Here is a 144,179-nt window from a genome sequence, read left to right on the forward strand (position 1 = left end):
TATGCATACATGTCATTTTTGTGTATTATTATTATTATTTATTTTTTACTTTGCAAAATAAAAAACTGAAACAGACAGAAACAGATGGACAGCTTTCAGGAGGCGGACACCGCGGTGTTGCTTGTTTACCTTGACACAGTCGACAGGGTACATGAGGCAGTGCTCCATGACACCGGCCACGGCCCCCGCCAGCATGTGGGTGCTGGTCTCCGCTCCCTGGGGGAGACCCTCGTAGTCTACTGCAGGCCTGAGGTCCTGCTCCCCCCCTCCTCCTCCTCCTCCTCCTCCTCCTCCCATCACCCGCGGTAAGAGGACCAGGACTCTCCCGCCCAGCCATCGGATGTCCGCTCCGGCTGAATGAATGAATGAAAACTTTATTTAACAGATTGCAGAATGGGCACAATACAGTACGGCTCAATACACACAATTGTTAAGGGGATGCAGACCAGAGAAAGACTTTCGTCTCGTTTACATCAGGGTCCCCCATTTTCAATTCATATTGACATTTATGACATACACAACATACATGACATCATGACATTTATGACAGGGACATACATGACATACAGGTATATAGACTACTGTTACATTTGTGATTGATTGATTGATTGAAAACTTGATTGAAAACTTTATTAACAGATTGCAGAATGGGTACAGTACAGTACAGCTCATAATACATACAATTGTTAAGGGGATGCAGACCAGAGAAAGACTTTCGTCTTGTTTACATCAGGGTCCCCCATTTTCAATTCATCATAACATATACGATATGCAAATACAGTACTGTTACCCATAGATCCTAACAGATAATATATATACATATGATGGGGACGAGACTGTACATTAGGAGGGGGTGGGTGGGAGAGAATTGAGAAATATACATGATACACATATACAATACTCAATACATACATGAGGCGCCGCCCGCCCCGCCGTCGTGGTCCGCTTCCATTCAAAAGGACGAGGCCTTTCAAAGTCTGTTAGAAGGAAGGAACGGCTTTCCCGGTCCGACCGACAGCCCCGTTAAAGAGGTCAGTTCCCGGTTAGAAGTCTGTTGTTCCAGTGCTTACGGGAATAGACGCTCCCGGTCCCGGTCGAGAGAGAGAGAGGGACAACTGCGCGCGCGGTCGAGGTGGAGGAGCGTGGAGACGTCACGGAGCTCCCGCCTCCCGGGTGACGAGTCACACCGGAAACAACTGCGTGATTGGATAGAACACACGTCACTCATTTACAACCGCGATGAAGCGATTGGCTGACGCGTCTTTATAAATAGAGCTGACGGAGTGAGTGGGCGGGGCGGGACTCGAAAGTCTGACGACGGAAAGCGAGTAGTGACATAATTCCAGATGTATTTTTATAATTGATCTCGCTTTCGGGTAATTTAATAACAACAACAGTAGTAGGCTACGCGTGGGTTCTAATGATTAACCGGCTGTCGTGTGACAGTGAAAGGGTTAACCGGCTGTCGTGTGACAGTGAAAGGGTTAACCGGCTGTCGTGTGACTATATAATGAAAGGGAAAGTCATTTGAAGGGAAATGAGGCTCATACTGAAAGTAGATATATGAGAATGAGGTTTCAGTTTCACTTCCCCTCTAGTTTAATTTTTTTTATTTGTCACGTATAAAGTACATGTACATTACAGTGAAATGCTTGGTTCTGTATGAGCCCCCGAGAATGTGCTTCATACAGTAAAAGAGGAACAACACTATACAATATACAATACAATAATATACAAACTAAAGTACAATGAAGTAAAATCCAGACAATGAGGTACAAACACTTTTTTAAAGGGGTTATGCACTGCTATTCCTAGCACTATTTGGGCAACTTTACACACTTCCTGTGAGTCTATGTAACACATCTGTAATTTTTATTCAAAAAATAATCATTGTTTTATATTTCTAATCTTGTACTCAAAACCAGCATTTTTCAGCCTCATGAAAGCAGGCTATTATTGGCTTGGCTCCACCCATACTAGCAGAATGCTTTGAGTGACAGCCACCCACCAAATAGTATTGAGCAGTACTGTAGCAATACAAATATGGTATGTCATAAATATAGAGATGTAGCAGTACTGTCTATCTATATATATGTTACCACTATTTGTAAAAGCCACAACCACGTTACCATATTTGTAATAATGTAAATCATTGTGTCGTTGTACATATTGTGTATACACCGTTAGAAGCTAACATAGCTTAGCTTGGTAGCTATTGTGCTAACAACATATCCCGACGTCCGGCTCGCTGGCCGGCATGCACGCCCGACACAAAATGGTTCTCTCCTCTCTGTACACCCCCGTCCCCACGGGTACCCTGCCGGGGAGCCCATGGACGCGACAACGGCGGCAGCCGTAGGGTGCTCGAGCCCGCCGTAACGCTAGTGGTACACAATAGCTATGAGCTAACTAACGCTACGGCCGCCGCTGTTGTCGCGTCCACAAGCTCCCCGGCAGGACACCCGCGAGAACGGGGGCACACAAGGAGGAGAGAACCACCCCAAATCGAGCACTCATGCCGGCCGACAAGCCGGACACCGCGGTTGTTGTTAGCACAATAGTAGCCCACTGTGATGCACAGAGTGGGCCACCATTGATCAACATGCAGCGATGTGTAGCTTGCATGATGCGTGTGCAGTGCTTTGCCACACAGGTCTGAGAAGAGGACCTGCACATGATAGCAACCGGGAACGTCGCGGAGCATTCAGCCTGCTGGCTACCTAGATCCACTTCAACCAGCCGAGCGTCGGGAGCTCCAGCAGCTTGTCGATGTGCTAATAGCCTGGAGCCAGCTACCGTTAGCTTGCAGAGGCTCCAGCACACCGACAAGCTGTGTAGCCAGCTACCGTTAGCTTGCCGAGGCTCCAGCACACCGACAAGCTGTGTAGCCAGCTAACGTTAGCTTGCAGAGGCTCCAGCACACCGACAAGCTGTGTAGCCAGCTACCGTTAGCTTGCAAAGGCTCCAGCACACCGACAAGCTGTTTAGCCAGCTACCGTTAGCTTGCAGAGGCTATTAGCACACCGACAAGCTGTGTAGCCAGCAGGCTGAATGCTCCGCGACGCTGGTTGAAGTGGATCTAGGTAGCCAGCAGGCTGAATGCTCCGCGACGCTCCCGGTTGCTAACGCCGGCCCCGGCTGGTGCTAACTAGCTAGCGATCGCTCCCGAGTCCCGAGAGCTAACGCCGGTCTGTCTGTCGAAGACCGAGGGAACCGCATCAGGCTTCAGCTGATTAGTGATCTTCTGGACAAACCTTCCACCCTGCAGGTAGCAAGAATGGAGGCGGGCATTACTAAAACCACAGAGCCAATCACATCACCGTGCGCTATAAACAGCGCCCTGTGACGTGCACCAGGTTGTCAAATCAACATGACCTGATTTACTAGAGGCAAAGAGGGGATGGGCTGTAGCTGAGGAATTCGCCAATATAGTATTTAGGCCCAAAAACACATTGATACGAACTCCTATTACTATAATACAATGCTAGAGACTGAAAAATGACATTTATAATGCATGGCACCTTTAAGGCAAATGCAAATGAGGGTATGAATGTAGTTAAAATATCTTTAATAAATACTAATAGATTAATATAATGTAGTGTTAAAGTGAGTGTGTGCATGTGGATTTAATAAATAGATTAATATAATGTAGTGTTAAAGTGTCTAAAGTGAGTGTGAATTAATGAAAACTTTATTTAACAGATTGCAGAATGGGTACAATACAGTACGGCTCAATACACACAATTGTTAAGGGGATGCAGACCAGAGAAAGACGTTTGTCTTGTTTACATCAGGTCCCCCATTTTCAATTCATAGTGACATTATGACATACATACATGACATTTATGGCATAGGGACATACAGGTATTTAGTACTGATACATTTGTGACATAAACGGTATTCAAATATACAGTACTGTTACCCATAGATCCTGACAGAGTATATACATATGATGGGGAGGGGACTGTACATTAGGGGGGGGGTGGGTGGGTGGGAGAGAAATATACATACGGTGGGGAGGAGACTATGTACATTTGGAGGGGGTGGGTGGGTGGGGGAGGAGACTGTACATTTGGAGGGGGTGGGTGTCGTGTTACTTCACACGGTAACAAATACGTGAGTCCTCTGCTTTGGTTGTTAGTATCTTTATTCGATTATGCCTCGCTACGTTACACGGGTGTCCATCTTAGGTTCCTCTCGAACTGTCCCTGACCCCCAGTACGGTGGCCTGTACACTTCGCGTATAGCGCACACACATTAACATAACACCACATCTCCCTTTCTAGAATCAATGGGTAGACTGCCATTGATTCCCCAGACCTTAGAGTATTATTCTGCCTCTATATCTAAAAGGTCTGTTCATCTGAACTGATCTAAACAATTTCTTTAACGCCATATAAACCATGGGCTATATTAAACATAGCAATTGCTTTCTTTCGAACATTATATCTAAACGAATATATATATAAACATGAAACATGTCTTATCTTAACCATAAACCTCTTTCATTTTATCGCAGGAATGTCACTTTTCTTTACTCTCTCTCTACTGTCTCTTACAAGTCCAACCTAGTTGGTTTCACCACACATCTCCCAGACCTGGTTCTGGGAGTAGCTGGTGGTTCCAGGACATCCTGCTCCGTAGGTTCTGCTGCACTCTGCTCCGGTGAGGGCTCCATGGGGACGAGATGGCGACGGTTTCGCCTTAATGTTCCATGGGGTCCATCTATGATGTACGAACGTGGAGTGGGGTGACTGCTGACCACAACTCCAGTTGCACTTTGATCTGTGACCCACACCTCCTTTCCTGGAGTGAGCCTGTCGAGACTTCGCGTACGATGACGCCGGTTGTAGCTTTGTGCATCTCTCATTCTCTTCTCCTCTTCCTTCAGAACCACCGCCTTACTGTCAGGAAGAGTAGGGACCAGTAGAGCAGGAAGCGTTGGCACCGTTGTGCGGAGTCTCCTCCCCATAAGAAGCTGGGCTGGACTGTATCCGTTATGCAACGGGGTGGCTCTGTATGCCAGCAGAGCACGGTATGGGTCGGCTGCCTTTTTCAGGAGGCCTTTTACCGTCTTGACAGCACGTTCTGCTTCCCCATTGCTCTGGGGATATCTCGGGCTGCTTGTGACATGGCGAAACCCATATGATGTCGCAAGCGCTGCAAAGGCCATTCCGGAGAATTGCGGCCCATTATCCGTCACCGGGATACCGTGCCTTGCGAAAATTGACTTCAGGTGGTGGATGACGTCTGTTGATTTTGTGGGAGTCAGCAGAGCGATCTCCACGTACCTTGATGCATAATCCACGACCAGCAGGTAAGTCTTGCTCTCCAGCATGAACAGGTCTGCTCCCAACTTCTGCCACGGTCGCCCCGGGTATTGAGATGGCATCAGGGGCTCCCTTTGGTTCTCTCTCTCTTTGCTGCATGTTCGGCAGTTGAGGACCAGCTCATTCAGCTGCTGGCTGAGCCCGGGCCACCATACAGACTGCCGTGCGCGCTCCCTGCACTTTACCACCCCCTGGTGGCCTTCATGCAGCCTAGCAAGCACGTCGTTTCTCATTGTTGAAGGGATTACAAGCCTGCTTCCCCTCAGCAACAGTCCATCCTCTACTGTGAGTGACGCCTGTTCTGCCCAGTACAGCCTGAGAGCCGGTTCACTGTTGTGTGCTGGCCATCCCTCTGCACACCGCTGCTTCACCTGTGCGCACACACTGTCCCCCTCCAACTGCTCTCTCAGCTCATCCAGGTAGGCAGTGCTCGCTGGCAGGTTCTCCATTACCATGTCCACATAGATATTTGTATTCTCAAATAACTCCTTCTCCTCTGGTGTCTCTCTCCTCTTCACAGGAGCACGTGAGAGCGTATCAGCAGTCCACAGGCTCTTCCCTGGCACATGTGCAATGGAATAGGAATAGCACATCAGGCGCATCCGGAAGCGCAGAATCCGTGGAGGGAGATCATCCAACGCCTGAGACCCCAGGAGACTCAGGAGAGGCTTGTGGTCCGTCTCCAGCTGGAAGTGTCTGCCGATGAGAACATTTCTAAACCTCTCGCAAGCCCAGGTCAAGCCCAGGGCCTCCTTCTCAACCTGTGCGTATCTCTGCTCAGTCTGTGTGAGAGACCGCGACACATAGGCTACTGGTCTCCACACTCCATCCCATTCTTGGAGAAGCACACTCCCCAAGCCGTACGACGACGCATCCGCTGAGACCTTGCACTCCCTGTGGTTATCGTACATGGCCAACACTGGTGGAGATATTAGTGCATCTTTTAAATCTTGAAAGGCTCTGACCTGCTCGATGCCCCACAGCCAGCAGTTCTTCTTTGACAGAAGGTCTCGCAGGGCCTTGTCTCTCTCCGCCAGCCGCGGGATAAACTTCCCCAGCTGGTTTACCATGCCGAGCAAGCTTCTCAGCTCACTGACATTTGTCGGCTCCTCCATCCTCCTCACGGCATCCGTCTTACTCGGGTCGGGGTTAATGCCACTGCTGGAGATCACATGGCCTAGAAAGGTCACCTCTTCTTTTGACAGGTCGCACTTGTCGGTGTTCAGGGTGATTCCTGCTTTTTCGATCCTCCCCAGCATGACATGCAGACGAGCGTCATGCTCCTCTTGTGATCGGCCCCACACCAGCACATCATCCATGTGGCAGACAACACCCTCCAGCCCTTCTGTGACCTCAGTCACCATTCTGTTTTGGAAGTGTTCTGGGGCGGAGGCGATGCCGAAAGGTAGGCGATTAAAGTGGTAACGACCAAACGGCGTGATGAAGGTTGTATACTTTGACGACTCCTCAGTCAGGGGTATTTGCCAAAATCCCATGTTTGCGTCTAACTTGCTGAATATCCTGGCTCCGGCCAGCATTCCCAGTGTTTCCTCTACTGTTGGCAGGGTGTATTTCTCCCGGCACACTGACTCATTGAGGTTTGTGAGATCGACACATATGCGTACCTCCTCTGTCTTCTTCTTAGGGACTACTACCATGCCAGCGCACCAGTCGGTTGGCTCCTCGATCCGGCTGATCACTCCGAGGCTTTCCATGCGGGACAGTTCCTGCTTGACTTTGTCCATCAGTGGCAATGGAATCCTTCTGGGCGTCTTCAGTGAGAATGGTTGAGCCCCCGGTTTCAGCCTGATTGCATACGGCTGTTTCATCTCACCGAGACCACTGCATATCCTCGGGTAGGTCGTCTTGAGCGTCTCCATCGTGATACTGTCTAGACGTGCCACAAGCTCCATCTTGCTGATAGCAGGTCTCCCCAGCAACGCTGAGTGCAGGTGTCGAGCGACGTAACACTCAAAACACCTCTCCAACACCTCTCCAACACCTCTCTCTCTCCTCTCCTCAGCAACAGCTTGGCGACGCCCACAACATCTAGTGGACTCCTCCCAGGTCCCATCAGTGGTTTTGTTGCTTTCTGTAGGGTAGGTGGATCCTTGTGTCTGTATATCTCTCTGAATACAGTGTGAGGCATCACAGTAACATCAGCGCCAGTGTCTATTTTGAACGGCACACGTCTGCCATTGATGTCTATGTCGACCATCCATGGCTCACCATCAGTTGTGATGCTGCCCAAGAACATGTGCTCCTCCTCCCCATCACAGGAGCAGGAATAGTCTTCTTCAACCTCATGTACATTTTTGGAAGATTTACACACACGTTTATAATGCCCCATCTTCCCACATGAATGGCATTTCACCTCATTAGCAGGGCAATCGCGCTGTGGGTGGAGCTGAGAACTGCCACATTTATGACACTGGACACTTCTCCCCCTCGAGTACTGGGTACTGAGTGGTTTGGCTGGGTAGCTGTTAGCCTGTTGGGGGCTGTTCTTAGCATAATTCTTGCTACTGCTCTTAAACACCCTGTCCACCGATTTAATGTCACTTGCCTCTGTCCTGGCATCCCCTCGCAGAGAGGATTGCTGTCGTTTCACCTCCTCACTCTGCCTCGCCATGGTCAATGCCCTCTCCAGGGTCAATTCTGGGTCCAGCTGCATGCGTTCAGACAGCCGCTTATCCATCAGACCGACGACAAGCCTATCACGTAGTGAAGCAGTAGTCTGACTAGCTTGTTTTGAGATGTTTGTCATTTGTTTTTTAGTGCCTTTGAGGTGCTTTGGTACCATGAGGTGCAAGCATAGTCGTAGTACCCTTGAATGAGTGCTCCTGCTAGAGTCTTCAGGGTATTCTTGTTTACCAGAGAGGAGATCCGGTACAAGAATCGCGTTCGTTGGTTGACTTTTTTTATTACATTGGATGCCATTTTGTCACAGGAAAGATTAGCCTCTAGGATGGAACCCAGGTAGGTAATTTCATCTTTCCTTGTGATAATATTGTCACCCACTGTTGTGAAGGGCCAGATTAAACCGAATATATATATTTATTTATATATATATATTTAATTGTATTTGTATATTCTCTAATATTCCCTGATATCCCTTGTATATTCCTTGTACAATATGCATTGAATATCCATTCTAGCCTACTGAACATCCCATAATAGTCTCCATTCTACTATTGGTCGAGACCTTGGTGCCAGGCTGCCATACCCCTCAGACCCAGTTCAAACGTACCGCTCCACATGTACGAACAAGTCCTAGTTCCGCGTAGGAATCTGACTACCGCACCACTAATGGGACTATTTGTTCATAGTGCGTATATATACTGCGCTACTAAAGTAGGACTTCCTTTTCAGTCCAGTTTCTTACCCTCCAATAGAGTCACAGACGTAAAGCCTCCCCGCGACGCCACGTGTGGGAGTAAGGCCAAGTTCGCCTACCATCGGTATTGAGACATCGTGTATATTAATATTTGAATAGTCATATTTGGCACTATATCGTCGAGTTGGACGTAGTCTATTAAGCTAATAATAGTCTGTTAATATATAGTGCTTCGTGCGGTGAGAATACTACCGTAGTCAGTACCCCATCGTTTCGGGCAGAGAACTGGCTGCTTATCCAGGGTGGTTGACCCCACGTGAAGCTGCACCCGAGGAGCCCCAGAGCCGACGAGCGAGTGGACCTGTATACCGGATTATTCTGCCGACGACAGCCCGCCTTCCCAGGCACGGATTATGCTTTGTATACTTTGATTATTCCATGGATAAAGACCCCCGACACTGCCGTGTGTTGGAACCCCCCCCCCTGGAGAGGACGCAAGGTGAGGAGACGCTCTGCAAGACGAGGTCGCTTCACGTCTCTCCTCCGTGGACCGGATGACGCCGGCCCACAAAGAGTCCACCTGCTTTCATCTGTGGTCCAAGGATCGCCGGCGCATTGAACGGCACTACAGTGGGTTCACCTGGGATACCCTTGGCCGGATGAGGCAGCCGGATTCTATCCCCCCCCCCCTCCTACTCCTGTCGGCTTACAAGCGACCGGATTAACCCCCCCTAGCGTATCCAGTATATAATCATTAAAGTATCATTGCTGTTATTCCTTAAACTATTCCAGGTCGTATATGTACCACCTGCGCCTTCAGAGATTGGACATTCTCTATTGATATACCGACGAATACTCTTGCCATAAAAGTGCATACTAATTCCATTCATAAATGTGATTGATTTGATTAAGTGCTTGCTCTACACACCATCGCTGTGTAGAAATAAAGACCTATTTCTAATTCGTACATTTGTGTTGGATCCGTTTCATCTACGTGACAGTGTTCATCATAATATATTTATGCCGTGTACTGGGTGGCCGAATATTAAGTACAAAGGTAGTGGTAGTAAGTATCATATCTAGTAATACAGTCAGGGAATTGTACCCCTCAGTTACACCCACTGTAACCGAGAAGCCGTCGGTCTTGCTGAGTTTGTTATTTGAACCGAAGAGAATGGACTCTGTTTTGCCCATGTGTAATGATAGTTTGTTGTCGGCGAGCCATATGCAGATTTTGCCTAGTTCCGAGCTGAGGGCTTTTTCAACCTGTAACTTGTTCTTGTCAGAGACCAGCAGGGCTGAGTCGTCCGCAAACAGGAACAAGTTGCAGTCACAAGCTGACGACATGTCATTTGCATAAATTAGGAATAGTAGCGGTCCTAGTATGCTTCCTTGTGGAACACCACAGCTCACTGTGAGGGGGGGGGGATAGGGTACCGTTTACCTCCACCATCTGTTCCCTCCCCTCCAGGTAGGATTGTATCCAGCTCACTGATAAACTATCAAAACCAATTGCTTTTAGCTTGTCAATCAGAATGGTGTGATTGACAGTGTCGAAGGCCTTTTGTAGGTCCAGCATGACCATGCCGCAGTATTTGCCCGCGTCCACCTCTTGTTTGATGTGGTCGTTCAAGTAGAGAAGGCATGTGTCAGTGGAGTGGGATGTTCTGAAGCCAGATTGGAATTCGTAGATTAGATTTTTTTCCGCGAGGTACTTTTCGATCTGTTCGTATACTATTTTTTCCATGACTTTCGAGATGGATGTAAGGATAGAAACAGGGCGGTAGTTGCCCGGGTCTAATTTGCTGCCCTTTTTGTGCAGGGGTGTTACTCTCGCAAGTTTGAAGTCCTTGGGGACGTGTCCCTGTTTTATGGAGAGGTTTATTATGTGTGTGATGACTGGGGTGATGGCTGCTGCTGAGTCTCTGAGGAATTTGGAGGGGATGTTGTCATGGCCAGTGGCCTTGTTTGGTTGGAGGGCGCTCAGTTTTTTGAGTACCTCATCTATAGTTACCATTTCCAGTTTGAAGTCGTCTTTGTGGACGCCTAGGTTCTTGTAGTATGCTACTATGTGTTCTACCCCATACTGCCCTGAGTGGGAGGGTAGTTTGTTTACCAGTGTTGTGGCTATGTTTGTGAAGAAAGTGTTTAAGTAATTGGCTACATCCAGCTTGTCTGTGATGAGCGTGTTGTCCGTCTTTATGTTTATGTTTGAGAACCTGGTTTTAAGTTTTTTACTGCAGCCTAGTTGATTGTTGAGTAGTTTCCAAAGTTCACGTGGTTTATTTTTGTTTTCCTCGGTTTTGTCATTGATGAAATTTTTTTTAGCAGTTTTGATCATGGAGTTTACGTCATTTCTTAGTCTGTTTCTTTCTAGTTTGAGTTCAGTCACGTGGTCTTGGAGTTCACTGCTCGTGCTTTTGGTAAGCTTTGACTGACTTTTACGAAACTCAGAGCATTTTTTGTCTCTGGCTTTCATAGCGGTCAGTATTTCAGTGTGCATCCATGGCTCAGCGCGATTTTTTACCCTGGTGGTTCTTAGGGGGGCCATGTTGTTTAGTATTGATGAAAATTTGGTTTAGAAGCCAAGCCAAGTTTCTTCAACCAGTGTACCATTGAGTTCATCTGACCAGTCCAGACTCTCCAGTTCAAGGTTAAAGGCCTCGCTAGAGTAGGTTTTGAGGTCTCTAGATGTGACTGTTTTGTGACAGCCAGCCTTTAGTTTTAGCTTTTTGCTGGTACAGAATATCATATAATGATGACTGTGGCACATAGTGGCACATAGCGGTACTGCAAGTAAACTCACTCCCCTTAAAAGGCATCCAGACCCATTACTTAGAAGTGAATTCACCAAGCCCAGATTAAGAATTCAGAGGCCTCTGGGCCAGACTCTTGTGGAGGCCCCCACACACACACGTGCACGCACACACAGTGGCGTTTTTATATGTAAAACATTGGTGGGGCAGCCACCAACCAAGGCTATACCAGGCACACAAAAAAAGCTACAAAAGTACAGTAATCCTGCTACTGATGCGTTTTTAACCACCAAGAGAGAGAAAGTATAGTTGAGGACTTTTTTGAAAAGTATTGAAAATTAATTATATTCCCTGTCTGCCACAGTTATTGACAGGGTACCACACAATATATTATACTTTATTGTTCAGTTATTCTGTCAGTTTCATGATGGCTTTGTTTGAAAAGGTTAAATGCAGGAAAACACAACCAGAAAATTGTCATTTTGATAACTTTAATATTTCAATTTGGAAGGTGAACAAAGAAAGAACAGTTCTGCAACAGTGCAGTTTGTGACTTGCTGTTGTGACTTTTGGGTATTGCTGGTCTATAAGCAATAAAAAGAAAAGGAAAAAGGACTTTATTTTTCCATTGAACAAAACGTATTTTATTACAGTGCACAAACATTGCTAGTTACTAGTTATATACGTGTGTTTAGATGGGGGGATGGCGCCATCCTCAGGAAGAAAAAAACCCTGCACAAACTCATCTCTGAGGCACTGTATATTACAATTAGAATGATTTATAATTAAACTGTACAGGCTGTGTATTTAAAAATATGTGTTAACATGGCTAACAGACTATTTCTGTCACTATGGATGAGAGACAAATATGCCCATCACTTAATAGTGATTTTTTTTTAAAGAAAATATATATGGAGAGACTGCAATTAGAAACTGGCCTCTGTAAATGTCCTAACGCAACCCCCTCCAATGTACAATCAATGTCCTATTAAACCCAATAATACACGAGACCCTCTTCTTGGGACCAAGTAAGGTTTAGTCGATAATCCAATGTACAGTTACCCCCCCCCCCACCCCGCCTACCCCCCCCCCCCCCACCACCACCTCCAATGTACAGTTTCTTCGTCAAATGTATATACTCTCTTTTTTAGACTCTTCTTGTATCAAAAACAGTACTGTATTTGTAAATCTGGTATGTCATAAATGTTATGATGAATTGAAAATGGGGGACCCTGATGTAAACAAGACGAAAGTCTTTCTCTGGTCTGCATCCCCTTAACAATTGTGTGTATTGAGCCGTACTGTATTGTACCCATTCTGCAATCTGCAAAATTTAAATGAGTGTTGGCTTTTTATACGTGATTTTTTCCGTAGCCTATGTGTGCGAAGACCCTCTCTGACTGGTTTAGCGCCGAAGGGTCTCTTCCGTCTAACCCCAACGGCCCAACCCTAACCTTAAAGGGGAGGTGAAGCAGTGAGCAATGTGATCCTAGTTTGTTTGTTGTGTACCTTGTGTAAGACAGGGTCCTATAATCAAATGTGAAATCTAGCTTATTTGTCTGAAAAATCAAATATAATATCCCTGTTTTCAACATGGGCGCCGCCATTTTGTTGCTGACGTCATGGGGCTGGTTGGGTCTGGCTCCTAGTATACACTGTTGGTTAGATGCCTATGGATTGTCGGGTCAGTCTGTAAATAAAATGTTGCCTACCAAACATCGGGACCGCGGTGGTGCTTTTGTATTGCTCCCGGCTGTTCGAACGAATCTTACCGCATGAAAGAGAGAGGAACGGTGGTTCATTTCCACAAATTACCAGTGAAAAAAACCACTTTTATTGGCGCGTTGGCTGGCTGCACTGAAGCGGCGCGATCCACCTGTTGGACAGTGGACGAAGACCTGCGGGCAGCATTTCATTGCCTCTGATTATGTTGTTGAGGGGGGCTTTGAAGAGGATGGGAGGTTTGTCCAGAAGACCACTAATAAGCCTGATGCTGTTCCCTCGGTCTTCGACTTCAGTGGCTATAGTGCAGGAGAGACGGACAGACCAGCCCCAGCGTCAGCCCTGCGCCGGAGAGACAGAGCTCAAAGACGCGCTTCTACCGCAAGAGAGCGAGACGTATAATCAGGGTGTTGGATCAGTGTTTCGCATATAATCTTTGCAGACTGTCTATATTTAGACTAGCCACCTGTAGTGATATGCAGTAGGTACGATAACGTTAGCTTTCTGTATCATAACGTGTCATAAATGTCTGAATTGAAAATGGGGGACCCTGATGTAAACAAGACGAAAGTCTAGTCTCACCTGATACCTTGCTCTGTATCAGAAACGTTAGTCATAAATGTGATGACTCTATATACATGTGATGTGAATGGGCCGGGTAATGAATGATAGGTTTTAATTAATAGATCCTGTGTCCTCTGTATAATTGTTTAGCATAGGTACCTTTATGAAATAAAGTTGTTATTCCTTGTACCCCGGTGCAGTTGGTTATTTCAGGGCATTTGGACAAATAGCAGTTTCCCTGCTACATACGTATTTATTACAGTACAGAAGTTGTGATGACTATATACAGTACAGAAGTTGTGATGACTATATACAGTACAGAAGTTGTGATGACTATATACAGTACAGAAGTTGTGATGACTATATATACAGTACAGAAGCTGTGATGACTATATACAGTACAGAAGCTGTGATGACTCTATATACAGTACAGAAGTTGTGATGACTATATACAGTACAGAAGTTGTGATGACTCTATATACAGTACAGAAGTTGTGATGACTATATACAGTACAGAAGCTGTGATGACTATATACAGTACAGAAGCTGTGATGACTATATACAGTACAGAAGCTGTGATGACTATATACAGTACAGAAGCACACCTACTGTGAATTGTACCTAAACTGCACCTCGTCCATTTATGCCTTGCACTATATAGTATTGTATATTAGTACACTGCACAGTATTGTATATTGTATGGTAACTACGTCTACGAACATTGTACATATGTCTAAACTGAACACTGTGACCTCTTTTTTTACTTCTAATTTTTACTATGTTTTTATTTCATACTTATCTTGTCATGCACAGTCTCTGGAGCGCAACAGTAAGAAGCATTTTGTACAAAAGTATTCTGTACTTCTGTATGACAACTATTAAAGAAACTTGAAACTTGAAACACCCGAACAACTGCCTCTTTGAACTGCTGCCGTCAGGCAAGCGATACCGGAGTCTTATGGCGAGCACAGAAAGACTCAGAAGGAGCTTCTATCCCCAGGCCATCAGGCTGCTAAACGAACAATAATCGCTAAACGAACAATAATCACTATGCAACAACCATCAAATGCACACAGCACACACACCCACACGCACACACTCACTCAAACAAACAACACACTGCAGCACCCACTCTCCACACTTTAGATCACACAAACACACTTACACTTTATATTTATTGATAAAGGATTTGCACTACAACTCGTACACCTACTGTGAATTGTACCTAAACTGCACCTCGTCCATTTATGCCTTGCACTATATAGCATTGTATATTAGTACACTGCACAGTATTGTATATTGTATGGTAACTACGTCTACGAACATTGTACATATGTCTAAACTGAACACTGTGACCTCTTTTTTTACTTCTAATTTTTACTATGTTTTTATTTCATACTTATCTTGTCATGCACAGTCTCTGGAGCGCAACAGTAAGAAGCATTTTGTACAAAAGTATTCTGTACTTCTGTATGACAACTATTAAAGAAACTTGAAACTTGAAACTTGAACTTGAGAAGCTGTGATGACTATATACAGTACAGAAGCTGTGATGACTATATACAGTACAGAAGCTGTGATGACTATATACAGTACAGAAGCTGTGATGACTATATATACAGTACAGAAGTTGTGATGACTATATACAGTACAGAAGCTGTGATGACTATATACAGTACAGAAGTTGTGATGACTATATACAGTACAGAAGCTGTGATGACTATATACAGTACAGAAGCTGTGATGACTATATATCTGAAATAGACAAAAAACACTATCAAAAATAGGGCTTTACCCACATGTGTTTGACTTCGGTCAAACCAGTCTGGATTCATGTTGTAGTCTGAAGAAATGCCAGGAAATGCTTCTTCTTCTTCTTCTTATTTGAATTTCCGGCAGTGTAGACGCATCGTGGCGTATTACTGCCCTCCACAATTCTTGCTTCGCCCACACTTGAGAAAGTTTACACTCCTCTTCTTCTTCTCATCTTCAAAACACATTTCTATCGTCTCTGTCTCCTTCTTCTCTGCTCCTCTTGTCATACAATCACAATACAAACATCATCTCCTCTCTTGGAGGGCCCCCCCAAGAGGGGGAACCCTCCATCTCATCGCCACCAGAATCCTTCTACCAAAGCTTCCGCCCGAACAGGGACATGAACCCTGGACCCTCAGATTAAAAGTCTGATGCTCTACCGACTGAGCTATCCGGGCTCCAGGAAATGCTTCTTCTTCTTCTTATTTGAATTTCCGGCAGAGTAGACGCATCGTGGCGTATTACTGCCCTCCGCAATTCTTTTTATGGGCTCTTCTTCTTCTCCTTCTTCTCCTTCTTCACCTTCTTTTTCTTCTTCTACTGGACCCCGTCATCAACTACATTGTCCATTGGAGTGCAGCTACTGCTGCTACTTCCTGCCTGAGCCCCCCTCCGCGGGACCCTCCTTGCCCCCTGCTATCTTATCCTGGGCTGCTTTGTCCCTCGCAGCCTTGTCCCTCGCAGCCCCCTCAGTCAATTCATTACACACCTCCTTCCAGTCCAGACCTTCCAATCCCAGATGTTGAACCGCTATCCTAACAATCATCTTCACCATCTCTGTTCTACCCTTAGCCTCTGCCATACCAGTAACTACCCCTGCCACGAAGGCCACAATACCTAATTTCTCCTCCCTTCCCCTCTCTCTTTCCACCTGCTCTACCCTCACTGCCAAATGCCCTCCTTCAACCCCCTGCACCCTTTCTTGGCTACCCTGTCCTGCCCTGCTAACCGCCCCAGCATACGTCAACTTACCCTCCCTTCTCTCTCTCCGATCCGCGACCTCCTTCATCATCACCTCGCACCCCCGAAACGCTACACTATGCTCCCCACCACAACTACAGCACTTCGGCTTCACTCCCTCTCCACATTTCCCATATTCATGTTCCCCGCCACACCTAGCGCACCTCATCCCCTTCATACACGTGGTAGCTATATGGCCAAACCCCTGGCACCTATAGCACCTAAGAGGATTATGAACAAATTCCCTAACCCTATACATCCTACGCCCTACAAACACCTCCCTAGGAACAACCCCACCCTCAAACGTAATCACTACCGTCCCCGTCACTGCCCTCTCCGCTCCCCTCTTCATCCTTGCTGCACTCTTAACTATTCCATTACGCCCGTACTCCTTTAGCTCTTCCACCAGCTGCTCCACTGTAACCTCGACCGGTACCCCAGCTATCACCCCCTTACATCCCCCCCCCCTCTTCTCCCCTACTCTCGCCACCTTACTTATACCCACCCCCCCCAATGCTCTGCATCTTCCTAGCCACCTCCACCTGCCCCTCACTACCACACCCTACGGCCAGATTCCCATCCCACAAAACGTTCACGTACTTTACCTCTCCTAATCGCTCGGCAATGAGTTTGGGCCACTCGAGCCTACCTACTTTCCTCTCATCCCTCTCCCCCTCAAGCCTGACCACTATATGGATCACTTCCGCTTTTGCCACATCTTTTCCTGCACCCTCGTCTCCCGGCCCACTTGAGCTATCGTCCCCCCCTTTCTTCCTCTTCCCCCCTTCTCCCCCCCTCTCCTCCCCCCTACTCTCACTATCCCCATCGCTGTCGTTCCTCTCCGTCCGCTTCTTCCTCTTCTTCCTCACCGTTTCCCACCCCTCCTCCTCCCTCTCTTCTTTCTCCCTCTCCTCCCCACTGTACTCCGACTGATCGCGAATATCGGTCAGCTCCATTTGCCGTTCTTCCTCTTCCTTCTTCTTCTTCTTTACACCATCCGACTCCTTCCCTTTGTCTTCCACCATCTCCGAGACCTCCTTCTCACTTCCCTCTCCGTAGTCTTCCACCATCTCCGAGACCTCCTTCTCACTTCCCTCTCCACACGACACACCCCGAGGAGACACTGGGCTCGCACCCGGTGACTCGCGTCCCTCCTGACGCAAGCCCTCATTCCACTCGCTCCGATCTCGATTCACCCAAAACCCTGGACATTCTTGCACCGGCCGGGGCCATTCACGAGGAATCCACTCTCCCCGCTCTCCATAAGCTGCATGGCTCGCCTTCCACCACCGCTCACTCCCCCTCAGCTTTACCCAGCGGTTCATTCGATCTGCATGGCTTCCTTTCCACAGCCACAATGAGCTCAGAAGAACAATGAGAGAATTGTTGAATATATATAGAACACAAATGTTCTAGAATGTTTGATTATGACATCATACGGTGACATCACAAATGTTCTAGAATGGTTGATTATGACATCATACAGCCATCATCTTCAGGCATGTTATTTTCTCCATCGTCGTCCAGCTCAACAGGAGGAGCACGTCTCACTGGTGTCGCTCTAATAGGCTCAAATACATATGCAATTGGGTTTCTATGAACCTGTCTGTCTGTCCACCTCGTCGAGATCCATTGCAAACTACAGCCTCTGGAGGTCAGTGTGCTACTGCGTGCAAGTCTCCTCAGGTGGTCAGTAGGATGCAGTGAGCTGCAGTGTTGCAGGCAGCCAACCAGCCCCATGACGTCAGCAACAAAATGGCCGCGCCCATAATGATAAATAATAATAATAATAATAATGCTTCGTTTTATATAGCGCCTTTCAGAGGACCCAAGGTCGCTTTACATAAGGGGGGGGGGGGGGGGATAACAAATTAACAAACAGTGGACAGACACAACATATACATATAAAGTGAGAACGTTAGGGGTTGAAGGCCAGGTTGAAGAGGTGGGTTTTGAGCAGTTTTTTAAATGAGTCCAGAGTTGGGGTGGTGCGGAGTTCTGCGGGGAGGTAGTTCCAGAGGGTGGGAGCTGCCACACTGAAAGCTCTGTCCCCGAACGTCCGTAGTCTGGTTCGGGGGATGGAGAGCTGACCAGTGTCCGTGGATCGCAGGGACCGTGACTGAGTGTAGGGGTGGAGGAGGTCAGTGAGGTACTGAGGTGCCAGGGCGTGAAGGGATTTGTAGGTGAGCAGGAGGGTTTTGTAGGTGATGCGGGATTTGATGGGGAGCCAGTGGAGCCGGATGAGGATGGGGGTGATGTGCTGCCAGGGTTTGGTGCGGGTTAGAACCCTGGCAGCTGAATTTTGAACATACTGGAGCCTGTCCAGGGTTTTGCTTGGGACCCCGGACAGGACCCCGTTGCAGTAGTCCAGGCGGGAGGTGACGAAGGCGTGGATGAGGGTCTCAGCTGTGGTGTCGGAAAGTGATGGTCGGAGTCTGGAAATGTTTCGGAGGTGAAAGAAGGCGGATTTGGTGAGGGAATTTACATGGGATTGATAGGAAAGGGTGGAGTCCAGGATAACGCCCAGGTTGCGGACCTTAGGGGATGGGGAGATGGAGCAGCCGTCAATGTTGAGGGTGAGATCCCCAACCTTCCGGAGCAGGGCCTTGGGTGCCACAACCATGAGCTCGGTTTTATTGTTGTTGAGCTTGAGGAAATTAGATGACATCCAGGTTTTTATTTCGTGCAGGCAGTTGATAAGTGTGGGATAAATGCCTCAGAAATGCACATAACAAATCGTTTTTTCTTAGAAACTGCTTATTTTTATAACGTGATTTCTTCTGTGGCTTATCTAAATACTAATGTGATGCTATGAATATGTATTTATCGCTATGCATAACCACTTTGAAGCAGAGAATATATGTACAAGGCGGAAGAGACCCTTCGGCGCTAAACCAATCAGAGAGGGTCTTCGCTCTACTCGGCTAGCCAATCAGAGAGCGTCTTCGCACACAAAGGCTACGGGAAAAAAATCACGCACACCTCCCTATAGACCAGGAAGTAACCACTACACCTCCCTGCGTGCTTACGAAACCAAGCCGCATTTCTCGGAGAGCGTCAGTCAATGCCAATCAGAGAGCGTCTCCGAGAAATGCGGCTTGGTTTCGTAAAGACCAGGAAGTAACCACTACATAGGCTACGGGGAAAAAAATCACGCGTTTTTTTTTATTTTTTTTATCGCCTACTATTCCCTCGTCAACCAGAAACCATCTGTAATCTCAGTCGGGAGCGGGTTTGTGAACGGGGTTGTTTGGGTTTGGAGCGGGTTTGTGAACCTGGAGGCACGGTAACCATGGGACCGGACAGGCCGCGTCTTTAGGTTGTTTTGTATCAACACAGTAAGTAACCAGCTAACCACTCCAAGTGACGTCAGAGCTGTGTAGACAAACGCAGATCACTGTACACAATAATACTACAACCTTATACACATACATCTGATTGTCATCACTATTACTCAGTGGTGCTCGTTTATATATTTTACATCCTGTTTGATCACCTGCACATTGTGTATGACTACTGCACTGTACTGTGTTACTGTGAAAACTTATTTTCGTTATACTGTACCTGTGTGGTGTATTTAGACAACACATTTCAATCTGATTATCGAAGTGTATGTGGCCTGTATTATTATTATTGGGTGCGGATCTGTGTCCTGTGGCCTCGACATGCTATTATCACAAAGCTAATGGTAGCTGGTCAGCTGCACACAGATTACATAACGGGACAGATACACTGGCCGAAGTACATGAATGTCGTCTGTTATTATAACACACCACCAGCAGCCCAAGACTTGCATTCATATTCTCTTTATGTATTATCAGGTTAGGCTATAGACAATTTGACTAGACCAGACCTGGATAGTGGATAGTGGATTCTCTCTCTCTCTCTCTCTCTCTCTCTCTCTCTCTCTCTCTCTCTCTCTCTCTCTCTCTCTCTCTCTCTCTCTCTCAGGTGAACAGGTGTCTCCCACACCATGAGGTGACAGCTGTAGTGTCCCCGTGCTTGACATATGGCAAGGTAACGTTAACTAATTGTGCATTACAATATTGCACTAATAGTTTTTTTTTAGGCTTTGCATCCATTTGTATAGCTTGTGTGACTCTGGACAGTTGTGTTAATCCTCCAATGAACAGGTGAGAAGAATATTGATCAAAATTGAACAAAAAAAAGAATGAAAAATGATTCTGTGCCAGCCCTCGGAACCCCATGTGCCTGGGGTCTGTGTGGTAACAATTACAGTATTATTATAGGAAGGTAACAACATGTCTTATTGTGTTTAACTTTCCTCATTGTTGTACTGTAGGCCTTATGGTCTGTTGTCCTCCCACCGACTAAAACTATTAAAATATTGGGAATGGGGTTGAAATCGAGCTAAGTTGCCCAACAGAGCATGTTTAGGCCACGCTGAGTAGTTGCCTCTTCCTCGACATGAGCAATGTATTGTATATAATACGTCGGCGTGAAACTATTCCATGGATTTGGGAACTTGTCTTGTCCAGTTGTGGTCGGCCTGCGCTCTGATCTTCAGTCACATCGACAGGCGAGACACACGTTGAGTTTTCTACACTGTTGGGAAAATTGCACTTGATTCGTATACAGACTAAGACATACTAGGACACAATGTAACCATACTGTAGTAAAAAGGGCAGAGAAGATTACAAAACCTTTTATTGTCGGGAGGGGCGGCTAGGTGGCGCAGTGGGCAAGGCGCTCGCCACCAACGCAGGAGATGCTGGGTTCGAGCGTTGCTACCAGCTTGGCTGGTCGTTCATACTAATACAATTGGCAGTGTTAGGGGGTGGGAAGCTGGTGGGTGGGGATCGGACGTTGTGGACAGCGACTCCTACAGGTCGGTTGGTGCGCCTGCGCAGTAGAATCAGGAAGCAACGGGGGCGGCGTGTCCCTCCCACGCAGACCCTCGCCGCTGAGAGATCGCGCTGTGCAGGTGAAAAGATGCGACGGCTGCCTCCTCGAGTACCGGAGGGGACACGTGATGCAAGGCTTCGTCCACATTGCAGCCGGCTTGTGGGAGGCATGGCCTACCAACGTTCGAGACAGGGGAGGGTAGAATTGGACAATACGAAATTGGGGAAGGGAGAAAAAAATAGAAAATGGGGAGAAAAAAGTAGATAAAAAAAAAATAAACTTTTATTGTCGGGTATACATTTGACGCCAGACCCGAGATATCCCGGGGTTAACTCGCCATGCGTTGGGCGCCAGACCCGAGATTTCTCGGGTTTTGGTAGTTTATTCCTTTATTCAATATTTGTATTCATTATTCATCCACGGACCTCTTTGTTACTATAGGGAATGAGTCTGAGGTTGCCAAAGTGCAATACCGGCCGCATCCCGCTAGACGGGTGATATCGAGCACCCTTTGTAACCTTGTATCTTGGCCTGTGTAATGGCCAAACGTCTCCGGTTTCATGTTTCCTTGTCGGGCGAGGGCAGCCGTTCTCCCGGTTCCATTGAAGCACGTCAAATATCCCAGATCCATATGTTGTGGTGGATTATGCCGTGGACCAAATGGACATTGGATGTACCAGATGGCGATCAAACAATTGGAATATTATTTTTGGAATACTCCCGATCACAGGTAAGAACGATCTGACATCAATTTTAGCTTGATCCTGATGTCAAATGGGCCATAGTATTGTATCCATAGCTATAATATAGAATATAGTTATAGCTCTACAAACAAGGTGACGCAGTCCTATCGTTTAAAGCGTGGCCTAGCTACAGCGGGCCCCGACTAATAGCTGGCGCCGAATGAGTTAAGAGTAGCCCTCGTTTTCAATAATGCCAAGATTACATTAGGCAGCAATAAAACATAATAAAAACAATGAAATACGGACAAAACCTTCTGTATTGTCGCTGTGAAAGGGTTAACCTTCTGTAGTGTGGTAGTGAAAGGGTTAACCTTCTGTAGTGTTGTAGTGAAAGGTTAACCTTCTGTAGTGTGGTAGTGAAAGGGTTAACCTTCTGTAGTGTGGTAGTGAAAGGTTATCCTTCTGTAGTGTGGTAGTGAAAGGGTTAACCTTCTGTAGTGTGGTAGTGAAAGGGTTAACCTTCTGTAGTGTGGTAGTGAAAGGGTTAACCTTCTGTAGTGTAGTAGTGAAAGGGTTAACCTTTTGTAGTGTGGTAGTGAAAGGTTAACATTCTGTAGTGTGGTAGTGAAAGGTTAACCTTCTGTAGTGTGGTAGTGAAAGGGTTAACCTTCTGTAGTGTGGTAGTGAAAGGGTTAACCTTCTGTAGTGTGGTAGTGAAAGGGTTAACCTTCTGTAGTGTGGTAGTGAAAGGGTTAACCTTCTGTATTGTCACTGTGAAAGGGTTAACCTTCTGTAGTGTGGTAGTGAAAGGGTTAACCTTCTGTATTGTCGCTGTGAAAAGGTTAACCTGTAGTGTGGTAGTGAAAGGGTTAACCTTCTGTAGTGTGGTAGTGAAAGGGTTAACCTTCTGTAGTGTGGTAGTGAAAGGTTAACCTTCTGTAGTGTAGCAGTGAAAGGGTTAACCTTCTGTAGTGTGGTAGTGAAAGGTTAACCTTCTGTAGTGTGGTAGTGAAAGGGTTAACCTTCTGTAGTGTGGTAGTGAAAGGTTAACCTTCTGTAGTGTGGTAGTGAAAGGTTAACCTTCTGTAGTGTGGTAGTTAACCTTCTGTAGTGTGGTAGTGAAAGGGTTAACCATCTGTAGTGTGGTAGTGAAAGGGTTAACCTTCTGTAGTGTGGTAGTGAAAGGGTTAACCTTCTGTAGTGTGGTAGTGAAAGGTTAACCTTCTGTAGTGTGGTAGTGAAAGGGTTAACCGTCTGTAGTGTGGTAGTGAAAGGGTTAACCTTCTGTAGTGTGGTAGTGAAAGGTTAACCTTCTGTAGTGTGGTAGTGAAAGGGTTAACCGTCTGTAGTGTGGTAGTGAAAGGTTAACCTTCTGTAGTGTGGCAGTGAAAGGGTTAACCTTCTGTAGTGTGGTAGTGAAATGGTTAACCTTCTGTAGTGTGGTAGTGAAAGGGTTAACCTTCTGTAGTGTGGTAGTGAAAGGGTTAATCATAAGCCAGTCATTTGGCCGAGTTACTGTAGACGGGTCCAAAGTTCCAGTTCCAGCATCAGTGGAATATATAATATAATATATACGGTGGTACAGTAGCTTGCCGACGAGGGCCTTGGAGATAAACAGATGTTTGTTCAGTAAAGACCGACCCACGTTATCATACGGGTGCTATAGCTGGGAGAGAGAGGACACTGATAAGGACAACTACCTCAACGTTCCTTCTCCTACTACTGATCACAGGGAAGCTGGTTTTGTTTCTGTAAAAGAAGCCACTTTTTGGACACAGCTTGCTGACAAGATTGTCTCTTAGTATTTATTAATTGTACATTTCTCCAAGATCATTTATACTGAGTGACACTCTCAATGTTCGATCCAATTTGTAGTGGAGATATGCAAACTGTAATAATCAATCATTCAAAATACTTGCATCACAATATAGCCTAGTGGTGCCGTGTTTCGACTCGTGAAAACATTGTTGTTTGGTACAGATCCCTGCAAATGATAATTTTACTGTTTTACAATGAAAATGGGAATAATGATAAATATTGGTCAAAATAATGGATTTGATTATAATTCAATATTATTATTTCCAAATCACTCAGCCCTACACAAATGTAAGAAGGTTAACCCTTTCACTACCACTCTCCATAAGGTTAACCTTTCACTACCACACTACAGACGGTTAACCCTTTCACTACCACACTACAGAAGGTTAACCTTTCTCTACCACACTACAGAAGGTTAACCTTTCACTACCACACTACAGAAGGTTAACCTTTCATTACCACACTACAGAAGGTTAACCCTTTCACTACCACACTACAGAAGGTTAACCTTTCATTACCACACTACAGAAGGTTAACCCTTTCACTACCACCCTACAGAAGGTTAACCTTTCACTACCACACTACAGAAGGTTAACCCTTTCACTACCACCCTACAGAAGGTTAACCTTTCACTACCACACTACAGAAGGTTAACCTTTCACTACCACACTACAGAAGGTTAACCTTTCACTACCACACTACAGAAGGTTAACCTTTCACTACCACACTACAGAAGGTTAACCTTTCACTACCACACTACAGAAGGTTAACCTTTCATTACCACACTACAGAAGGTTAACCTTTCACTACCACACTACAGAAGGTTAACCCTTTCACTACCACAATACAGATGGTTAACCCTTTCACTACCACAGGTTAACCCTGGGCATGCTGTGCCATGTGTTGTGTTGCAGGATCCGCTTCTCCTGCCTGCCAGCCTCCTGGTACTGCAGCGTGTCCCTGCTGTCTCTGAGCTGTGTGCCCAGGCAGAGGCTGGTGCTGCTGCTGCTGCTGACGGGCTCCGCACTCCTGTTCCTGGCCCTCTATCAGCACCCGGTGTGGGGGCCCCAGCGCCGCTATGGGGGACGCATCAACAAGTGAGAGGGAGAGGGAGAGGGAGAGGGAGAGAGAGAGAGAAAAGAGTGTGTGAGAGAGAGAGAAGAGTGTGTGAGAGAAGAGTGTGTGAGAGGGAGAGAGAGAGAGAGAGAGAGAGAGAGAGAGAGAGAGAGAGAGAGAGAGAGAGAGAGAGAGAGAGAGAGAGAGAGAGAGAGAGAGAGAGAGTGTGTGAGAGAGAGAGAGAAGAGTGAGAGAGAGAGAGAGAGAGAGAGTGAAGAGTGTGAGAGAGAGAAGAGTGTGAGAGAGGGAGAGAGAAGAGTGTGAGAGAGGGAGAGAGAGAGAGAGAGAGAGAGAGTGAAGAGTGTGAATTGGCATATCAAACATTTTCACAAATATTTAATTCCTCATTTAAAAAATGCTTTCCTTACATTACATATAATAAAGGGACATCAGTCAAAAAGGAATGCTAACCATGGTTTACTTCTGGCTTGCTGAAATCTGCAAAGAAGAAAAACAAATTATGCAAAAAGTTTGTGACTAGCCCGACCCCTTTAAATTCAGATGTTTACAAAAAATTCAAAAAGAAATTTACATACTTGCTTCGTGCAGCAAAAAAGACATATTATTCCGATAAATTTAAAGAAGCTGCCAGCGACATAAAATCCACATGAAATGTCATAAATCAATTACTTAATAAAAAAAGGCATGCTGTTTCATTTCCATCTACTTTTGTGGATGGAAATGGAACATACACAAACTCATCAGAGATTGCAAATGGTTTCAATAATTATTTTGTAAACATTGGAATTTCCTTGGCTAGAAATATTAAGAGTTTCAAGTTCAAGTTTCTTTAATAGTTGTCATACAGAAGTACAGAATACTTTCATACAAAATGCTTCTTACTGTTACGCTCCAGAGACTGTGCTAGACAAGATAGTATCAAATAACATAGTATAGCATGTAATTTAGAAGAAGAAAATGAGGTCACAGTGTTCGGTATAGACATATGTACAATGTTCTGAGTTACCATATAATATACAATACTATGCAGTGTACTAATGTACAATACTATATAGTGCAAAGCAGAAATGGGATGAGGTACAATTTAGGTACAATTTACAGTAAGGTGTACGAGTTGTAGTGCAATCCTTCATCAATAAATATAAAGTGTGGGGAGTGGGTGCTACAGTGTGTTTGTTTAAAGTGGGTGTGTGCTATAAGGTGTGTGGAGTGGGTGCTACAGTGTGTCTGTTTAAAGTGAGTGTGTGCGTGTGGATGTGTGTGCTATGTGCGTTTGGTGGTTGTTGTTGTGTAGTGCACAGTTGTGTAGAGCACAAATAACTGTCCACTTGACAAGATTCAAGGTCAGTAGTACCCATCTATGTCTATATTTGAACCACCTACCTCTGAAGAAATACAAAATATTATTTTAAATAAAAAATAGTGTAGTTGTGTAGAGCACAAATAACTGTCCACTTGACAAGATTCAAGATCAGTAGTACCCATCTATGTCTATATTTGAACCACCTACCTCTGAAGAAATACAAAATATTATTTTAAATAAAAAATAACTCGGCAGCAGGTTATGATAATATTAAAAGTAGTCTTAAAGAGGTATTACCTTCAATAATTGCGCCATTGAACCACGTTTTTTCACTCTCCCTGGAAACAGGTGTTGTTCCAGGATACTTGAAAGTGGGAAAAGTTATACCTCTGTTGGCGTTGACCATGTATGTGCTTCTCCTCTCCGACACCCGAGACAGAGGGTACTCAGCCAGTGGCCACCCCCCTCAGACGCTGTAGTTTTTCACACAGCGAAGAAAATAATACAGTCTGGCAATCTAACAATTAACATATTTTACAAGTCATATTAAGTTTAGCAAATAACGAGACATATACATAACATCTCAAAGGACTACAAATTGCCAATATCTCCATTTTGACCCATTTCTGAATGCGCAACGTTTATGGCGCCACGCGTCAGATGACCACCCCGGACTCCAGACGCTCCAGAACTGCCAATCATCCGCTGATGGCGAAAATGATTAGTCAGCGTTGTTGCCAATGAGTGTACCTTTCCAACTATACCCCACGTGAGGGGGGTGCAAATAAGGGAACTAGTGGAAAGTTGACGAGCGAAAACGGGAAGTGAATCCGACTTCAGAACACGCAGCGGTGGATGAGGAAATGGATTTTGGAACGGTTTTTCTTTTGCTTCGGTTTTACTCTGTCGTCTCTCAAAGACCCATTTCTGAAAGGATTTTTATAAAAAAAAATTATAAAACAGGCTATGGAACTGCTGTGTTTTACAGCTTATACCTCTATGCTGGAATATTGGAATCTTGCAACCACTACAGAAAAATGTGAGTACACCAGTTCAACTCAAGTTCAGACCTCTGTTACTCCATTTCATTAACACTAAAAGTGATTTTCCTTTTTTTGCATTAGTAACTTCATAATGTTATCTTTCAAAAGAGACCAGGCTCATGCATGTGCTATAAGTATTAAAAAAAGTATGCAGTCCTCAAGTTCAAGTAAAAAAAAAGTCCACTTTTCTGGGTGCCTGTTAAGAGGTTAAGTTAAGATCCTGGTTCAGTGTCGTCAAGATCATAGTACTACTCACCTCTTAGAACTGGCCGGTGCCTGGATGTCCTCTTCCAACAGCTTCTCATCCGCCGGATCCAACAGAACTGAAATAATGAAAGAAAGAAGGAAAAAGGAAAGGAATCAATTAACGGCCGTAGTCTCGGGTTGGGGAAGATGATAAAAGTAAGAATGTCGAGCTCCCAGAGGCCCAGACTTACTGCTGGGGTCTATTTTGTAGGTGTCTGGGTTGATCAGGTCAATGGTGACGCCTAGGTCTGGCTCGGTCAGAAGCTTGTGCTTGTGCTTGTGCTGCTTCTCTAAAGGGTTGGCTTTATACTGCACAAACCTGTCGAGAAACACACGCACAAATGCCGAGCCAATGTCCAGAGTCCGTCCGCCCACATTGAAGTCTAGTCTGAGAATTGCAGTGAATATGGGAGAGCGTGGTTAAGTAATGAGGACATTATTATTACCTGTGCTGGTCAAATGGATATGTGATGAATTTGGGATTGAAGGGGATGTCGGGCAGGCTGTTGCAGTATTTCACCCGACAGACCACTCCCGATCTGTCATAGGAACAAATAAATAGAACGCAAAGCTCCCATTAGTAGGGATGGGCATCGATTTTCAAATAGTTGTTAAAAAGAAATATATATATATATATATAGAAAAATATTTTTCCTTGTTTTTAAATCAGCAACTCACAAGCTGTCAAGGCAGATGTTGAACAGATGTGGAACAGTTAACACAGGTGTATTAGCTGGCAATAACAAGGTTAAGTGACACCACTTAAGACAGCTTATCTCGCATAGAAGAGTGATCGGTTAAAGGCTGCATCCGTTGTATAATTTCCTAGTGGAGAAAAACAGACTTCACGAAGCCAAAGCTAACTTAACTAAATGTCCTTGCTCTGACTTGGCTGGTTGCTACAGTATCGATCTACCAAGAAAGACACAGATCTCACAGTAGCTATACTTGACTTACAAAAAGAAGAAAGAATAGTACACAAAGATGTTACTGTTCTCAATCGACTTGATTTATAGAGAACTGTTGGCCATTTCTTCCACTTTGCAGGATTCCACTAACTCAAAGAATTAATAATTATTTGTAATAATGTGTGCATGGTGAGAACAACAACATTTCATTTACCTCTCCGGGACCGTTCTGTGAGAGGAGCTCCGGCTGTAAGAGAGGAAAAAAAGCGTTATGTCACACTTGTCATTACCAGTTTTAAATGTTGTCGGTCAGCAAGTAGTACTGTCCTGTTGACATCGCTGTACAGCGTTTTTTAGATCAATATTTAATTTTTTTGCCATGGCATTCATAATTCATCCACCCAACCCCCGGTGCTGCAGCGGGACCCTAAATGGGACTGCAACGCCTCAATACCGCCGCCTGGTGGATGGTCGGGCGAGTTACACACTCAAAACCGGATAGTGTCATTGGTGCGTCGAGGAAATTCTTCCGGCAGTCACATCTCGCTACGGGACTACAGACAAACACTGGTGTGCATATGGATCGCTGCCCTAACGCAATAATCGATATGATTTCGGCGTTTATTGCGCCATACAAACCGGAAATGGATCTAGGCGATCGCCGTCGAATAATTGGGATCTTTCTCCTCCAGTCTCATCGGCGCACGGTAAGAGGGCAGTAACGTTATTTTCAACCCGATTGTTTATTCATTTCACTGCAAACAGTCTGATCAATATATCAACCCATAGTAAATAAAGCCGTTACTGACGATCAAGGAATTATAAACGACCCCCCCCCCTTTCCTCCACGCATGATGAAGCATAATGTATACCGATCATATACATTTGAATTTTTTAATATAGCGTGTATGGGAAAGAAACGCCAATCGATAATCTATTATGCTTCAGGGCCTATAACTACTGTTTTTGGAATTACAGCAGAAAAGATTAAAAACATACTTATATTCTCGAAGGTATTAACACAACAATGTATGAATGAAAAAATATAACATTCCCACATCCTGAACGATAGATAATCGATGTTGAATGGGCCATAGTAATGTCAATATAGCAATACAATTTAGCAAAGAAGGTAAACATCTCCATAGGGTTATAGTGCTGGCAGATAGCCAATGGCGTGGGAATGTGTTAATGACAATAATATATTATATACAAACATCAATATTGTTCTGAAGGTCCAGATTAACACATAAAGTCCACGTTTATTATTTTGTATACCTTATATATTGTTTATATATATAAGATATATATTTTCACGTCGTCTATTTACCTAACAGTATTTATCATTCGCTTCTTTGTATATGTTCCATTCTTAACGCCGTAGACAGCGTGAGTGCATGCGCAGGGTTTTGGAACATGCCCGGGCAGAGAGTGTGAGAGAGAAGAAACGTTTGGTGCAGCAGTAAACCAGACGGCAAGCAACGTATCTTGATAGAAAGCTGTACAGCTAATTAGATACCACTATAATATTGTCGAGCCACCATTAGCCAAGTAGAGTGACTTGTTCGAGCGAAGTGAAGTAAATAGCCATCTCTGTAGATTTGCAGACGGGCAAATAAGGACGTAATGTTGAGAGACTTCTAGCTGAACCCAGCTGCGTTCTTGATTCAACGACCTATTACGGACTACATGCGGGTTAGCCTTAGCATACGAGGGCTAACTAGCTAGCGACCATGCCAACGGGCGTTTGGAATATTAGCTATTAATCCTGCCATCGGGCGCTTGGAATACAGGAACCAGGTCCGTACGAGACCCCCCCTAACCAGCGACGACAGGATTATCCCACGTTGGTCTGCAACTCTCTGGAGTAGGAATATCGTCTCCATCCGCCATCTTGCTTTCCCCGGGCTGTTCACTCCTTCTCACTCCATTCAGAGCTCCGGCAGTCGGGTACTAGTAGTCCAGGACTATACTTACCTCTGACATTATTGCATTGACATTCTATTAGTAACAGGAGATCTGCGCTATATATAATATGTATGTTTGCTATTAACATTAAAGTGATTATTTAACTTTGTATCACTGTCCCCTCTCAGTTAATAGAGTGTCCGCCATTTTGTGTACCTTTTAATGTCTGGCTAATTAATATTCTAGTAGTGGTCTAATCTAACATTTAAATACAGTCAGGGTTGTGTAGCCCCTTAGCTACAATTGGTCCTTCGAGCCGGAGGGTATCAGTGATAATATCAGTGATAATATGGCCAGCGGCGGACACTCCCCAACCAGATCTCCCCCATTAGAGCGCCCTAGGCGCCAGCGTCAGCCCCCTCCCTTCCTGGAGGGCTACGCTGTAGATTTACCTCCTAGCTTATCCAAGAGGATGCTAAGCAGGGATAACATTGGTAGCTCAAGCATGCCCAACCTTACAGAGGAGTCAACCCTAGATGTAGAGACCCAAGCTAGTTTAAGTGAAACTAACTTAGCTTACCGGGGGGGACAAGCGAGGCATGACTTGACTAGACCCACAGAGTACCGCGCCCCCGAGATGGACCTCAGAGCGCGTGAGAAGACCAGGTCGCCGCCCAGCCCAGGCAGCTCCGAATCAAGGTCATCAGCGTCATCCCCAAGCGGGGCCGATAGGAGGCTAGCGCAAGTCCTGATCGCCACGATAACCGCCTCGGCTGAAAGGGACCGCCTCCAGGCGCAATGCGAGAGTGAGCGTGAACATCTCAGAGTGGAAGAGAGGCGCCTGCAGGCCGAAAGGGACCGCCTCCAGGCGCAACGAGAGAGTGAGCATGAACATCTCAGAGTGGAAGAGAGGCGCCTCCAGGCTGAAGTAAACATGGAGCGCGAACGCGTCCATGCGCAGCGCGAGGCAGAACGAGACCGTGTCAATGCGCAGCGCGAGGCAGAACGAGACCGCCTACAAGCACAAATGATGGCGCAAGCGCTCCAGAATGTAACTCCCCATTTTTCCACCCGGAGCTCCCGGAGATCATCACGTCGAGGGCACCTCGCCGAGAACGCCCCTCCCCCAACGTGTGTCAGTGTCGCAGCCCTCCATGGCACCCTACATTGGGACACCCACATTCCCAGACTTCACCAGAGAAGACCGAGCGCAGTATACCGAGTTGCGTATGTGCCTAGAGACAATCATGTCAGGAGTACAGGACGAGCGATACAAGTACGCCATCCTCCTTAAACATCTCATGGTAACTAGAGCGCACAACATTGCGCTGGCATACTCCAATTCACAAACTCCCTATTTTGACGCCCTGGCTGCCCTCGACGGACGTTACGGACGTACGTGGGATTATGTCATTCAGGAGATACGTGAGATCGAACGCCTCCCCCCGGCTAAAGACAACCGAGCCCTGGATGACCTATCCGTCAAAGTACAGTCCCTAGTAGGGATGCTCGGGTCCCAACGAGAGAAGGGGATGTACGAGCTGTACGCCAACTCCAACGTGGAGCGCATATTAGAGAAGCTCCCCCCATTCCGCCAAGAACGTTTTCGGCGGCAACGAAACTACCGTGACCCGAATGCCCCAGAACAGTCACTGTTGGATCTTGCTGACTTCCTAGCCAGGGAGGTTAGCAGCCTAAGGATTGACACCTTTGCATGGGGTGGCTCGAACTTTAAAGAGGGACAGAGGAGGGCTAAAGACCAAAGCAGGCCCATCACAGTGATGCACCAGGCCGAGTCGGTGTCACGGCAGAAGAGTCACAACCCCCGCTCCAAGGGGAAATGGAAGATCGCATGTCAATACTGCGACAGTGAACACTGGCTGTCACAGTGCGACGCATTCAAGAAACTGACCACCAGTAAGTCAGTGGATTAAGGCTAACCACCGCTGCTTCCGCTGCGCGTGCGGCCACATGGCAGCAGAATGCCACCTTAAGAAGAAGTGTGGCAAGTGTGACGGCGCTCACCTCGAAGCACTGCACGAGAGCAACAAGCGGAACCCAGCTCCACTAATGAACTCGAGAGCAGAAGTACTCTACATCGACCCCGCGAAGAGTGGGAGCTCCAGAGTGCTCCTCAAGGTGGTACGAGTACTCCTCAGTCACGGGGACAAGGTACTCGACACCTACGCCGTCCTCGACGACGGGTCGGAGAAGACACTCCTCCTCGCCTCCGCCGCGACCCAGTTGGACCTGCGGGGTCCCGAGGAGACCATGACTCTCCGTACCATTCGTCGAGACTTAAAGACAATCAAAGGTGAAAGCGTCTCGTTCACCATTGCAGCGATCGACCAGCCTGAGAAGCGGTACGCCATCAGCAAGGCGTTCACGAGCTACGACATAGGCTTGTCACGCTACGATTACCCCATCCCACAGCTGAGGGAAAAGTACGACCACCTACGCCAATAGACCTGTCTCAAACCCTGCCCCTTTTCTTGATCCTCCAATCACAGCTGTCGCTTACCTCGGACTTCCTCGTACAAACTTTGTTTGTACGAGGAAGTCAGAGGTAAGCGACAGCTGTGATTGGAGGATCAAGAAAAGAGGGCAGGGTTTTGAGACAGGTCCATTGCCCATACCGCCTATCAGCGGCGCCACACCCACCCTACTCATTGGGTCCGACCACGCGGACCTCATTGTCCCTACTGATGCGGTCCACATCGGACCCAGAGGATGCCCAGCCGCGGTTAAGACCCGGCTGGTGTGGACGCTCCAGGGCCCCCTCTCCGGGCCTTCCAGCCGACCAACGTCCACACGCTGCCTTTACACCAAGGCGAGCGACACAGACCCCACTCTCCTACAGCACGTTGAGAGGTTATGGACGCTAGATGCGCTGCCATTCAAGAACGAACGGAAGATGGTTCGGTCCAAGGAGGACAAGTATGCCATCGCTCTACTAGAGCAGAAGACTACTAGGGTCGAGGTCGACGGAGTGCTAAGGTACGCGACCCCACTCTTGAGGCGAGAAGGGATGCCCACTCTGCACGTGCCTAAGGGAGCGACGCACCACTACCTACAGAGCACCGAGCGGCGCCTCGCCAAGAACCCCCCACAAGCAACGATCTATCGCGCCGAGATCGAGAAGCTGGTAACGGCCGGCCACATAAAGAAAATCGATGACCACGAGGCAGAAGGGACGACAGAGTCCTGGTACGTGCCCCACCACAATGTCACCCACAACGGAAAAAACCGCATTGTGTTCAATTGCAGTCATCAGATTGGACAGCAGAATCTGAATCGCCAGCTCCTGCCCGGTCCTACACTTGGACCCTCCCTCCTCTGCGTCCTGATACGCTTTCGTCAGGACAAAGTGGCCATCAGCGGCGACATCAAGGGGATGTTCTTACAAGTTCGACTGATGGAGGAAGACAAGCCTTTACTGAGGTTTCTGTGGAGGGAGAGGCTCGACGACGAACAACCCTCGATATACCAATGGGAGGTACTCCCCTTCGGCACCACCTGCAGCCCGTGCTGCGCCACGTTCGCGTTACAGAAGCACGTGGCCGAAGACCCCGGAGCTGACGATGATGTTCGACACAGCGTGGAACGAAGTTTCTACGTGGACAACTGTCTACAGAGCGTATCAACGCCAGAAGAAGCAGAGAGCATCCTGATGAAGCTACGGGCTTCGTTAGCCAAAGGTGGATTCGACCTCCGACAGTGGGCCAGTAGCGACCCTCAAGTTCTCCGGCACCTCCCTCCAGAGACTAAGGCCGCTAGCAGCGAGACCTGGATGGCGCACACCCCAGGCGAAGCGCAAGAGATGACTCTGGGTCTCGTCTGGCGCTTTAAGACGGACTCGCTTCACTACCGGCACACACCTCTGAGGACGGACCAGGAGACGTCCACGACTAGACTGACCACTCGGCGGAGTGTGTACCGAACACTCGCCAGCCAGTACGACCCTATGGGGTACAATCTCCCCTACACCACCCGGGCGAAGATGCTGGTGAGAGAATTGTGGGCCAAGGAGCAGGGCTGGGATGACCCCATACCCGAGCACCTAGCCACCACATGGAGAGAGTGGGAGGATGAACTTGTCTTACTTCGCGAGGTTGCCATCCCGCGAAGCTACTTTCCCCCTACCGTGCGACTGGAGACGTGTCAGATAGACCTGCACGTCTTCAGCGACGCCTCTGAAGTGGCGTACGGATCAGTGGCCTACCTGAGAGCTCGAGAAGAGGGAGAAGTCCACGTAGCCTTCGTCCTGGCCCGTTCGAGGATTGCTCCCCGCAAGCAGCAGTCGATTCCGCGACTAGAGCTCTGCGCAGCTCTGGTAGGCGCGCAACTCGCCAAAATGGTGCAAAGTGAACTCACCATACCGGTGCGTGAGATCATCCTATGGTCAGACTCTATGACTGTGATCACCTGGATCCAGTCCGCCTCCTGCCGGTACAAAGTGTTCGTAGGCGTCCGAGTATCGGAAATCCAAGACCTGGTAGGAGCGGAATGTTGGAGATATGTTGACACCAAGCAGAACCCAGCGGATGTCATCACACGGGGGATGTCCCTAGCCGACCTCACCCGTCCTAACAGTGATGGCCCAGAGTTCCTCAGACTCCCGGAGGAGAAGTGGCCTATCTCAACACCGCGGGATGCGAACCAAGACGAGTCAGAAATAAAAAAGTCCATGTTCTGCGGGCTGAGTCAAGCCCCGGCTCCAACGGGCCCGGACCTAGACGACTGTCAAACTCTGGAGAGTGCCCAAAAAAGGACATTCCTATGGCACCACCCGGAGCTCCCCCCCACCACAGACCTCAGTGCATCTGCCTACAAGGAAGCGGAACTTCTTGTGCTGCAGAGGGCGCAGAGAGACTCTTTCCCAGAGGAAATGGAGTGTTTGATAAGGGCAAAGCCAGTCCCCTCAGACAGTCGACTCCTCACCTTAGCCCCAGAAATCGACGCCCAGGGCCTCATCAGGGTGGGTGGTCGGTTGAGACAGGCCCCGGACTTGGCCGAGGATGTTAAGCATCCCATCGTCCTAAGCAGCCGACACAGGGTAACCGACCTGATCATTCAGAAATACGACGAGGTGGTGTGCCACGCGGGGACCGAGCGAGTCTTTGCCGAGATCCGACGGCGCTTCTGGATACTCCAAGGGAGAGAAGCTGTACGCCGATTCCAACGAACTTGCCCGACCTGTCGCAAGTGGAGGGCACAGCCTATTATCCCGAAGATGGCAGACCTGCCTCCCTGCCGCCTCCGAGTCGGCGAGCGGGCCTTCCACTCCACGGGCGTGGACTGCTTCGGCCCATTCAATGTCAAGAGAGGAAGAGGAACAGAGAAGAGGTGGGGCATCGTGTATAAATGCATGACCACCAGAGCTGTTCACATTGAGCTCCTCCAGTCGATGAGTACAGACTCGTTCCTCATGTCATTCCGGAGGTTCCAAGCGAGGAGAGGGACCCCCTCAGTGCTATTGTCAGACCAAGGGACAAATTTCCGAGGAGGAGACACGGAACTGAGAGCGAGCTTCCTGAACATGGGTGAAGAACTCAAGATTCGCCTTGCCCCGGCGCAGGTCACCTTCCAGTTCAATCCACCGAATGCTCCCCATTTCGGGGGAACGTGGGAGAGAGAGGTCCGATCAATAAAGACCGCTATGTACACCGTACTTGGAGCCCAGACAGTGGGCGATGAAGTCCTGGCTACGGTCCTCACCGAGATTGAGGGAGTTCTGAACTCCAAGCCCCTCGGCTACGTTTCAAGCGACGTAGCTGACGTCTATCCCATCACCCCAAACTACCTCTTGATGGGGCGGCTGGACCCTGCCCTTCCTCAGACTGTGTACAGACAGGACGAGATGAGCGGACGGAGAATGTGGAGACACAGCCAAGTACTGGCCGACCAGTTTTGGGCCCGCTTCCTCCTACACTACTTACCCTCCCTTCAAGCCCGCCAGAAATGGGTGAAAGACAGGGACAACCTGACCGTGGGGACCGTCGTGATGATCATAGACCAGTCACTACCCCGAGCTACGTGGCCAGCCGGCCGTGTGAGCCGAGTAATCAATGGTTCGGATGGGAAGGTCAGAGCGGCAGAGGTCATCGTCCAAGGGCGGACTTATACCAGACCAGTAGCTAAGTTGATAGAGCTTCCTGCGTTCCCTGACCCCCCTGACGACGACGATAACCCATCGACTTTATAGATTACTTCCAACTCCCCATAGCCCATTATGGAGAAATTGACTTGACCTTTGATATTAATCTGTGCCCCAAATTTTATTTGCTAATTAGGTTCCGACTAATTAGGGGGCGGCTGTTCTGAAGGTCCAGATTAACACATAAAGTCCACGTTTATTATTTTGTATACCTTATATATTGTTTATATATATAAGATATATATTTTCACGTCGTCTATTTACCTAACAGTATTTATCATTCGCTTCTTTGTATATGTTCCATTCTTAACGCCGTAGACAGCGTGAGCGCATGCGCAGGGTTTTGGAACATGCCCGGGCAGAGAGTGTGAGAGAGAAGAAACGTTTGGTGCAGCAGTAAACCAGACGGCAAGCAACGTATCTTGATAGAAAGCTGTACAGCTAATTAGATACCACTATAATATTGTCGAGCCACCATTCGCCAAGTAGATTGACTTGTTCGAGCGAAGTGAAGTAAATAGCCATCTCTGTAGATTTGCAGACGGGCAAATAAGGACGTAATGTTGAGAGACTTCTAGCTGAACCCAGCTGCGTTCTTGATTCAACGACCTATTACGGACTACATGCGGGTTAGCCTTAGCATACGAGGTCTAACTAGCTAGCGACCATGCCAACGGGCGTTTGGAATATTAGCTATTAATCCTGCCATCGGGCGCTTGGAATACAGGAACCAGGTCCGTACGAGACCCCCCCTAACCAGCGACGACAGGATTATCCCACGTTGGTCTGCAACTCTCTGGAGTAGGAACTCAGAGAATATCGTCTCCATCCGCCATCTTGTTTTCCCCGGGCTGTTCACTCCTTCTCACTCCATTCAGAGCTCCGGCGGTCGGGTACTAGTAGTCCAGGACTATACTTACCTCTGACATTATTGCATTGACATTCTATTAGTAACAGGAGATCTGCGCTATATATATTATATGTATGTTTGCTATTGACATTAAAGTGATTATTTAACTTTGTATCACTGTCCCCTCTCAGTTAATAGAGTGTCCACCATTTTGTGTACCTTTAATGTCTGGCTAATTAATATTCTAGTAGTGGTCTAATCTAACATTTAAATACAGTCAGGGTTGTGTAGCCCCTTAGCTACAAATATATTATACGAACATCAAATCACGCTCCCACGGACGTGGGGGTGGATTAGCAATTTTTTACCGATCCAGCATTTCACTCACTCCAATGACTGTTTCTGAATTCACCTCATTTGAATGTCTTGCTTTCCACCTCAAAACTCCTGCCAACCCTGTGCTTGTCATTCTTGTGTATAGACCCCCCAAAGCCAATAACACTGTTTTTCACAATGAACTATCAGAACTACTGTCTACTCTCTTCACACTGCAACCTGGCAAAATAATTTCTTTCCCTGCTTGACTGTTACAATCTGCAACAATGTGTACATTTTCCAACTCACAAACATGGCCACACCCTAGATCTAGTCTGCTTATCTGGTTTATCTATTACTTCTCTCACAAGCTCTGAACTTGGAATCTCTGATCACCTTGCTGTTTGCTTTAATCTGTCTATTCCTCTACCACTCACTAACGGTAAACGCATAATCACTTTCCGCAATGTACAATCTGTTAATCTCCCCATTCTGTGCAATGACATCACCTCCTCTGTAAATGTGCTTCAATCTCACTCCCCCAACCATGCTGTTCAACTGTATAACACACCTCTCATCGCCATTCTAGACAAAGCTGCCCCCCTAAAGTCACGTACAGTCTCCTTTTCCCGCTCTGCTCCCTGGTATACCCCTGAACTGCGTTCCCTAAAAACAACTGGTCGACAGACTTGAACGCAAATGGTTGCAAACTGGTTCAAATATCCACCTCCTTGCCTATCAGTCCCATCAACAGTCCTATTCTAAAGCCCTGCAAACTGCCAGATCCCAATACTACGCCACCCAGATTGAAACATGCCGCAACAACCCCAGGTCTCTTTTTTCCACCATCAACACTCTCATTGCACCAGGTAAACCAGCCACACTCCCAGCATCCACTGACCAATGTAACCTCTTCATGAACTTTTTTATCAACAAAGTTGACATCATTCGAAAAGATATCTTAGCCAACACCGCCCAGCACACCCAGCCCCCCCCAGATCCTATATTCACAGGCACCAAACTCTCACACTTCACTCAAGTTTCTACAGATACTGTCACCAAGACTATAATGCAATCCAAACCCACAACATGTCTCCTTGACCCTATTCCCTCCTCTCTCACAAAATCTTGCTTCTCTGCCCTCAGCCCCCCCATCACACACATCTTCAACACATCCCTCTCATCTGGTGTTTCCCCCCCATTACTGAAAACAGCAGCTGTCACCCCCCTTATCAAGAAACCCAATTTGGATCCCAATACCCTCAGTAATTACAGACCAATTTCCAACCTACCATTTCTATCCAAAACACTTGAAAAGATTATCTCCAACCAGCTCCACACCCACCTAGAGAACAACTCCCTTTTTGAACCCTTTCAAGCAGGCTTCCGAAAACATCACAGTACAGAATCTGCTCTTGTTAAAGTCACCAACGACATCCTGCTAAATTCAGATTCCAGTTTTCTCTCCATACTCATCCTCCTCGACCTCAGCGCTGCTTTTGACACCATTGATCACAACATCCTACTCTCCCGTTTAGAACACACAGTTGGCATCACAGGCTCAGCTCTCCACCTATTTCACTCCTATCTATCAGACAGACACCAGTTCACTACCATGGACAGTCATACCTCAACTTCTTTCCCTGTTACATCTGGTGTCCCCCAAGGCTCAGTCCTTGGTCCAATACTCTTCTCCCTCTATATGTTACCCCTCTGCCACATTTTCAGAACACATGGTCTTCAATACCACTGCTACGCCGATGACACACAGTTATACATTCACTCCCCTCCTGACACCACTGCGGCTACTATTGCCCTCTCCTCCTGCCTCTCTGAAATAAAAATCTGGATGAACCACAACCTTCTCCAACTCAATAGCACTAAAACTGAAATCCTTGTAATGGGCACACCTCACCTTCTCCGTAAAAACTCTGACTGCTCCATATCCATCAACAACCACTCTATCCTCCCCTCCCCCACAGTGAAAAACGTGGGTGTTCTTTTTGACCCCAAACTAACATTCGAACCACACATCAACAACATCACCAAGACATGCTACTTTCACCTCGGGAACATTTCACGCATTAGACCACTACTGTCCCCCTCCGACACTGAAAAGCTGGTTCATGCCCTCATTTTCTACCGTCTAGATTACTGTAATGCATTACTCATTGGCTCAACATCTAAATCCCTCCATAAACTTCAACTAATTCAGAACACCTCAGCCGGCATGATCACCCGCTGCCCCAAATTCTCCCACATCACACCTGTCCTCTCCTCACTTCACTGGCTCCCTGTCAAGTATAGGATTGACTTAAGATCTGTCTCCTCACTTGCAAAGCCCTCCACTCCCTAGCACCTGATTACATCTACAACCTTCTTCAACACTACACTCCCTCCCGCTCACTCCGCTCATCCAACTTAGCCCTTCTGAGCACACCACACTACCGCCTTAAATCCACAGAAAACAAATCATTCTCCTCCGCTGCTCCCCGACTCTGGAATCAACTCCCATTACACATCAAAGAAGCCCCATCTGTAGAAATGTAAGTCCCATTTAAGTCCCACCTCAAAACCCACCTGTTGAAACTTGCATACCCACACTCCTGACCCCCCAACCCCATGCATCACTTACATTTTCACATCTGTACAGACCTATACTTTAGTATTATTATTTATTTAAAAATGTTCTATGTCTTGTCTCTAAGTTGTCTCCCTCTCTCTGTATTAATCCTACTATGTCGTCATTGTGAAAGTTCATGTACTGTGTTTGTCCCTGTACTGTTTGTCTGTATGCTATAATATCATGTATGTAAAGCGCTTTGAGATTCCTAATGTAAGGCGCTATATAAAATAAATTTATTATTATTATTAATATGGTTTCAGACAAAAACACTCTACTTACATGGCTCTCTTACAGTTCATAGATAGAATCACAGATGCACTAGACAATAAGCAATTTTCAATTGGTATATTTCTGGATCTATCCAAAGCATTTGATACTGTGGACCATAAAATACTTATATCAAAGCTTCAGAGGTATGGTTTGGCTGGCGACGTGATTAAATGGCTCAGTGACTATCTTTATAATAACAGTTTGTTTCCATTAATAGCGATGACTCTGACAGGGCAAAGCTAGTCTGTGGGGTTCCTCAGGGCTCTATACTTGGCCCCCTTTTATTTTTGATTTATATACATGATTTTGCTTGGGTATCTCCTAGGGGTGGAACGGTTCATAAAATCGACGGTTCGGTTCGTATCACGGTTTTAGGTTTACGGTTTTCGGTTCGGTATACGTTGTTTTTAATTTTTCTTTTAAATGTAACACTCCAAAAATACCATACATCAACATAAGATATATAGCCTAAAAATAATCCAACTTTTCAGTTATTCTCAAGGACGTAGTCATGCAAAAACTGAAAGAATGAGGCCATTTGACATCAGGCACATTATTTTGACAGTGACGGTTAGAGCTAGGAGAGATTTTGGTACAGCAAGAGGGGAGGCATTGCTGATTTAAACATGCTTCTCATTTATTTGGTAAAAAAAAAGGTTTACCTTTAATAATGTTTGGCACACAAAGACCGAACTGACTGAAAAATATAGGCAACATTTGTCAAAGTATTAACTCATCAATATACCCCCCTTCCCCACTAATCGAACTGGTGTCGTGGAGTCACTTCTCTGTGAGCGTTTCCACGGTTAGCTTGCGGCTAACATTAGTTAGCTCGCGGCTAAAGTTAGTTAGCTCATAGCTAACGTAACGTTATATATAACCGAACAATACACACATGCCCCGAATGTGTACCGTTCGGTACGACCTCCGCGGTTCGGGGCATGTGTGTATTGTTCGGTACACGGTTCGAATGCGTACCGTTCCACCCCTAGTATCTCCTAGACCTAGAGTATTCTCGATCTTGTTTGCTGATGACACCAACATTATAATGTCACATGAGAATTTTGCAGTATTAATTAGGGAAGCCAATGATGGTTTATCTTGTGTCTCAGATTGGTTCCAGACTAATAAGCTATCGTTAAATGTAGAAAAATCTAATTTTATTGTATTTTGTAATAAAGGTAAAAGTTATTCGAAAAAGGAGGCAAAGCTATTAATAAGTAACACCGAAATCAAACAAGTAACTTCAACAAAGTTTTTAGGGATCTTAGTTGATGATAAACTCAATTGGAAAAAACACATTGATCATGTTTTAAAAAAAGCAATGAAGTCAGTAGGTATAATTAGGAAGGTGTGTTCATTGATAAATAGAAGTTGTTTTTAATCCTGTATTATAGTCTTATCTTTCCTTACATATCTTATTGTAACATAATATGGGCTAGCACTCATTCATCTCATCTTAAAAAAATTATTTTACTTCAAAAAAGATTTGTTAGACTGGCAACCCTCGTAGATCGATAGATCGATTTGAACCATCTGCTCCTCTTTTCAAGAAACTAAACATTCTGACTGTCTGAGGTTAATTCTTTATAGATATGTATATTTGTGTACAAATGCATTTATGATCACAATCTACCAAATGGTTTTAATTTTTCTTTCTTCTTTTAATTCAGATGTTCATTCATATGCTACACGTCAGTCCAGGACCTGCATATACCTTATTGTGGTACTTCACTTAGGCAGTTCTCAGTGAGGTATAGAGGGTCCAATCTTTGGAATGCAGCTGATCCTATACTGAGGAAATCTCCATCTCTGCTTATTTTTTAAGCAAACTACAAAAAAATTCTCATATCCAAAAGTAGTAGATAGATAAATAGGTCATGCATGTAGGTATGCATTTGGTTATGTGGGTGGGTAGGTTTGTAGGCAGGTGGGTGGGTTGTTATATTATTATGTATATGTACGCTGTATACAGTACATGCATGTATGTACTGTGTGTATGCATGTTTGTATTAACACGTATCTTTTGAATGTATTCTGGTATTTTATAATATGTATATTTTTGTATGTTTGATTTTATAAAACAGGGGAAGTTCTCGATAAGCCTCTAGGCTTCTAACTTCTCCTTGAATGAATGAATGAAAACTTTATTTAACAGATTGCAGAATGGGTACAATACAGTATGGCTCAATACATACAATTGTTAAGGGGATGCAGACCTGAGAAAGACGTTTGTCTTGTTTACATCAGGGTCCCCCTGATGGTTATAACTTATTATGTATTGTTTTTACTTTTGTTTAACTGTGTTAATAAATAAATACAAAAAAATACAACCCTTTCACTACCACACTCTCGAAGGTTAACCCTTTACTATCACACTACAGACGGTTAACCCTTTACTATCACACTACAGACGGTTAACCCTTTACTATCACACTACAGACGGTTAACCGTCTGTAGTGTGATAGTAAAGGGTTAACCCTCTGTGTATTGTCGCAGTGAATGGGTTAACCGGCTCCCGTCCTCTCTCCTCCTCGCCCTCCAGATACCTCTCCCTAGCAGAGACCATGGAGGCCACCGATGTCCTGAACTCGGCGCTGAACTACGGGGTCGTGGTGGACTGCGGCAGCAGCGGCTCGCGGGTGTTCGTGTACTACTGGCCCGCGCACAACGGCAACCCCCACACGCTGCTGGACATCAGGCAGATGAGGGACCGCGACCGCAAGCCGGTGGTCAAGAAGATCAAGCCTGGTGAGGAGGGGGAGGGGGCGGGGCTTTAACGGGAGGGGGCGGGGATTTAAAGGGAGGGGGTGGGGCTTTAACACTTTGAGTGCCAGCAGGGGGCGCACGATTTAGCGCTTGAGTGCCAACGCTCTATTCAATGAGAGGGCGAGCACATTTGCGAACGCATAAACCATATCTTAAATTATGGCTATGTGTCTAATACGCCCGTCGCTTATCAATGACTTGCTTGCAGTCAACATTGTCGAAACGGATAGTTTTTTCATCGGTACATTTCCGTTTTATACCATTTAGAAAAAAGCTTTTTTTTTTTTTTGGAAATTTCCAGAAAAAAAAGAGATTCTGCAGGAATCACCCTTTACTGGAATACACAAAAAACGTTGTCATTTTTCGGCCTATTTATTAATGGTTTTCAAATAAACGCTAGATTATCGATAGTATATGTGTACTTATGCACGCTAGAGAAACGGGCTGAAAAATCGATTGTCTTATTTCCTGATCAACACACAGACATACACACACATACACACACATACAGACATAGGGGACACGTTGATATATCTGTGAAAAAAGCTCTGATTACCCCAACACTGGTAAAATAGATTCCTTACCTCAGATCAGATGTTCTCCAAAAAGATTATTCCAATTCCTGATCGGCATTCCAAATATCGATCGCGTTTATTGATCCAACGCTGGGTGCTCGAAACACATATTCCACACTGTTCTGATGGTCCACAAAGACTGCAATCGGCTCGGATTACATGCCTGACAAGTAAAATGTGGATTTCGGATTTTCTTTTCCCCATGCATTTTCATTCAGTCCAATCCAATAGGTGCATTATCATCCGGGAGACGATAGGGGGCGGTATTTTCCCTGTTCGAGCTCAGCGAGATTCCCAGTGGTAACGTGAGGCTAGATTGATGAAAAATGAATGGAAATCGCGAATAAAAAAAATAACGATTAATAATGAGATTTCTCGTCGTTGGCACTCAAAGTGTTAAAGGGTTTACAGTACAGCTGTGTGTGTCTCCTGTGTGTGTCTCCTGTGTGTGACTCCTGTGTGTGTCTCCTGTGTATGTCTCCTGTGTGTGTCTCCTGTGTGTGTCTCCTGTGTGTGTCTCCTGTGTGTGTCTCCTGTGTGTGACTCCTGTGTGTGTCTCCTGTGTATGTCTCCTGTGTGTGTCTCCTGTGTGTGTCTCCTGTGTGTGTGTCTCCTGTGTGTGACTCCTGTGTGTGTCTCCTGTGTGTGTCTCCTGTGTGTGTCTCTTGTGTGTGTGCTGTGTGTGTCTCCTGTGTGTGTCTCCTGTGTGTGTCTCCTGTGTGTGTCTCCTGTGTGTGTCTCCTGTGTGTGTCTCCTGTGTGTGTCTCCTGTGTGTGTGTGTCTCCTGTGTGTGTCTCCTGTGTGTGTCTCCTGTGTGTGTCTCGTGTGTGTCTCCTGTGTGTGTGTCTCCTGTGTGTGTGTGTGTGACTCCTGTGTGTGTCTCCTGTGTGTGTGTGTGTGTGTGTCTCCTGTGTGTGTCTCCTGTGTGTGTCTCCTGTGTGTGTGTGTGTGTGACTCCTGTGTGTGTCTCCTGTGTGTGTCTCCTGTGTGTGTGTGTGTGTGTGTCTCCTGTGTGTGTCTCCTGTGTGTGTCTCCTGTGTGTGTGTGTGTGTGACTCCTGTGTGTGTCTCCTGTGTGTGTCTCCTGTGTGTGTGTCTCCTGTGTGTGTCTCCTGTGTGTGTCTCCTGTGTGTGTCTCCTGTGTGTGTGTGTGACTCCTGTGTGTGACTCCTGTGTGTGTGTGTGTGTGACTCCTGTGTGTGTCTCCTGTGTGTGTGACTCCCTGTGTGTGACTCCTGTGTGTGTGTGTGTGTGACTCCTGTGTGTGTCTCCTGTGTGTGTGTGTCTCCTGTGTGTGTCTCCTGTGTGTGTGACTCCCTGTGTGTGACTCCCTGTGTGTGACTCCCTGTGTGTGTGTGTGTGTGTGTGTGTGTGTGTGTGTGTGTGTGACTCCCTGTGTGTGACTCCCTGTGTGTGACTCCCTGTGTGTGTGTGTGTGTGTGTGTGTGTGTGTGTGTGTGTGTGTGTGTGTGTGTGTGTGTGTGTGTGTGTGTGTGTGTGACTCCCTGTGTGTGTGTGTGTGACTCCCTGTGTGACACTCTCCCTCATCTGGCCCCTCATTTATCAATAATGCGTAGAAAGTGTTCTATTTTTGTTCCTACGCCCGGAATTTAGAATGTCTCTACGCACAGAAAAATGTATCAAACGTGCGTGCACAGGTCGTACGCAGACTCCTGTTGATAAATACCAATTGTTCTTACCGTCTATGCTCGTGCACGATTGTAAGTATTTGCATACAGAACTGCCCCCAATTAACCATATATGGTAATGAAACACCCCCATGCCATGGAATGTGGAAAAATGGGCTAAGCGAACTATGAGAAACTTCACTGAAAGAGCGAGATTGATCACGGAGGTCTAACCAACGAATTGAACGTATACAGCATTCCCCGTTGTGAACAATCTTATTTGGAAACATGACACAAAATAATAGTATTTCGCTTTTTATTTTAAACAATCGCGTTTGGAGGTGGGTGTTCTGCGTCTGCCCCCCCCCCCCCCCCCCCCCCCCCCCCCCCCCCGTGCCAAACAAGCAGGCCAACTGCGCTCTAAAGGGCTCTTGTGCGCGCGTGAGTCCGTTATAATCGCACTCCTGTTGGATCGGGTTGGTCAGAGTCAATTAACCATGGCTTCAGTGGATAACCCCGATCACCTGCATTTAAGTGATATTTTAATTACAGATACCCCAGTAATAACATTACAATTTAATTAAATACAATGCGTGCGTTCCTCCCGGTCACCAGCAACGACATGTATCAGCCAAATCCGCATCGCATGTACATTGACTGAGTGGAATCCCTTTCTATTCACATAACTGAATTTGTGATGGAGCTTTGACAGCTACATGGGTGGTACAGTAACAGTCTATTGCTCGATCCATCTCCAATATCACGATGGGCCGTGCCGGTGGCCAAAGACCCGAGGGTGGAGAGGACTTGAATGTGCACGGGATGGAATTTGTGCGTTATGTTCCATGCTCCTATTTGGGTCCCAAATTGTGGTACAAATCAAGGAGAATGTGTGTCTCGGGTAGCGGACTCTACTTAATTATGTTCTCTCTGCAAATAGACTGCCCTGAAAACAGCTCCCCGTGGTACCGATTTGATCTAGCGTGAATTCAGAATTCAAGATTCAGAATGCAGCCGCCCGCCTGATCTCAAACCTACCGAAGTCAGCCCATGTCACCCCACTTCTCGGGGACCTGCACTGGCTCCCCATCCGCTTCAAGGCCCTCGACCTGGCATATCTTGGAAGTCACACCTGGAAAAGCGCTATATAAAATAGATGTAGTAGTATTATTATTATTATTATTATTATTATTATTATTATTATTATTATTATTATTATTATTATTATTATTATTATTATTATTATTATTATTATATCGTGCGGCAAAGGGAACGGCTCCCGCCTACCTCCGGTCAATGGTCTCTAACTACACACCCTCAAGACCCCTACGCTCTGCATCTTCTGGCCGCCTCAGACCCACTCCTATCCGAGCTCCGGGAGAAGCCTCCTATTCTCGGTCCTTGCCCCACAATAGTGGAACGAGCTGCCCACCACAGTTAGGACAGCCGAAACCCGTGCAACCTTTGGCCGTCGACTAAAGACACACTTCTTCAACCAATACCTGAAATGAAAAGAAATAATAAAACATTTTAAATAACCCTAAATAACCTTACTGTAATGCACTTGTGCTAATATACTAACCTACACTGTAGCACTCGACACTTTGATGAACATTGTTACTCAGCTGAAAGAGTTGTGGCCTTCCTGATGACTTGTACAGAACTTGTAAGTCGCTCGCTTTGGATAAAAGCGTTCAACTAAATGTAAATGTAAATGAATCGGTACTCTGTAGTACCATTAAAAGTACAGAGTTCGGTACCCAACCCTAGTTAAGTGGTGTGTGTGTGTTGTGGTCCTCAGGTATCTCCACCATGGCTCTGAGCCCCAGCCAGGCCAGCAACTACCTCCAGCCGCTGCTCAGCTTCGCTGCAGCCTACGTCCCCAGGACCAAGCACAGGGAGACGCCCCTCTACATCCTCTGCACCGCGGGCATGAGGCTGCTGTCAGACAGGTGTGTGTGTGTGTGTGTGTGTGTGTGTGTGTGTGTGTGTGTGTGTGTGTGTGTGTGTGTGTGTGTGTGTGTGTGTGTGTGTGTGTGTGTGTGTGTGTGTGTGTGTGTGTGTGTGTGTGTGTGTGTGTGTGTGTGTGTGTGTGTTAGGGATGCAGCGGTACACAACCAGATTAAAACGGGTCTGATACCAGATTAAAACAGGTCTGATACCAGATTAAAACAGGTCTGATACCAGATTAAAACAGGTCTGATACCAGATTAAAACAGGTCTGATACCAGATTAAAACAGGTCTGATACCAGATTAAAACAGGTTTGATACCAGATTAAAACAGGTCTGATACCAGATTAAAACAGGTTTGATACCAGATTAAAACAGGTCTGATACCAGATTAAAACAGGTTTGATACCAGATTAAAACAGGTCTGATACCAGATTAAAACAGGTCTGATACCAGATTAAAACAGGTCTGATACCAGATTAAAACAGGTCTGATACCAGATTAAAACAGGTTTGATACCAGATTAAAACAGGTCTGATACCAGATTAAAACAGGTCTGATACCAGATTAAAACAGGTTTGATACCAGATTAAAACAGGTCTGATACCAGATTATACCAGATTAAAACAGGTCTGATACCAGATTAAAACAGGTCTGATACCAGATTAAAACAGGTTTGATACCAGATTAAAACAGGTTTGATACCAGATTAAAACGGGTCTGATACCAGATTAAAACGGTCTGATACCAGATTAAAACAGGTCTGATACCAGATTAAAACAGGTTTGATACCAGATTAAAACAGGTTTGATACCAGATTAAAACGGTCTGATACCAGATTAAAACAGGTCTGATACCAGATTAAAACAGGTCTGATACCAGATTAAAACAGGTCTGATACCAGATTAAAACAGGTCTGATACCAGATCAAAACAGGTTTTATACCAGATTAAAAACAGGTCTGATACCAGATTAAAACAGGTCTGATACCAGATCAAAACAGGTTTTATACCAGATCAAAACAGGTTTGATACCAGATTAAAACAGGTTTGATACCAGATTAAAACAGGTCTGATACCAGATTAAAACAGGTCTGATACCAGGCTAAAACAAGTATGAAGACATCTTGTGATAGAAATGACGACACAATAAAAAGAAAAGTATCTAAAGTGGCATACATGTTATTCTGGGACATGACAGTCCCCGGACGATGGATAGAAATCGGCTACAACAACGTATTTTGAGGAATTGGGACGATTTGGGGATCAATAAAACTGCACGTTGAGATTGCGGGGACGTAAGTGTGAGGTCCCGGGGCTGTGAGTCCAGTATTCAGGCCTCAGTCGTACCTCTCTCTCTGTCTCCAGCCAGCAGGCCGCCATCCTGGACGACCTGGTGGCTGACGTGTCCATGGAGTTCGACTTCCTCTTCTCCCGCTCACACACTGAGGTCATCTCTGGGAAACAGGAAGGTGAGACGAAGAGCTTTGATGTGGGCTTGAGTCCCTGTGTGTTCTCAATATCTGGTTTTTATTTGTTTTAAGGTTGTTTTAATATGTGAACATGTTCTGTATGCTGCCTTCTTGGCCATTACCCTGGTTAAATATCAGTGTGATTACCCTGGTTAGATATAGTTGTGATTACCCTGGTTAAATATAGATGTGATTACCCTGGTTAGATATAGATGTGATTACCCTGGTTAAATATCAGTGTGATTACCCTGGTTAAATATCACTGTGATTACCCTGGTTAAATATCAATGTGATTACCCTGGTTAAATATAGATGTGATTACCCTGGTTAAATATCACTGTGATTACCCTGGTTAAATATAGATGTGATTACCCTGGTTAAATATCACTGTGATTACCCTGGTTAGATATAGATGTGATTACCCTGGTTAGATATAGATGTGATTACCCTGGTTAAATATAGATGTGATTACCCTGGTTAAATATCACTGTGATTACCCTGGTTAAATATAGATGTGATTACCCTGGTTAAATATCAGTGTGATTACCCTGGTTAAATATCAGTGTGATTACCCTGGTTAAATATCAATGTGATTACCCTGGTTAAATATCAATGTGATTACCCTGGTTAAATATCAGTGTGATTACCCTGGTTAAATATCAATGTGATTACCCTGGTTAAATATCAGTGTGATTACCCTGGTTAAATATCAGTGTGATTATCCTGGTTAGATATCAGTGTGATTACCCTGGTTAGATATCAGTGTGATTACCCTGGTTAAATGTGATTACCCTGGTGGTTAGATAAAGTGTTGCACCGTCTCTGTGCTGATCCCCTGCAGTAGTCAGTGGCAGCATTTGAAGCCGCTGTTGCTGCCCTCTGGTGGCTAAAAGGTGGATCACAACTACACAAAGGATAGTGGACATTCTATCCTTACTATAGCATGGACATAAATAAAAGAAGAAAAAAAGAACATCATCACTCCATGGCAAGAAGCGAATCTATCTTCACATTTTTTATTTTTTTTTGTAATACTGTAGGTTCCAGGAGAACGGAGCAGCATAGCTGAACACATGCTGGACACATTCAGTTCTGACTGTGGGAACATGTTATGATGAGATATAAACCTTGGAGAAACTGATCCGAGGTCTGTGTTTAAGGGAACGTCCAGGAGGAGGCTGTATTGTTCACTCGCTCTGTCTGTCTGTGTGTCTGTCTGTGTGTGTGTCTGTCTGTCTGTGTGTGTGTCTGTCTGTCTGTCTGTCTGTCTGTCTGTCTGTCTGTCTGTCTGTCTGTCTGTCTGTCTGTCTGTCTGTCTGTCTGTCTGTCTGTCTGTCTGTCTGTCTGTCTGTCTGTCTGTCTGTCTGTCTGTCTGTGGAACCATCTCACTCTGGTTATGGTTATGATGTGTCCATGGTGTGTTTCAGGTGTTTATGCATGGATTGGTATTAACTTTGTGCTGGGCCGGTTTGACCACGCTGACGAGGGTGAGTGAGACAAAATAATAATAATAATAACAACTTTATTTGTATGCTATTTTAATTAACAATAACTGCAACTTTATTTGTATAGCACCTTTCATACAATAATTGCAGCTCAAAATGCTTTACAGCAGAAAAAAGATGGGCACAAAATGAGCACATAAAGTGCAGACATATAAAATCACAGTTTTTCACATTAGGATCTAGCATCCCAATAGGCCACTTTGTTTCTGCTTTGATTCTATGGCAATACAATTACATATAAAACAAGCATAAAAAATAGCAGCAAGGTAGGGCAAATCACAGTTTTAAAATAAATGACATAAAGAAACATATAAAACAAGCATAAAAAGATAGCAAAGTAAGGCAAATCACAGTTTTTCATATTAGGATATTAGGAAAAAAGTGCAGTAAAATAGTTAATAAAATAGAATAGACAGTAAAATGATGCAGGGCAATAAAATAGTTCAATACAACTTATGTAAGAAAGACTATAGACTATATAAGACAGTTTGATTCACATATCTTGACGTTCACACAGGGCTGGGTTATAATTCAATATGATAATTCATTGGCTTTCAGTGGGATATTGTGATTAAATCATGATATAGAGATTTCATGATACACAATTCTGTTTGTATTGATAATAACAAGCACATATTAACTTAAATTTTTCAAAGAAATGTCATCTACAATATTTGAGAGAACAGCATTTGAATCTTGTATTTATGTTTATATTACCACGTGGTTCAGTAAGATTTACATCAACTGGATTATATAACCCGCAATGTCACATACATGGGCGGGCATCGTGATATACACCGATATCGAGAAGTAGTCCTTATGATTATCATGATATTGATTTCTTCCATATCGTCTAGGCCAGGGGTCTCAAACTCAATTTACCTGGGGGCCGCTGGAGGTAGAGTCTGGGTGAGGCTATTCCACAAAAAAGGGTTTCAAGTATTCCAAAAAAAAGTACAACTGATCCAATCTTCTCACAAACTCACTAAAACCTAACAAACACCAGCAACTGAGCATTCTCAGTGGTGTCAGTGGACTCATCCACAGCTATGGAAATGCACTGCATTTTTTTTTATTCTATCACAAAGCTGTTTAATCAAATCATCAGCCAGTATTTCAGTTATTCTGGTTGCTGTGCTATCTGAGGAGGATTTGCTTTTGTTTGCCTTCAAACATTGTCTCCATCACTTCAGTCATACATTATTTTATTATGTATGCATCAGAGAATGGCTTCTTGTGTTTAGCCAACACCCATGCCACTGAGTGAGGACTTGGTTGCCTTTTCTAGTTGTGACATAGATTTAACAATAATTCTGGTTGCAGCTTGATATGATGATTTCATTCCATTTATTTTTGTGGTTCTTAGCATTGAATTTTGAGGAAAGGCTGCATCAAAATAACTTTTGTTTCGTAGTGGCATTTCAAATTGCCACTCTTCACAAGAGCTACCGTTTCTTGGCATATTAGGCACATTGGTTTGGTGCTGGGAGGATGCACGCATATTTTTCAATCCATTCAGCATGTGCATGCCATATTTTTCTATTGACTGCCTGCTGGCGAAACTAGGCTACTAGCTACATTTATCTCACGGAGATACTGTAAAACTGGGAACAAGGTTACTAGGTACAGTACCTGCAGATTAGACTACCAGTAGATGCGCTGTCAACTCTCGCTCTGACTCGGACCTGCTGAAAGAGACAACACTCATTCCGTGAAAACCCGACCTACTCGGCTCTGATTCGCAGACTGTGGGTGGGGGGGGGGAGAAACGCTGACGGGACGCTGAATGTGATTGGACCAGAGTAGCCAGACAGACACAGACAGGCAGAGCACTGCTTGCAGAGGAGACAGCGGAGAATCTCGAGAATGCCTGCCATACGCACTGGATATATTTTCCTTCCACTTGGTATCACACTCCGCAATCACGTTTCAACCAAGTCACTAACGTAACGTTGCTGTCATGAGCCTGTGCTATGGTAGCCTACAATTGATCAAATAAATAAAACATCCAACTCGCACAACGACTCTGCAAACAGTTGCGCGCGGGCCGCACTAACACTAAACTTTGATGTCAAGTAGGGGGGGCGCAAAATATCATCCAGCGGGCCGCAATTGGCTCGCGGGCCACGAGTTTGAGACCCCTGGTCTAGGCCTACTTTCATAATGTCTGCTTTTATTGATAATGAATTTATAAGTAAAACAAATATTTGTGGGTCCAAAAGGACTGCTGTTGTTTACATGTTGCAGCCATGTATCCCCTCCCTACTTCCCATTTCCCCACGTATTGCACCTGATTAGATAAATTACATGGTGGCGCTCTAGTGTGACATCTAGTGGCTGAATGTTCAATTGCACTGAATGTTATCATTGCACTTTTAAATGACAAATGAAAAATAGACTGTTTCTACGCTCATTTTATTTATTTATTTTTTGGCCAGAAGAGGACGCCATGGTAGAGGTCACGACGGGGTCACAGAACCAGCAGCCAATCAGCCGGCGGCGAACGGTGGGCATCATGGACATGGGTGGGGCATCACTGCAGATAGCCTATGAGGTGCCCAGCGCTGTGACCTTCAGCTCCTCCCAAGAGGTGAGGAACCTCCCTCTTTAATACCTGCCAGGAGAACACAGAGAACCTGCTCCTTTAATACCTGCCAAGGGAACAGAGAACCACCTCCTTTAATACCTGCCAGGGGAACAGAGAACCACCTCCTTTAATACCTGCCAGGGGAACAGAGAACCACCTCCTTTAATACCTGCCAGGGGAACAGAGAACCACCTCCTTTAATACCTGCCAGGGGAACAGAGAACCACCTCCTTTAATACCTGCCAAGGGAACAGAGAACCACCTCCTTTAATATCTGCCAGGGGAACAGAGAACCACCTCCTTTAATACCTGCCAGGGGAACAGAGAACCACCGCCCCCTATCGTCTCTCCCTGTGGTACTGCACCCCATTGGATTAGACTGATGGGGGGGGGGGGGGGGGGGGTGGGGGGGGTCCAGTTTCCTCATTTTACTTTTCCGTCAAGCCATCTGAAGAGACCGAAGTGATTGCAGAGCCGCAAAACAATGTGGAATACATATTTACAGTACCCAGCGCTGAATCAATAAACACGATCGATATTTGGAATGGCGATCAGGAATTGGAATAATCTTTTTGGAGAACATCTGATCTGAGGTAAGCAATTTATTTTACCAGTCTTGGGGTAATCGGATCTCTTTTCACCTATATATCAGCGTTTGCCCCGCGCGCGTGTGTGTGTGTGTGTGTGTGTGTGTGTGTGTGTGTGTGTGTGTGTGTGTGTGTGTGTGTGTGTGTGTGTGTGTGTGTGTGTGTGTGTGTGTGTGTGTGTGTGTGTGTGTGTGTGTGTGTGTGTGTGTGTGTGTGTGTGTGTGTGTGTGTGTGTGTGTGTGTGTGTGTGTGTAAGTAAGTATTTATAAAGCACCTTTCATACATGTCATGTAGCTCAAAGTGCTGTACACAAATATAGGCATATATAACGATAAAAGCAATAAAGTCACAGTGATCAGTTAAGATCAATGTTTAAAAAAAAAAAAAAAATAATAATAATAATAATAATAATAATAATAATAATAATAATAATAATAATAATAATAATAATAATAATAATAATAATAATAATAGTAACGTAAAAATGAAAATAACGTAAAAACAGTCATTTGCTTACCAGTTTGGGAGAACAGGTCCGCACAAACATGTCCGCTCAGTAGCAACCGGAAGTGCACTAAACCAATGCACTTGTATGGTAGGTAGCAATGTTTAGCTCTTATAACGCTAGTGTAGTTACGTTTTTATCAGTGGTCATAGTTGGGTCCACAGTGCTTTTCCAAGTCCCATGGATCCATCAGTGGCCGTGTATTGTGTGCGTATGTACCCGTTCCCTCATGTGGTCAGTGGCCAGAGTTGGGTCCACAGGACTTATCCAAGCCCCATGGACCCATCAGTGGCCGCGTATTGTGTGCGTATGTACCCGTTCCCTCATCTAAAGAGTTGGGTCCACAAGACTTTTCCAAGCCTTACGGATCCATCAGTGGTCGTGTATTGTGTGCGTATGTACCCGTTCCTTCATCTAAAAAGTTGGGTCCACAAGGCTTATCCTAGCCTCATGGATCCATCAGGTTTTTCCAAGCCATAACTATTTGTAAGCTAGACTGTATAGGTACGTTTTTAATTTTCCTTTAAAAATGTGTATGGAGCTGGCGTTTCTGATGTGTGTTGGTAGTGTGTTCCATAGTTTTGGGGCATAGTTGGCAAATGCCATACTTCCTATCCTCTTTTGGTTTCTGGGCGTGTCTAGTAAACCTGTAGTGGATGACCGTAGCGTTCTTGAGGGCAGATAACTAACTAGGGAATTTGCTATGTATTTTGGGCCTTGCTCATTAAGAGCTTTATATGTTAGGAAAAGGACCTTAAAATCAATTCTATGAGTTATTGGAAGCCAGTGCAGAGTGGCCAGGACTGGAGTGATATGTTCTCTTCTCCTTGTATGAGTTAGTAATCGAGCTGCAGAGTTTTGGATAAGCTGAAGCTTCCCAATGGTTGCTTTGGGAAGACCAGTGAACAGTGCATTACAATAGTCAAGCCGACTTGATACAAAAGCATGAATAAGTTTCTCTGCATCCTTTTTATTTACGAAAGGTCTTACTTTCGCTATGTTTCTTAGGTGGAAGAATGACGTTTTCATGGCCTTATTTATATGAGACTTAAAGGTCAGGTCTGAGTCCAAGATGACACCTAGGCTTGTAACCTCAGTCTTTACATAGGATGACAGACTCCCCAGGTTTTCACACAGCACTTCCCTTTTCGCTTTTGGGCCGATCAATAGGATTTCGGTCTTGCTTTCGTTTAATTTTAGGAAGTTATTGTTCATCCACTTGTTTATTGCTAACAGACAATTTGTAATGGACTGTATGGCTGTAGTGTTATTTGGTTCTGCGGAGATAGTTGTGTATCATCAGCATAACTATGGAAGCATACATTGTGGTCATTGTGGAAGAGTAATGGACCAAGGCAGCTTCCTTGTGCAACTCCAAAGCTGCTGTCATGTTCCTCGGATACATTGTCTCCAAGCTTAACATAGAACCTTCTCCGCTTAATGTATGTTATGAGCCAATTTAGTACATGATCGGAAAAGCCAACCAGTCTTTCAAGACGACTGATCAAGATATTATGGTCAATCGTATCGAACGCTGCACTAAGGTCCAATAGGACAAGAATTGAGACTTTGCCAGCATCGGAGTTTAGCCTGAGGTCGCTAACTATTTTGGTAAGGGCAGTTTCAGTGCTGTGATTTGTTCTGAAACCTGATTGTAATTCCTCCATGATGTTATTATCTTTGAGAAAGGAGTTTATTTGTACTGAGACTATCTTTTCTAATATCTTGCTGATAAATGGAAGGTTCGATATTGGCCTATAGCTTTTTAGTTCGTTTACATCTAAGTTTGTTTTCTTTAGTAGTGGTTTTACTACAGCCGTTTTAAATGCATCTGGAAAAGTGCCTGTTTGAAGAGACATATTTATGATTTCAAGGACATGATTTGAGACACTATTGAACACCCGCTTGAGAAATGCTGTTGGTATAGGATCGAGGCAGGAGGTGGCGGAATTACACTCAGAGACAATCTTACAGAGGTCAGGTAATGTAATACATGTGAATTCCCCCATAGTTATCTCAGGTGGGTTTTCACTCACAGCCAGATCTATATCAGCGGTAATGCTTGCTCTAATCAATGATATCTTTTCATTAAAGAAAACTGCGAACTCTTCACATTTTGTGGCTGATTGTTGCGGTATATGGGGGGGTGGTATGTTAATCAGCCGGTCGATGGTGGAAAAAAGTACCCTGGAGTTACCCATATTTTCTGAGATCATTTTGGAAAAATATTCCTTTCTCGCAAGTTGTATTGCCTTATTGTATGCGCCCATGGCGTCTTTGTATAAATTAAAGTGAGCTGTGAGTTTGAATTTCCTCCATTTTCGCTCGGCTATCCTACATTTTCTCTTGTTATCTTTAACATTGGTTTTATTTAACCATGGAGAGATTCTATCAGTTTTTACCTTTTTAACCTCCAGAGGGGCAACAGTATCTAACACTGTTGACAAGGTGCTGTGGAAGTTTTGCACTTTCTGATTTAAGGAGGATTCACTGCATTGGTCATATGATTTCATCATACTAGAGAATTTTGCTTCAGCTCTAGCATCCAGAAGCCTTCTGTGAACTAGGAATTTGCTTCTGGTCTTATGTAATATTAGGCTTGTACCATAGAACACACAATAATGGTCAGAAATTGGAATTTGTTTTACTGATACATTCTCAATGTTTAGCCCTGTTGTTATTAGTAGGTCCAGAGTGTTGCCATGTTGGTGGGTGGCCTCGTGAACATGTTGCATCAGTCCAAAACTGTCCAGTAGGTTCAGAAACTCACAACCCCTGGGGTCATCCTTTTTGTTGATATGAATGTTTAGATCTCCATTAAGAATGATTCTATCATACCTGGTAATGCAGATCGATATGAGTTCTGAAAATTCCTGTATGAAGAGTGGCGAGTACCTTGGTGGTCGATACAATGTCACACATATTACTGGCATTTCTGTTTTCAATACAATAGCAAGGTATTCAAATGATAAAAATGTTCCCAGGTCAATATCATTGCACACAAATTGAGTGGAGATGATTGCTGCTATTCCGCCTCCCCTCCCACTCTGTCTGTTTGATTGATAGAATTTAAAATTGGAAGGGCAGGTCTCAATCAGTGTTGCTACACCAGTGATATTGTCTAACCATGTCTCTACTAAAAACATACAATCTACACCATGTTTTACTATGAGTTCATTTATCAGAAATGATTTTTGTTTCAGCGCTCTAACGTTGAACAGTGCTAGTTTTAGCTGTATGGGTTCTGTAGTGGGGCGTGAGATAGTCTGTGGTTGAACACTGATATTGATAAGGTTAGATTTACATATGGGACGTGATAATGAGTAATTGATTAGTCTTTTGGTGATCAGAATCGGGATGACACTCAACGTGTTTCTTTGTAGCTTAGGCTGCTTCTGTATATAGTCTACAGAGCTAGATATGGTTGGTTGTCAGGCCAGTGATGCTACACTTTGTATGACGTTATGTATGAGCACATTTACCCCTGATATGTTTGGATGGATGCCATCGGGTCTGTAATGGTCTTTCCTGGACCAGAGCAGATCAAAGTTATTTATATAGCAAAGTCCTATAGTAGTACAGTAGGTCTGTAGCCATTTGTGCAACCAGAACAGACGGCTAAATCGCTCAGATCCACGACCTATGGATGGAATGGGGCCAGACACAATGCATATTTTACCCAGGCTTTCAATAGTGAGTATTAGTGATTCAAAGTCAGATTGGAGTTTAGCGGATTGTCTAGCCATTACGTCATTTGCTCCGATATGAATGATAACGGTGTGGGCGGACGGATATCTGTCGATGATTTCGGGAGTACACTCAAGTAAGTCAGTAACTTTTAAACCGGAAAAACAATATGTAATGCCGTGTGGTATTTGCAAAAACCTGGTGATGGAATCTCCGATGAGTAGGATCTCTGGCTGTTCATGGATGCATTCCCCGTCGTAGATGGCCAGGTTTCTATGGTGAAAATCCGCAGGAGTAGCGTCTGCATTGTTGGCAGGGTTTGATGGTTGGTCGGGCAGCAGCGCCGTGTGGAGGGGCTCGTTCACAGCGGCATTTCCATCGATAACACTCGCCGTTTGAATTATCGTACTGGCATGGGCTGCAGAGCACCGCAGACGAGGACGTTTAAACTTTGGGGAGTCGGACCCATCGCGTGAGTCTGGGGAGTTTGGCGATGCGAGAGCAAACAGGGCAGAGCGCTTTCTGCTCCGGGTTGCAGATATATTTCCATGGTTGAGTTGTGAGCTGGAGAGGGCCGCCGTCCTGGCAGCTTCGCTTGGAGCCTGGCTAGTAGCTAGGCTAGTAGCTAGCATCGGATAGTCTTTGAGCAAAGCTACATTACTAGCAGCAGGAGACGGAAACGAGGGAGAGCCTAGGAGGCTGGGATCATTACAAAGAGGATTGAATCGGTTTGATAGTTGAGGTGAATCAACGGGATCATATAGAGGAAGGGAGAGCTTCCTTCGGCCCCTCACCACTGTCACCCAGGAGGGACTACTGGTGCAGCCTGCGTCCGCTTGTTCCATGCTAGCCAGCCTGGACATGAGCTCCGTTTGACGCTTGAGAAGATCCATTACTAGTATCTCGATGGTCTTTAGTTCCGTTCGCATTTCTGCGACATCTGACGTTGGAGCCATTTCCTCGGGGGAGATTAGCACTGTGAGTACTGTAGCGTGTAGCTGTAGCTATGGCAACAACAAGCTCCGATAGCTTAGGTCACGTCCAGTAAAAAGTCACATAAAACCAATAAATCCAACAGCATAAACGATAAGAGCAAAAGTCACAGTGATCAGTTAAGATCACTGGTTAAAAAATGGTAGAAAGAAAGAAAACAGTCTAAAGTTTGAAAGTTTGGGAGGTCCGCAAAAACACGTCCGTTCAGTAGCAACCGGAAGTGTAGTGGATCCAACCAACTAACACACAGGAATGCAGGAGGAGGAGTTAAGGGATGCATGTGTGTGCGTCCTTGAGAATAACTGAAAAGTTGGATTATTTTTAGGCTATATATCTTATGTTGATGTATGGTATTTTTGGAGTGTTATATTTAAAAAAAATTAAAAACAACGGATACCGAACTGAACCGAAAAACCGTAAACCTAAAACCGTGATACGAACCGAACCGTCGATTTTATGAACCGTTCCACCCCTAATGGTGACAGTAGAATCATAGTATATACGGTAAGACAATTGTGAAATTGAGTAATAGATAGAACTGACAAATGTTGAGGAAACAGTTGTGATTGGAGGAGCAAGAAAATAGTTTATTACCGATATGGATCCATACAAGTATGAAGCATAAGAAATGTGAGAAGAAAAGGGAGCTCCAGTAGCTCACCGCGTACCTCGAGCGCTATTTCGGCGCCGGGGACAACCGTGCTCGTCACGGATCTGGGGTTTAGCGAGTTCGAATCCCGGACTGCAGCCGTGCCTTTCCCAGAGTGTCTTCCCCCCCATCTGTACCCCTTCAGCCTGTTTCTGTCGGTCATTCTTGACCAGAGTAAATGCGATAAACGCAAAAAAGAGCCAGCAAAATGGCCAAAGTTTAAAAAAAAAAAAAAATGTGAGAAGAAGGGTGTAAGTCAAGTGTAAGAGTCATATATATATATGGAGTTCACTTATATACTTAATATATATTATAACTTATATACTTAATATAATATTATAACTAAGGCTGTCAAAGTTAACGCGATATTAATGCGTCTAACAAATAAGAAATACAAATGCCACAGAAGGCATTCAATTATTATTATTTTCAATCATTTCACAATAATTGCATAATTGTGTTTGAATATCTGAGTAATTAAGTAATTATACATTTGTCCAAAATAGCTGGTTCAGATATGGTTAATCCAGCTCCCCTGTGATCAGATGAATCCATATTATTTATTTTTCCGACATCAGATGTGTAATATTTTATCGTACAAATATTGTCATATTTATTTTTATTATGATTAATTAATTAATTCCAAGGAGGCCTGTAGCGTTGACATGAAGGAATCAGTATGATTCCTCCCAAATAAAGCCCTTAAGAACACGGAGCACACCAGTCTGTCAAGTTAAGTGTGCTCCTCAGCACTCCTAAATCCTGCTCTCAGCCACGGCCAAATCCATGTTTAGGGACGGTTAGGGAATCCCACAACCGGCCCTAAGATGTCTCAAATGGCCCTGAGAGCTATTTTCTTGTCGTAAGTCCGGGTCGTGAGACCCATTGATACTATGTTTGTTTCTGACTCAAAGTGTGTGTGTGTGTGTGTGTGTGTGTGTGTGTGTGTGTGTGTGTGTGTGTGTGTGTGTGTGTGTACGTGTACGTGTACGTGTACGTGTACGTGTACGTGTGTGTGTGTGTGTGTGTGTGTGTGTGTGTGTGTGTGTGTGTGTGTGTGTGTGTGTGTGTGTGTGTGTGTGTGTGTGTGTGAGAGAGGGGGGGGGGGTGAAAGAGATGAGGAAGTGGCAAGAGAGAACGAGAGCTGGGAGAGTGTGTGAGAGAGAGAGAGAGTGGGTGAATGTAATGAGTTCCTAACATTTTCTTTCCCCTATTATTTCATGCACACTTTATTCATTGTTTTAAATTATTATTTTCTTTTAAGTTATTTTGAATTTGATGCAAATTTGCAATGCATGAGGGTCATCCTATTGTGTTAAATGGCTGCATAAAGCAAGCATTTGTTGACTCTCATGCTGACAAGATATTAAAACTTGAAAAAGATCTGTTTAAGGTAGATTTAGAACAGATAAAAAAAATGCAATTAATCGTGAGTTAACTATGGACAATCATGCGATTAATCAGATTAAATATTTTAATCGATTGACAGCCTTAATTATTATACTTAATATATATTATAACTTATATACTTAATATATATTATAACTAGGGCTGTCAGTTTATCACGTTAATTAGATTAATTAATTACACAGCAAATTATTGCGTTAAGAAAATTTACTCAAAATGTATTACAAAAAAATTTAAAATAAGAATTTTATATATTTTTTTATCTCATTCATTCCATAAGAACGTAGAATACACATTTACAGACTTTTTTTTAACATGGTCCATTTGCATGTTCTTGGTATCTGATTCTAAGGACATCTATGGATCTCAGGGAATGTATTCCCAGTGTCAGAAATACTGTGTCTGTTACTAGGCTTGAGTCAATTGTAATGAACCAAATGAGAATATCAATAATTTTTTTTATCTTTGACTGTGAATAACACCATGCTCAAATTGACCAGACCTGAAAAATCTAAGCAAATTAATAGATGGAAGATATTTAAACAGAAGGTTTTGTAGATACAGTACTGAATTCTGCCATCCGGACACATGCAATTTTAAATATGATTATAGAATATAGAATATCAGGCATAAAATAGTTATGCGATTAAAATGCGATTAATTACAAATCCTGTAATTAATTAGATACATTTTTTTAATCGCCTGGCAGCATTAATTATAACTTATATACTTAATACATATTATAACTTATATACTTATATTACATGATCATGATACATGATCATATATGGTGGTACACAGACACAACCATTTCATATTAACCCTTTCACTGCCGCACTACCAAAATGGTTAACCCTTTCACTGCGACAATACACAGAAGGTTAACCCTTTCACTGCCACACAACAGCCGGTTAACGACCGTCGGTTGTGTGATAGTAAAGGGTTAACCTTCTGTCGTGTGGCAGTGAAAGGGTTAAGACCTTGGTGGGTTCACATGAAGGCCTCCCAGCAGGAAGGACCTGGGTTCAAACCCCAGCAGGAGGCCTCTCTGAGGGGAGAGCGTGGGCTCCCTCCGGTGGGCTCCCTCCGGTACTCTGCTTTCCGCCCACAACATAAAGACATGCATGCTAGGTTTCCTGCCATTGCTCTCGACCAAGGTACTGGTCACTACAGCTGGAGTTGGTCCCTTGACCAAGGTACTGGTCACTACAGCTGGAGTTGGTCCCTTGACCAAGGTACTGGCAGGGGTGTAAAGTACTTGAGTAATTGTACTTCGTTACAATACTTAAGTACTGTTTTTGGGGATTTGTACTTTACTATTTACTAGTATTATTAGGTTTGTATACTTGTACTTTTACTCAATTACATTTCAGAGAAAGAAAAACATACTTTTTACTCCTTACATTTAAAATGCAGACCTACAAAGTACAAATCTTGCAGGTCCAACCATTTTAATTAGTATATTTGTTAGGGATGCACCGAATGGGAAATTCTTGGCCGAAACCGATACCGAAAATAGAAAACAGTTGGCCGAAAACCGAATGCCGAAAGGCCGAAAATGATTCATAGAATAGAATTTTTTTTTACCAATGTTGTGGAACATTATGATTATGGAAAAATATATGATTATGGCAAAACTTAACTTAAATAATAAATAATCACTATTATGGGTCCATAAAACATTTATTCAGCACTTCTGAATGCATACAGCACATTAATTCCATATTTTCTCTGGCTGCCGCGGTGGACATCTGTGCTCTACTGAGCGCACCTTTCTAGTCCCCAGTTGAATGTGCTCTCTTGACTTGGCACAGTAGACGCGCGACGTGTATGCTCGAGAAAGATTATATTATCAACGACAGACAGCGTCAATGTGAGAAACACTATTCCCCCCCCCCTCTCGCTCTGAAGAATATGCATATTAGATCACTCGGTGATTAACCGCAGCGGGAGAAGGCTCTGGATCCCATGGTAGTCAGACGGGAAGGGGGAGTGACGAGGAGGATCTGAGTGACCGAGAGGGAGTGTAGGACTGGAGAAGTTCCGTGAGATAAGGAGGGGCTAGGTTATGGAGGCAGCCAGTGAAGTTGGTGGAGAACAGGAGTGATGTGGTTGGTGGAGGGAGTTCTGGTGATAATTCGGGTGGCTGAGTTTTGGACCAGTTGGAGTTTATGGAGGTACTTGTGTGGGAGACCAATGAGGAAGGAGTTACAGTAATCCAGACGGGATGTGACCAGGGCGTGAACAAGAATAGCGGTGCTGGTGGGTGTAAGTGAGGGGCGGAGACGATTAATGTTGCGTAGGTGGAAGTAAGCGGACCGCGTGATGTTATTTATGTGGGATTTGAATGACCGTGTGCTATCGAGGATGACACCCAGACTCTTAACCTGAGGGGAGGGGAAGACTGTACAGTTGTTAATTGTGAGGGGAAACTGTCGGATTTGGCTATGGTGGATTTGGAACCAATGAGGAGTACCTCGGTTTTATCATTGTTTAGTTTTAGGTAGTTGAGTGTGAACCATAAATTAATATCCTTTAAGCATTCAGTAAGGGAAGTGGTGGGGAGTGCAGAGTCAGGTTTGGTGGAAAAATAGAGCTGGGTGTCATCCACGTAGCAGTGAAACTGTAGACCAAATTTTCTGAAGATGTTGCCAAGGGGTAGGAGATAGATTAGAAAAAGGAGAGGGCCCAGAACAGAACCCTGGGGGACACTGGTGGTAACTGAAGTGGAGTGTGATTTAACATCTTACCTCATCTGCCAGATGATTAAAAAAAATAAAAAAATACAAAAGAATATATATATTTTTTGCAGTCAGGCCACTGAACTTAGAAGCAGGCCAGGCCAGTGTTTAAAGGGGAACTATTTTACTATTTCTTTCACTATTTTGGGCACTTTTACACAATTCCTGTGAGTCTATGGAACACCTCTGTAATTTTTTTTTAATTCATTGTTTTGTATTTCTAATCAACTACTCAAAAACAGCATTTTTCTACCTCAAGATCTTAAGCCGTTTTGAGCCTGGGAGGCCACGGTGGTGCTGCAAGGGGCCAACCGTGCACATTATTATCGCTGCTGTCGGGACAAAACCTCATAACTCCATTTTAATATATATATTTTTTTATATAAATCAACTCCGTAGATCATCCTCCATATGTGTGTGTGGGTTTTACAAAGTTTAAACAATGGGAAAGCATTAAACCGATCATCTGTCTAAACCTCCTAACTCTATTCACCCTCAAATCTGTGTTCGTTTTTTTCATCTGCTGAAAAGTTGGGTTTTTGGAGTTATGAGGTTTTGTCCCGACAGCAGCGTTATGCAGCTGAGACATCTCTAACATCACAGATCAGCAGATTTTCAGATGACTCAGTTCAGTGAGGGTGAATATTGTGAGAGGAGAATTGGAAGAATGCGCCAATATGAGAATTAGAGACATAGATCATATTAATATAAGTCCACATAGCTATGAAACAATGCTAAACACTGAAAAAGGCCATTTATAAGATAGTTCCCCTTTAAGCATTACATCACGCGCAGGAGTGGGTTGTGAAAATTAGACCATGCCTAGGGGTGGTCGTTAGACCCACCCCTAGGCATGGTCTAATTTTCACAACCCACGACTACAAGTGGTGTAATGCTTTTATACAACTGGCACATTCATCCAACCTTATTGCTATACAATAAACACACATTAATTGAAGATTTATTGAAAAAACCATCCGCCAGAAAAAGTAGTTCCCAAAAAAAAAAGAGAAGTTGCCTCCATGTGGAAGCAGCTCGGAAGTGCATCCAACTGTTCTCAGTAGGACATCCAACAAACTAACACATCCAACTGTCTCTCAACTAGGCATCCAACAAACTAACACATCCAACTGTCTCTCAACTAAGACATCCAACAAACTAACACATCCAACTGTCTCTCAACTAGGCATCCAACAAACTAACACATCCAACTTTTCTTTAGTTTTTAATCTACTTTCTATAGAACTTCATTCTTGGATGCTTCTATAGAAAGTAGGTAAAACAAATTAAAAAAAGTTTTCTTTGCCCTATAGGGAAAAAAAAGTTTTCTTTGCCCTATAGGGGGGGGGGGGGGGGTTCTTTGCCCTATAAGATTTTTTATTTTATTTTTTGTAAAAATTTGGTTAAGGTTAGAGTTTGGAATCAGGGCTGGTGGTCTATCGCCCTGCTCTAAAGACAAACTCTAACCATAACCAACTTCGAAAGAGGGCCTAAACTTAACCAGTTGGAAACAAGGCGGACAGTAATAAAATTAGCAATCAATCAATCAATTCAATAGTCTACGCTCACTTAAAACAGCGCACCTCCCAGCTGCTTCTATAGAAAGATCTTTTTTTTTTGTGCAATTAATCAATCAATCAATCAATCAATTCACGCGATTTTTATTTTGTTACACAATGACTCATGACCCATCAATTACATCATCCAACATTGTTTAAGCAACTAAGACATTCGCCGTGACAGAATCGTTTTCCATTTAGTCGTTATGACGCTATCAACATATCCATTCATAAAGATTATTGTCCGCCATCTTGTTTTTTTCTAAAAAGTCGCACAGCGGAGTGATAGTAATTTGGTTGTGGGCGGGTCCTGGGACCTAGAGCGTGGGAATGAAAAATAACTATGTGTAAATTGACTGTTTCAGCCAATCAGAATCAAGAAATTTGCATGCCGTTGTATAATTCTAGTTGCAGCAGCACAATAGTTAGATAACCTAGGTGAGGAACAACCAGGAGATCACTGCAACTCACACAAGTTGGAGAACTATCTCTCTTGCTCTCACACACACACAAAGGGAGCCGCATGTGATTGGTGGAGGCGGGACCCTTACAAAAAACTGTTGTTGCTAATCATTGACACATGCTAGCCTGTAATAATCCCCCCCAGAAAAATCTACTTTGCATTTGATATATTGCAAATATATGCCATCACACACACTGGCATTTAAAGGTTTAGAATTATCAAATGAATATGTGGTGTTATGATCAGGGCTGAAGTTGAATAAAAGATTGTATTTTTTTCAATCTGACATTACAAAAAAACTGAAAATCCATCCAAATCAGTGTTGTTGCTAATCATACATATAGCCTGTTTTTTAACAATAATTTGTGATGCCATCACAAACACTGGCATTTAAAGGGTACAAATAAAAAAATTCCTGCACCAGAATGCAGGAAATTAAGTCTTTGTAACTAAAAATGTCCTGGTGGGGGACCCCCAGACCCCCTGCTTAAAAAGTGGCCTGACTGGGGCTATATTTTGCACTATATTTCCTGGCCTGAATGATTTCCCCAGTCCGGCCCTGGTTAAAACGTTTGCATGTTTCAACCATACATTTCCATTTATAAATAAAAAATAATTATACTTTTTTTTTTACCTCCTATAATAGTGGGGGCTCTCTGACACCGTTATTTGGGGGTCGCGGCCTGACAAGTTTGGGAACCCCTGATATAAGTTATAATTAAGGCTGTCAAAGTTAACGTGTTATTAATGCATTAACGCACAATTATTTTAATGCCACTATTTTTTTGAATGCAGATTAACATTTAAAAATATATAATTATATATATTTTTTTTCTTTTACTTTTTCTTTTTTACTAGACTTCACTCAGGTGTATTATTGATACTCTCATTGATACTCTGTTTGTTTCTGACTCAAAGTGTGTGTGTGGGGGGGGGGGGGGGGTGTGAGAGAGATGAGAAGGGACAAGAGAGAAAGAGAGCTGGGAGAGTGTGTGTGAGAGAGAGGGGGGGGGGGGTGTGATTACTCAGCCCTTGTGTGGGTGAATGTAACAAGTTCCTAACGTTTTCTTTCCCCTATTATTTCATGTACACCTTATTCATTGTTTTAAACTATTATTTTCTTTTAAGTTATTTTGTGCATCATGTTTTGAATTTGATGCAAATTTGCAATGCATGAGGGTCATCCTTTTGTGTTAAATGGCTGCATAAATCAAGCATTTGTTGACTCGCATGTTGATAAGAGTATTAAAACTTGAAAAATATCCGTTTAACCCTTTCACTGCCACACGACAGAAGGTTAGCCCTTTACTATCACACAACCGATGGCGGTTGTGTGATAGTAAAGGGCTAACCTTCTGTATTGTCACAGTGAAAGGGTTAACCGGCTGTCGTGTGGCAGTGAAAGGGTTAAGGTAGATTTAGAACAGATACAAAATATCAGATTAATTTGTTAACTATAGACAATCGTGCGATTAATCAGATTAAATATTTTAATCGATTGACAGCCTTAGTTATATTTAAGTATATACGTTGTGTGTGTGTGTGTGTGTGTGTGTGTGCGCGCGCGCGTGCGTGCAGGAGGAGGCAGGAAAGAGCCTGCTGGCGGAGTTCAACCTGGGCTGTGACGTGGACCACACTCAGCACGTGTACCGCGTCTACGTCACCACCTTCCTGGGCTTCGGAGGAAACATGGCCCGGCAGCGCTACGAGGAGCAGCTGGTCAACGGCACGCTGGCCAAGAACAGGTGCGCCTGGTGCTGCTGTCCTGCTGATGGTGACCGACCCGCGTGGCGTCGCTTTAGTTTATCAGGATCCACATTTAGCTGCAGTAGCAGTAGCGGTTCTTCCTGGGGTCCACAAGAAACGTAGTGTGGCAGAGAACCATGACCATAAACATGGCAAAGACTAATGTACACAGACATAATACTGACATCATAACGTGACATTACTAGTGAAAATTACGGACCAATGTACACAGACATAATACTGACATCATAACGTATAACATTACAAGTAAACAGGACAAAGACTAATGTACACAGACATAATACTGACATCATAACATGACATTACAAGTAAACAGGACAAACACTAATGTACACAGACATAATACTGACATCATAACGTATAACATTTCAAGTAAACAGGACAAAGGACTAGAGACATGGGCTCCAATATCTAATAATCCTATATCCAATAATCAATTGAAATATGAAATAGCTAAAGATACTTAACTGTACACAACTATATGACCACACATTTGTTCATACACGCCTAATTTAACAGCCAACTAAGTTGATGTTGATGCATACTGATGTTGTTGCAAAACACAAGTCCAGGTACAGAGTATTAAAACACAAGTCCAGGTACAGAGTATTAAAACACAAGTCCAGGTACAGAGTATTAAAACACAAGTCCAGGTACAGAGTATTAAAACACAAGTCCAGGTACAGAGTATTAAAACACAAGTCCACGTACAGAGTATATGAGCTCATAATTAACTCACTTTTACAATTTAATTAAAAACATGAAAAGGTTTGATCTGAATGACCACACACACACACCTACACACGTACATCTACACACACCTAGACACATACATCTACACACACACTCACACACACACACACACACACACACACACACACACACACACACACACACACCTAAACACGTACATCTACACACACACACATACACCTAAACATGTACATCTACACACACACACACCTAAACACGTATATCTACACACACCTAGACACATACATCTACACACATACTCACACACACACACACCTAAACATATACATCTACACACATACTCATACACACACACACACACCTAAACATATACATCTATACACATACTCACACACACACACACCTAAACACGTACATCTACACACACCTAGACACACACACACACACCTAGACAGACACACACACACACACACACACCTAAACACGTACATCTACACATATCCACACACACACACATACACCTAAACATATATATCCACACACACACACCTAAACATATATATCCACACACACGCACGCACACACACACACGCACACACACACACACACACACACACACACACACACACACACACCTAAACATATATATCCACACAATAATAATGAATAATAATTACTTGCATTTATATAGCGCCTTGATGTCAGAGACCTGATTGGGAATTTGGCCAGGAACGTCGGGGAACCCCCTACTCTTTGCGCTAGGCGTCCTGGGTTCTTTAACGACTTCAGTCAGGACCTCGGTTTAGCGTCTCATCCGAAGGACTGCACTCGCAGCTGTAAGGTGTCCCTATCACCGTAACAGGGGCATTGTTACTGAATAGTCCAGAGGACAGAGTGCGCCCTGCTGGACAACAACACCACTTTCCGACAGCAGCCTTGACCGGGGCTTGAACCAGTGATCTTCCGATCACGAGTCCAGAGCTCTACTCATGTAGCCATGCTGCCGGACACATACACCTAAACATATATACACACACACACACACACACACACACACACACACACACACACACACACACACACACACACACACACACACACACACACACACACACACACACACGCACACACACATTGGTTGATCTGGTGGGGACTGTGTTCCGCCCTGTTCCTCCAGGCTGCTGGGCCTGCAGACGGGTGTGACCGAGGACCACCCCTACCTGGACCCCTGTCTGCCCGCTGGCCTGTCGGACACGGCCACGCGGGGCGGCCGCTCACTGCACCTGAGGGGCCTGGGGGACTGGCCCCGCTGCCAGGGGGCGGTGAGACCCTTCCTGGGGCACAACGGCACCATGTCCCCCCGGGGCGTGTATCAGGTGAGAGATACATCTACCACACTACAGAAGGTTAACCCTTTCACTCCCACACTACAGAAGGTTAACCCTTTCACTGCGCGACACTACAGAAGGTTAACCCTTTCACTGCCACACGACAGCAGCTTAACCCTAGTGATAGTAAAGGGTTAACCTTCTGTAGTGTGGCAGTGAAAGGGTTAATTCAACTCGCACGTCCAATACTTCTTTTGCAGGTGCGTCGGAGAGGAGCTTAATATCTTTAGAAATTAAGAAATTCTGGCGATGAATTTGTTTAACTTCTTCTGCCCGTGAGGACCGGGGGCGGACCGCAAATGACATCACGTCATAAATCAATCTCTCCAGACTGTCTGACAAAATTATCGTTTTCTTTGTCAAACGTATTCAAGTATAAACATCATAACCATGTCACAACAGCAGTTATAATGTATATTATCATCAATATGTTAGTTTACCAATAGGTTAAAGTGTTATTAGTGCGATTTTAGTATTCGTTTTTCTATTGTTTTGATCGCGAATGTCCGCCATTTTGAAAAAGTGACGTCGGTTGCCATTTTGAAGAAGACACCCAGAGCTCTCAATGAGCGTTGGAATTTTTCAGAAATACACTTCCCAGAGGTCTCTAGGTCTATATGGCGACTATCCAAACATTTATGGAGTCACCGAGAGACTAAACCGGGGAAATAATTCTACCTGCCAGACGCGCCGATTGTCATGAAATCACTGCTCCAGGATACTGCGTTTGGTTACTTTATTGCGATTAAAAGCAGCTGATATAGTAACGTCATTAAAAGCAAATCACAGCTTGATTTAATATTGTGTAACGTGCGGTCAGCAAAGTATGACTTCCCCGTTCACTCCCTCATCATTTCAATACCTGAAACCCGCCGGTGAACAGCTGACTTTTACGCATACTACTACACCACGTGACCCATTTGTGAATGACGTGACCATAACAACCTGTCTTGTCTATACCTATCACCAACAAACCGGCCCCTAATTATTACATAATCTCATTTCACAGTAATAATTACTAACACTTCAATTAATATAAAACACCACAATACAAATTTCGTTCCCATTTTTTTGTCTTTTTTTCGATTTTTTTGTGCGCAAGGAGTTCATAGTTCATAAGGTCTTGATACTCTTTTTAAATCGAACCCCCCCCCCCCCCCCAAAGTCAAGTCAATTCAAACGTCAAAGTCACGAAAAAGTCAAAATAATCCAAAATCATGAAAAATAAGAAAAAAACTTCATGACTGTCGACTCCTGAAGAAGGCAAATCTTTGTCACAGGTCTATAGAGAAAGCTGCAGGTCCGCGTCTTAATCCAGACCTGTCGCACAAGTCCGATCTTGTCTGGCATCGTCTCTGTAATCCTCCCAATGATCCAGGAATTCCGTGGTGCGGAATCGTCCATTATTGAGCACTATGTCACCAGGGATGAAGTTCCGCTTGATCTTTGTTCTGTCGTTCCTGTAATTGTGGCAGGTATGTGAGATGTCTACTGTTGAGAATTGATTCCACTTCGTCGAGTACTGTATGGAGTCCCTCATCCTCTTCTCTCCATCCCATCCTCCTCTCCTCCTCCATCCTCTTCTCTCTGTCCTCTCTTCCTCCTCCTCTTGCCATCCTCTCCTCTCTTTCTCCTCCTCTCCTCCTTTCTCCATGTGCTGCTCTCTCAGCTTCTGCAAGTTGATTCTGAAACTTCTCCATAGATCCATATCTCTGAGACACCACGTCACTGAGGCTGCGTTGTTCTCTCTCCGCCTGCTCCTTCATCCTCTTCAAACTCTTCCTCAACCAACCAACACCTCCATCATTCTCTACTGAGGCTTTATGTGCTGCAGTACCAGTCTTATGCACTAGGGGAAGACTACTCCCTCCATCTTTCCAGTATGAGTTCAATTCCAGCTTATGCAGATCAGCCTGTTGGATGGCCTCTGCCTTGGCTTTCTCCTCCTCATGTCTCTTCTTCTCCTTTTTGATATTTTTTGACATTTTCCTCTTCTTGGTCTTGAAGATGGTCTCCTGCTGTATCTGATGAAGACGTTAGTCGAGCTCTGGGAGGAGCCATGTGTTCTCTCCTCTCTGTGTCTTCAACTCCTGCTTGGCCTCGTCGATCACCTCCTGATGAGCTTTACGTTTATACTCCCTCTTCTTATTGGTGCTGCTCGAGCTTTCAGAATTAGCTCCGAACGCTGCCATGACACTGTTGTCTCCTCCAACTGGTCCATTTACAGTCCATCCAAGCATCGTATTGACTGCATATGGCCCTCCATCCACACTTCGGATGACTTCCAGTGGTTCTAAGGCTCTCGGAACGTTCAGACCAATCAACATCTCAACGTCTGCATCTATCTGTGGCAGATAGACATGCTTCAGATGAGGCCATTTTTCCAGATCTTGCCGTTGTGGGATGTTACTTCGATTGACAGGCATTTGATGTTGTGCAAAGATTTTTGGTATTTCACAGTATCGGTCACTGTCCAATCCAGCGACTTCCAAGTCAGATGTAATGCAACTGTCAACCACCTTTTCTTGGCCCATAGTACGTAAAAGGATCCTTGTTTTCCTCCCAGATAGTCCCAGTTTATCCATCAGACCCATTGTGCAGAAGGACGCTGAACTCCCTGGGTCTAGAAAGGCGTAGGTTTCCACTGACCTTTGACCTTTGCTGGATTTAACTTTAACTGGTACGATGGCAAGCTTGCAATCTTGATCACCGGCCCTAGTAACGCCACCGGTATGGATTTCGACTAGAGTTCTGTCCACTGCTCTGTCAGAGTTGCTCCTTCCTTTCTCTGCATCTCCATTCTCCTTGGAGCGGATGTGAAGCAAGCTGGGGTGTCGTAAGCCACATGTCCTGCAAAACAGACGTTCCCTGCATTCTCTGCTGATGTGCCCAGTGCACAAGCATCCAAAGCAAACTCCATTCTCCTTCAGGAACTCCATCTTCTCGCTGTGAGCTCTCCTCTCCAATATAGTACACGACTCCAGTGTGTGTCCACCCCCTTTGCAGAAAAGACAAGCCTCCTCATATCCATCCTTAATTCTGTTTTCCCAATGAGCATCTCTTTCAATCTGGGAATATACGTTGTGGCAAAACTACTCCCTCTAGCCTGAAGACGAGGCACAGGTCTAGCTCTGCCACTTTCCTTGAAAGCCCCCGTCATTGGAGCGTCTTGTATGTCTCCAAATACAGGGTCTGTAGCGATTCTCGCTTCCCGCTCAATAAAAGTCACAATATCGGTAAACATAGCACGTTTGCTATGTCTTTCCTGGATGTTACATGCTTCCGTTCGCCACTTGTCCCTCAGCTTGTAGGGCAACTTCTTGATAATAGCAAGCATGTTTGCAGATGTGTTTAGGTCACATAGGTTATGCACGTCTTTCATGGCATTGCAGCATCCGCGCAAGAATAGGCTGTATGCTTGTAAGGCTTTCCCATCCTCCGACTTAATAGCTGGCCATGCAAAGATTTTGTCCATGTAAGCGGATGCTATGACGTGCTCATTTCCAAAGTGTTCCTGGAGTAAAGCCTTCGCCGTAGCATATCCAGTGCCATCAGTCATATGTTGACAACTTCTGACTAGTTGTTAGGCTGCCCCCTGGTGTATTGCTCCAAATAGTGCAGGCAATCAACAGCATTGTCAGTCCTCCTTTCTATGGTCTGTTCAAAGGACTGCATAAAGCCATGGTACTGCAGAGGGTCACCTTCAAATGGTTGGATGTCTCTTTTAGGCAGTGAAGCAATGCATTGCTGATGCACCAACATGGAAGTGATGTCGTTTTGTTTTTGCATAATATACCTCATGTTGTTCTGTTCACTGCTGTTGTTCCTGGAAACAGATTGTATGTCTCTATACAAAGACAATGGAGGCCCTGTAGCCTTTGGGACCGTGCTCTGTCTCGGTGTGAGCGCTGGGTACTCTGTAGCATTTGAGATCATAGTCTGGGTCTGTGTGAGCGCCGAGGGCTTCTGGAGGTATTTGGCTCCATCAGATTGTCTTTGCTTTGGCCGTGTGCCTCCAACATATGCAGGTTGTCCTCTTCCATCCTTGTGTGATACAAATGTCTCTGCATTAATGTTGAGGCCCTTTTCAAAGTAGGATTCCATTCCATCCAATTTACAAGAAGTGGCACTCCACACCCCTGACTCAGAGGTTCTCAGAACATTCAGCCTTGCTGCCGATGCGGTTATGTCCGCTTCAAGCTGAAGTTGTTCCTTTTGTTTCTTTATGTGAGCTTCCTGGTCCTGTAGAGCATGCCTTGCTATGTCTGCTTGTTTCTTTATGTGAGCTTCCTGGTCTTCAAGAGCATGTTTTTGTTCAAGCAACTTTTGCAGAGCCATTAAGGCGGCCCCGTCGGCCTCGGCTCTGAGACGTGTAGATGCATTTGAGGAAACCTTTGATCTAATAGATCTTGGACCATAATTATTGGTACTATGGTTGGATATGCTGTCCTCTGGTTGAACATCCTCTTGAGCATAACGAATACTGTGCGACTGAGGCCCAGTCACTTCCACATTTCCCACACACCCATGTTCTCCATTTTCCTCCTCTGCAACCTCATGCTGCTGCATTTCAGTAGGCCTGTTATGAGCCTCTAACTGAGGTTTGTTTCCTCTGGTTACTGAATACCAGGCATTAACATCTTCAATGAATCCATCTTTATGTTTATTGACCTTTGAGAACCAGTCATTTTGTTGTTCTTGTTCATCGTGTGGAATAAGAGGCATCAAATAGTTATGTAGTTCATTAGAATTGTCAGATACTTGCATCAAAACGTCAAGTTGTGCTTTAACCAGTGCAACATTTTGCTCATTTTTCATGAGCTCTTTGACATAGGTTATCAGATGTTTTATTTCCTCCACTTTCCCTTTGCGTTTCTTTTGGAATGATTCGACTTTATTTGCCAGAGCTTTTGCAGTGAGAGTTATTTTTCTCTTTTCTTTGTCCTGTTTCCCAACATTTGAACCACTCATTTTGAATGCACAAGAAAGTTATCACCATGAGAATCCAATTCCAATATTCAATGCATTTGCAAAGCCCGCACATATATCAGCCACAGCAAGAGAGCAGTGCAGTGCAGCGCACGTTAATTGTTTGTTGTCACACACATGATACAAGCTTGGTCCGACGGGCCGCGCACACACATCCACAGTGTGTTCAGCATAATAACAGCTTCCACTCAGCGGTAGAACCAGCTCAAAATTGTTCCAAACGAACCAACATGGGTCCACAGCAGAACGCAACGGGTCGGGTTACATTACCGCAAATCCGTTGATAGGCACTGGCTCGGTCTGGTCCTTTGTGCGTGCGTGCGATCATTCCATAGTTCCGCGTCCAATAATGTCTGACTTGTCGGGACCTTTCGTGGCTCCAATCCTTCGTTCAGTGTCACTTTTTGCTGACAAATATATGGCGACTATCCAAACATTTATGGAGTCACAGAGAGACTAAACCGGGGAAATAATTCTACCTGCCAGACGCGCCGATTGTCATGAAATCACTGCTCCAGGATACTGTGTTTGGTTACTTTATTGCAATTAAAAGTAGTTGATATAGTAACGTCATTAAAAGCAAATCACAGCTTGATTTAATATTGTGTAACGTGCGGTCAGCAAAGTATGACTTCCCCGTTCACTCCCTCATCATTTCAATACCTGAAACCCGCCGGTGAACAGCTGACTTTTACTCATACTACTACACCACGTGACCCATTTGTGAATGACGTGACCATAACAACCTGTCTTGTTACCTCCAACAAGGTCACCAACAAGGTCAAAAAAAGCAAATGGGTTCTGTATGAATTTTTTTAATATCTCTTATTACTCTGGATAATATACCACAAAACTGAATGTTATTGGCATATATTGGAGCCCAGTTAGTTTGTCTCCCCTATTTTGAGGATTTAGCAACAATCAAATTTTAAATCAATTTCAAAATGGTGGCACTCTGGCAGGAATAAGAAAATTACTGTACATACAGTAGATTTCATTATCTGTTCTTATGTACGCCTGGTGATACTAAATCCAAATTGAACTCGGGCATTTGAAAGATAAGATTTTTGCACAATCCATAAATGTGCGAATTGGCTATAATAAGGTAATTTATAAGCCTGCTATTCTATATTCTATAATAATATTTCAAATTGCATTGGTCCGGATGGGAGAATTCAGTACTGTATCTACAAAACCTTCTGTTTAATCATCTTCCCTTTATTTATTCATGTCTGGTCATTTGTAGCATGGTGTTATTCACTGTCAAAGACGCAAAGAAAAATCATAATTCATATTCTCCTTTTTGTTTCATCCCAATTTAAGCAAGCCTAGTAATAGACACAATATTTCTGACACTGGGAATACATTCACTGAGGTCCATAGATGTCCCTAGATACCAAGAACATGCAAATGGGACTTGTAGAAGTGGAGCAATATTCCATTTATTTAGGTGTGTATTTTAGGCGGATTTTCAGAAAATAGGGCTCCGGGCTTAACTCAATCAGCGCCGGACCCGATGATAGTCGGGTTATCTCGCCGACCGTTCAGCGCCAGACCTGAGTATAGTCGGGTTTTCATCGTTATTTCTTTTATTCGATATTTCCATTAATTACAGGCACACGGACATCGGGGTTAACATGGGGAATCATCCTGAGAATGCCAAAGTACAATACCGGCCACATTCACCCAGGTGGCAGTATCGAGCACCCTTTGAAACATTATATCTTGGCCTGTGCGTCGATCAAAAGTCTCCGGTCGGATTTCTATTGGTCGGGCAAGGGGGGCGGTTATAACAGTCGGATTGAGAAGCGTGAATTGCTCCCGGTGCATGATGTGTGGCGGATTATGTTGGCGACACGATCGACACCAATACTGAGACTTGCGATCAGATCATTGGAATATTCTTTTTGGGGTACATCCTAGTGAAGGTAAGGGCTATATGATATCAATCCTGCGTTGATCCAAGCATGAATTCACTTCGATCACAATATATGTGTGTAACGTTACTCCACATCGTTGGTGATGATCAAAGCATCAAAAAACATAATACCGATAATATAGATGTGATTTCGAAATAGTAGCGTGTACAGGCGAGAAACTGCAATGTTTTTAGTGAATTGCACGTATTGCTGCATAGCGTCATTTTCTGGGATTAGACAGGATTATTCTAAAACTATAGTCATATTCACCACGGTATAAAACAAGAAAGTATCGATGAAAAAATTCTTTCTTTAACACATATTGAACGATAGATAGTCAATGTCAAATGGGCCATAGTATTGTATCCATAGCTATAATATAGAATATAGTTATAGCCCTGCAAACACCGCCACGTATTCCTATATTTTAGAGCGTCTGCCTTTTAACAACACATCACGCATTTCGCTGTGGCGTCCATTGAGTTATGAGGTCAATGAAAAACGTTTGATTCTTTATTTTTCTGTTATTAAATAGATAAATGATCCCCACCTCCTGTTAGGATGAAAATAAATCGATCCTTGGTGAAACGGCAAAGTTAATTCAGTCTCCAGGCCCATCGTCTTCGACATGTTTCAGCGATGTTGTCTTTCATCTCAGGCTCCTATCGACTTCAGCAACAGCGAGTTCTACGGTTTCTCTGAGTTCTTCTACTGCATGGAGGACGTGTTGAGGATCGGAGGCCAATACAACAGCAGCAAGTACTCTCGAGCCGCCACGGTAACAACCTCACTATGTCATGTTCACTGTCATGTGGTGTCAGTTCACTGTCATGTGGTGTCAGTTCACTGTCATGTGGTGTCAGATCACTGTGTCATGTTGTGTCACTTCACTATGTCATGTGGTGTCAGTTCACTATGTCATGTGGTGTCAGTTCACTGTGTCATGTGGTGTCAGTTCACTGTGTCATGTGGTGTCAGTTCACTGTGTCATGTGGTGTCACTTCACTATGTCATGTGGTGTCAGTTCACTGTGTCATGTGGTGTCAGTTCACTATGTCATGTGGTGTCAGATCACTATGTCATGTGGTGTCAGTTCACTATGTCATGTGGTGTCACTTCACTATGTCATGTGGTGTCACTTCACTATGTCATGTGGTGTCAGTTCACTATGTCACTATAGTGGTTGATACGTTCACCACCCTGACACTACATAGAGCAGTTTTAACCTCTTAACACTTTCGCGGCCAACCACGTATATATACGTTATTGGGAGCCAGCGGTTAACGGCCAAAAACGTATATATAAACGTATATATATATACGTTTTTAGATAGTTTCCCCTTTTATTCGATTTTAATAACCTATTCAATGTCAGGGAGCTGTATGTTGGCTGTAAAATGCATATTGGGACTCCGAAGGTGCAGTACCAGCCAGATCCTGCTAGTAGCGCTGTATTGAGAATGCAGTAACCCCTGTTCCAGACCGGGCGCTCTTTTCTACTAACCTGAACCTAGGGCTTCACCTGATCGCATTGAATCGTTTTCGGGGCCCCTGAACCATTATGCTGTGGTGGGTTATGGTGTGGGCCAAATGGACATATGATCTACCAGATGATGGCAATCAAATAATTAGAATATTCTTTTTGGAATCCCACCGGCCACAGGTAAGAACAATTTGATGTAAATTTCAGCTCGATTGTGCATTGTTTTCATAGCCATTCCCCTGATCAGCGTATGTTGTGGTAATAACGAATGCCGTTATTGGCAATCAATTAATCAGAAACGACCCCCCCCCTTTCATGCATTCATGATGAAACATAATACCTATCATATGCATTTGATTTTTTAATTGTAGCATCTGTAAGCACACAACTTCAATGGATTTGGTATAATACACTTTGCGGCTTATAAATAGCCTCCCAGGAATTAGCCCAGATCATTCCAAAATAACACTCGTATTCACCACGGTATAAAACGGGAAAGTATGGATGGAAATTTATTTCTTTTTTGCATCTTGAACGGAAGGTTCTTACTGTCAAAGGACCATGATGTTGTATCCATAGCTATAATATAAAATATAGATTTAGCTCTACAAACAACGTGACGCACAGTGAAAGTGTGTAATGAAAAGCTGGCCGTGGCTAAACAGGCCGGGGAATTCCAATGGGAATGAGTTAACTGGCGCCCAGAAAAGGTGGCAATTTTTTTACTTGAACTTGAGGACTGCATACTTTTTTTGAAAAGCTTAACTTTATGCTTTATACTTATAGCACATGCATAAGCCTGGTCTCTTTTGAAAGATAACATTACTTTTAGTGCTAATGAAATAACACACTTGTTACTCACGTTTTTCTGTAGTAGTTGCAATATCCAGAAATAGTATATCCCAAAAAATTGGTATGAGCTGGAATTCACCCTGGGTCCATAGCCTGAAGTCTTATGTAGTACATGTCCGAATTTCATAAAAATCCGTTCATAAATGAGTGATTATACGCGATTTTGGAAAACTGTAAAAAAGATTTTAAAATGAAATAAAGCTCTCCAGGTTTCCTTTTCCTCATTGACTTCAATTAATTTGGCGTTTTTTTCTCTTCCTGCTTTCGCTCGTGAGTTTTCATCTAGATCCCTGATTCGTACATCCCCACGTGGGGTATCATTGGATAAGCCACACTCATTGGCTATGTGGAATATATGTATGAACTACGCCCCCTTCCTCCCCTCCCCTTCCCCCACTCCCCCCATTGTTCACCTGGTACTTAACTGCTCCCCCAACTATTTGATCTGGTTAATAAACCTTATTATCGTTAGGTTATGACTATAACCAAGTTCTGTTAGTTAGGGCGATGCTTGGCTTCGCCTTCTGCACTATCTCGCGTACGTGCACGCGTACTGAATAAACCACAAATGTACCTCTAATACCAGTATTAGTCTGACCACACCCCTCATCAGCTTACCTTCATAAGCAGGTGTGTGGTCACCTGCTCTCCTCCTTCCCAAGCTTTCACCACAAGGTGAGGTCAAGGGCTGCAGCGGCCGTCCGAAGCCAAGCATCGCCCTAACTAACAGAACTTGGTTATAGTCATAACCTAACGTTCTGTATCGTTAGGGCTCAGCTTGGCTTCGCCTTCTGCACAAGGGAGGCCAAGCGGAGCCACTTGGCTGACAAATACACCCCGCTGACAGCCCCCCAAAACCATCAGAACAGGGAGGGCCGAGCCCCCCCGACCCCCCCTAATGGAGGGTATCCCCCCTATTAGAGGCTTCACGGGAAGGCGACGGACCCGACCGTGCGAAGAGCTCTCAAGCAACTTAACGCACAGGGTGAGCAGACCGTGGCTTGACCCACGACTACACACACGCACAACCCGCATGCCACCCGGGAACGAACGGAGGAACAACCTCGTTACTGCCCCCAGAATCACGGGGTCAAGGGCAAACCCAACCCCGTGGCAAGGCCGTAGCAGCGGAGCACGAAGGAAGACCCAGACCCACCAAAAGGACTGGACTCCCTGGAATGGGGGCCCGGAGAAGTCCATGATGCCAGCATCAAGACCCCACCAGGTGGGCACGTAGTGCCCCGCCCCCCACATCGCCAGCGTATTCGGACAAAGGCCCCTCAGTTACTGCACCTGGTATTCCCAGGCGGAACCAACCAGGCCAGTAAGCCGAGCGGGCCCCGTCCCCCCAATAGTACACCGCCTGGCACACTGACCCTGCAGAATAGGCAGTCAGCATGGCCGTAAGCACACAAAAAAGGTTAACCAACGGAAGCAGGCAGCGCACCGGGGAAAAACCAGGCAACAGGCTGTTAACCCTAGCCTGGAGACTGCGGACGAGACAGGCGCCAGAGGGGACAGCTGAACACAGCCGCCCCGGCGGAAGGAGCGTAAGCTGGCGGTGTTGCATGACCAAGCCTCCATTTAACAACCCCCACCCAGAGGGGTCGAGGCAGAGAAGGCTGACACGATTGGCAGACGTCATGAACGTGCAGGGGCACCCTCAACCGGTGAACCCGGGAGTTGACACTGCTCCAACACACCAGGGAATCAACCACCTCGGTGTTACCCAATGCGGTGGTTGTTCCTATAACCCCTCAAGAAAAAACTCCAAAACACACCTGCGGGTATACACCGGCTATACCGCAGTACAAGTGTTTCAGTTTCCAAAAAGGGTTAACCCAGGCCTACGGGTCGCAAACATCACTTCGGACCGGGCCTGGCGGTACGGGAAGCACAGGGTCACCAGAGGAGGTCAAAAAACCACCCCCACAGGCCCCTCTTCGCCATGCGTGAGAGAGGAGCGAAAAACAATGGAGAACCAGCCCCTAAGCACACCGTACCTGGTATTCCCCGGCGGTCTCCCAACCAAGTACTAACCAGGACCAACCTGTGTAGCGGCCGAGATCCGACGAGATCGAGCGCGTACAGAATGGCATGGCTGTAAGCCATGACGACAGTGCTGAGTAAAAACATACCCAACCAGGGTCTCCATAGCGCTTAACCCTGTGACACCCAGACCGACCTGGCATTTTTCCCCCTGAAAAAAGCCCAAGTCCCTCAGGGTACCAGAACAGCAGATCTGCATCCCCGGCGGACAACGGGTTCAACTGATCTGGACCAGCGTGACCAGAACCAGTCCCGTGCCCTAACCACGCCGACATGCCCCAGGAAAAGGGCAGATATGCGTGTTGATCTTAACATGAAAAGAAGGCGCCACCCAGACGTCGGGACGAACCGCGCCTGGTGGCCCACCCCAAGGGCGTGAGACCCCACTACATATGTTCAGATCCATCCCGTCATCATCCCCCAGACATGAACGAGGATCCGTCGACAACCCACCCAGGTCATGGGATGTGGTCGCCGGAAGAGGAAAAACCCCCATCTCAGTTGCTTTATAAAAACGCTGTTTCAACCACAAGCAACTAAGGCGTGCCAGTCAATCGCCTGTTTACAGCGAGCTAGCACTATACGTGCGTCGGGACACACCCCCATCAATGAACAGGCTATTTAGACCTGCCATTGAATCCCCAAGGCGCCCAGGGGAACGACAAGAGGGGTGTGACACTCCCTAACTCCAACACTTCTGGAATAGAAAGAAGGAAGCATCAACAGTATGTATCCCAGTCTACACAGCCGGGGTAAAAAATGTACACATTTTTACATCCCACCACCCTCCCATAGGAAAGAGACGGGGATCCCCAGAGAGACTTCCCACGCGAGCTGTACAGATTGAAAAGAATATATTGCACCTTGAGCCATGTAAAAAACTGGTTTTAGGGCCTCCGGGGAAGAGGCACCGAACCCATACACACTCAATAAACGAATTGAATCGAATATACATACAATAGAAAAGGACCCTTCTAGAGGGTCCACTCACTTTGACAATCTGAGGAGGAAGGCTCTGTACTCTGATGGAGGCTTCCTCACATGGATCACATGGAAGAAGGAGTCCGAACTCACAGAAGGCCTGAGTAGGCGCTTGGTGAGGAGGAGCCCTGACCACCCCCCCTGAAAACAGATCCATCACATGGACCTGAACAGCACACGGAAGTCCTACCAACAGAGACGCGCACGGTGACGTACTCTATGGCGGGGGAATTCCTGCGGTGCACACGCCCAATATACCAGGCCGTGGGACCAGGAACTCCCTCCCCCCCCCCCCCCCCCCCCCCCCCCCGTAACGTGCCGAACCGCCACGTGACGGGAACCTTGAAGGACAGGGGGTGTACCCCTGACCGACAGAACAATGGGGAGAGGAAAGGTTACCAGTTCACCCCTTTACGACCCCACACCCATGATACGACGTAACGACAAAAAGAGAATATGACACAGTCATAGTCAGCTCTATGAAGCGTTTCACAGCTCCACACAGCGCACGAGCTAACCTGCTATCTGATTTTTACTAAGGAAAAACACAGAATAGAGAGGGCTCTAAGAACCCCGGTCCAACATACACATGTGCTTCTGTGGCCAGTACAACCCAGTTGTAGGTCACATGACACACACAACCCATCATCATCACAATGAGAGAATACATCATTCTTGATTAGTATCGACCACAGGCCTTGCTAAGCACACGACAGCAACCAAACCAATTTCCCTTTAGGAAATAAGTTTCTCCAGCAGATTTAGCACAACCTCAGCAATCAAGCTGAGAGTTACATCGTATCCCTACCACACAAAAGACACAATTAATGCACAACATGTCTGATAGGAGGTGATAAAGTCCCCAGGGAACCGGGGGGGGAAACACAATCCTCCTATTTCACCCTCAATACGGCCAGTTAAAACAGGAAAACCTGTTAATGTGTGAACTCACTGTTCATTGTCATTACAGTCTGAGAAAGAACATTCTTTTACTCACTCGTCACCAAGCATAGCTTCATAGGTTAGTTGCCTTAGTAGTGAGTACACGGTACACATAAACACCATGATGTTTCTCACACAACAACCAGATCAATACATCACGACCTGCACGGAGAAGCTACTGCCAGTGACAAAAACAGCTCACACACAACCCGCAACGTATCTCAAATGCATTGCAACAACACACGTTTTGGGAAAAAACACCGTCATTCACAATACATTTAGCAAGGTAAAACCAGAAGACGTGTTATGAGGGTCTGGCCAACCCCGTACCTGCCCGGAACGCAGATCAGCGAAGTGCAGTCACAAGCGTCCCGTGTTGTTCGATCCGGGCAGCGTCGCCGCTCCACCAGTCGCTACAGTCCTCTTTGTTGACGCAATCCCCGTCTAGGCTCGGGCAGGGTTGACGAACATCCCCTGTCAAGGATGACGTCGTGGTCAAAAGTGTAAAACATGTTAAAAATCAAAGCACGTTCAACAGAATAGCATCAAGCTAACGGCTGCTCCAGCCGTTCGGGTGCTATCGCTTCCGCTCGCGAGACGCCGATCTACGACGCACGCGATCAGGAGCGAGCTCCCGGCGGCGCGCGAGAAGCCAAGCCACCCCGCGCCAGGCCACCGACCGGCTAACCGTAAGCTATGAACATGTAAACAATGACATAACACTCACCCAGACAGGCCGCCGTTCTGAACCCTCCTCACTTTTTAAGAGAAAAGGAAAAACAAGACGTCAACACCGCTTCACAACGGTGATAATAACACGTCCGGCGGAATCAGCACAGTACCAACTGGCCTGTATAGCTGACTTTGAACATGAATCTGCCGCTATCGCACATTACATGCACATATCCCCTCGTGAAGGAATACTCTCATTTGGATATGAAAGATGGGGTCTTAACACGGTGACAGAGAGAATCCACTCGTCCAGAACACACAGGGATCACCAGTGTCAATGGTCGCGGCCCACTAGTTAAAACTATAATGGTCGCCAGACCAAGGCCTTCTGTCGCCTAGACGGCTAAACAAAGGACCCTAGCCTGGGGCCGGTTTCCATAAACTTCGTCTAGTAGCCCCCATAGCACTAACAGACAAGTGGAGCCCGCCAGCAAACACTACTCACCCAACCTGGAACGCACCGCTCCTCACAACAGCGGCATGTCCGACAGTTCAGCTGTGGCTTGACAGGTTTCACCCCAACAAACACAGCAAGGAACTGCAGTTGAGAAGCATGCAGCGGCGTGCTCCCAATACGAAAACCGGTGGAGGGTTTGTAGAATGATCATCATCTTCTAGACACTCCAGTACGAAGACAATATCGCCGTATTTTCTCGAAAATAGTGAGAGAGAAAATAAAGATATGATGTCAACGTATCCTTGTTTCCCAAGCTGTTCCTAATCCAATTTCTTCCATCATGGTGTCAAGTGTGGGGATCTACCGAGGCACCTCTTCCTTGTGGTGAAAGCGAGAAGGAGGAGAGCAGGTGACCACACACCTGCTTATGAAGGTAAGCTGATGAGGGGTGTGGTCAGACTAATACTGGTATTAGAGGTACATTTGTGGTTTATTCAGTACGCGTGCACGTACGCGAGATAGTGCAGAAGGCGAAGCCAAGCTGAGCCCTAACGATACAGAACTGGACCCTCTGAGTGAGCAAGTCATTTGACTCTATTCCTATTTGAATACTATTATTATCCTACAATTTGGCGTCGCGAATTTCGAATTTTGTGCAGACTGATCTGTTCTCAGGTGTAGAGAGAAAAGGATTAGTTTAGGCCGGCCGGTATCTGGAACACATTGGTGTGATCCCCACTTCTCTCTGCACAAGGTGAGCATTTACTGTGTGTTTTAATATTCGAGACTATGGCTGGACAATAGAATAAAGTGTGTTGAATATCTGGGCTGTATTGGGATTCGTTACGGGGGAAACGCGTGTACTCTGGTCCTATATCAGGAGGTTCTGGTAGGATTTGCTATAGGTTGAAGTGCTATTCCTGGTCGAGTCGGAGCCGACCAAAAGCTAAGGCACACAGTAAGGTTGTCAACAAAAGAAGATACGTGAGCTAGGGCTGGGCGATATGACGATATTATATAAATATCGGGTACAGTTCATTAACGATACACTTTTTAAACGTATCGTGGATATCGTGATGTTTTGCCCAAGAGGCTTGTGTTGCGTCAATCTGGTCCACACGTTGACACTTTTGAACAGCGCCGCCCCACACACACACTACTGCATCAAAAGTTACTACTTATGATAACAAAGGCATTCGTTTTGTGGCATTGACGTTATATAGTTACACTTTCAACAACATCAGCGTATTTACATAGCAACGACCGAGGTCGACCTAGATATAGCAAGCATTAGCCGTTCATATCTCAGCCCGTGCTGACTCCGTTGTGCCCATTCTGCGGTCTGTTAATAACGTTTTCAATCAGACAGATGTATGGAAAGGCTTTTATTATAACATCCGTTGCAGTAAAATCATTATGCCTCCAGTCGTTTAGTCATTCTGCAGAGCTAAAAGCTAAACGTCGGCCGCGGCGAGCTACCGCTGCCATTGTTGTTTTCATTGAGCTCTCCAATGGCGGAAGTAAAAAATGAATACGCGCTGTCGCGCTTGCCGATTGGTGCTAAGAACAGCAGGGCGGGTGCAAGCGATGTGACGTAATTGGCAGACGCGACTGTCAATCAAAATGATTCTGTTTGCCGACTGAATGAATATAAACGTTATTAACAGATTGCAGCATAGGTACAAATAATACAGTACAGCTCAATACAACAACAGTCAACAGTGGACTGGAGGATGCAGACTAGAGAAAGACTTTCGTCTTGTTTACATCAGGGTCCCCCATTTTCAAGTCATAATATTTCATATCTAAATCATATAATATCTCATTGCTAAATATATGCAATATATAATCTAATAATCCAATAATCTAAATCTAATATATAATATAAAAATGCTAAATGCATGGGTATTTTATTTTGTCTTTAATGTTAGCTTGCAAACTCAAATACTGTCTTGGTAAGCCTCATAATGAATTGTTTGGGGAAAAAAAGAAAAACATCGTGATGCGTATCGTGTATCGCCGAAAGGTCAGAAAATATCGTGATATCATATTTAGGCCATATCGCCCAGCCCTAACGTGAGCTTATTAGAGTGATATCATTGGAAAACGCGACTCTCTTAGAAACTATTCTATGATTCTTGTGGCAAAGAGGCGGGACGCTAGGACCGAGAAGCTGTTATAATCTAATTAGATTTAACAGAGTAACGATATATATTCATAGATACAACCTTAAAATAAGCTCACAACCTCTTCCATTCCTGAAAACGATATATTTGGATTGAATTAATCAATTAATGATACAGAGAGCGGGAAGGAAACCGGCGGTGCCTCGACAGTACGTAAATGTACATTTAACGGGACATTAATCGCTGGTTGAAGGGACCGAGACTATGATTAAAAGGTATATATAATCTAATATATCGCTATTAAATTTCGAAGTTCAGGATTCGGTCGTTATGCTTTAATAACGGTGTATAGTGTATATCAAGGGTATAAATGCCTTATCGCAGCAGGGTGCTGGGCGATTAAACCAACAGCGATCCAATACAGACCAGGTATATACACACGTTAACTTTTATGTATTTTCGTTTGTTTGTCTGTTTGAGTCTTGTTTGTGTGTGCACAGTATTATAACCCGCTGAGGTGTTTATTGAGTTAAGAACGAACCGGCTGATATCGCAAAGCATTGAGTTAACGTTATACGTTATACGTTATACAAGGAAGCCAGGAAAGTGATTTCCGGTAGTGATTTCCGGTTGGGAATTGTAGTTTTGGTTCCACTTCCGGTTTCACGATAGGTAATGATAACGGCGCTATAAATTACATAGTGATAACGATACATAAAGTAATTGGAATAATATGTATAAGGATTCAACATCTAAATTAGGTATAGCAGTATACAACTGAAATACATATATCTTAGAATCAGACCTGAAAAATTAACTTTGACTTGAATGAATACCTAAATTGGTTCTCTAGAACAATATAGATTGCTACAGTTAATAAGCTATAATTAAGATACCAAGTATATAAAATAAGTTATAATTAAGATACCAAATATATAAGATTGAGTGTCTGGTCTCCACCTTATATACAATTATTTAGTTATAACTAAAAATAGGGCATATGTTCTATTTTTTTTGTCTGTCTATCTCTGTCTGTCTATTTCTCTCTCTCTCTTTCCTCCTCACTGTTTACCAGTCTGATCATATCAGGGACGTTACATCGAGGGCAACGCGGGGCATATAGCTGGTATCATGGGGCGTTCACTAAGCAAAAATGACGTTACCGGCAACTCTCCGTGCGACTTCATGGTAACAAAATATGGACCTATAGCTGTAAAATATTTGGGATTGTGGTCAAAATGGACAAAAAACAACTGGCCAGTCCTAGGGTGTTTTCATAACGGGAAACTTAGAGGCGTACGCGAAAGTTTCCGTGAACGTGCCAGATCGTTTACCGTGAGAAAACAAAGTCGTATCGAACATGCATTGGTTTTGTGGCAATGTGAAATTGATTTGAGAAATATGACACGTTTAAAAGAAGAGGCGGAAAAAAGTATTATAACGCAGTCTCAAACTAAAACGCTTGACAACGGAAAAGACAGAGAAAGTAACACAAGGCCCAATATCAAAAATGTTAAAGGCCTATATCAAAGCCTGACCGCAAGCGTGGTAGAAGACGATTCAGACGATGACATATCCACAAGAGTGACGTTTAACAGAGACGCACATGTGGTTTTAGATAGGAACCCAGACGAAAGAGAAAATGTAGAAGCAGGACCATCAAGGAACAATAGACCTGCTAGAACACAGGACAGTTCACCAACAGTGCAACCGCCGTCACCACCAGCGAATAAAATAGAAAAGGTTAAAACGCCTCCGGAACCATCACAAATGGTCACTAGATCCGAGAAACCGACCAGCACATATCCTATGAGGATTGTCCCACTAGGCGAAAATGTAAACGCTACAGTTTACCGACCATGGTCACCGACAGAATTAAAAGGACTCGTTGAACAATTTCCCAAACCCGACAGAGACCCAATGGGTTTTATCGAACAATTGGATTTAATATGCCATTGCTATAGCCCGACCCCTAGGGACATGAAACAGCTAATGTTGGGATGTCTAGGAAATAAATATCACAGCGTCTCAACGCAAATGGCTATTCCAAGCAGTGATGCCTGGAGTGAAAACAACACTAGAGAACAGTGTATTACTGCGATAACAGCCGCGGTACAAGGTTTGGCAAGGCGAAATGCATGCATGTCAAATATCACAGCTTGCGTTCAAAACGAGTCTGAAACAGTCGATGCGCTTTACAGTAAATTCAAATTCTTGGGCCGCGAACAGCGGATTAACGGCAGACGAGGGACTCGCAATCCAGGTATCCTATTTCGTTAACGGCCTCCTACCACACGTTGGAAAACATTTGAAAGCCGTCCAGTTAGATTGGGAGAGCTCTCCTATTACAAACGTTAAGAACGCAGCCATCAATATAGAACGACAGCATCACGACAAGAAACGTGTCATCAAAGACATCGGAGTCTTTGTATCTCGACCAGAGGTGGTAAAAGAGGAAACAATACACTGCTATCCAGCTAGAAATTATTACCCCCAGGGAAACAACCAAAGGGGTGGGGGTGGGAACACGCGAAACGGGCCTCCACAGAGGAACGGGGTACAAACATGTTACCACTGCAATCAACCAGGACACCGAATACAGGAGTGTCCCCATGTAACATGTCATATTTGCCAACAAAAGGGCCATGTGGCGTTCTATTGTCCAAAGGAGAATAGAAACAATGGGAACAAAGGGGAATATATGCAAAGAGACTCACGCAGGCCCCACAAACCCCATCCTAGCGCCCCACCATATGCAGATTACACTATGGCGGATCCGTTCAAAGGAGACGAGGCGACGAATGTCGCATAGAGGTGCCAACAGGAAAAAAAGATCTGTCTGGAGAATGTTATGCAAATATTAACAGCAAATCCCGAAGAGGAACCCAAAATTAACTTAATGATAAATAACAAAGAAGTTACTTTCATGATAGACACCGGAGCCACACAATCATCAATTGATGAGAGCACAATGGCATTACCCTTGTCTGGACAGTCTGTATTAACAGTCGGGATAAGCGGTGTCCCACAGACAATCCCTTTGTCTATACCAGTTAAAATAGAATCAACTAGCGATTATTTTTCAACTGAACACTCTTTGTTATTAACATCTAAAGCAGCAGTTAACCTTTGTGGACGAGATTTGCTTTGTAAAATGAACGCTAACATTTACTGCTCACAAGATGGAGTCTTTTTACAGCTACCAGAGAAGGGAGAAAGAATTGAAATGCAACAGATGATGTCACAACGAGTGGGAAATGTGATAGAATACAGATGGAAATTAAATAATGATCCTATCAATGAGTTTGTTTCCACAGCATTGAAAGAAATAACAGAAGCCGACACAGGAGTGAACGCGAGGTGTTTACAGATGAAGTTCCTGGCCGAACACCACGTAACAGCGTCCAAATGGGATACAGACGTACCAAAAGTATATATAGAAAAGGTAAAATCATCCATTGGTAAGACCACACTGTTTCCAGCATTCTCAGAAATATACATCTCCCATGAGGGCATTGCAGCCACAGTAATCTTATCAGAAGTTCAAAGAGTGGCAATTCATGACTCTGATTATACCCCACACATAGCAATCGCATTCGACACGGCGGAAGGAGAACAGGACTTGTCCCCCATGATGAAGAGACTACAGACAGACAAAAGAACAGCTACCTCCCACACTGTTAAGATGAAAAATGGGTGGAATTTAACTAGATTGAAAGATGGATACATAATAGCCACACCCCCATTCATGATTGAAGGGCCATTGATATGCATACCAGAGCCCCCACACGCTGTTTTCCTTCCTGAAACTTCATTGTCTAAGGTACCCCATAAACTGTGGGCATCACACTCCACTGAAGTCGGGCTAATGACATCTGCAGTCCCCCACAGAGTCACACTGAAACCAGATTGTACCCCTCCCAAACTTGAGCAGTATCCGCTGAAACAGGAAGCCATCGATGGAATAACACCAGTAATAGAATCACTGCTATCACAAGGCATTTTAAAACACTGCGAAAGTCCTTGCAACACACCAATTTGTCCCATTATAAAGGCTAACAAACGTGATTGGCGATTTATACAAGACTTGAGAGCCATAAATCAATGCGTGATCCCCATCACCCCATTGGTTTCTGATTCATCTACAGTAATGGCATTAATCCCCACAACAACAACACATTACACAGTAGTGGATTTATCCAGTGCATATTTTAGTTTCCCAATCCATGCCGACTCACAATATCTTTTCGCTTTCGAATTTAATGGTAAACAACTGACGTGGACGAGAGCACCACAAGGATACACAGAATCAGGAACATTGTATAGTCAAGCTTTGCACCACGACCTAAAAGATATACAGTTCCCCGGCGGAAGTACACTGTTAATGTTCATAGATGACCTATTGTTGTCATCCCCAAGTGAAGCAGCATGCCACACAGACTCTGTCATACTATTGACTGCCCTTGCAAACAAAGGACACAAAGCGTCATTGCCAAAACTACAGTTTTGCAAAACCAGAGTAAAATACCTGGGACACACACTCGACGGTTCGAAACGGGTAATATCCCACACCCGAGTACAAGCTCTGCAAAACTGCCCCAATCCAAAATCAAAGACAGAAATGCTATCATTTTTGGGAGCAGCTAATTTTTGTCGCCAACACGTGTTCAACTACGCCGCATTAGACCAGCCTCTTCGTGCACTAACGTTATCTGACCAACCCAAACAGATCGCATGGACTCCGACACTACAACTTGCGTTCCAAGCAATGAAAGAAGCTTTAACCACAGCGCCCGGCCTTGGCATGCCAGACTACAGTATGGAATTCTCACTTTTTGCCGCAGAAAGAGAAGGCTATGCGACAGGGATCCTAGCCCAGAGAAATTGCGACAAGATGAGACCAATAGCATACTATTCACAAAGACTTGATAGTGTAGCCTTGGGGTATGCTCCGTGTCTACGGTCAGTTGCTGCAGCCGCGTTCTGCGTATCGAGAAGCGCCAACATTACTCTAGAACATCCAGTAACAGTCTACGTCCCACATTCTGTGTGTATTATTTTACAAAACGCAGCTACACAACACTTATCAGCATCCAGACACACTACATACACAGCGATCCTATTGGCAAACCCAAACTTGACCATAAAACGTGCACCGCCAATAAACCCAGCAAATTTTGTTCCCCTATATGAGGATAACGAAATGTCACATAACTGTATTGATACAATCTCAGCTGTCACCTCACCCAGAGCCGACTTACAACAAACACCACTAGTTAACAGTGATCTAGTATATTATGTTGACGGTAGCGCGTCAAGACACACTAATGGATGTGATTTGAATGCTGGATACGCTGTTGTTGATGACCATGTGATGATTGAAAGTGCAAAACTACCTAATAATTGTTCAGCACAGGCAGCGGAGATCTTCGCTTTGACGAGAGCGTGCGTGTTGGCCAGGGGTAAGTCTGCTACAATTTTCACCGACTCAAGTTATGCGTTCAATGTAGTGCACAATGTGGGATTAATATGGAAACACAGAGGGTTCATTAAGACATCAGGCATTCCCATCAAACATGCTGTATTAGTCACTAACCTACTAGAGGCGTGTTTACTTCCTAAGCTATTGGCTGTTGTAAAATGTGTTGCACATTCTTCTTCTCCTTCTCTGGTTGCAAAGGGAAACGCCAGAGCGGATCACTGTGCCAAAAGGGCAGCGACCGTCCCCTCCCTGTTGGTAAAACAAATGGCTATCACAATCGCCAATGATAATACTCCCACTTTTGATCATGTCGTTTCATTACAGGCAGAGGCGACATCTGAGTGGCCAGTATGGACGTCAGCAGGTTGTTCCAAAATGCCAGACGGCATGTGGAAACATGCTGACGGTAGAGTTGTAGCTCCAAAACAACTCCTCCCCCTGTTAGTAAGATTAGCACATGGACTTAGCCACGTGTCAAAATTCGCAATGGTGGGCAGTATCACTTCACAGTGGCACGCGCCAGGTATCACCAGTTTAGCTCACCAATACTGCTCAAGATGTGTTGTATGCAATCAACACAATATAGGTAAAGCTATAAAGACTAGACGTGGCGCCCACCCACCACCTTGGGGACCATTTGTTAACATCCAAATGGATTTCATCCAATTAGAAAAAAACATGGGATACCAGTACGCGCTAGTCTTAGTAGATATGTTCTCTAAATGGGTCGAAGTCTTCCCATGCAGACGCAACGACGCTCAAGCAGTAGCTAAGGTATTAGTCAGAGAAATAATTCCAAGATTCGGGTGTCCACACTCCATAAATTCAGACAGAGGTACGCACTTTACGGCACAACTGATAAACAACTTATCTACCGCATTAGGCATGAAAATACACCTGCACACACCCTACCACCCTGAAAGTGCAGGTGCGGTAGAAAGACAAAACTCAACCATCAAGAACCGTCTAGCTAAGACATGTACAGAGACAGGCCTTAAATGGCCCGACGCCCTCCCCTTAGTATTAATGCAAATGAGATCAATGCCAAACAGAGGAACAGGATTGTCACCTCACGAGATATTATTTGGACGTCCAATGTCGACACCAACCACAATGCTTCCCCCGTTATCACAAGTCCAGTTATTGCTAGCAGACGAAATTGCTATTAACTATTACAAAGCTTTGTGTGCCCAGATGAAGAGGCTCCACCCCTTAGTGAGGCAGGCACAACCACAACCACCAACAACACCATGTCATGGATTGAACCCAGGTGACTATGTATATATAATGGTGTTCAAAAGAAAAAGTAAACTAAACCCCAGATGGTCTGGTCCATTTCAGGTGCTGCTAGTAACGGACACGGCAGTAAAGTGCGACGGAAAAGCATCCTTGATCCACGCATCCCACTGCAAAAGGGCAAATCTACCATGAGACCAATAACAATAGGAAAAATGACCACCAACTGGAACTGCTTAATCATCGCATGTGGCATAGCGGGATGCATTGTGTGGGCGACACTGGACGAACCTCAATCATGGATCAATGGGTTTAAGGGCGGTAAGGGGAAAGCAGTTGAACGCACCAAAAGATATGTTAACAGTCACCGCAACAACCTATATTTAAAGCTAAGCTAAGCAGTCGCACATTTTGCTAACCAATCAAATTGCTATGTATGCGGCTTAATACCCCATTCTACCGAAGATGGTTTTCCGTTAATGGGCCTCCCACTAACAGAATGCCACAAAGCCTCTCTAAACAAGTCCACAGGGACAGCTGAAAGCTGCACAAAATCAAACATGAAGATTCGACAAAGTCATGATACAAATGGAATACCAGTTTCTATTACCCCAGTGAAGTTTACAGAATGTGTATCTCAAAAGGGTTGGGGAAAGAATGTCGGGGTGTTGGAACATTGTGAAGTGCCCCAGGCGACCCGCAAACGAAGAACGATATCCCCCCGGACCAGAAACAATATCTACCCCATCCGCCAACAAAGATTAACACCACCCTGGGACAACATCCACCCTGTAAAGACACCACTGAAACCCACAACCAAAGAAACCCCCACCACCCAACGAACGACAACACCAGCACCGCCTGGGACCTACTGGATATGTGGCGCACAAGCTTACCCGTCCCTTCCACCCGGATGGAAAGGCACATGTGCATTAGGATATTTAGTGCCAGCCATGAGAGTGACACCGACCCTACCACAACACCCACTGACTAGAAAGACACGCCACGCAAATCACTTCCACACACATGACCGGGCCTGCAAGACATGCGACTTTTTCAGAGCACTAATCCCCTCCTATGGTGTGATGTCAGCCCTAGATCAAATCGCAGACCTATCCACACTGATAGAAGACTTAGCCAACACAGATGCTGAAGGACTGTCACTCGTCAGCAACGAACTGACATCAATCAGATTGATGACATTGCAGAACAGAGCAGCACTGGACTTCCTGCTATCTAGTACTGGAGGAACATGTAAACTAATCGGTCAAGAATGCTGTGTCTACATACCTGCAAACGACAACATGACTATACCAAGCATCATTGAACACCTGCACAACATCTCCAGAGCCGCACACATCCCGCCAACGTATACCATGTCCGATTGGATGACCAAGAAACTTGGTACAATAGGAGCAGTGGTAGTTCGGTACATTATGTATGCAATAATAATATTTGTTATCCTAGTAGTGTGTGTGCATACTATAAAATTCGGAGTTGGATACATCACAAAAGTACTCTGCACAAGCCAACCCCCCCCGATAACCATGATGATCGCCAACGACCATGAGAGAAGAAACGCAAAACGAACCCACCAACCCCCTTGCACCATACTTCCACAGATACGCACTAGAATCCACAATGCAGAACCTCTAATGTTTACTATTTTAATTCATTTTATATTTCTCTTTAACATTCCTGTAAATTGTGTCATTCACTGAGCTGATGGTCATATTTGCATTAAGTCCTATTCCATTCATGTTTTTACCGTTTTATCTCATTGTTTACTATTCTAATTCATTTTATATTTCTTTTCATTTCTTTATCCAACCTTTAAATGATGTATATTTTACCGTTTTATCTCATTGTTTACTATTTTAATTAATTTTATATTTCTCTTTAACATTCCTGTAAATTATGTCATTCACTGAGCTGATGGTCATATTTGCATTAAGTCCTATTCCATTCATGTTTTTACCGTTTTATCTCATTGTTTACTATTCTAATTCATTTTATATTTCTTTTCATTTCTTTATCCAACCTTTAAATGATGTATATTTTACCGTTTTATCTCATTGTTTACTATTTTAATTCATTTTATATTTCTCTTTAACATTCCTGTAAATTGTGTCATTCACTGAGCTGATGGTCATATTTGCATTAAGTCCTATTCCATTCATGTTTTTACCGTTTTATCTCATTGTTTACTATTCTAATTCATTTTATATTTCTTTTCATTTCTTTATCCAACCTTTAAATGATGTATATTTTACCATTTTATCTCATTGTTTACTATTTTAATTCATTTTATATTTCTTTTCATTTCTTTCATTCACGTTTATATCTGTTTGCCAACCTTTAAATGCTTTTATATTTTACCATTGACCTGATGGTCATAGCCAGATGACAGTGTATATACTAAAGTAAAAGGTGTTGCCATCAAGTAAAAAGTAAAAGGGGCGATATTCACAACCCTAAAAATACACATAGATCTTAACCCACACTGTATAAATACTGACATTCAAATAATAACTCATTTTATCTTTAATTGTGTATTTTATATTACATTCATTTTATATTTACTTTGTTTATTTTATATTTCACCATATTCTATCTCATTTATTAATTCATTTTATATTTACTTTCATTCCTTTAATTGTTTATTTTATATTTCACCAAATTATCTCATTTATTCATTCCTTTAAATTGTGTATCTCATGTGTTTACTATTTTATATTTCTTTTCATTTATTGACCCTATGACCAAAATAGGTCACAACAAGTTTATAATTTTACTATTTTATCTCATTTATTATCTCATGTTATGCTGACCTTACCTATTCCAGTCATACATCTGAGAATACTTGTCCCAGCCACATTATAAAAGAGAAAAGGACCCAACTGTGGAATATATGTATGAACTACGCCCCCTTCCTCCCCTCCCCTTCCCCCACTCCCCCCATTGTTCACCTGGTACTTAACTGCTCCCCCAACTGGGGAACTAGATCTTTTTACCTGACTGACGGAGCTGGTCTGTTTAAGTAAGATCTCCAGCCATATTCTCTATTGTTGTAATGATTTGATTTGATCTGGTTAATAAACCTTATTATCTGGACCCTCTGAGTGAGCAAGTCATTTGACTCTATTCCTATTTGAATACTATTATTATCCTACAGCTACAACCCTGTCCAATAATTTGAGATTGCCAAATGATTGACGGAGCTAGAGCCTCGGGAGTCAGGGGTGGTAATCTGACTCTGCCGTGTACTTTGGCGCACGCCTCGCATATCGGCATGTAACTCGAGACGGATTTTGTCGCCTGAAACGGCAATCGACAGGCAGCAAATAGGGTTTTAATTCTGCTAGAGGTCGCCAACGTGGCGCGTAGCGTCCTCAAGGGGTCCCGGGCCGTTGCCAGTTAATTAAGTATATATATATTAAGTATATGATAAGGTTGATACGTTGGTTTATGATATCCGGTTAATCCCGGGCTTGTCTTGCTTTGTTCTCCAGGACTTCTGTGCCACCAAGTGGTCGACGCTGAAGCAGCGCCTGGACAGCAAGCTGTTCTCCCAGCAGGCCGACGTCAACCGGCTCAAGTAGGTTCACTTCAGCTCTTGCATGTTCACCCGGGGGGGGGGGGGGCCCTAAAGTCACCCGGGGGGGACGTTCCCTAAAGTCACCCGGGGGGGACGTTCCCTAAAGTCACCCGGGGGGGACGTTCCCTAAACTAAAGTCACCGGGGGGGGGGGGGGGGGGGGTTCCCTAAAGTCACCCGGGGGGGACGTTCCCTAAACTAAAGTCGCCGGGGGGGGGGGGGGGGGGTTCCCTAAAGTCACCCGGGGGGGACGTTCCCTAAACTAAAGTCACCGGGGGGGGGGGGTTCCCTAAAGTCACCCGGGGGGGACGTTCCCTAAACTAAAGTCACCGGGGGGGGGGGGGTTCCCTAAAGTCACCCGGGGGGGACGTTCCCTAAACTAAAGTCACCCGGGGGGGGGGGGGGGGGTTCCCTAAACTAAAGTCACCCAGCGGGGCCGTTCCATAAACTAAAGTCACTCCAAGTTTTGTCCAAATCCCTGACCTCCAGGTGTCTCTGCTCTGACCCTGACCTCTAGGTGTCTCTGCTCTGACCCTGACCTCCAGGTGTCTCTGCTCTGACCCTGACCCCCAGGTGTCTCTGCTCTGACCCTGACCTCTAGGTGTCTCTGCTCTGACCCTGACCTCCAGGTGTCTCTGCTCTGACCCTGACCTCCAGGTGTCTCTGCTCTGACCCTGACCTCCAGGTGTCTCTGCTCTGACCCTGACCTCCAGGTGTCTCTGCTCTGACCCTGACCTCCAGGTGTCTCTGCTCTGACCCTGACCCCCAGGTGTCTCTGCTCTGACCCTGACCTCCAGGTGTCTCTGCTCTGACCCTGACCTCCAGGTGTCTCTGCTCTGACCCTGACCTCCAGGTGTCTCTGCTCTGACCCTGACCTCCAGGTGTCTCTGCTCTGACCCTGACCTCCAGGTGTCTCTGCTCTGACCCTGACCTCCAGGTGTCTCTGCTCTGACCCTGACCTCCAGGTGTCTCTGCTCTGACCTCTCCACCCTGATCTAACCCTGACCCCTGACCCCCAGGTACCAGTGCTTCAAGTCGGCCTGGATGTACGAGGTCCTGCACACCGGCTTCCGGTTCCCCCGGGACTACCCCAGCCTGAAGACCGCCCAGCTGGTCTACGACAAGGAGGTGCAGTGGACCCTGGGGGCCATCCTCTTCAAGACCCGCTTCCTGCCTCTCAGGTCAGCTCCCCAGCGCCACCTACAGGGCTGAGCCACGAGGAAAGAAATATAGATACATTGCGATTCTGTAGAGATATCGATATATTTCATTTTCATTTTTTCTGAATACTGTTAGATGTAGGCCCGCCCTCTATATCTATCCACTCGTTTATAGTTAACGGGTATGTTAAATCAAACGTAATGTTGTCCGCGGAGTAGGTCATGTTGACAGTTTCCGTTTGATGAATGGCAGTTGAAACTTTCTACAACATTCTAAAGCCAGTGCAGTGGTATATTCATGGTGATTTAACTAAAGCCAGCGCAGTGGTATATTCACGGTGATTTAACTAAAGCCAGCGCAGTGGTATATTCACAGTGATTTAACTAAAGCCAGCGCAGTGGTATATTCATGGTGATTTAACTAAAGCCAGCGCAGTGGTATATTCATGGTGATTTAACTAAAGCCAGCGCAGTGGTATATTCATGGTGATTTAACTAAAGCCAGCGCAGTGGTATATTCATGGTGATTTAACTAAAGCCAGCACAGTGGTATATTCATGGTGATTTAACTAAAGCCAGCGCAGTGGTATATTCACAGTGATTTAACTAAAGCCAGCGCAGTGGTATATTCATGGTGATTTAACTAAAGCCAGCGCAGTGGTATATTCACAGTGATTTAACTAAAGCCAGCGCAGTGGTATATTCATGGTGATTTAACTAAAGCCAGCGCAGTGGTATATTCATGGTGATTTAACTAAAGCCAGCGCAGTGGTATATTCATGGTGATTTAACTAAAGCCAGCGCAGTGGTATATTCATGGTGATTTAACTAAAGCCAGCACAGTGGTATATTCATGGTGATTTAACTAAAGCCAGCACAGTGGTATATTCATGGTGATTTAACAAAAGCCAGCGCAGTGGTATATTCATGGTGATTTAACTAAAGCCAGCGCAGTGGTATATTCATGGTGATTTAACTAAAGCCAGCGCAGTGGTATATTCATGGTGATTTAACTAAAGCCAGCGCAGTGGTATATTCATGGTGATTTAACTAAAGCCAGCGCAGTGGTATATTCACGGTGATTTAACTAAAGCCAGCGCAGTGGTATATTCATGGTGATTTAACTAAAGCCAGCGCAGTGGTATATTCATGGTGATTTAACTAAAGCTAGCGCAGTGGTATATTCATGGTGATTTAACTAAAGCCAGCACAGTGGTATATTCATGGTGATTTAACTAAAGCCAGCGCAGTGGTATATTCATGGTGATTTAACTAAAGCCAGCGCAGTGGTATATTCATGGTGATTTAACTAAAGCCAGCACAGTGGTATATTCATGGTGATTTAACAAAAGCCAGCGCAGTGGTATATTCATGGTGATTTAACTAAAGCCAGCGCAGTGGTATATTCATGGTGATTTAACTAAAGCCAGCGCAGTGGTATATTCATGGTGATTTAACTAAAGCCAGCGCAGTGGTATATTCATGGTGATTTAACTAAAGCCAGCGCAGTGGTATATTCACAGTGATTTAACTAAAGCCAGCACAGTGGTATATTCATGGTGATTTAACTAAAGCCAGCGCAGTGGTATATTCATGGTGATTTAACTAAAGCCAGCGCAGTGGTATATTCATGGTGATTTAACTAAAGCCAGCGCAGTGGTATATTCATGGTGATTTAACTAAAGCCAGCGCAGTGGTATATTCACGGTGATTTAACTAAAGCCAGCGCAGTGGTATATTCATGGTGATTTAACTAAAGCCAGCACAGTGGTATATTCATGGTGATTTAACTAAAGCCAGCGCAGTGGTATATTCATGGTGATTTAACTAAAGCCAGCACAGTGGTATATTCATGGTGATTTAACTAAAGCCAGCGCAGTGGTATATTCACGGTGATTTAACTAAAGCCAGCACAGTGGTATATTCATGGTGATTTAACTAAAGCCAGCACAGTGGTATATTCATGGTGATTTAACTAAATCCAGCGCAGTGGTATATTCATGGTGATTTAACTAAAGCCAGCGCAGTGGTATATTCATGGTGATTTAACTAAAGCCAGCGCAGTGGTATATTCATGGTGATTTAACTAAAGCCAGCGCAGTGGTATATTCATGGTGATTTAACTAAAGCCAGCGCAGTGGTATATTCATGGTGATTTAACTAAAGCCAGCGCAGTGGTATATTCATGGTGATTTAACTAAAGCCAGCGCAGTGGTATATTCATGGTGATTTAACTGTGAGTGTATCATGAATATACTTACGGTTTAGAGCGCTATCGACCAATCACAATGTGTGGTCAGACCTACCTGTTGTATAATAATGACCATGAATAGGTCTGCCAACTCAATAGGCTTAATGATGGTCATAAACATCTATTTAATTTGTGCACTTTTAATTTGTGCACTATGTATGCTCTAAAACAAGATACCTTTTTATTTACCTACTGTATGTCCTATTTTATAATGTTTTACGTCACGTCATTTTTGGCCCTACCCATTCTAAATGCGTTCCATGGGGAGATATACAGTAATGTGATATACAGCAGATATACAGTAATGTGATATATAGCAGAAATACAGTAATGTGATATACAGGAGATATACAGTAATGTGATATATAGCAGATATACAGTAATGTGATATATAGCAGATATACATTAATGTGATATACAGCAGATATACAGTAATGTGATATACAGGAGATATACAGTATTTCTTTTTTTTTAATAATAATCAGCGGCCGTTTTATTTTATTTTTTATAGTTCGCGATTTTCTTTTGTTTCACAATGAGTCATGACAAACCAATTACATAATCCAACATATGTGTAACAAACTAATATATTCCAGTTGGAGGATTCGTTCAAAAGATATTCATACTTCCATTTGTCTATCTATGGCGGACTCATTCAGACTCATTCAGAAAAAGAAAAATAAAGTTATTTGGTCTAACTTGACTGTTTCAGCCAATCAGAATCAAGATATTTTCATGCCATTGTATACATATATATATATCTCCATGTCTCCTCCTCCAGGGACCTGCAGCAGGAGGCCTTCAGACAGAACCACCCCAGCTGGCTGCGCTCCTCCTTCCTCTACAACCACCACCTGTTCTCACTGTGCATCCTGGTGGTGCTGCTGGCCATCCTGCTCTACATCCTGCGCCTGAGACGCATCCACCAGAGGGAGCAGAGGCAGGCTGAGGCCCTGGACCTGCTCTGGGTGGAGGAGGGGGAGGTGTAGGCCCCGTCTCACCCCTCTCACCCTGTCTCACCCCCTCTCCGAGGCCCTGGACCTCCTCTGGGTGGAGGAGGGGGAGGTGTAGGCCCTGTCTCACCCCCTCTCACCCTGTCTCACCCCCTCTCTGAAGCCCTGGACCTCCTCTGGGTGGAGGAGGGGGAGGTGTAGGCCCCCTCTCACCCTGTCTCACCCCCTCTCTGAAGCCCTGGACCTCCTCTGGGTGGAGGAGGGGGAGGTGTAGGCCCCCTCTCACCCTGTCTCACCCCCTCTCCGAGGCCCTGGACCTCCTCTGGGTGGAGGAGGGGGAGGTGTAGGCCCTGTCTCACCCTGTCTCACCCCCTCTCTGAAGCCCTGGACCTCCTCTGGGTTGAGGAAGGGGAGGTTTAGGCCCTGTCTCACCCCCTCTCACCCTGTCTCACCCCCTCTCACCCTGTCTCTCACCCTCTCCGCGGCCCTGGACCTCCTCTGGGACGGGGTGGAGGGTGTCTAGACGGGGTGGAGGGTGTCTAGACGTGGTGGAGGGTGTCTAGAGGGGGTGGAGGGTGTCTAGACGTGGTGGAGGGTGTCTAGACGGGGTGGAGGGTGTCTAGACGTGGTGGAGGGTGTCTAGAGGGGGTGGAGGGTGTCTAGACGGGGTGGAGGGTGTCTAGACGGGGTGGAGGGTGTCTAGACGGGGTGGAGGGTGTCTAGAGGGGGTGGAGGGTGTCTAGACGTGGTGGAGGGTGTCTAGAGGGGGTGGAGGGTGTCTAGAGGGGGTGGAGGGTGTCTAGAGGGGGTGGAGGGCGTCTAGAGGGGGTGGAGGGCGTCTAGACGGGTGGAGGGTGTCTAGAGGGGGTGGAGGGTATCTAGACGGGTGGAGGGTGTCTAGAGGGGGTGGAGGGTGTCTAGAGGGGGTGGAGGGTGTCTAGAGGGGGTGGAGGGTGTCTAGACGGGGTGGAGGGTGTCTAGAGGGGGTGGAGGGTGTCTAGAGGGGGTGGAGGGTGTCTAGAGGGGGTGGAGGGTGTCTAGAAGGGTGTCTAGAGGGGGTGGAGGGTGTCTAGAGGGGGTGGAGGGTGTCTAGACGGGGTGGAGGGTGTTCTGCCGTGCGAATCCAGACTTCTTCATGACTTCCGTTTGTCATCGAGGCAGTTTAGTGACGCCGTCGGCATGACGGCGCAGAGGGAAGTGAAGACGTTTCAAAACACGACCACCGTTCACCGAATCAAGTGTTCAGAAGCCATACAGTATGTAAAAGGGAAAGACACTGTTGGAACTGTCGGAAGATAATGATTCTAAATATTTTGCCGGGCATTATTGAGAATCGCATATTCCTTTTTTTTAAGACGATCAGAAAGGGAAACGTATTTTAGTCGTCCTTGAAAACCCCTGTGTGAGTCCTTGAAAACCCCTGTGTGAGTCCTTGAAAACCCCTGTGGGAGTCCTTGAAAACCCCTGTGTGTGAGTCCTTGAAAACCCCTGTGGGAGTCCTTGAAAACCCCTGTGTGTGAGTCCTTGAAAACCCCTGTGGGAGTCCTTGAAAACCCCTGTGGGAGTCCTTGAAAACCCCTGTGTGAATCCATCCAACGCTCATGTGGAAGAAAGGGCGAGGCAAGGCTGACCCCTCTCGCCAACTGAGAGCCAGCTATAGTTGTTGTTGGTTAAACATGGCCTTCCAAAAGCTCTAGTGTTCATTTCACCTCACATTCTGCTTCCCCTCGCTGCCATTCTGCTCCCCCTCGCTGCCATTCTGCTCCCCCTCGCTGCCATTCTGCTTCCCCTCGCTGCCATTCGGCTCCCCCTCGCTGCCATTCTGCTTCCCCTCGCTGCCATTCTGCTTCCCCTCGCTGCCATTCGGCTTCCCCTCGCTGCCATTCTGCTTCGCCTCGCTGCCATTCTGCTTCCCCTCACTGCCTAGTTTTGTCCAAATCCCTAAGATCCTGTGGTCTTCGTGTGTCATTACCTAATAGGAATAAGGTCCAGATTAGTCTCGGCTTCAGGGCATTTGGAGTAATTGAGTGGTCGAACACTGTACTTAACCCTTTCACTGCCACACGACAGCCGGTTAACCCTTTCACTGCCACATTACAGAAGGTTAACCCTTTACTATCGGGTTAACCTTCTGTCGTGTGGCAGTGAAAGGGTTAAATATCTGGAGCCCAGATTGAAGGTCCAGCATTTCACCAGCGACGGTGAGTCTCAGTATAACTGTAAAGACTCAGCCCAGAGATTTCTCTCATCCTAGTGTGGGAAATAAATGTACCATAGTATCTTATAAATGTACCATAGTATCTTATAAATGTACCATAGTATCTTATAAATGTACCATAGCACCAAACGATGCTCTGAAATTTGGATGGATTCTACATGGGGGAAATCATAGAAAATGAAAATGAGGTGGTCAGGTGTTTTTAGGGACAATATTTGGGACAATATATATATTTCTTTATACATTTCTTTTTTTTGTTCTCACTTTTTTTCTGTAGTTTTGCTCTCATCCCAATTTAGTCATTATGCCAATTCCCTTCCTGGTCGTTGCATGCATTTCCCCACTGTCGGCCTAGGGAGGGTGTAGAACTACCACATGCCTCCTCCGATACATGTGGAGTCAGCCAGCCGCTTCTTTTCACCGGACAGCGAGGACTCTCACTGGGGGAGTGTAACGCGTGCAGAGGTTCAACAGTTGTGGAACCGCAGTTTACAACGACCAGGACACACACCCCGCCGGCTTCCCACCCGCTAACACTGCCAATTGTGTTAGTAGGGACGACTGACCAAGCCGGAGGTACCGCCGACAGCTGGATTCGATTCTCCACTGCGCTACCCAGCCGCCGGGACAATATTTTATAAACCATCTGTCTTTTACACAGAGTAGGGATGTCCGATATTATCGGCCTACCGATATTATCGGCCGATATCGGCATTAAAATGTGATATCGGAAAATATCGGTATCGGTTTTCCCAAAAAAAAAAATATATATATATATTTTTTTACATTTCTAGAACCTTTATTTAGCCAGGCAAGCAAGTAAGAACAAATTCTGATTTTATTTATTGTCAAAAGTTTGCATAATGTTGTGTTAATTCCACAACAAGAGATATGTAATGTTAATTACCTGAAATTATTCAGTTTTTTGGGGGGGAAACCCTGCATATATCGGTATCGGTTGATATCGGTATCGGAAATTAAGAGTTGGACAATATCGGTATATCGGTATCGGTAAAAAAGCCAATATCGAGCATCCCTAACACAGAGACATATTGATGAATGAGGCCTGTTGTATAGTGTCCTGCTTCTTATACTAACATGAGACACTTGTCTTATAGACGTTAGAAACAAACCTTCATGCCCAGAGTCAGTCTTAAGTGAAAATGATTCTACCTGCCCCCTGGTTCTACCTGATCTTCAAGACTCCATCCACGCTGGTCAATTCATAACCTCACACATCTACAGTCGGACCTGAACAGACTATGTTGCAGGGTCTGCAGTCTGGACCTGCAGGTGTCCCTGACTGACTCCCAGGGACTGATCAGGACAGTCTCTACCTCCACCGCCCAGCAGCACCAACACCCACTGGCTACGAGGCTCAGGGCTGGGCGATATGGCCAAACATTTTATCACGATATATCACGATAACATTTTTCATATCGTTCGATATCGATAATTATCTATATTTTTATTAGTATTAATTTTTTTTTTTTTTTTTTTTTTTTTTTTTATTATTTAAACAACAGATGTATGTTTATTTTGCAGCAATTCTTTGTCGTTGCCGCCATCTTTAGTGTTACAGCCCCTCACACTCCAGTTCTCAGGCTGCAGCTGGTTTGAAAGCGAAAGTACCAAAAAAAGTGGCTGTGGCTCCAGGGGAGTTGAACAGCTCTGGATCTGCTAGTTTCTTTTCTATCTTTTGGCGCTTTTTTGGTGGACAAACCACCGCACATGTGACTCGTGACTGGAGACTAGCTCTGCTAGCACACATAGTCTACTGTGTACAGACGGTTTCAAACTGTATTTTAAATTAGAAAGCAAACTAAATAAATGGACAAGAGAAAAATAAATCTCAATTTTGTCAGTAGGCCTATTGTCATTTGGACAAGCAAAGCCATTACTTTAAGTTGCAGGCAAGAAAGACAAGTCTGTCCACTGTCTCTGGTTTTAAAGCTGCCCTGTTGCAGGTCACAATAAATTATAATTTTTTTAAATAAAGATTATTATCGATATTATTTGTATTATCGATTATTAAAGTATATCGCGATAATTATCGTTATTGTTTTACCGCCCAGCCCTAGGCTCATGCTGTCATGCGCCGTGATATTTACACACCAACAACAACCATTAACATACAATCATATCTATTTGGGGGGGGGGGGGGGGGGGGGGGGGGGGGGGTGCCTTCCCACTTCATCGGCAGATGCCATAGCTAGCATACTCATCGTCATCATCACAATAGGCCCATCAATCGTCCTTATTGATCACCAACACTACACAGATAATTGCAATCGCTTGCCTACCTTTCTGTTCATTTGTCTGAAACAGCCATGTTCTCCTTCTTCTCCGTCCTCCAAGGGTCTTCACCACTGATCTATATTCTGCAGTCCTGCTGTATTCCATTTGATAATCCTTAACCTATAGACCTGTTCGCTGTTTACAAACATACCGTGTTCGAGCCAATCAGCAATACCAACTAAAAGTATAATGGAGCTCTATGGAGAAACCATGACACTCCCCTGACTAAAAGTATAACGGGGCTCTATGGAGAAACCATGATACTCCCCTGACTAAAAGTATAACGGGGCTCTATGGAGAAACCATGACACTCCCCTGACTAAAAGTATAACGGGGCTCTATGGAGAAACCATGACACTCCCCTGACTAAAAGTATAACGGGGCTCTATGGAGAAACCATGACACTCCCCTGACTAAAAGTATAATGGAGCTCTATGGAGAAACCATGACACTCCCCTGACTAAAAGTATAACGGGGCTCTATGGAGAAACCATGACACTCCCCTGACTAAAAGTATAACGGGGCTCTATGGAGAAACCATGACACTCCCCTGACTAAAAGTATAACGGGGCTCTATGGAGAAACCATGACACTCCCCTGACTAAAAGTATAACGGGGCTCTATGGAGAAACCATGACACTCCCCTGACTAAAAGTATAACGGGGCTCTATGGAGAAACCATGACACTCCCCTGACTAAAAGTATAACGGGGCTCTATGGAGAAACCATGACACTCCCCTGACTAAAAGTATAACGGGGCTCTATGGAGAAACCATGACACTCCCCTGACTAAAAGTATAACGGGGCTCTATGGAGAAACCATGACACTCCCCTGACTAAAAGTATAACGGGGCTCTATGGAGAAACCATGACACTCCCCTGACTAAAAGTATAATGGAGCTCTATGGAGAAACCATGACACTCCCCTGACTAAAAGTATAACGGGGCTCTATGGAGAAACCATGACACTCCCCTGACTAAAAGTATAACGGGGCTCTATGGAGAAACCATGACACTCCCCTGATTAAAAGTAGTTAGAAACGAAAACGGCTGGATGTCATTTAGCCAAATCAGCACGGCTGTGAGTGTGAGTCTTTCACCTTTTACATATCTAGCTTTGGCGGACAGCGAACAGGTCTATGGTCAGCCTTGATTCTCTGAAACCACTTTGGCTACAGTCCCACTGGTTTTCTTGCCATTTTATCCTGTTTTCTTGCCTACTTCACAGTCAGCAGGAGTTCACATCTCAATCTCTGTGTTCAGGTCACCGTCTGCCTGACTCCTATTGTTTTCTTCATCTGATTTATATACGCAACATTTACCCCAAATTAGTCTTCCATGCCTCCTTAAATCAAGCGATTTATGCATAACTTCTAATAACTCTTACATGGTCTTACACAACATATAAACATACTACTATAGTGACATCTTGCCACTGGGTGGTGATTAGTGTAATTGGGCAGTGTGGTAACCATGACAACACAAGTGTGTGTGGCTGAGAAACTCTAAACAAAAACAGGAAGTTGAATAGTTTCTCACTCTTACAGAAGGGGGATCTGTCGTCCAAATCTGGAATCTCTTTTAGAATTTTTTTTATTTGTTTGTTTAGAGGCAAAGAAAATGTGTGAATAATAACTCGTAGAAGAATGGATCCAGAAATAGAGCTGCTTCAGCTCAATGGAAGTCAATGTGATGCCAGTTGTACTAAATGTATGCCACACACATCTGTCTGTCTCTCCCTCTCTCTCTGTCTTTCTGTCTCTCCCTCTCTCTGTGTCTCTCTCTCTGTCTCTCTCTCTCCCTCTGTCTGTATTAATAATTTCTGACAGACCTATATGTCAAACTGCCAGACTGAGTTATCAGCCTTAGGTCTCTTGCTCAGTGCTACTAAAGTACTTTCACTTTACGTTCAGTTGGACCACTAGCAAACCACTGTCCTGATTTGTATTATCATTATTTTAGTCCTGGCGTTTGTCACTCTGTGAACTCTGTCCAGATTAACGGAATGTGTGTGGTACCTCCTTAACCCTTTCACTACCACACTACAGAAGGTTAACCCTTTACTATCACACTACACTACAGACGGAACCGTCTGTAGTGTGATAGTAAAGGGTTAACCTTCTGTAGTGTGGTAGTGAAAGGGTTAACCTGCTGCCATGTGGCAGTGAAAGGGTTAACCTTCCGTATTGTCGCAGTGAAAGGGTTAACCATGTGGTAGTGCGGCAGTGCAAGGGTTAATTTCTTATGCCTGGGCAGTTTTCGCTGCATTGTGCATATTTGATGGATGGATGAGTGATCTACAAAAAGGGATCAATCATTTGTGGCGTAGAGCTGGGTTTTGTGCAATGTTGTATTTCAATGACCGATAGGATACTTGACTTTGTGTTTAGCTATTGAACAAAGGGTTAATTTACCACCAATGTGAAAAAAAAAACAATTCCATTCCAATAAATCTGATTTGTTTTTGTACCGACTTTGTGTTTTGTTTTGTTACATCTTTAGATTAGACTACTGAGTAATAATCAGATGTATGTACAGAGTTGTCTGTTGTACAGAGACTGGTAGTAAGTCATCATCCGTGACAATAAGATAAGATATTCCTTTATTGATCCCTTTGGGGAAATTCAGGCATCATAGCAGCATGGGGGAGGGGAGGTACAGGTAGTAAAAACAAGCAGTGTAAACAATATAACAAATCAATATTAACTATCTAAAATATACAGTATTCACAGTATCACATAAGGTGCAGTATTGCTCAAGGACACTTCAACATGCTGAGCGGGAATCAAACCAGGAACCTCCGGATTACCAGACGACTTCTCTACCTCCCGAGCCACTGTCGCCCCATATTATTAGCATATCATACATTCTAATTGAGTTTGGATCAATTAACTATAATAAATAAATACATTTAAATTATTAACACATTGACTGCCACGCTTCTATCCATCAATGTATGATCACTGCCACCAGTCTAAGCCTATGGAGATGGTCACCTTCTTTGCAGGGCTATAACTTTTTAAATTGTATTGCTAAATTGACATTACTATGGCCCATTCACCATCGATTATCTATCGTTCAGGATGTAGGATAAGTGTTATCGTTTTCTGCAGTAATTCCTAGAACGTTGTTATAGGCCTAAACGCATAATATAGATTATCGATTGCAATTTATTCGCGATACACGCTATATTAAAAAATCCAACTGAATACGATCCTAAATGTTATGACTCATCATGCGCGGATGAAAGGGGGGGGGGGGTGTTTATAATTCCGTGATCGTCAGTAAATGCTTTATGTAGTATGGGTGATATATTGATCAGAGCGGTTTGCATTGAAAATAATAAACAATCAAGCTGAAAGTAACGTTACTGTCCTCATACCGTTCGCCGATGATACTGGAGGAAAAATATCCCACTTATTTGACGTCGATTGACTAGATCCATTTCCGGTTTGTATGGCGCAATAAACGCCCAAATCATATCGATTATTGAGTTATAGCAGCGATCCATATACACGGATGTGTGTCTAGAGTCCCGCAACAATATGTGACTGCCGGACGGATTTCCCAGATGCACCGAGATCACCAGAGATCCATTTCCGGTTGTAACTCGCCCGATCATCCACCAGGCGGCGGTATTGAAGCGTTGCACGGTTGTGCAGAGTCCCACTGTCTCAGCAGAGCCTGGGTGGCGGAATTATGAATACCATGGCGAAAAAATTAAATATGATCTCAATAACGTCGTACGCGTGGCAGAATTCGCATGACCAGCAAATCCGTCGGACAACATTATTGGCGGTCAATGTGTTAAAGGAAAACTCCAACATTTTGGGAAATTAGCTTATTTAACATCTTCCCTGGAGTTACACAAGAAGATACATACCTTTTTTGTCTCTGTGCGTGCATTTAGCTTTGGGAACAGTCGCTCCGTTAGCATAGCTTAGCTTCATCACTGGAAGTGAGGCAGGGCCGGAGCCTGACGTTCCCTACAGGTTTGTTGATATTCTCATTCCTTCAAAGGATCCGAACCGATTGAAGTTTATGGATACCATGACTTAAAATCCTCTTACCTTGACGATTAAAAGCCTCCCCAATTTAGAAAACAGTAATCCAATGGCTGGTATTGATAATATACTACTAACTACTGGACGCTCGGAGCTAACCGGAGCTAACACAGAACAGGATGGTAAAGCAAATATAATGACTTCCTTTCTGGGGTTTCGGGATCACACAAATAACTTGCTCGTCAAATGCCTTAAAGCTAATGGACTTATTCAAATTTAAACTGGCAGAGATAATGTATCGAGCAAAGACTCAAGAACTCCCAGGTAACATATATACTCCCAGGTAACAAATATAATTTGAGTGGTAACTGCAACTTTGATAAACGTTACGGTCACACCAATCTCAGGAGCAGGTGCATATCATCCTATGGAGTATGTAACTGAGGGGTACAATTCCCTGACTGTATTGATAAGTATGGTATCATTAAACCACTACCGCTTGATGTACTTTAACTTCTGGCCATACAGTACACGATATCTAAGTATGATGAACACTTTCCCACATATGAAATCAGGTCCACACAAATATAACAGTCGAAGGTTTAATATAGCAAAAGGTATATACAACATTCACTTAATTACATTTATGATTTGAATGCACTTGTAAGGCAAATGAGTATTCGTAGGCAAATCAACACTGAATGTCCAATCTCTGGTTACGCAGGAAGCAAGTATACAACCTGGTTCTTTAGGGAACTATAGCGATGGTACTTAAGGATTATAGCGGGATACTAAAGGGGTCCTGCTGGTTGTAAGTCAGTAAGGGGGGGGGGGTTTGGAGAGCCGTCAGCTGCATCCCATCTGGCCAACGATTCCTGGGGAGAATTCAGGTACAGAACACAGTGCCCGCAGGATCTTGATCCACAGATGAATACACTTGGGCCCTCTTGTAGACGGTAGCTGTAGGCTGTAGGTCCACAACGAAGGAGAAGCGAGGCGGCCTCGGTCTGGGTTGAGCGCCGTCTCACCGGGGCTCCTCTCGGGGGTAATTCCAACACTCACCGGCGTTGGCTGTTATCCGCTCCACAAATCAAAGCACCCAAAGCAAATAGATATTCCATGCCGTATAGGCTCAGCAGTCGTCCGGGTAGGTAATCCAATGGGCAGGTCCACTCGTCCTCGCCCAGAACTCCTCGGATGAAAGCACCACGCGTGGTCTGCCCAGCCTGGTTAAGACTCTAGATAACGCGAGGAAACGATGGGGGTGCTGCTCACTTTAGAACTCTAACCGAACGATGCACCATACATAATAGACTATTATTAACTTAATAGAAATACGTCCCACTCGACGGTACAGTGCCAAACTATGACAATTCAGCTATGAATTTACACGAGGTCTCAATGCCTATTCTGGGGCCAAATAGGCCATACTGCACCACACGTGGGTCGTGGGTGAGGCTTCACGTCTGTTACTAGGTTGGAGGGTAAAGGACTAATGGACTAAAAGAAAGTTCTACTTTACTTGCGCCATATTTATATGCACGGTGAACAAATAGTACCATTCGTATTTCGGTAGCCGTATTCCTACGCGGAACCGGGGCTAGTTGGGACATGTTCGTCGGCACTATTGAACTTGACTCAAGGGGCCTGTCTGCTGGCGCCAGGTTCTTGTCCAATGAGAGAATGAACTATTATGGGCTGTAGTAGACTAAAGGGATATTCAGTGTATATGTACAAAGAATATACAAGGGATATCAAACGATATACAAATACTATTAAATATATATCCATAAATAAATATATATATTCGGTTTAATCTGATCCTTCACAACAGCCGCCCCCTAATTAGTCCCACCTAATTAGCTAAGCAGAGACAGATTAACCGCACTGTCTACCACTCAAGGTCCGCTGTAAGGGTCAGTCAACTCACAAAGTCGTGGGGTCATGGTCGTCATCGATAGTGTCTGGGAGTCTTGGCAGTTCTATTAGCCTCGCCACGGGTCGTGTGTAAGTCCGCCCTTGGACGAGCACTTCAGCTGCTCGGACCTTGCCATCGGCACCGGTGATCACTTTGCTTACGCGGCCAGCCGGCCACATAGCTCTGGGTAGTGACTGGTCGATAATCATGACGACTGTTCCTTCTGTCAAATTGTCTCTCTCTTTTACCCACTTCTGGCGGGTCTGTAGAGACGGTAGATAGTGGAGTAGGAAGCTATTCCAAAACTTGTCAGCCAGTACTTGACTGTACCTCCACATTCTTTGGCCGTTCGCTTCTTCAGGCCTGTACATTGTCTGGGGTAGCGCGGGGTCCAGCCGCCCCATCAAGAGTGTGTTGGGGGTGACTGGGTCGACATCTGCTACATCACTTGAGACGTAACCGAGGGGCTTGGAGTTCAATACTCCCTCGATCTCCGTGAGGACTGTCATTAGGACTTCTTCCGCCACAGTCTGGGCCCCAAGCACGGCGTACAGGGCTGTCTTTATAGAACGTACTTCTCGTTCCCAGGTTCCACCGAAGTGGGGTGCGTTCGGGGGATTAAACTGGAAGTCAATCTGGGATGGAGCGAGGTGGGTCTTAAGTTCTGGGCCCATAGCTTGGAAGCTCTCTCTCAGCTCTCTTTCTCCGCCTTTGAAGTTTGTCCCGTGATCAGACAACAATGTAGACGGTTTTCCTTTCCGCGATGTGAATCTTCGGAAGGCCATAAGGAATGAGTCTGTGCTCATGGTTGGAAGGAGTTCGATATGTATCGCTCTGGTGGTCATGCATTTGAATACAATACCCCACCGCTTCTCGGTTCCTCTTCCTTTCTTTATATACAACGGGCCAAAACAGTCCATGCCTGTGGAGTGAAAGGGCTTGTCGCCGAGTCGGAGGCGACAGGGAGGTAGGTCAGCCATCCGGGGTATGCTGGGCTGCGCGCGCCACTTTCGGCAGTCTAGACAGGTTCGCTGGAAGCGTCGCACTGCTTCTCTCCCTTGAAGTATCCAATAGCGACGTCTGATCTCCGCGAAGACTCTCTCTGCTCCTGCGTGGTGCACATCCTCGTCGTATTTCTTTATGATCAGCTCTGTGACCTTGTGTCGGCTGTTCAAGACTATCGGGTACTTAACGTCATCCGGTAGTTCGGGGGCTCTCCGCAGACGACCACCCACTCTGATGAGATTATGGGCGTCACTCTCGGGTGCCAGGTGGAGCAGTCTGCTGTCTGATGGGACGGGCTTTCCTCCCTGTAGACAGTCTAGCTCATCGGGGAACGAGTCTCTCTGGGCTCGTTGTAGTAGAAGAAGTTCTGCTTCTTCGTAGTCAGCTGCTGAAATGTCAGTGGTGGGCTGAATCTCTGGGTGGTGCCACAGGAATGTCTTTAGCTGCGCACTCTGTAGGGTGAGGCAATCATCTATGTTGGGGTCTGTGGAGGCGACTGTGCTCAATCCACAGAACATAGGTTTCTTGTTTTCAGCCTCCTCTTTACTCGCCTCCCGTGGGGTGGGCATAGGCCACTCTTCTTCCGGGAGCTTGAGGAACTCTGGTCCGTCACTGTAGATGTTGTGACGGGTGAGGTCATCTAGGGACATTCCCCGGGTGATGACGTCAGCTGGGTTGTGTTTGGTGTCCACATACCGCCAGCTTGCTGCTTCTGTTAACTCTTGAATCTCTGTGACTCTGACTCCCACGAAGACCTTGTATCTGCATGAATCAGACTTGATCCATGTGAGTACTGTCGTAGAGTCTGACCACAAGATTGTTCTTTGCACCGGGATGGTGAGTTCACGTTGGATTAACGTGGCTAGATGCGCTCCTGCTAGGGCTGCGCAGAGCTCTAGACGCGGGATAGATTGTTGCTTTCGTGGGGCTATTCTTGAGCGAGCCAGGATGAAAGCGGTGTGTATCTCTCCTCCCTTCTCTTGGGCACGCAAGTAGGCCACAGATCCATAGGCTACTTCGGAGGCGTCGCTGAAGACGTGTAGATCCATCTTGCATGTCTCTGGCCTCACTGTGGGTGGGAAGTAGCTGCGGCGTATGTTGACGCCTGGGAGTGAGCGGAGTTCCGTCTCCCACTCTCTCCATGTGGAGGCAAGGTGTGCGGGTATTGGGTCGTCCCAGCCCTGGTCCTTGTCCCATAGTGCTCGTACAATCATCTTTGCCCTGGTGATGTAAGGTAGAATACATTCCAACGGGTCATATTGTCTGGCGAGTGTTCTGTACACACTCCGTCTGGTGGTCGGTATCGCCGTCGACCTTCCCTGCTCCGTGGTCAGGGGTTTGTGTCTATAGTGGAGCGAGTCTGTTTTGAAGCGCCAGACTAGTCCTAGTGTCATTTCTTGGGCTTCTCCTGGGATGGTCGCCATCCAGGTCTCGCTACTGGCTGCCTTGTCCGCGGGGGAGAGGCTGCACAATACTTGCGGGTCGCTGCTGGCCCACTGCCTGAGATCAAAGCCGCCTTTGATCAGGGAGGCGCGTAGCTTGAGTAGGAGAGCCTCGGCTTCTTCTTGGGTCGAAACGCTTTGTAAACAGTTGTCCACGTAGAAACTGTTCTTCACACTGTGTCGGACCTCTTCATCTGCTGCTGGGTCCTCTGCGACGTGTTTCTGCAGTGCAAATGTAGCACAGCACGGGCTGCATGTGGTTCCGAAGGGGAGGACTTCCCATTAGTAGATGGCTGGGTGCTCATCTCCGATCCTCTCTCTCCATAGGAACCGCAGTAGGGGCTTATCCTCCTCCACTAGTCTCACCTGCAGGAACATCCCTTTGATATCCCCGCTGATAGCCACCTTGTCCTGGCGGAAGCGTAGTAGCACGCCTAGTAGAGAGGGGCCGAGTGTGGGGCCGGGCAAGAGCTCTTTATTCAGATTCTGGGATCCGATCTGGTAGCTGCAGTTAAACACAATGCGATCCTTGCCGTTGTTGTGGACCTTGTGGTGCGGCACGTACCATGATTCGGTCGTCTGATCGGCCTCTTTAATGTCAATCTTCATTACGTGTCTCGCTGTGATTAGCTTCTCAATCTCAGCGCGGTACACACTCTCTTGAGCGGGGTCTTTGGCTAGGCGCCGCTCTGTGTTCAATAGATACCGCTCCGTAGCTTCTTTCGTGGCGTGAAAGGTGGGCATTCCCTCTCGCCTCAGGAGTGGAGTTGCGTATCTCGTCACTCCGCTGACTGTGACTCTCTTTGTCCCTTGCTCGAGGAGGTTTATGGCGTAAATGTCTTCTTTAGAACGAATGTCTTTCTTTTCGTTCTTAAAGGGCATTGTCTCTAGTGTCCATAGCCTCTCGACATGCTGCAGGAGAGTGGTGTCTTCTTCTGTCACTCTGGAGTGGAGGCAGCTAGTGGCTGCTGTTCGGTTGAGAGATTTAGCGAGGGGGCCTTGTAATGTCCATCCTAGGCGGGTCTCGACTGCTGCAGGACAGCCTCTGGGTCCTGTATGGACCCGGTCTATCGGGACTATGAGGTCTGCATGGTCGGAGCCTATCAGCAGGGTCGGGGTGGCGCCGTCTATGAGCGGGATAGGTAGTTGACGCAGGTGCACATATTTATCCATCAGTTTGGCGATGGGGTAGGTGTACTGTGATAGTCCTATTTCTTGGCTGGTGAAAGCATTTGTAATCCTATACCGTCTCTCTGGCTGCCCGCTTGCTGCGATAGTGAAGGAGACATTCTCGCCTTTTATCGTCTTTAAATCTCTTCTTATTGTCCGAATCGTCATCTGGTTCTCGCTCCCCCACAGTCCCAGCTGGGCCGCAGCGGATGCGAGGAGAAGGGTCTTCTCTGACCCGTCATCAAGGACGGCGTAAGTGTCCATGACTTTATCTTGGTGGCTCAATGTTACACGGACTACCTTTAAGAGCACCTGGGCGCCGCTGCTGCTGGCGGGGTCAATGTACATGACACTTGCCTTTGTGCTGCTCGATGGTGCAGGTGCAGGCTTTCTTCTGTTACTGTCGTGTAGGACATCTAGGTGGGCTCCGTCACACCGACTGCACCTCTTCTTTAGGCGGCACTCGGCTGCCATGTGACTGCGCGCACATCGGTAACAGCGCCTGTTGGACTTTATCCATTGACTCACTTCTTCTGCATTCATCTTCTTGAACAGGTCACATTGTGACAGCCAGTGTTCCTTCCCGCAGTACGGGCACACCATCTTCCACTTCTCTTTTCTCGAGGGGGTACTGTGGTTCTTACTGCTCGGTACTGATTCTGATTGGTGCATGACAGTCACTGATCTTCTTCCATCGTTTACTCTCCTAGGTCCCTCTCTGGAGCTTGGTGTGCTCCGCACGAATGTATCCAAGCGTAGGCTGCTGACTTCTCTCGTCAGGAAGTCGGCTAAATCGAGGAGGGATGGTTCGGGACCGTTAGGATCACGGTGGTCTCTTTGCCGCCTAAAGCGCTCTTGTCTGGCGGGCGGCAGCTTCTCTAAAATCCTCTCGACGTTAGAGTTGGCGTATAGCTCGTGCATACCCTTTTCTCATTGTGCTCCCAGCATCCCTACCAGGGACTGCACTTTTATAGACAGGTCGTCTAGTGAGCGATTGTCTGTTGCTGGGGGTAGGCGGTCAATATGCCTTATCTCTTGGATTACGTAATCCCATATACGTCCATATCTCTGGTCCAGCGCTGCTAGAGCCGCGGTGTATGGGGTCGTAGAGGTGGCATAGGCTAGCGCTATATTGTGCGCTCGGGGTACTTTCAGGTGCTTCAGTAATATTGCATACTTGTGGCGTTCGTCAACGACATCCACCATCATTGTCTCTAAGCACATCCGGAGCTCCGTGTACTGTGCTCGATTCTCATGGGTGAAGTCTGGAAACGTCGGTGTGCCAATGTATGACGCCGTGGATGGCTGGCACATCGGTGAGCGTTGGGAGAGAGGCCTCCTAGGCGAGTCTCCTCTTGCGCCTCTCTGTGGGCTGGTACCGGCAGGGTACCATGGCCCGCTGGTCCAGGTGCTGTTCCTCGGGGCTGGTCGTGCGTCATGCTCACCCGTGAATAGAGTCGGGGGTCTGTAGCGCAGCGCCGCGGGGGTATAGCCTGGGCTGTACTGGACCTCCTGGTCCGGTGGAGTACTGTGCTGTCGTCGGGCTTGGTTCTCCTCCTCTCCCTCTTCTTCTTCTGTCAGGTCCTCTAGATCCTGTAGTCGTTTATTTAGCCTCTCCGCAGTGTATGCTGCTCCTTCCTTGTAGCTGGGTCTCGCTTGGACCGGTCGGGGAAGGGGGTCTGCGGGGGGTATAGGCTCTCTCTGGTGGTCAAGTTCAGGGTCGCTTGGTCGGTTAGGGGATGCTGCCCTTGACTGTTGTCTCGACGAGGCCCTTGAACCCCTGGCGGAGGGAGAGGGTGTTGCCTTGGTGATCAGCTGCTCCATTAGCTGCGCTTGTAGTCTGTCGCGCTCGCCCTGTAGTCTGTCGCGCTCGGCTTCGCGCTGGATGAGAGCGATGTCGCGCTCTGCTTCTCTTTGGGCACCGTCAGCGGCGCGCTGGGTGTCGGACCGGTCTCTTGCCATATTCTCTTCCGTCTGAAGGCGTCTCATCTCCAGGCGTATGTGCTCTTCTTCGCTCCGTTGCTGTGTTTGGAGTCGATCGCGTTCACCCTGAAGTCGATCGCGTTCACCCTGGAGTCGATCGCGTTCGGTAGAGGCTGTCAGGCTGACGAGGAACGCCTGTGACAGCATCCTCTCCGCCTCGCTGGGGGAAGACGCTTGTAGAGGTGAGCCGCTCCTGGCTGTCCTCGTTGGGGAGTCCTGGAGCTCTATCTCCTCGGCGCTCTCCTCATCTTGTTCCGTGCAGGGTTCCACCTCTGGAGGGTTGTCTTCCTCCCGGAGCTGGTCGGAGACTAATTCTTCGGTATTGGCGGGGGGTAAAGGCATGTCTGTTCCCTCCTGGTCCCCACCGTGAGCTTGGTCAGTTACATTAGAACCCACTAGGGCCTCTGTGGTCGGGGTAACCTGGTCGTTAAGGTCAGACATAATTTTACTTTCTACTTTTACCGCGTTTACCGTCTGTAGAAGGCTAGGTAGTTGACTGACAGCGTAATCCTCTAAGTACTGAGGTGTCTGTCGTCTGCGCCGCGGGCGTTCTACGTTAGGAGGACCGTTTCGTGGAGTGTTCATCATAGGCCATTTCAATATTAATAACACTATATTAATATTACACTAGTTACCCTCCGGCTCGAAGGACCAATTGTAACTGAGGGGTACAATTCCCTGACTGTATTGATAAGTATGGTATCATTAAACCACTACCGCTTGATGTACTTTAACTTCTGGCCATACAGTACACGATATCTAAGTATGATGAACACTTTCCCACATATGAAATCAGGTCCACACAAATATAACAGTCGAAGGTTTAATATAGCAAAAGGTATATACAACATTCACTTAATTACATTTATGATTTGAATGCACTTGTAAGGCAAATGAGTATTCATAGGCAAATCAACACTGAATGTCCAATCTCTGGTTACGCAGGAAGCAAGTATACAACCTGGTTCTTTAGGGAACTATAGCGATGGTACTTAAGGATTATAGCGGGATACTAAAGGGGTCCTGCTGGTTGTAAGTCAGTAAGGGGGGGGGGGGGGTTTGGAGAGCCGTCAGCTGCATCCCATCTGGCCAACGATTCCTGGGGAGAATTCAGGTACAGAACACAGTGCCCGCAGGATCTTGATCCACAGATGAATACACTTGGGCCCTCTTGTAGACGGTAGCTGTAGGCTGTAGGTCCACAACGAAGGAGAAGCGAGGCGGCCTCGGTCTGGGTTGAGCGCCGTCTCACCGGGGCTCCTCTCGGGGGTAATTCCAACACTCACCGGCGTTGGCTGTTATCCGCTCCACAAATCAAAGCACCCAAAGCAAATAGATATTCCATGCCGTATAGGCTCAGCAGTCGTCCGGGTAGGTAATCCAATGGGCAGGTCCACTCGTCCTCGCCCAGAACTCCTCGGATGAAAGCACCACGCGTGGTCTGCCCAGCCTGGTTAAGACTCTAGATAACGCGAGGAAACGATGGGGGTGCTGCTCACTTTAGAACTCTAACCGAACGATGCACCATACATAATAGACTATTATTAACTTAATAGAAATACGTCCCACTCGACGGTACAGTGCCAAACTATGACAATTCAGCTATGAATTTACACGAGGTCTCAATGCCTATTCTGGGGCCAAATAGGCCATACTGCACCACACGTGGGTCGTGGGTGAGGCTTCACGTCTGTTACTAGGTTGGAGGGTAAAGGACTAATGGACTAAAAGAAAGTTCTACTTTACTTGCGCCATATTTATATGCACGGTGAACAAATAGTACCATTCGTATTTCGGTAGCCGTATTCCTACGCGGAACCGGGGCTAGTTGGGACATGTTCGTCGGCACTATTGAACTTGACTCAAGGGGCCTGTCTGCTGGCGCCAGGTTCTTGTCCAATGAGAGAATGAACTATTATGGGCTGTAGTAGACTAAAGGGATATTCAGTGTATATGTACAAAGAATATACAAGGGATATCAAACGATATACAAATACTATTAAATATATATCCATAAATAAATATATATATTCGGTTTAATCTGATCCTTCACAACAGAGTAACTGTGTTAGGGTTTGGAACCGACCTCAACAGCACGGCACAGACAGGTAGTTCAGAGTTAGCCAAACACTAGGGCGTATTTATTTACAGAATCAAAAAGAGTCAAGTAACAGTTCTGAACAACAAAAAAGGAGACTGCCTTCGGCAGAGTTATCTGCGGCTCTGCAGATCCTCTCTGTGTTAGAGGTGGGGAATCGGCGTTGACGCCGTTGCGGCTCTGCAGATACTCCCAGCTCCAACTCGGAGTGGAAACGGAGAGAGAGAGAGAGAGATCAACAACAGTCCAACAGTACACAGAGGCAGTGCAGTTCAGTTCTCCCTTAGCTGAGTCCAGAACAAAACAAAACGGTACTTCTTCAGTGTTTATCCTAAACACACAATTTAGCGGAGTCCAGTGCAAACAAAAACGATACTCTTCAGTGTTATCCAAAACACACAATTTAGCTGAGTCCAGTGCAAACAAAAACGATACTCTTCAGTGTTATCCAAAACACACAATCTTAGCTGAGTCCAGTGCAAACAAAAACGATACTCTTCAGTGTTATCAAAACACACAAAACAGATAATCCAAAAAGGGTTTGGTTCCAAAACTCACCAAAGCGCAAACACGTAAAGCGGGTAACGAGGCGCAGCTCCAAACAGAGGATCAAGATAATCACCAGCGGCAATCCAAAGATGTCCTGGAGGGAAAGTAGACGAGGCACAACAACGGGGGGGAAAGCAGGCAGAAGCAGTAGTATTCAAAACGACCCGACATCGATTGAAAGAAGGTCCCAGTATATGAAGCCTCTGGAGCGCTAATCACAAACTACGACAGGTGCATGATGGAATTGATAATCGCTCCTGAAGCGTGTGGCGGGGAATGGACCAATCATCACAGTACCTTAAGAAGCGTGTGGCGGGGAATGAACCAATCCTCACAAACTGTGTGGAATGGGCTAGAACAGGGGTCGGCAACCCTAGGCACGCGTGCCTGCATAGGCACGCGGGGGCATTTGCATAGGCACAGGGGGCAGCAGTAAAAAAAAAAAAAAAATTTTTTTTGCTCTGAAATATTATAGTGAAATATTTTGCACTGTTGTCGCACTTATCTTGAAATTCTCCCACAGGTTCTTTTTACTACCACATATTTAAATGAGACCCTTTATTTGTTTATTATTTCAATTTATCTGGAAATACATTGCTACATCATTCAGTAACATTTGCAGAGCCTTATAAGAAAAACATTATTACGGTCACCATTGTGACCAGTGGGATTAATCAACAATTTTTATTATTTATTTTTCTATTTCATTGAACATTGCACATGTTAAAAGCCATTTTTTTTTACTCAAAATGTGAGTATTACCAAGTCAACTTGTGTTCTTAAAACAATGACAATAAACATAGTTTTATTAGGTTGAAATAATGTGGTTGTGTACTTATTTTTCTGTTAACTTATTATGGATTGAAAACTGAAAACCTTAATGCACAGTAACTGAACTCAATATTTTTAAGTTCTGGTAACTTATTATTATTATAATTTTTTTACAGTGTAGTCTTGCGATCAATCAAAACTTATTTACAAGATATACCTCACATTCACCCTCCATTCACATCCTGGTGTTCTCCTGGTGTTCTTCATTAGGCCTGTAGGTGGAGCTATGACAGCACACGTACAGTACACACACCGATGGTGTGTGATGTGTCCAAAAATGAATGGGCAAATGTGAGTGAAATGGTCGCACTGTATGCAGCTGTTTGTCTGCATTGCATCCCCCCCCCCCCAACTCAGATTTAGGGTTGATACAACCATCATAATAATATTGTTAATAATAACAATAACAATAATGATGTAATAATGTAAAAATTATCATTAAAAATACCTGATTATGAGAAAAAAATATTACGATGCATGGAATATTGTTGAGGCACACTAGTTACAACTATATTTCAAACAGGCACTCCATGTCAGAAAGGTTGCTGACCCCTGGGCTAGAAGATAAAATGAAGGAAAGCGTCACAGTGGTGGGTAATGGGTATCATGTATATCATAAAGGACACAGTGGTGAGTATCATATATATCATAAAGGACAGTGGTGAATATAACCAAACAACAAAACCTCGATGTAATAATCAAAAATGTTGATTCCTAGATATCTGATATTCCCTGAGGGGAAGGGGAAGGATGGGCTCTGAGCTGCAGGACTCCTATCACCCCCCCACAATGGCAAGATGATTGACTTTGACCAATTTATAGCGTAGTCTGATATTTTAGAGAAGGAGTCTATGAGTTTGGTAGTTGCTTGTAGTGAATTGGTTGGTTCCTGTAGGTATAACAACACATCGTCTGCATAGAGGCTGATCTTATGGTGAGTATTGTGTGTAATGATTCCTTTGATATCATCATTTTGTCCGATTGCTGCTGCGAGAGGTTCAATAAAAAGGGCAAAAAGAGAGGGGGAGACTTAAAGAAACTTGAAACTTGAAACCTCACTAGATGCAGAAAAAGCTTTTGATAGAGTAAACTGGTCATTTTTATTCCGGACATTACAAAAATTTGGTTTCGGAGAGTCGTTTATTCATTGGATTAAAACACTATACACGTCACCCAGGGCTGTTGCTGTTACTACTAACGGACTAACATCGCAAAGCTTCACACTTCACAGGGGAACCAGGCAGGGATGTCCACTCTCCCCCTCTCTTTTTGCCCTTTTTATTAATCCAATATAAGATGTTACACAGAGTACATATCACACAGCACAGGATGTTTCAAATGGGATTTGCCAGCACAGATGTATGCTCCCATTGCACCCTCAACACCCCAGACAACTATTTCCATGCCACCTGGCTCTGCCCACCTGTTCAAGACTTCTGGAATTCCGTCATCAATACACTATCCCGGGTCATGAGCTGCAGCATTCCTCTCTCCCCCTCCCTCTGCCTACTTGGGGATACTACTGCTATCAATTTATTAGTCCAGAACACCAAACCCCAACTCGTTTCTCTAGCTGTTGCCAAGAAAACTATCCTCTTAAACTGGAAGACAAGAAAAAATGTGAATACTGGGCAATGGTTGGGCCTTCTCTCAAATTACATATCACAGGAAACAATCTCAACCGTGGATCACATCGAAGTCTCACAATTTAATAACATCTGGGAATTGCTTGTGGATAATCTAGGCTCCTAATCATAGGAGATTGACCTGTGAGCCGTCCACTCCATAACCCACCCTTCTCTCAATCCCCCTCCTCACCCGCTACTTTACTCACTCTCCTCTCTGCCCCCCCCTTTCCCTTGTCATGTGTATTCGTTGTTGTCCTTCATTGTCTTTAGTTGTAATTTGTTTGTCAATGAAATAATTTTTTTTATATTTTTCTTATTTTACTACACTTTTTATTTAATTTTGTACTGTAAACAGTTAAAACGTATAATAAATAATAAAGTTGTCCCCCGAAGAGGGGGGTGGGGGGGGGGGGGTGGATGGAGTTTTTTTTGCACTACCTATCTTTGTGAAAGTGGCTTCTCAGCTCTGGTCCAACTGAAGACAAAGCGGAGGAACAGATTGGACATTGAGCATGACCTCCGAGTTGCTTTGTCTACCATCACCCCAGACTGAGACTCTTGTCAGGAGCAAACAACATCCCCAGTTATCCCATTAGTTCCCTGGGATGTTAAGCTAAGAAGTCTGCTAAGAAGGATATATTATTTATTATTATTATTATTATTTAATAATAATAATAATAATGGATTCAATTTGTACCGCACTTTATATTCGTGAGAATCTCAGAGTGCTACAGGAGATATAGACAAAAAGTTAAATGAATAAAACAATTTAAAATGAATAAAAACAATTAAAAAGACTAACAACCAGTGAAATGGAAGAACATAGGAGTAAAATAAAATAAAAATAATAATAAAATGAATAGAAGTAAAAATAAAAGTAAATGAAAATTCAGGCAAAAGCCTTGTTAAAAAGAAATCATTGTTCATTGTTTTTAGCCCTTAGTTGCACTTTTGTTGCAACCCCAGTTATCCCATTAGTTCCCCCAAACTTAGGTCTGTTATGTTAAGCTAAGAAGTCTGATAAGAAGCATAATTATTCATTATTATTATTTAATTTCATTGGGTTTTTAGCCCTAGTTGCACTTTTGTTGCAACCCCATTATCCCATTAGTTCCCCCAAACTTAGGTCCGTTATTACCACAATGATGTGGCTTCTCTGCTGTATGGATTTGCTGATCAGAAGATGTGTACTTGTCCTAATGCTCTTCGCACACTAGTCACAGGAATAGGGCTTCTCTCCTGTGTGAATTCTCTGATGTTTCGAGTCGACTAAAGTTCTTTCCACACTGGTCGCAAAAGTAGGCCTTCCATCCAGTGTTAATTTTGGCAGCTATTTTAATTTTAGTCTTAGTCATGTGTCAAGTGCTCCTTTTTCGTTTTCATCATATTTAGTCATCTTAATTTATTTTTCGTTTAGTCAGTTTTAGTCAACTAGATGTCTGAGCATTTTAGTCTTAAGTCAGTTTTTGTCTCAATTTTGTCTTTTTTGTTTTAGTCTAGATTTAGTCGACGGAAACGGATGACATTTGTCTATTTTTAGTTCAAGGAAAAAAACATGTCAGAAATAGTCAACATGGAACATATTCTGATTTAAATTGCGTATTTATTTTGTAACCTAGGGGAATCTGAGTCGGCGGCACAAGTGATACACAGGAAGGGTGCGCTGTCGATCTGTGAATGGAGAAATAACTTATTTTATTTTTTTATTATTTTTTAAACAAACACATAAACAAACATGACAACACACGATAAGATATACAAGCATTAATTGTCAGAGCACATCCAATTAAATCACATTTTAGTTAATTGTCTTATATAAGATATACCCCTAATACCTGTTATCTAAAAACCTACACACATATGCTCCAGCTCGAACCCCCCCCTCCCGGACCCCACCTTGGGTAGTACTTCCATTATCCCTCGCACCTAACCAGACACTACCATTATAAGCTAGCTTTTATTCTCTCCACCACTTCTAACCACATTGACATTTTGGATTCATTGAGACCCAGAATTCTTGCTGTAGATATTTCTTGATAAATCACATCGAGGTATGTAAGAAACCAAACTTTCCGGCACATTTTTTCCGGTTGAAACCAGCGTGATGCGATCAGCTTTTTAGCTACTGTGATACCCGATAAAACCAATCTCTTTAGCTGTGGATTTACTGCAAACTCAAAAACATCATTCAATAGTAATACCGAGGGGTGTACAGGTATATTCCAAGATACGAGTTTTGATAATTGTTGGGTCACATCTTTCCAGAATGTCTTAACTGGTGGGCAGTCCCAATACATGTGCATAAATGTCCCTTCGTCCCCATTTGTACATTGGGAGCATTTGGAGTCTTGTTTAAGACCCATTCTGCACAGTCTTATAGGAGTCAAGTATGTCCTGTGAATATAGTTAAGATTGATTTGTTGATGGTCCGGGTTCCTTGATGTAAGTCGGACATTTGCCCAGGCTCCTTGCCAATCAAAGTCATTTTCCAGGTCTGGTATATCCCTCCTCCAGGTAGAGTCTAGTTGGAGGGTTTCATACGAGGACGTTAGTAATTGATGATAAAAATCTGAAACAAAACCTCTCGATGTCTCTCTTTCATAGAAGAATTTGTGGTATCTGTGGTGTTCAATTGGTATGTCTAATGGAACACCGTGAGACTTCAAACATAGCTGTAACTGTATGTAAAAAAGCCATGTGGACTTGGTGAGATTACATTTTTTGCATATTTCTTTATAACTACAAAAACCCTGTTTGTTAAAAACATCCCCTAATGAGTGTATGCCTTGCTCTTCCCATATAGGGAATCTTATAGGTCGTTTTTCAATTAAGAGTGCATTGTTATTGAATAAGGGAGTATGATTGTGCCATTTATGTGGGTTAGGATTTTTTTTTTGTGTTTCACGCCATATCCGGATCGCATGAGTAATTATGGGGCCAAATTTCCGTTCACAGTGCTTGATTGGTAGTTTAGTGTATGCTATGTCCTTCAGTCTATGTGGGGCTACTATGTTTTCTTCAAATTTTCTCCAGGATACTAATGCTTGGGGGTCAAACCATGTTGTCAATGGTCTTAATGTGTACGCCTTAAAATATTGGAAAAAATCTGGAAATGCCATGCCACCATCTGCTTTATTTCTCTGTGCGGTGGATCTTTTTATACGTGGTGGTTTGTTATTCCAAATAAATTTGTATGTGGAGGAGTGTAATCTTTTCCAGTAACCCTCTGGAGGGGGTAACGGTAGCATTGAACTGAAGAAGTTGATTCTAGGTAGTACATCCATCTTAACTATTGATATCCGTGCTTGTACTGTGTTTTTAAGTTTTGCCCACCTATCAAGGTCGTCTTTGATTTTGTTTTGGATTTTTGTGTAATTGTGCTTCACCGTTTGTCTTATGGTGGGGAATATTTCCACTCCCAAGCATCTAAAATGTTTTACCATCGGTATCTCTCCTGGGAGGGTTATATCTTTTTTTGCAGGGGTGTTAAGTGGAAGGAAAGCCGACTTCGGCCAATTTATCTTAAATCCCGATAAATCACCAAAGTTCTCAATCAACTTGAGCAGATGAGGCAATGTGGTGTTGGGGTTTTGCATGAACAATATTACGTCGTCCGCATATAAACTAATTTTATGTTGTGTGCCCTTGATTACGATTGGTTCTATGGATTGGGATTGTCTTATATACTGTGCTAAAGGCTCTAATGATAGATTGAATAGTCCGGGACTAAGAGGGCAACCCTGTCTGGCTGAGCGTGATACCGGAAAGATTTTAGAGATGATTGTACCTGTTGTAATCATGGCCGATGGGTCTTTGTATAATACTTTAATCATATCAATGAATCCTTTTCCTAACCCCATCCTTTCTAATACTGCCCATAGATACGACCATTCCAGCCTGTCAAAGGCTTTCATAGCATCCAGGGACAGCATCGCCTTAGGTATGGTGTCATCCTTGTCGGCATCTAGTACGTGCAGTATTCGTCTTATGTTATCAGTGATCAGGCGGCCTCTTATGAAGCCAGTTTGGTCCGGGTGAACTAAAGACGTCATATGCTTTTGTAATCTGATGGCTAATACCTTAGAGTACAGTTTGATATCGGTTCCGAGGAGGCTTAAAGGTCTATAACTACCGCACTCGTTGGGGTCTGTCTTTTTTAAGGAGGACTGTTATGAGTGCAATATTGTCATTCTTATGGAAGTTCCCCTCCTTGACTGAGTATAAGATCATATTTAGTAATAAGGGTCCAATTATGTCCCAACAAGAAAGGTACATTTCTGATGGGATACCGTCTCTTCCAGGAGCCTTACCACTTTGCATTTCGGATATGGCCTTCTTGAGTTCCTCTAGTGTGATCGGTGTTTCTAACTGTTTAGCGTCATCCTCTGAAAGTTTAGGGAGAATAATTTGATTAAGATATGTGTCCATTTTGTTTTGATCGAAGGTCGTTTCTGATTTATATAAGTCGGAGTAGAATTCTTTGAATGTATCGTTTATTTTTACAGGGTCTGTTTCAAGTACTTGTTGTGCTCTAATGGTAGTTATATCTGCAAATTTTGCATTCATTCTTAATCGCATGGCTAATAGGTGACTAGGTTTAGAACCTTGGGAGTACTGCTGTTGTCTTGTGCTGCGTATTTGTATTTCCGATTGTTGTCTGTATATGGCATTGATCTCTATTTTTAGTACGTTAACTTGATTCTCTAGTCGAGTTGAGTTGTTGTATTTTAGAGAATTAAATAACGTTGAGTAAAGCGTTTCCAGCTCAGCCAGTTTTGTGCATTGATTCTTGCGCATTTTGGAGGAAAAGCTATCCGTGAAATCTTTGATCATTCCCTTTACCGACATCCATAATATTCTGGGGTCTTGCACCGAGTTTGCATTCTCCCGTTGGAATACTATAAGAGCTTCTTTGAGTTGTGTAATGAATTCCTTGTTATTAAGCAGCATCGAGTTAAATCGCCATCTTGGGGCTCGGGAGGATAGTATACCAAATGTTCCTTTAAGGAGTAAATAACAGTGATCTGATAGTGCGTTGGGTATCATTTCCACTTCATAATTATCAAATAGTCTCTGTGATGCAAAGACATAATCTATTCTGGATAATGTATTATGTCTCGCAGATCGACAAGAGTACTTTCGGGTCGTGGGATTAAGTAATCTCCATAAGTCATTTACACCTGTAATCTTCGACCAATCCTTTAATGCCTTAGATGAATTATTTTGTTCGCTGGAAAAGGAGAAATAACTTAAAGGGGCTATGTACTGCTATTCCTAGCACTATTTGGGCAACTTTACACAATTCCTGTTAGTCTATTGAAGACATTTGTACGTTTTTTTCCAAAAAAATGCATTGTTTTATATTTCTAATCAAGTACTCAAAACCATCATTTTTCAGCCTCAAGATTTCAGGCTGTTATGGCCTGGCTCCGCCCATAAGCACTTTGAGTGACAGTCAGTCCACACAGTCTGCACTGGTAGACAGAGAGAGAGAGAGAGAGAGAGAGAGAGAGAGAGAGAGAGAGAGAGAGGGAGGGGGTGGGAGAGAGAGAGAGAAAAAAAGACAGGCCGTTATTGACAAGGCCCCCTCTCTCTCTCTTCCTTTCTCTCCCTCTCGGTGATGAGAGTCCGCGCGGCAGCTTGTGTTTTTTTTTCTTTCTTTCTTTCAATCTCCCGTTTGCGGGTGTGTGGCGCGCGGCAGGTCCCCCCCCCCCCCCCCCCCCCCCCCCAAGTGCTCTCTATCTCTCTCTCTCCCCATGCAGAGTATGAGGAAGTGGTTTCCACTCGCTGTGTACAGTCAGTCTAGGTAGAATGTGGGCGGGCATTATCTACAACCACAGAGCCAATCACATCACTGTCTGCTACCCAGCGTCCGAATGACGTGACTCAGCCGTTCAAATCAAAATGGCCTGATTTACTGGAGGAAAGGGGCTGAGCTGAATCAGAGCAATCCGCCAATATGGTATTTAGACACTAAAACACATTGATACGAACTCCTATTACTATAATACAATGCTAGAGACTGAAAAGACATTTATAGTACATGTCACCTTTAAGACACATTATCTCTTCTTGCCTTGCTTTCACTACCACACTACAGACTAGACTGTTAACCCCTTTCACCCCCTATTCATAATTCATGCAAGTACTCAATCTGGGAAAACATTACTCGTGCCCATCCGTGCCGGGTATGTGTGATGCTCAGATCGAGCTGGGCATGGATCAGAGGAAGCTGACCGGCTGGCTGGACGCCATGACTGAGACCAGGGTGTCGGTGCAGATCCCACGCTTCCGTGTGGAAGACGGCTTCAGTTAGAGTTAGAGGTGGTCTAAGTCAGGTTATACTGATCCGACACCAGTGCATACATAAAAAAAAAAGTATATTATAAAACTTTTTTTTTCTTTTCTTTTTTACAGCTGTTTTATATATACTGTTTTTTTTTAAGTAATAACTAGAAAGTAATGGTATTTATTCAACAACAGGTGATTGTATAGATTAGTATTAGTATCATTAATTGACAACTATGCTCAATGAGTTCACCCACGGAAAGGTTGTTGGCACATTGGTTCCGCACGGACGTTATACGTTGCACTTCCTATCCACGCTGCTCCGTTCCAGTTAGCTAGTAGTAACGTCTATGTTGTGATTTTTTATGCAAAATAAATATTCAACATTCTCTTTTGAGACTCCGCCTCAGACTCTTATCATTTGGCACTAAAAGCTAAACATTGTCACCGGTATGGCTGTCCGCATTATGTCATTAATTGCGTGCATGTGTGGGAGAGGTCGATCAGTTAGCCACGTTAGCGTGAGCTAGGTTAGCCACTGGTTAACGCGAGCTAGATGGAAAGACAACAATGTAACGTTACTGGTGAAAAAGTGATTTACCTTGGAATACTCCTTTGCCAACTTGCTGTACTTTGCTTGCAGGTCTGCAGCTGGATTATGAATAGTCCCAATTTTAGCCAAGGTAACGTTAAGCTAAAACTAGCTTTTCAGATAGCTCTTCAGCTAATGCTAATAACACAGAGCTCCCCGTCAGCCGTCACACTGCTCTGTCGGGACGATGGCATTTAAGAAAAGTTATAATTATTTTGTCTCGTCTTGTTTTAGTCAACAATATCAACATACATGAAGAGAAATTTCGTCCTGGTTTTTCTAAATTACATTTTTGTGTCCTCAGTTGTGGTCAACGATATTTAATTAACTATTTAGTCATGTTAGCGTCACATGGTCTTCAATAACGTGACGTCACGTCTCGTTGTCGTCATGAAAAAAACCTTTGTTGACGAACATCTTTCGTCATAATTTTAGTTGACAAAATTAACACTGCTTCCATCCTGTGTGAATTCTCTGGTGTGATTTCAGATTGCATAGATAACCAAAGCTCTTTTCACACTGATCGCAAAAGTAGGGCTTCCATCCTGTGTGAATTCTCTGGTGTGATTGCAGACTCATCAGTCGACTAAAGCTCTTCCCACACTGGCCACAGGAGTAGGGCTTCTCTCCTGTGTGAATTCTCTGATGTGTTTTCAGATCATACCGTTGACTAAAGCTCTTCCCACACTGGCCACAGGAGTAGGGCTTCTCTCCTGTGTGAATTCTCTGGTGTGTTTTCAGATGCGGTTGCTGAGTAAAGCTCTGTCCACACTGGTCACAGGAGTAGGGCTTCTCTCCAGTGTGAATTCTCTGGTGTGTTTTCAGATGCTGTTGCGTAGTAAAGCCCTGTCCACACTGATCACAGGAGCAGGGCTTCTCTCCTGTGTGAATTCTCTGGTGTGTTTTCAGATGCTGTGGCTGAGTAAATCCCTGTCCACACTGGTCACAGGAGTAGGGCTTCTCTCCTGTGTGAATTCTCTCGTGTTTTTTCAGATCAGACCGTTGACTAAAGCTCTTCTCACACTGGTCACAGGAGTAGGGCTTCTCTCCTGTGTGAATTCTCTGGTGTAATTTCAGACGACTTCGATGAATAAAGCTCTTTCCACACTGGTCACAGCAGAGACATTTTCTTCCATCAAAGCCTCTTGGTTTCTTCCCAGGCCTGACAGGACAGCTATCTGGATGGAGATAGTGATGGAAAAGAGTGTCAGAGGAAAGAGAGAAAGATAATTGGTTATTTTATTCAGCTTTAGTTTCTATGTAAGAGGTTTATAATGGTATGTATCTTGGTTTTATAGTTTAAGAACAGTGTAGTCCAGAGTCATCTAGTTATAGACTTAAACCACTTTGTTTCAAGCACCAGTTAGTCAACCGTTTCTGGAGCAGGAGTGGTTCTATATCGTATTAGCTGCCGCTCAGCGTCAATCTGCACATCTCACTCCAGTGACGTGCACTGAATAAAAACTCACAAATGTACCTTTACATACCAACATCTGTCTGGCCACACCCCCATCTGCTACCTACATAAGCAGGGGTGTGGCCACACACTCATCTCCTTCTCAAAATTCACCACAAGAGAGTGCCTGTATACACCACTTGACGGGGTGTTTAGCTGAAGAAAGGAAAACAGAAGAACAAGGAGATACGTTGATGTTATATCTTTATTTTCTCTCTCACTATTTTCGAGAAAATACAGCGATAATGTCTTCGTCACTGGAGTGTCTGGAAGATGATGATCATTCTGACCTCCACCGGTTTTTTCGTATTAGGGGCTCGCGTCGCTGATATACTCCCCACCTGCAGTCCTCCTTGCTGTGGCTGGATAGGTATTGAACCTCCGGTTATACAGCTGGACTGTGGGAGGCACCGGCTGTTGTGAGAAACTGGTTGCTTCCGAGTGGGTGAGTAATGTTTTGCTTGCGAGCGCCAGTTGTCTGCTAATGCTATGGGGGTTAGCTGACAATTTTACTAAGGCCGGCCCCAGATTGGGGTCCTCTGCTCGGCCTCTTAGGCGGCAGACGGAGGGTCCTGGTCTGACGCCCATAATGGTCAAACTAGTGGGCCGCGACCGAGATCTGGTTTGAACCCGGGATTCTCTGGACAAGCGGATGCTTCTCTGTCCCGTGGAGGCCCCATCTTTCACATGAATGTGAGAGTACACCCTAACACGAGGAAATGTCGGTATGGATGGGTGTTCACTAGGCTAGGAAACGTTAGCTTGTTGCCATCAGTCGGGAGCGGCTGTTAGCTTAATGCTACACTGTTGAACGTTACTGTGAGTATAACATGCCTTAAACACTCTGACTACGACGTCATCTTTGACAGAGGATGTTAGTCGACCCTACACCGGGTGCCATGCCAGCGAGGACTTCGTCAACATGGAGAACGGCGGCTGGGTGGCGTAGCGGACATTACCCTCGTCACCAACGCAGGAGACGCCGGGTTCGACTCGGCTGTTCCGTTAACCAGTGTAGCAGTCCTCTCGGCCTGCGCTCAGGGTGGAGGTAGGAGTCCTGACCGGACTTTAAACACTTCTTCTTTCCTTCCCTTCTAAATGTTTTGTAATAACAATGTTTTCCAAAACGTGTGTTGCTGCAATACATTGAGGATACGAGTGTGTGAATTGTCTTGTTACTGTCTGGTATAGCTTCTCTCTACATAGAAAATCAGCGTTGTTTTTTTACATGTGTAAAAATTAACTGGTTAGTTGTGATGAGAACATGTGTGTTCATGTAACGTTTGTAACGTGGGTGAACTCACAACTAAGTGGGTTAATTAACCTGTGAAGCTATGCTTAGTGACATGTGATTGAGGAATGAATCCTTTTCTCAGCTTGTGATGACAATGAACAGCGTGTTCACATATTAACAGGGGTACCTGTTCAACCTGGTCGTATCAAGGGTAAGGTAGGAGGGGTGACCCCCCCGGTTTTTTCCCTGGGCTCCCCCCCCCTCCTCTCAGACATGTTTGTTTACAATATATTGTGTCACTGTGTTTGTGGGGATACGATGTAACCCTCAGCTTAAGCTGCTGGGGTTGTGCGTCTGCTTGAGAAACAATTCTTTTCATAGGGAAAAGGTTGTTTGGTCACTATCATGTGTGCTTAGCAAGGCCTGTGGCCAATACGTAATCGAGGACTTATGTCTCTCTCGTTATGAAAAACGGCGTTCCTCTGTAGTAAGAGTGTACTTTTGCCATTTTTTTGTTGTGATGAAGGGTTGTGTGTGTCGTTGAGATCTACAACTGGGTTAGGTTTTGGCCCACAGAAGCACATGTGTAAGTCTGGTACCGGGGCTCTTAAAGGGGCCCTCTCTGTTCTGTGTTTTTTCCTTAGTAAAAATCGGATAGCAGGTTAGCACATGAGCTATGTGAAGCTGTTAAATGTTTCATGTAGCATGCTATGACTGGGTCATGGCTCTACTTTGTCATTACATCGTATCAGGGGTGAGGGGTCGTAAAGGGGTGAACTGGTAAACCTTTCCTCCCCTTTTCTGATTGGTCAGGGGTTAAAACCCCCTGTCCTTCAGGGTTCCTGTCACGTTGCTTTTTCGGCACGTTACAGGGTAGGGGGGGGGGGGGAGTTTCCTGGTCCCACGCCCTGAAAGATTGGGCGTGTGCACCGCGGAAATTCCCCGCCATAGAGTATGTCACTGAGCGCGTTTCTATTGGTAAGACTTCCGTGAGTTGTTCAGGTTCCATGTTATGGATCTGTTTCAGGGAGTTGTCAGAGCTCCTCCTCACGAAGCTCCTCCTCAGGGAGAAGAGCCTTCTGTGAGTTCGGACCCTCCTTCCCAGTGAGGGAGCCTCCTCAGAGTTTCAGAGCCTCCTCCTCAGATTGTCAAGGTGAGTAGAACTTCAAAAAGGAGTTCAAGTTTCAAGTTCAAGTTTCAAGTTCAAGTTTCTTTAATAGTTGTCATACAGAAGTACAGAATACTTTTATACAAAATGCTTCTTACCGTTACGCTCCAGAGACATAACTGAGTTACCATATAATATACAATACTATGCAGTGTACTAATATACAATACTATATAGTGCAAAGCAGAAATGGGATGAGGTACAATTTAGGTACAATTTACAGTAAGGTGTACGAGTTGTAGTGCAATCCTTTATCAATAAATATAAAGTGTGGGGAGTGGCTGCTACAGTGTGTTTGTTTAAAGTGAGTGTATGCTATAAAGTGTGGGGAGTGGGTGCTACAGTGTGTTTGTTTAAAGTGAGTGTGTGCGTGTGGATGTGTGTGCTATGTGCGTTCTGCTCTATTGTATGTGTATTCGATTCAATTCGATTATTGAGTGTGTATTGGTTCAGAGCCTCCTCCTCGGAGAGTCCTAACCCATAGCTCAATGTTGCAATATTTCTTTTCAATCTATACAGCTCGCGTGGGAAGTCTCTCTGGGGGTTCCCCGTCCTCTCCTTTTTGGAGTAGGTGGACGGGGTATTGTTTAGGGTTTCCCTGACTCCTCGCCTTACAGGTCTGTTTCCCCCCGTCATAGGGGTACGTCGCTCACCGTCCCCTCTTATGAAGTGTGGTTGACGGGGTGGTGTTTCCCTCAGCAGCGTCGCATGGGACCCATGTCCGTAATCTTTTTTCTGAAAAAATTTTAAATAAAAAAAACGGCTTCTTGTCGTTCCCCAGGCGGCTTGGAGGAACGGTATCTGGTGTCTTGTTAGACTATCCATTGATGTGTTTTGGGTCTCGACGCGTACATAGTGCTGGCTCTGGGTGTTTCTGATAGGAATCACGCATGAGGCTGGTGCGCCTTGGTTGCTCGTTATTAAAACGGCGTTTTTATAGGGCAACTGGGATGGAGTTTGTCTCTTCCGAGCGCCAGTTTACTAGGTTTGTCTCTACGAATTCTCGTTCATATCTGGGGGATGTTAACGGAATAGATCAAAGCATAGGTAGAGGGGTCTCACGCCCTTGGGGTGGGCCACTGAGCGCAGTACGAATGGGACCGTCTGGGTGGCGCCCTCTATAATGTTTTAGATCGACACGCGTACCTACCCCCCCTCCTGGAGTTGGGGATGTCGGCGTGATTAGGGCACGGGACTGGTTCTGGTCACGCTGGTCCAGGTCAGTTAACCCATTGTCCGCCAGGGACGCAGATCTTCTGTTCTGGTACCCTGAGGGACTTGTGCTTTTTTCAGGGGGGAAAATGCCGGGTCGGCCCGGGTGTCACAGGGTTTGATATTATGGAGATGTTCGTTCTCCATTCTTTTCGCCCCTCTCTTCTCCCGCTTACGCATGGCTGAGAGGGGGCTGGTGAGGTGGTTTTTATACTACTCCTCTGGCATCCCTGTGTACGTCCCGGTCCCCCGGGCCGAAGTCGTTTTCGTCTACCCGTAGGCCTGGGATAACCCCTTTTTGAAAACTGAAACACTTGTACTGCGGTATAGCCAGTGTATACCCGTGTGTGTTTTGGAGTTGTTTCCTGAGGGGTTATAGGAACGACCACCGCATGTTGAACCAAGAGGGTGGTTGATTCCCTGGTGTGTTGGAGCGGAGTCAACTCCCGGGTTACCCGGTTGAGTGTGCCCCAGTGCATGTGAGCGGATCGGAGCGTGAGCGGCGCGGGGAGCGGAGCGGGCGGTTTTGACGTGAGCGAGGAGTGGGTTTTAAAATGGGTCGGCGCGACGTCCGGAGCGAGAGTTCTCCTCCACTCCAATCCGCTCCGGGCCGCTCACACAGTGGTTTAACACTGATGTAATATACTTGTAGTACAATGCCAAAGCAACAGATGGCGATGTACAAACATGAAGGCCATTTTCAACCAATGAGAAGGGTGAACCTGTGATATCCTGTTCAGGCTTTGTCACTCACTCCTGTTAGAAAAAGTATCGACGCCATTGTTGTTGTCGTTAGCTTACATGCTAACGTTAATGGCAGCGACCATAGCATTGTGGCTAGGCTAGCTATCATCGCTTAATAGAGCTAGTGAATGGATAAACAACGTTATTTAACATTGCAGAATGGGTACAACTACAATGCGGCTCAATACAAACAATTGTTAAGGGGCCCAGGGGGTGTAGACTGTTGTAGTTTGAGCTAATTTACACCATGCTCCAAAAAATAAAAAAATAAATCTGCCGAGCGATCTGGCGTGGGGAGCGCTCGATTCAAGGTGAGCGGTGAGCGACTTGGGGGCGGGGTCAACATGAGCAATTAGCGGAGCGGACCAAGCTTTAAAGAGCGAAGAGCGGATTTCTCGCCCGCGCCGATCCGCTCACGTGGCCTGGTGTGCCCCTGCACGTTCATGACGTCTGCCAATCATGTCAGCCTTCTCTGCCTCGACCCCTCTAGAGCGTCAGGGATTTTTTATTTATTTATTTTTTTGGTGGAGGCTTTGACATGGTGCTCAAACAATGCCAGCATATGCCCCTTCCGCCGGGGTGCTGTTTTCAGTTGACCCCTTTGGCGCCTGTCTCGTCCGCAGTGCTCCAGGCTCGGGTCAGGTGCCTGCTGCCTGGATTGAGGGATCGACCTCTTCTGGAGGTCGTCTCCCCGGTGCGCTGCCTGCTCCCGCTGTAGTGTAGCCTCTTGAGTGCTTCGAGTTACAGCCATGCTGACTGCCTGAGTATGCCAGGGTCAGTGTGCCAGGCGGCGTGCTAGTGGGGGGAAGGGCCCGCTCTTGGATGGGCCCTGTCCGAATACAATGGCGATGTGGGGGGCGGTGTCACTAGTGACCGCCTGGTGAGGTCTTGATGCTGTGGCGTCATTGACCTCTCCGGGCCCCCTTTTTTCCGGGGGGCTCCAGTCCCTTCTGGGTCTGGGTCTTCCTTCGCGCTCCGCTGCTATGGCCTTGCCACGGGGTTGAGTTTGCTCTTGACCCCGTGATTTTGGGGGCGGTAACGAGGTTGTTCCTTCCGTTCGTTCCCTGGTGGCATGCGGGTTGTGCATGTGCGTAGTCGTGGGGTCAAGCCACTGTCTGCTCACCCTGTGCGTTGAGTTGCTCGAGTTCCTCTTTGCACGGTCGGATCCGTTCCCTCCCGTCCTCCAATAGGGAGGGTATCCCTCCATTAGGGAGGGTCGGGGGGCTCGGTCCTCCCCGGTTCTAATCGTTGTGGGGGGCCTCAGTGGGGTACATTTGTCGAGCTTCAGTTCCCGCTCAGCTCCCGTTGTGCAGATTGACGCTGAGCGGCAGCTAATACGATATAGAACGATAGGTTATGAATATAACCGTAGTTCTATGAGTATTAGTGAAGCTCAGCGTCTGGACGCCACTGCGGCCCTTGATCTTACCTTGTGGTGAAATTATTGAGAAGGAGATGAGTGTGTGGCCACACCCCTGCTTATGTAGGTAGCAGATGGGGGTGTGGCCAGACAGATGTTGGTATGTAAAGGTACATTTGTGAGTTTTTATTCAGTGCACGTCACTGGAGTGAGATATGTGCAGATTGACGCTGGGCGTCACTAATACTCATAGAACTACGGTTATATTCATAACCTATCGTTATCATGGCTATGGTTAAGGTCAGTTTAATTTAGTCCAGGACTAAAGCCCCTTTAGTCTCAGGTTATGACAGATTTAAGTGTCACCTTATGGATAAAATCTTACATAACGCTATGGGAAATTTCATATATCTGTAACAAAATATATCACGATATAGTATGTTTTCTGTAAATTGGATGAAACATTTGTCTAAACTAAATACAAATTAAAGGCATTTTCTCTTTTTATTTGGAAGCAACGTTGAACAGAAGGTGATGCTCATGTTTCTTACTACAGACCCAGAACCATGTACTGAATACCTCTTCACCTACGACTGAACTCCTGTACACGGCACCAACACTAGGGCTGCAACTAACCATTATTTTAGTATCGATTCATCCAAACTATTAATTTACCAGAAAAACAACAATTGATTCTATATGCCATTTAATATTTAAAAATGTTTTACAATTATCCTTATGCCGGCCCGCCTGGCATTTTCATCCGGCCCGCTGCCTCACCCAGGAGCAATTCAACTGGCCGTTGATGGAAATCAAGCGCAAATGTCCCGACTTTAAGCAAACGCAGAGCGTTATCTGCACCTGCATCGTATTTTTGTTGAATAAAATCCACCTGCTTTCATTGACTAGTAGAGGAGGACCCAATATTTAGTCTTCAGTTGTACCTTGTGTCTTTATTTACTTTTTAAGCTCGTCAGTCGTCTGTTTTCACTCGACCCAAGCCGTGGTTATTCGTTTGCATCCAATTTTACTTTTATCAAGTGGATTATTGTTCAGCCTACACTGTAAAAGATGTAAATCTCACAGGAAATGCACTTATTATTTTACAGATTACTTTTGTTTTTCTACTTTAACTCTTTGGACGCCGGAGCGATATGAGAGATGTGTTGTTAAAATATGCATATTTGGTGTAGTCGGGTTCCGGTTAGAGGATGGAGTAGTCGCTTATGGCCACGATGTGACTCCCGTATTTTTATATTTAGTCCTAAAAGCCTCTTTTTATATTTTCAACTCTGTTAAACTTTTTTTTTTTTATCCACTTTTTCTCCCATCCCAATTTCGTATCATCCAATTCAACCCTCCCCTGTCTCGACCGCTGTTTCTTGCCTCCCACAAGCCGGCTGCAATGTGGACTAAGTCATACATAGCACGAGTCCCCTCCGATACTCGAGGTAACAGCAGTCGCATCTTTTAACCTGCGCAGTGCGATCTTTCAGCGTCAGGGGTCTGCGCTTTGGAGGGGCGCCGCCCCCATCGCTTCCTGATTCTACTGCGCAGGCGCACCAACCGACCTGTAGGAGTCGCTGTCCACAACGCCCGATCCCCACCCATCAGTTTCCCACCCCCTAATACTGTCAATGTGTATTAGTACGGACGACCAGCTAAACTGAAAGCAATGTGGAGCGCTGGGCTCGAACAGGCGAACCCAGCGTCTCCAGTATTCGTGGTGAGTGCCTTGCCCACTGCACCACGTAGCCGCCCTCGGTTAAACCTTTTTGTATATACCCCCTTTATGTTTCTACCTATTTATTTTGGCTGCAAGAACCACAATGGCGACGAGACAACTGAGAAATGATTCCAAGAAGGACGACGCACCGGCAGATATAGCCGCCATTGCTGGGCTAATTGAAGAGCTAAGGCAGGCCCTAACCAGCGAAATCAGAGCGTCCGCTGCCTCGCTCGAAACCAAACTCTGGACGACGGTTAACGATCATGCCGAGCGTCTGACCTCCGTGGAAGCGCACCGGGGAGACGACCACCAGAAGAGGCCGATCCCTCAATCCAGGCAGTAGGCACTTAACCCGAGCCTGGAGCACTGCGGACGAGACAGGCGCCAAAGGGGTCAGCTGAAACAGCACCCCGGCGGAAGGGGCGTATGCTGGCATTGTTGTGCACCATGTCAAAGCCTCCACACAAAAAAACCCAACTCTCTAGAGGTGCCGAGGCAGAGAAGGCTGACACGATTGGCAGACGTCATGAACGTGCAGGGGCACACTCAAACGGGTAACCCGGGAGTTGACTCCGCTCCAACACACAGGGAACAAAATTAACTTTTTGACTTACCAGCCATTTGGCTGGTAGATTTTAAAAACTACCAGCCAGGCAGATTTTTTACCAGCCAAAAATTTAAAATAGCTTTTTAGTATATCGCCATGTGTTATTATTACTATATAATACTCTCATATGCTATTTTCAATTAATATCATAAACAACATAAGGAATATTAGCATAATTTTGCGTGGACTGAAGGAATGAGTCAGCGTTAATAGTTTTAAATGCAAATAATTTATTGAAACATAGAAGTGGGGTCGGGGACACACACACTGTTTCAACTCACCACCCCCGCATCATATTGTAGTCTAGTCTGTCTTCAAACTTCCACTCCTCTCGAAACCTTTTTATATTTGAATATCAACATTATCTGTGCATCCTCAGTAATCCTCAGTTTACTACAATATACTCCTCTCCTGAGTCCTGACTAGTGACTTCATCGTCTTTCCAAACGCACGCACACACACAGAGAAAGGGAGAGTGCCCCCCCCCCCCCATTTCCCTTTCCCCAGTCCACACTGTCTGCTGTTCTCTATGGCTCTGCCGCTGATCAGGATTAGCTTGTTAGCTTACGCTAACATAACGTTCATTTCGGGCGATGTGGGCATAAAGGAATGGCGACGATGCAATGCATGTTAGATGCATTTGACCCGTTGTGAGAAGAAGAAAAAACCACAGACTTATTTCGGCTCGCAAAATAGGCGCACTGCTGTGTAGCTCTGCTCTCAGGGAACAAACTTAACTTTTTGACTTACCAGTCATTTGGCTGGTAGATTTTAAAAACTACCAGCCAGGCAGATTTTTTTACCAGCCATTGGCGGTTGGCTGGTACTTATTTTGTTCCCTGCCAACACACCAGGGAATCAACCACCCTCTTGGTTCAACATGAGGTGGTTGCTCCTATAACCCCTCAGGAAAAAACTCCAAAACACACCTGTGGGTATACACTGGCTATACCGCAGTACAAGTGTTTCAGTTTTCAAACAGGGGTTATCCCAGGCCTACGGGTCGACGAAACAACTTCGGACCGGGCCCGGCGGATGCCAGAGGAATTCCAAAGAATCACCTCAACAGCCCCCTCCCAGCCATGCTGAACAGGAGAAGAGAGGGGCGAAAAGAATGGAGAGAGACCAGGCCCCCTTAGCCTTAACAGTGAGGGGTAACACGCAGTAACACAACCACGAACATCTCCAGGGTACCAGAACAGCAGATCTGCGTCCCCGGTGGACAACGGGTTAACTGATCTGGACCGGCGTGACCAGAACCAGTCCCGTGCCCTAATCACGCCGACATCCAGACACTAGGAGGGGGGTAGGTATGCGTGTCGATCTAAAACAATATAGAGGGCGCCACCCCAGACGGTCCCCTATGTACCGCGCTCAGTGGCCCACCCCAAGGGCGTGAGACCCCTCTACCTATGTTTTGATCTATTCCGTTAACATCCCCCAGATATGAACGAGAATTCGTCGAGACAACACTGGTACTCGGAAGAGACAGACTCCATTCCAGTTGCCCTATAAAAACGCTGTTTTAATGATGAGCAACCAGGGCGTGCAGGCCCATGCGTGATTCCCATGAGAAGCACCCAGGGCCAGCACTATGTACACGTCGAAACAGAACGCAGTTAGTTTCTCTACCTTTCTGTGAACGTCTAGCAAAAAACGGTGTTGCAATATGATGAAATAATGGTGGAGAAATTTACATTATAAAAAAGATGGCAGAATTCAGTACTGTATCTACAAAACCTTCTGTTTAATCATCTTCCCTTTATTCATTTGCTTAGATTTTTCAGGTCTGGTACATTTTAGCATGGTGTTATTCACAGTCAAAGATGTTTTTTTTTTTTTATAATTCTCCTTTGGTTCATCACAATTTAAGCAAGCCTAGTAATAGACACAATATTTCTGACACTGAATACATTCCCTGATGTCCATAGATGTACCTAGATACCAAGAATATGCAAATAGCCCATGTAGAAGTGGAGCAATATTCCATTTACCTAGGTATATATTTTAGGCGGATTTTCACCACAAAAGGAACTTAAATTTACAATATGTAATTATCTACGACGTGTTTTCTTACTTCTGTTGCGTTTTGGTTGTGGGGACTTTTACTTTGTAAAAAAGCGGAAGCTTGGTGCGTCAAGATTAATATCCGGTATGACTCCCGGCTTTTGCCAGAAGGAGAATGTTGCGCCAAAGGATAAGGTGTGGTGTCGTGAAATAGACAAAGTATATCTATAAAGACACTTCTGTTATTAATAGCAACCCCCGAAGAAGCAAAAAGGTGTGTTAATATGGTGTGAACTAGGGCCGCCTTAAATACTTCGAAGCTTTGTTCGATGGGCATGGGGATTCGAATATGAAAATAAAATTCGATTAAAAAATATATATATATACTGTATATGATTTTTTATTTTTTTGCAAAATCAACTCTGCCTCTCTTTGTTAACTACAACAAGCAATGCTGTTTGTTATTTAAGATGAGGCCGGACTTGGTACTGACAGATGTGTTCATTGTGCTGCTTTTATAAAGCCTCAAATGACGGCTTACAATATTTCATGAAAGCAAAGTGTTTTGTTTGTCTAAGATTTTAAAAGGTTTAAACGTTACAGCACTGACAAAGTTGAACAAAGTACTGTACAAGTCCCACAACATAAAAAAATTAAATAATTTTTTTTTACATTTTTTAAATTTGTATCTCAAAGCTTCGAATTAAAATCGAATCTCGGCCCCGAAGATTAAAATTCCAAAAAAAATTGAAGGTCAGCCCTAGTGTGAACATTACCTAACGTCATTCCTATTTTTCTAATTGTTGTTTGGCGCTGTGTTGAAGCTAATGGTTGTTAGCCTAGCTTAAAGCTTCTGGTAGCTAACAACGTTAGCCTAACGTATATATAAGTGATGGAGAAAATGATCTAATCGCCCCTCCCTTCCTTCCTTTCTGTACCACAGTTCTTACGGTGTTAATGATCATATGGAAAGGAACTGAAATAAATGGTCAACATCAGTTTGAGAATTGTTGTCTTAATTCGAGGGACTGCTACAAATCTTTTAACCTCTTAAAATTCTGGCGGCCCGCCCCACGTCACTGCACATTTACAGCCGTCTGTCGGCATCACGCTTTTGAGTGATGGTTGCATCACGCAATTGCTTGCATTTGCATTTAAATTCAACATTCCAGAGGGGGATCATGGGGGTATCAAAACCTTGTAGGCTTTTGACCGTGCTACGTGCATGGCACCCCGCTGATTATTACGCAGCGCGAATACTCATGATGCTTATTGACTGAGGCTTGTAGTTGTAGTCGCGTGTTCTTAACGCCTCATACAGTATAATAACGTTGATTCTACAAACATCTTCTGAATTAAATCATTATAATAATACTGTAATAAATATGACATTCAACCTATGTATTGGTTGAGGGACAATAACGGAGCGATGCCGACAGACGCTGACTGCCCGCAGAACTTAATCTGAACGTTAATTTGGGATACATACATTTCAGCATTCCAAAGCAATTCGCCGTCATTGTTATTCATCATTTAAAACTATCCAAAGCAATTGAGCACACCAAGCTCTTGGTAAAGGAATCTGAGGGTGCTTTCTCACTAGGTATCCGGGGCCGTTTCTGAGCACGATTGCCCCAGAACCGGGACCACTTGTAAAGGTGGTTTGGGGAGAGAATCAGAATGCTAACCTGCTTGCCCAGAATAGAGTTGTATTCATACTTCAATTTTAAAATATTATTTAGGGCCGTTTGGGATTGTGAGTCTGTAAGCTGTGTTTCAATTTGAACCAAGCACTTACTCTCTCTCTCTTTTCAGAGGCTTCATAAGATATAATGTGCCCTCTCAATACCACCTTAACAGCGCCGTTATAGTTATAGTACTGTGTTGATTCATTGTGTAATTTTGGAGTTGTTATACTTATAACGCTAACGTTACAAACCCCTATTTCCACTGCCGAGTTATGATGACTGCTCCAGCCACTTAACGTTATGCACGTGTAACTCTGCCGCAGTCTTAAAAAGCTTTGGATATAAAAAATATGAATGCCCAGAACACTTCCAAAGCGCAGGGAGCGCTTATTGTTGTGTCACCTGCGTTATAGGTCGTGTGGGATATTTGTAGATATCCTGATGAAGAATGTGCTCAGTCAACCGAGGCTTGGATAATAACAAGGTTTATTAACCAAACAGATAGAATTACATAGAGAGAATGGCTGAGGGTTTCCCCCCAGGTGATCAGCTTAATTACCCAGGTAAGAAGACCAGGATAGATCTCAGGAGGAGACCTATATAGTTAACAGGGGGGGGTGTGGTCCCATTTGATAGGTCAGATGGGGGGGGGGTACAGGTAATGGGGACACAGGGGAGGGGAGTGTCTTATTCCACAGAGAGGGGGGGGCACAGGTAAGGGGATATAGGGGAGGGGAGTGTCTTATTCCACAGAGAGGGGGGGGGGCACAGGTAAGGGGATATAGGGGAGGGGACTATATTTACATGAGAACATTAGATATTATACCACAATACTCACTTTTCTTTCTTATAATGTGGGTGAGATTAATGTATAATATACCAGGATTGTTTGGAACAGGTAAAAGTGAAAATAATAGTTTAAAATAGAATTATTTACATACATGATTCATGACATGATCGACTGGACTGTGGTCTGTGTTATTTTGATATCAGAGATGTGGGAATAGATATCACCCTTTTCTTTTATTAATCGCTCAAAATACCTATATCAATGAGTGGTTCTCAACTCTGATATCAAACAACAATTAACATAATCATTAGAAGCTATCGCTGTGCAAATATCTTGGCATACCTTCAGTCGTTCATGTCGTGACTCAGGGGAGCTAATGTCATGGTTATGTCATGGTTGTACATATACAAACATAGTAATATTTACAATAGACATTACCTTAGTGGCTAATGTGTCAAAATAAAATTGAAAACCGTTAACCTAGTGGTTAATATAAAAGGTGATTATGATAATCGTTATGCATTGTTCTGTGGTGCATACTATCAATGGTCAAAACAAACTTGGTGACTTGGAATAAACCAACTGGTTCTGTCTTGTTAACAATATAATTTTCAATGTGACTCTGTGATCATTCCTTATTGTTATTATAAATTGGTTATTGCAATCTTATTGGTTGTATTTCATCATATTCTTAGTTCATAATTTTCTTGATACATATGAACTTTGTGAAACAGCTCTTGTTTGTGAATCTGACAGTTGCTGCGTCGCTGTTGACCATCTGTTCTCTGCCAGGGATGTGTCCTTCTGTGGTGACCTGCTGTGTGTTGAACGTATCGTACATTCAGTTGATGTTTCTGTGAGCCTGTCGTGTGGCAGTAAGACAGTAAAAAGTAAATAAATACATAACAATTTGGACAATGTGTGTTCAGAAGTCTCTTGGTCCACAGGTCTCATTTGCTATGTGTCTCTTCTTGACGATGCAGTCGGGAATATTCACTGGTCGCCGTCCATTCCCTGTCAAGGGTCACTTGTAGCAGTTAACTATAGTGGTCTTGCAGACTCTTTTCCTAGAACCTGTGTTGTTCTCCACCACCATCACATGTCTGCCACTGTGCTCACGCTTGGCCCCTATCAGGCCTAGAGACATGGTGGTCAGGGCGTTCTTGAATGTGCTGTGTGGTGGTTGGTCCCCCCCGTTCCTCGTCATCGCGGTATTAGAGGGGCGAGGGGGCGGGCGTTTTTGAATGTGTTGTGCTGGTTTCGCTGTCCTCTCCTCGTCATTGCGGTACCACTTGATGGAGGGCGAGGGCCCGCCGGTGTAGTGGCTAGTCAGTAGGACGCTCTCTCTCACACGGATGACAATCTTGTCATGGGAATCCACCTTGATGGTCGGGGCTTTGGTTCCCATCTGCAGGTGATGGGTTTGGTCTGCCGTGGTCTGCAGTGCCGGGGTGGAGGCCGTCAAAGGTTGATCTCCTCTTCGTCAGTGTCTCCTTGGTCAGTCTCCTTCGTG

The 144,179-nt window shown here is 45.0% G+C and overlaps 1 protein-coding gene across 2 annotated transcripts; it reads left to right on the top strand.

The window, feature by feature from the left end:
- Positions 1-19,745: 19,745 nt before the first annotated feature.
- LOC311231869 (ectonucleoside triphosphate diphosphohydrolase 7-like) lies at positions 19,746-100,683 on the top strand (the record flags this gene model as incomplete). Of its 2 annotated transcripts, none has more annotated exons than XM_084318494.1 (14): positions 19,746-19,822; positions 20,436-20,501; positions 24,766-24,948; positions 43,100-43,305; positions 47,327-47,477; positions 48,844-48,947; positions 50,375-50,434; positions 52,891-53,042; positions 67,209-67,375; positions 69,289-69,487; positions 77,066-77,185; positions 96,199-96,284; positions 97,303-97,464; positions 100,476-100,683. In XM_084318494.1, the coding sequence occupies exons 2-14, from the start codon at positions 20,494-20,496 to the stop codon at positions 100,681-100,683; spliced, it is 1,806 nt and encodes a 601-aa protein (XP_084174620.1). In that variant the 5' UTR covers positions 19,746-19,822; positions 20,436-20,493. The 2 variants fall into 2 exon arrangements, with proteins under 2 accessions (XP_084174620.1, XP_084174621.1); XM_084318495.1 differs by having other exon boundaries at positions 100,486-100,655.
- Between the last annotated feature and the right edge of the window lie 43,496 nt (positions 100,684-144,179).

Source organism: Notolepis coatsorum (assembly GCF_963971535.1).
Source record: "Notolepis coatsorum genome assembly, chromosome: 7".
NCBI classification, from domain to species: domain Eukaryota; kingdom Metazoa; phylum Chordata; class Actinopteri; order Aulopiformes; family Paralepididae; genus Notolepis; species Notolepis coatsorum.